The sequence below is a fragment of the Notolepis coatsorum genome, assembly GCF_963971535.1.
Source record: "Notolepis coatsorum genome assembly, chromosome: 5".
Lineage (NCBI taxonomy): Eukaryota > Metazoa > Chordata > Actinopteri > Aulopiformes > Paralepididae > Notolepis > Notolepis coatsorum.
In genome coordinates this window covers 173239381-173355946 of record NC_140169.1, presented here as the reverse complement: position 1 = coordinate 173355946, position 116566 = coordinate 173239381, and the positions used below count along the sequence as shown (strand labels likewise).

Sequence of the window (116566 nt, the reverse complement as noted above, 5' to 3'; positions counted from 1 at the left end):
GTATCACAAACAGTACTGTATTTGCAAATCTGGTATGTCATAAATGTATAGATGTAGCAGTACTGACTATCTGTATGTCATGTATGTCATATATGTCCTGATGAATTGAAAATGGGGGACCCTGATGTAAACAAGACGAAAGTCTTTCTCTGGTCTGCATCCCCTTAACAATTGTGTGTATTGAGCTGTACTGTATTGTACCCATTCTGCAATCTGTTAATAAAGTTTTCAATCAATCAATCAATCAGACCTGAGAAAGACGTTTGTCTTGTTTCCATCAGGGTCCCCCATTTTCATTTCATATAGACATTTATGACATACACAACATACATGCCATTTATGGCATAGGGACATATAGGTATTTAGTACTGATACATTTGTGACATAAGCGGTATTCAAATATACAGTACTGTTACCCCTAGATCCTGACAGAGTATATACATATGATGGGGAGGGGACTGTACATTAGGAGGGGGTGGGTGGGTGGGAGGGAAATATACATACGGCGGGGAGGGAATATATACATGCGGTGGGGAGGAGACTGTCTATTAGGAGGTGGTGGGGGTTTTGGGCATTTACGGTGGCCAGTTTTGAATTGCAGCCTCCCGTAGGTGCTCTTTAAGAGCGGTTTTGAATGTGGGCAGGGATTCACATTCCTTTACAGCTTTGGGTAGGGCGTTCCACATTGTTGTGGCATAATTGCGAAACGTGTTTAGTCCCTTGTTTGAGCCGGATCTGGGTTTAACATGATTTGTTGAGCTTCCTCTGGTGTAGTGGTTGTGGTATTCACTGACCTTTGGGAAGTATTTTGACATGTACATGGGCACCCCGGTCGTATAGTGTATCTTGAAGACCAGGCCCATTGCAAGTTGCTGTACTCTGTCGTCTACTCTAAGTCATCCTAGGTTGTCAAAGTGGGCAGGGGTGAGGTGGGTTCTGGGGTTCAGGTCAAGTAGTAGTCTGACCAGTTTGTTTTGTGATGTTTGTAATTTTGTTTTAAGCGCCTTTGAGGTGCTTTGGTACCATGAGGTGCACGCATAGTCATAGTACCCTTGAATGAGTGCTCCTGCCAGAGTCTTCAGGGTATTCTTGTTTACCAGAGAGGAGATCCGGTACAAGAATCTAGTTCGTTGGTTGACTCTTTTTTATTACATTGGATGCCATTTTGTCACAGGAAAGATTTGCCTCTAGGATGGAACCCAGGTAGGTAATTTCGTCTTTCCTTGTGACAATATTGTCACCCACTGTAACTGAGAAGCCGTCGGTCTTGCTGAGTTTGTTATTTGAACCGAAGAGAATGGACTCTGTTTTGCCCATGTGTAATGATAGTTTGTTATCAGCGAGCCATATGCAGATTTTGCCTAGTTCCGTGCTGAGGGTTTTTTCAACCTGCAATTTGTTCTTGTCAGAGACCAGCAGGGCTGAGTCGTCCACAAACAGGAACAAGTTGCAGTCACAGGCTGACGACATGTCATTTGCATAGATTCGAAGTTGGTTAAGGTTAGAGTTTGTCTTAGAGCAGGGCGATAGAACACCAGCCCTGATTCCAAACTCTTGTAGCGCTGAGAGAAAGGAGTCGGAGGCGGTGTCTCGAAGTTAAACCTAATTCCTTTATTAATCATCAGCGTAACAACAAGTCGACGTAGTCGTGTCGACAGTAAATAAGAATGCCGGTGGCAGGAAGTGCCACTCTATAAATCGTCCGGGGGGAACTACTATTCCCAACGAGTTCCTTGTGAATTATGTACAGTCACTACACAAGCCCCCCCAGAATTCACCCATAGTCAAAATCCCCCCGGCGTGGGGGAACAATTGCCCGGCCTCTGCGTGTGCGGAAAAGCGGGGGCGGGGAGGGCGGAGTGGCATAAGTGCCTGCACCGTCCACGACACCCGGGGGCACGAAACGGCCCCGGCGAGCGAGGAAAACCGGGGGCGGAGAGGGGAAAGCGTCGCAAGCGCCCGTACCCTCTCCGACACCCGGGGGCGCTGGCATCGGCGAAGCTGCCGGTGGCTCTGTGGGCGGTGGCACCCGGGGCAACGGCGGACGACCCCTGCGGGGGGGAAGGGCCAACTCCAAAGGTTGGGAAACGTCTACGTGAGCGGGCTTGATCCTGTCTATTGACACGGTCTCCGTCCTACCGCCCATGTCGACCATGAGGTCCTTATCACCGTGTCGCAGGACCCTAAACGGGCCATCGTAAGGGGGGCGTAGGGGCCCCCGGTGCGCGTCGTGGCGAACAAAAACGTACTCCGCCGTGTGCAGGCTGCGCGGCACCCGGGAAACGGGGGTACCATGCTGCGACGTGGGAATCGGGGCGAAGGTCTGAGCCGCTTCTCGCAGGGTGGAACGCTGGCTGGCCGCGGACCAAGGGGTTGTCGCGTCCGGAATGAAATCCCCCGGGACGCGCAATGTCTGGCCGTATAACAGTTCCGCGGACGAGGACTGCAGGTCTTCCTTGGGGGCGCTCCTAAGTCCGAGCATGACCCACGGCAGCTTATCCACCCAGTTGCCGTCCGTCAGGCCTGCGCGCAGCGCCGCCTTCATGGACCGGTGGAAACGTTCGCATAGCCCGTTAGCCTGCGGGTGGTACGCGGTTGTACGGTGCAGTTTAACCCCCAGGCCGCTGGCGACCGCGTTCCAGAGCTCTGAGGTGAACTGCGAGCCCCGGTCGGAGGAGAGGTCGGACGGGGTCCCGAAACGTGCGATCCACGTGCTGATAAAGGCGCGGGCCACGTCGGAAGAAGACGTCGAGGCGAGGGGAACGGCTTCCGGCCATCGGGTGGTCCTGTCCACCATAGTGAACAGGTAGGTAAACCCGTGAGAGGAAGGAAGCGGGCCCACGAGGTCAACATTGACGTGGTCGAATCTCCTCTCGGGAACTACGAATGTCACAAGTGGGGCCTTGGTATGTCGGTGCACTTTAGCCCGTTGGCAGGACACACACGCGTCGACCCAGGCCATCACGTCTTTCTTGAGCCCTCGCCACACAAATTTCTGTGACACCAACCTGCTCGAAGGCTTCCTACCGGGGTGAGACAGGTTGTGCACAGCCTCGAAAGCCCGCCTGCGCCAGCCTATAGGGACCAGCGGCCGGGGTTGCCCGGTGGAGAGGTCACAGAGCAGGGACGCGCCCGAGCCGCCAATCGCGACGTCTCTGAGGCGCAGACTGGTATCCGCTGTCCTGAGGGCCTGGATGTCGTGGTCGGAGGCCTGTTCCGAGCCCATGGCGACGTAGTCGAGGCCCAGTTGCACAGCTCCGATGACGACCCTGGATAGGCAGTCTGCGACCACGTTGGCTTTCCCGGCGATATGCCGTATGTCTGTCGTGTACTCAGAAATGTACGAGAGTTGGCGCTGTTGTCGCGCGGACCACGGTTCAGCCACCTTGGACATGGAGAGCGTGAGTGGTTTGTGGTCGACGAAGGCCGTAAACTCCCGGCCCTCCAGCATGAAACGAAAATGGCGCACCGCCAACCAGAGACCTAGGAGCTCTCTGTCAAATGCGCTGTACTTGCGCTCCCTGGGGGTCAGTTGATGGCTGAAAAACGCCAGCGGTTGCCAGGCGCCGTCCACGTATTGTTCATGCACTGCGCCCACCGCGTAGTCTGACGCGTCGGTGGTAATGGCGACCGGGGCCCCTGGTGACGGGTGAGCCAACATGGCTGCATCCGCCAGGGCCGCCTTGGTGGCCGCGAAGGCTGTCGTCCTCTCGGCCGTCCAGTCGACAGGCTGGTTGGGGGACTTGTCCTTCAGCGCCTCGTAAAGCGGCCGCATGGTGTGGGCCGCCCGGGGGATGAACCGGTGATAAAACGTCACCATCCCGAGAAATTCTCTGAGTGCTCGGGCCGTCGGGGGTCGTGGGAAAGCGGAAACGGCTTCCACTTTCGACGGGAGGGGGGCGGCCCCCCTCCTGTCGATGAGGTGTCCGAGGAACTGTATGGAGGTCAACCCGAACTGGCACTTAGCCGGGTTGATGATTAGGCCGTGTTGGCCCAGCCTCGTAAAGAGGCATCGGAGGTGCGCCAGGTGCTCTTCGGGCGAGGAGCTGGCGACGAGGATGTCGTCCAGGTAGACAAAAATAAACGGCATGTCTCTGAGCGTCGAGTCCATTAGCCTCTGGAAAGACTGTGCCGCGTTCTTAAGTCCGAACGGCATCCGTAGGAACTCAAATAGACCGAAGGGTGTTACCACCGCCGTCTTCGGGACGTCCAAGGGGTGTACCGGCACTTGGTGGTAACCGCGTACCAGGTCTACTTTCGAAAAGAACAGCTTACCCGCCAGGTGCCCTGAGAAGTCCTGGATGTGGGGGACCGGGTAGCGGTCTGGCGTGGTAGCATCGTTGAGGCGTCTGTAGTCACCGCACGGTCTCCATCCCCCGTCCGCTTTGGGCACGATGTGCAGCGGCGAGGCCCAGGGGCTGTCCGAGCGTCGGATAATCCCCAACTTCTCCATGTTGGCGAACTCTGACCTAGCGACTGCTAGTCTGTCAGGGTTGAGCCGGCGGGCCCTAGCGTACACGGGAGCTCCTTGAGTCTCTATGTGATGCTCGACCCCGTGTTTGGTGGTCGCGGCCGAGAACGTAGGCTGTGTCAAGCCGGGAAACTCCCGCAGTAGGCGTTGGTACACGTCACCTTCTGCGAGCGAGCTGGCCAGCCCGCTGTATACTGTACCACTTCATTGCGCACACATGTCAAGGAAGCGTATGTCTGGGCGTCTACCAGGCGGCCGTGCCTCACGTCCACGAGGAGCCCATGTGCGCAGAGGAAATCCGCCCCGAGTAGTGGGAACGAGATGTCGGCCGTGACAAACTCCCACGTGAACTGCTGTCCCCCGAAACACAACTCCACGGTCCTCGTGCCGTAGGTGCGGATCGGGTTACCGTTGGCGGTCATCAGTCGCGGACCCCCCTCCCCGCCGGCGGTGTCCTCCACCGTCGCCGGTAGGACGCTCCTCTGTGCTCCGGTGTCGCAGAGGAATTTCCGACCAGAGAGTGTGTCCTTAATGAAGAGTAGCCTGTTCGACGTACCTGCGCTCACGGCCGCTACTGGGCGCAGGTGTTGGCGTTTCCCGCCCTGACAAAAGTACAAGGTGGGCGGCACTTTGTTGCTTTCGCGCCGAAGCGTGCATGGAAATAACACAGGCCTGTGTCATTATTGCCGTCGGCCGCGGCGCCCCTCTCCATCTTCGCCCCTCCCCCTCTGGGCATGTGCGCCCGTGTCGGGGCTAGCACCTCTGGGGCTAAGTGCTGCGTGGCCAGGTAGAACCGGTCTGCCTCTTCTGCCAGAGCACGGGGATCCACAATGTTTGTATTGGCAAGTGCCGTCTGTACCCGTGGCGGCATGTGTCTGAGGAACAGCTCTTTAAATAAAAAGTTCGGCTGTTCGGCGCCCAGTAGGTTCAGCATCATCTCCATATGCTCCGACGGCTTGCTGTCTCCCAAGCCACGTATATCCAGCAAGCGTCGGGCACGCTCAGACTGCGACAACTCAAAAATCCTGAGTAGGTGCGTCTTAAACGCCTCATATTTATTCTGGGCCAGTGGAGCGGTAATGAAGCCTACCGTCCTCGCCGCCGTAGTGTTGTTCAGACTCGAGACGACGTGGAAGTATTTTGCGGCGTCATCCACGATTCCCCGTAGGGCGAATTGCGCCTCAGTTTGGGCGAACCAAGCAGCTGCCGACTGCTCCCAAAACTCCGGCAGTCTGAGAAAAACAGCGTTTGCCATGTTTGTCGTATTCTCCGTCTCGGAAACTTCTTCGAGACTAATGTCGGGGTCACCAGTGTAGCGCTGAGAGAAAGGAGTCGGAGGCGGTGTCTCAAAGTTAAACCTAATTCCTTTATTAATCATCAGCGTAACAACAAGTCGACGTAGTCGTGTCGACAGTAAATAAGAATGCCGGTGGCAGGAAGTGCCACTCTATAAATCGTCCGGGGGGAACTACTATTCCCAACGAGTTCCTTGTGAATTATGTACAGTCACTACACTCTAACCTTAACCAACTTCGAAAGAGTCGCCTAAGCTTAACCAGTGATAAACTAGGCGTTAGGTAGTTTGCATGCTGTTCGAGGCGGAAATGGGCAAAGACACAGCTCGTCACGCGATTGGGCGCACATGTCAGTGGCCAATCAGAGAGCGTCAGTCAGTGGCCAATCAGAGAGCGTCTCCGCAAAATGCGGCTACGAAAGAAAATAACGCCTGCTGAGGGGCTGAATGAATGAATGAATGAATGAGAACTTTATGTAACATATTGCAGAATGGGTACAATACAGTACGGCTCAATAGACACAATTGTTAAGGGGATGCAGACCAGAGAAAGACGTATGTCTTGTTTACATCAGGGTCCCCCATTTTCAATTCATAGTGACATTATGACATACACAATGTTAACAGAACACGCTTTGAAAGGGCAACAATAATGTGGTCAAGAGGTATGGATTCTCTATTGTGCCCGAACTGGCTTGACTTATTTATTCACATATAAGCAGTAGATGTACAGAGCTCTGCTCTCTTTGAGAGCCGTTGGAGTAGAGAAAGAAATTCTTCTTCTTCTGGTTGAGGTTTAACGGCGGCCGACTTGTTAGGGTATGTGCCGCCATCTACTGGTATCCTTTACCTCCTACAAAATCCAATTCCCCTCACCTTCATGGAGTGCAACTAATGCTGCTACTTCCTGATTGAGCCCCCCTCTGCGAGACACTCCTTGCCCCCTGCTGCCTGACTCTGTACTCCTTGGTCACCCGCTGCCCCCTTATTCAATTCCCTAACCACCTCCTCCAATGTCAAACCTTCCATACCCAAATGTTGAACCGCTATCCTAACAATCATTTTTGTTCTATCTGTTCTACCCTCAATCTTTGCCGCAGTATTAACTACCCCTGCCACGAAGCCCACAATACTCAATTTCTCCTCCCACACCCTCTCTCTATCCTCCTGCCATACCCTTTCTGCCAACTGCCCTTCTCCAAACCCCTGCACCCTAACTTGACTTCCTTGTCCTACCCTCCTAGCCGCCTCTGCATACGATAACTTACCCTCCCTTCTAACACTCTGAACCACTACCTCCCTCTTCATCACCTCACACCCCCTAAACGATACACTATGCTCCCCTCCACAACTACAACACCACAGCTTCACTCCCTCTCCACACTTCCCATAGTTAGAGAAAGAAATGAGAGGGGGCGACCTCTTATATAGTTCCCTCTACGGTAGAATACTCCGGTAGCTACGCCTAGAGCGCCCTCCGGTGGAGACAGATATATATGCATAGGTAACCTGTTACAGGTGCAAACAGTCATATACACAGTTAGACAGTCACTAACATCCCCACACAGAGTCCCTTAATTCAACACACAACATACATGACATCATGACATTTATGGCTTAGGGACATACATGACATACAGGTATATAGTACTGTTACATTTGTGACATATATATGATATGCAAATATACAGTACTACCCATAGATCCTGACAGAGAGTATATACATATGATGGGGGGGGGGGGGGGACTGTACATTAGGAGGGGGTGGGTGGGTGGGTGGGAGAGAAATATACATACGGTGGGGAGAGAATATATACATCGGTGGGGAGGAGACTGTACATTAGGAGGGGGTGGGTGGGTGGGAGAGAAATATACATACGGTTGGGCTGAGAATATACGGTGGGGAGGAGACTGTACATTAGGAGGGGGTGGGTGGGTGTGAGAGAAATATACATACGGTGGGGAGAGAATATATACATCGGTGGGGAGAAGACTGTACATTAGGAGGGGGTGGGTGGGTGGGAGAGAAATATACATACGGTGGGGAGAGAATATACGGTGGGGAGGAGACTGTACATTAGGAGGGGGTGGGTGGGTGGGAGAGAAATATACATACGGTGGGGAGAGAATATATACATACAGTGGGGAGGAGACTGTACATTAGGAGGGGGTGGGTGGGTGGGAGAAAGGCGTTTAGGTGTTGAGGCCGCGTTAAAATGTCGGGGGGGGGGGGGAACTGTACAAGCAAAACTGTACATTGGAATATCGACGAAACCTTACTTGGTAGAAGAGGGTCTCGTGTATAGGGGCTATGTTTATGTGTAAAATAAACGTTTTTCAAATGCAAAGTGACATTTACATTTACATTTACATTTAGTCATTTAGCTGATGCTTTTATCCAAAGCGACTTACAAGTTCTGTACAACAAGACAGCAAGAAGGGTACAACTCTATCAGCTGAGTAACAATGTTCATCAAAGTGTTGCGTGTTACAGTGTAGGTTAGTTTATTAGGACAAGTGCATGACAGTAAGGTTAGTCAGGGCTAGATTTTTTATTTTTTTTTAATCATTTCAGATAATGGTTGAAGAAGTGAGTCTTTAGTCGACGGCGAAAGATTGGACGGGATTCGGCTGTCCTAACTGGGATGGGTAGTTCATTCCACCATTGTGGGGCAAGGACTGAGAATAGGCGGCTTCTCTTTGATGACCCTCCGGGAGCTTGGATAGGAGTAGGTCTGAGGCGGCCAGAAGATGCAGAGCGTAGGGGTCTTGAGGGTGTGTAGTTAAGAGACCATTGACCGGAGGTAGGCGGGAGCGGTTCCCTTTGCCGCATGGTATGCTAGGTCGAGGGCCTTGAAGCGGATACGTGCAGCAATGGGGAGCCAGTGCAGGTCCCTAAGAAGCGGGGTGACATGGGCAGACTTCGGTAGGTTTTAGATCAGGCGGGCCGCTGCGTTTTGAATGAGTTGAAGAGGCTTGGTGGCAGTGGCCGGGAGACCAGCTAGCAGTGTGTTGCAGTAGTTGAGGCGGGAGATGACTGTTGATTGGACGAGGAGTTGGGTGACTTCTTTTGTCAGGAAGGGGCGTATCCTTCTGACGTTGCTCAGGAGGAATCTGCAGGTTCTGGTTGTCGCTGCGATGTGAGCAGAGAAGTTCAACTGGTCGTCGAGGACAACACCAAGGTTCTTGGCGGTCGGGGACGTGGTCACAGCTGCATTCTCGACTGTGATGGAGAGGTCGGTCAGGGGGGAGGATTTGGCCGGCAGGTGGAGCAATTCTGTTTTGCTTAGGTTCAGTTTGAGGTGGTTGGTCGTCATCCAGGCGGAGATGTCGGACAGCGAGATCCGCTCAGAGACGTGGATATCTGAGGGAGGGAAGGAGAGGAAGAGTTGAGTATCATCGGCATAACAATGATATGAGAAGCCATGAGATGTGATAATGTTACCCAGTGATTTAGTGTAGAGGGAGAAGAGAAGGGGTCCTAGGACCGAGCCCTGGGGGACACCCGTTCGGAGGGGGCGGGTGGCCGACAGAGTCCCTCTCCATGACACTTGGTACGAGCGGTCGTTGAGGTATGATGTCAGCCATGTCAGCGCAGATCCAGCCACTCCCATTCCTGCGAGGGCCGCGAGGAGGATCTGATGGTTGACTGTGTCGAAGGCTGCAGATAGATCTAGGAGAATCAGGACAGAGGAGAGGCCTTTCGCTTTTGCTAAGTGAAGTGCCTCTGTGACCGCAATGAGGGCCGTTTCTGTGGAGTGGCCAGTCCGGAAGCCAGACTGATTGGGGTCTAGGAGGTCATTGAATGAATGAATGAAAACTTTATTTAACAGATTGCAGAATGGGTACAATACAGTACGGCTCAATACATACAATTGTTAAGGGGATGCAGACCTGAGAAAGACGTTTGTCTTGTTTCCATCAGGGTCCCCCATTTTCAATTCATATAGACATTTATGACATACATAACATACATGACATTTATGGCATAGGGACATATAGGTATTTAGTACTGATACATTTGTGACATAGGCGGTATTCAAATATACAGTACTGTTACCCCTAGATCCTGACAGAGTATATACATATGATGGGGAGGGGACTGTACATTAGGAGGGGGTGGGTGGGTGGGAGGGGAATATACATACGGCGGGGAGGGAATATATACATGCGGTGGGGAGGAGACTGTCTATTAGGAGGTGGTGGGGGTTTTGGGCATTTACGGTGGCCAGTTTCGAATTGCAGCCTCCCGTAGGTGCTCTTTAAGGGCGGTTTTGAATGTGGGCAGGGATTCACATTCCTTTACAGCTTTGGGTAGGGCGTTCCACATTGTTGTGGCATAATTGCGAAACGTGTTTAGTCCCTTGTTTGAGCCGAATCTGGGTTTAACATGATTTGTTGAGCTTCCTCTGGTGTAGTGGTTGTGGTATTCACTGACCTTTGGGAAGTATTTTGACATTGCAATTCTGTAAGAGATAAGCAGTAAGTTGGTTGGATACAGCACGTTCAAGTGTTTTAGAAAGGAAGGAGAGAAGAGAGACAGGACGATAGTTGGCTATGACGGTGGGGTTCAGGTTTTTTTTTTTTTTATGACATAAGATAACATTCGAAAAGGACCCTAGTTTATTTCCTGAACATTGCAATGTTTGCTAATGCAACAAATTAAAGCCAGGTCTTGCTCGAAAAAGAGATCTTTGATACATGTGTTGTCGGGCCTTACAAATAAATTTGATTTTATTTGATCAAACTACCTGGTCAAATAAAGGTAAAAAAAAAAAAAAAAAAGCTGTTCCTCCTTAATCCTTAGCAACATAATTCCAGTGAAACGGAATCGACTTCCTGTCTTTTTAACTTTCTGTCTAAGTGCATGGCTTGGGGGGGGGGGGGGGGGGGGCATGCACTTAGAATTACCAGAAGGGCTTTCGAAATAAATAGTGAAATGCCATGTTTGCCTCAATATTTTCAAAACAAATTATATGAAAAGGTTATGAAATGAACAAGAATGTGATAAAATATGTAATAAAAACGGATCAGTAGAAATCCGTTTGTGTCCCCCAATACCAAGATGGCGGCGGTCTCGTGACGTCAGAGTGTCTTCGAGAATAGAATTAAATAAACATAGCCCCTTTTATTCTGAAAATATCTGACCGGAAGTATTCTTGTTCTTGCTAGCAGCGGCCACCGGTAACAATGGACGAGTATAATTCCGGAGACGAGGTAGAGCAATAATAACATTTCCACATAGGTTTTAACGTTTAACGTTGCTCTTTTCAGATTTGTTCTAAATAAGGGCTCGAGTGCGCGGCCTAGTTAGATAACATTTAACTTTTTTTTAACCGCGAGCTAGCTAAAGACGTTATCATCAGGGTGTGGTCAATATCAGCTGGTCTGTCTCTGTTGTGAATGAATGAAAACTTTATTTAACAGATTGCAGAATGGGTACTGTTCAAGTTATGACCGATATAATAAACACTCTTGACGACCTCCTTTAACTCCATAGGTTGTGGTGTTTATTATCCTTCTCGTAGACACCGCCACACAGCGTTGTTTCGGTAGCATACATGGAATTCACTACTTCCGGCGCATGAGCGCCTAATATGGTCTGGTCTTAGAGACACACACACAATTGTACTTCCAGTACATTCATTCACATGACATCTCCCCTTCTTTGAGTCAGAGACGGTGTATACTGTTGAATACAAAATTAGTGCAGTGTCCTCTCAAACGAGCAAATAATCTGAGCTCTTAGAAGTGCAAGGTAATACTGTAACCACAATATCAATCAGTTCATTCTTTTTAAATAGAAAAGTGCCATTAATCAAAGTGCTATAATAATAAATAGAAAAGTGCCATTAACCAAAGTGTCATAATAACAATACTTCCTTCCCCTTTTCCCCCTTTTCTTTTAACAGAGAAAGTCACAATAGAACATAAACCAACATTGTGTGTTACTTTTTTTTTTTTTTTTTTTTACTGAGGGTATGGGGTAGACAACCCAGTCACCTCTGTAGCTGCCGGAGGTTATTCTGCTCCATTGAGGCAAGCCACATGTCTAATAACACACAAAGTCTTTAAATCTCTCAGGTGGACGGATGACTGCCCCTGGAAGTCACCCGAGCTGGTTCTGGAAGACGATTCTCAGGCCCTGCCGGCGCCGGGACAGTCTCACGAACAGGGGAAACAGGCTCCCTAGCAGGTGACACAGCCCCTCCAAGAGCCGAAACCCCGATGATGATCTCGTCGTCGTCGTCGTCGATCACCATGGCTTTCCTCCGCTCCAGATAGGACGGGGTGCAGAGCGGCGTGACGTCACTCGGAGGTGTAAGCTGGGGTGGCGATGGTTGCTCGCTCGCCTGCATGTCCTCTGCCTCTCCAGGAAGGAATGTAGGTCGTAGGTGGCGCCTGTTCCTCCGCAAGGTCCCGTGGTCTGTCTGGATCAGATAGGACCTCGGAGCTGAGTGTGGCTGCTGAACTGTTGCTGCTGTCGTCCAGCCGGACTCACCATCGAGTTTCACTGCCACGCTCTGCCCTGGCCTGAGAGGTGGAAGTGCTCTGGCACCATAGCGTCGGTTGTAAGCATGCCTGTAGCTCCTTTTCGCCCTGGCGTCAGCTTCACGCACCTTAGCGAAGTCGGGCCACACAGGCAACAGCACTTTATCGACTGTAGGCACCGTCGTCTTGATCTGGCGGCCCATCATCAGCTGTGCAGGACTGGCACCCGTGGCTTGTATTGGTGTAGCTCTGTAACTCATGAGAGCCAGAAACGGGTCATCCTGCCGTAGGATCCTCTTCGCAGTCTGCACTGCTCTCTCAGCCCCACCGTTGGCCTGAGGATAGTGAGGACTAGAGGTGATGAGTTTAAAGTCATATGTCACAGTGAAACTCTCAAAACATCTTGCTCGTGAACTGTTTAGCATTATCAGTGTGAAGCTCATCTGGACAACCCCACCTGGCGAAGATATTTTTCAGACGAGCAATTGTGGTCTCACTCTTCATGTTTGGTAGATGAGCTATTTCTATGTAGCGAGAATAATAGTCAACAACTACCAAGTAGTTTTCTTTCTCGTACTCACAGATGTCCGCCCCGATCGCCTGCCAGGGCCTCTGTGGTAGTGGCGTTGTAATCAGAGGCTCCTTCCTCTGTGTAGGTCTGACCTGCATGCACTCGGGACATTTTGTCACCAGTTCCTGGACCTCTCTCTCCAGCCCGGGCCACCACACACTCATGCGTGCCCGTTCCCTGCACTTGGTGATGCCCTGGTGCCCGTCATGCAACCGGTTGAGTATCTCTTTCCTCATACTGTGAGGAATAACGATGCAGTCTCCGTACAGCACAAGACCCTTTGATAATGACAGGCTGTTACAGCAGTGGTGATATGCTTTGCCTTGTGCTGGTACACTGCTCACATGCTTCGGCCATCCATCTGTGATCAGTCTGCTCACCACCAGAAGGTCGTAGTCTACGCTCGTCTCCTGCTTGATCCGGTCCAGTTTGGATGGCGACACTGGCCACGCTGCATGAGCTGCGTCCTCGAACGCTGAAACATCAGAGGTTAGTTCTGACACTTCACTCAGAATTACAGACAATGGCTGCCTGGAAAGTGTGTCAGCTACTGTCAGTGTTTTCCCAGGCACGTACTCTGCAATGGGGTTGTACTTCATCAGACGCATCAGCAATCGTTGGCACCGCAGGGGAACTCTATCGAGGTCCTTGTTGTTGATCAAAGGGACCAGCGGTTTATGGTCTGTATGGACTATGAAGCTGTCTAGGCCATAGAGGTAAGTGGAAAATCGTTCACAGGCCCAAACAGCAGCTAGACACTCCTTCTCTATTTGCGCGTAGCGCTTCTCAGCATCAGTTAGTGTCCTTGAACAGAATGCAACGGGTTTCAGTCCATCTGAGTGTCTCTGTAGCAGTACACTGCCCAGCCCGTAGCTGCTTGCATCTGAACTCACTATGGTAGGTTTGTTTACATCATAGAATGCCAGTGTAGGTGCGGTGGAGAGGAGTTGCTTTACCTTGTGGAATGCGTTGTCTTGTGCTGCGTCCCACATCCACACAGCCTCGCACTTCAGCAGGTCGTTGAGTGGCTTTATCACTTCCGATAAGTTAGGCAAGAAGCGCCCGAGATAATGGACCATGCCTAGGAACCTTCTTAAGCCTGGCACGTCACTTGGTGGCTGTAGCTCTGTGATGGCGCTTACTTTTGAGGGGTCAGGCTGGATGCCCTCACTGTCAATTCGATGCCCCAAGTAGCTCAGCTGCCTTTGGCGCAGAACGCACTTCTTGTCGTTGAGCTTTAGACCTGCACTCTCCAGGATACGCAGAACATTCTGGAGTCTCCCCTCGTGCTCCTTATCATCTGTACCATGGACAAGGATGTCGTCCATGTACACCTCCACTCCCTCTTGGCCTCTGAACAGCCGAGACATTTCTCTCTGAAAGATCTCCGGTGCACTGGAGATCCCGAAAGGAAGCCGCTTAAAAAAATATCTACCCACTGGGGTGATTAATGTGGTCAGTTTAGCGGTTTCTCTCTCTAGTGGAATTTGCCAGAAACCACTTACCGCGTCGAGTAGGGAGAACACTCGAGACTCCGCCAGCTTTGGTAATATGTCATCTATGGTGGGCAGAACATATCTCTCCCTCTTCACAGCCATGTTCAGTCGTTTTAGATCAACACAGATCCTCACATCATCAGTTTTCTTGGGGACTGGAACCATGGGAGCACACCACTCTGTTGGCTCACTGATCTCCTCTATGACGCCGCACTTGAGCATCCTCTCCAGCTCCTTCTTGACTTTGGGAAGCAGAGGAGCAGACACTCTCCTCGCTGTGTTAATGCTGTATGGGACAGCATCGTCCCGCAGGCATATTCTCACAGGTTTTATTTTCAAGAGGCCCAGATCCGCCCCGAATGTGCCCTGTACCTCCTCCACTCTCTTCACCAGTCCCATTGCCACCGCAACATCAAGGCCTAACAGGTTGCTGCCATTTGCTGTCTTAATCACATGGATGTTGAACTTATATTGCCGGCCCTTGTACTTAGATGTGGTAGTGAACAGTCCTAGACATTCAAGTCTACTTCCGGGGCTGTCGAAAGCGGTGAAGTCACTGGATAACTGGGGCAGGTGTTTGAGCTGATGGTAGGTGTCATCTGAAATCACACTGGCGTCTGCACCAGTGTCAATTTTGAAAGTGAGAGGAGTGTCACAGACGTTCAGTTCAACAGTCCATGGCCTATTGGAATCTGTCACGTAGAGGTATTTTGTTTTTATCTCACCAAGGAAGTGTCCTTCACTGTAACTGTCATCCTGCTGCTCCATTGTCGTCAGCTCATTCACTCTTGCAGAGCGGCACACGGCGGCAAAATGTCCAATCTTCTGGCAGTGTCTGCATGTTGCCTGCCTGGCTGGACACTGCACGTTGTTCGGGTGGTCCCTTCCACACCTAAAACACTTCGTTCCTGTAGCACCACCATCGCGATGCCCTGCTGCTTGGAAGCCGCCACTGCCCCGCGCTCTTCCCCGCCCTCTGTTTTGTTGGAAAGGCGCAGCGTGCGCATTGTGTCTGACCTCACTCAGGAATGTAGCATCTCCGCAGTTACAACAGCTGTGTGTGACCTCACTGAGGAATGCTGCATCTCCCGAGCCCGCTCTAGACTGTTGGCTAATTTGCCCCTTTATCTGCTCAGACTGTCTCACCATCTCGATGGCTTTCTCCAGCGTCAGATCTGCCATTAATTGTAGCTTTTCTGACATCTCTTTATCCAGGATTCCTATCACCAGTTTATCCCGAATATTTTCTATCTTCACCGGACCAAACTGACAGGTCTCGGCCAGCTCGTAGAGCGTCCGGATGTATTCCTCCGCAGACTCGCCCCTCTTTTGCGAGCGGAGGTAAAAACGAGCACGTTCGTGGATAATGTTTACTTTCGGAGTGAAATAACGATTCAACTTGTCCAACACAATCACATAGTTGTCCTTGTCATCAACGTCCTCCCGCACCTCAAAATGCAACGTGTTAAAAACTTGCTCAGCCTCCTTGCCGAGCGCATATAGCAACGTGCTAACCTGCACAGGTCCATCCTCCCTGTCTAGTTTTGTGGCTAGCCGGTAGCGCTGGAACCGTTGCCTCCACTCCGGCCACAGTTCTGGGCGAGTGAAATCAAAGTTGTCGGGAGGGTTAAACTTGGCCATCTTCACTGGTTTACTTCTGACACCATGTTCAAGTTATGACCGATATAATAAACACTCTTGACGACCTCCTTTAACTCCATAGGTTGTGGTGTTTATTATCCTTCTCGTAGACACCTCCACACAGCGTTGTTTCGGTAGCATACATGGAATTCACTACTTCCGGCGCATGAGCGCCTAATATGGTCTGGTCTTAGAGACACACACACAATTGTACTTCCAGTACATTCATTCACATGACAGGTACAATACAGTACGGCTCAATACATACAATTGTTAAGGGGATGCAGACCTGAGAAAGACGTTTGTCTTGTTTCCATCAGGGTCCCCCATTTTCAATTCATATAGACATTTATGACATACACAACATACATGACATTTATGGCATAGGGACATATAGGTATTTAGTACTAATACATTTGTGACATAAACGGTATTCAAATATACAGTACTGTTACCCCTAGATCCTGACAGAGTATATACATATGATGGGGAGGGGACTGTACATTAGGAGGGGGTGGGTGGGTGGGAGAGAAATATACATACGGCGGGGAGGAGACTGTCTATTAGGAGGTGGTGGGGGTTTTGGGCATTTACGGTGGCCAGTTTCGAATTGCAGCCTCCCGTAGGTGCTCTTTAAGAGCGGTTTTGAATGTGGGCAGGGATTCACATTCCTTTACAGCTTTGGGTAGGGCATTCCACATTGTTGTGGCATAATTGCGAAACGTGTTTAGTCCCTTGTTTGAGCCAAATCTAGGTTTAACATGATTTGTTGAGCTTCCTCTGGTGTAGTGGTTGTGGTATTCACTGACCTTTGGGAAGTATTTTGACATGTACATGGGCACCCCGGTCGTATAGTGTATCTTGTAGACCAGGCCCATTGCATTGTGTTTTGACAATTCATGTTATCTTGGGATGTATATGATAATAACTCATGTCACTTTTGTTTGGTCTTCCATGTGCTACTACAGATAGCTACGCCAGTTGAGGCTGTATTATTAGAAGCAAGCGAGACTGATTATCTTTGCCTAATATTTCCAACCGCTTTGATAACACACAGCCGTAAAATAATGTGAATCACTACCCACCTTCAAAACCGCCCTCAAAGAGCACATACGGGAGGCTGCAATTCGAAACTGGCCCCCGGTAAATGTCCCAACCCTTCCTAATGTACAGTTTGCTCCCCCTCGGATGTATAGTTTCTGTTAGGATATTTGTGTATCTTGTTGTCATAAATGTAACAGTACTGTATATCTGTACTGTATGTCGTAAATGTCATGATATATATCTGTATGTTGTGTATGTCATAAATGTCATGATGAATTGAAAATGGGGGACCCTGATGTAAAAAACAAGACGAAAGTCTTTCACTGTTCTGCATCCCCTTAACAATTGTGTGTATTGAGCCGTACTGTATTGTACCCATTCTGCAATCTGTTAATAAAATGTCAAACCAATAAAATGTCACAATCAAACCATCAAAACAGACACACAAATAATGCGCTCAACTCAGTCATACTAAGCAACCAATAAAATAAAATAAATTTGAATCTGGTTTTGCTACAGTGGATGCAGTTGAATACGAGAAACCCCTGAGCCTGAGCAGTTGCTACTGCTACCAGTGGTGGTGAAGGAGGCAATTTCCACCCTACATTGTAAAGCGCGTTGAGTGTCTAGAAAAGCGCTATATAAATGCAATTAATTATTATTATTATTGAGGCTGATTTTTGGACTGTAATAACAACCTGAATAGACTTTCTTTTCACCACTTTTTTAGCTCTTTTTTTTTAGCCCTACTTTTATTTGTTATTTATTTTGTCCGTCTTTGTTTTTAACACGTATTAATTAATTGTATATATTCTATTGTATTAATTGTTTTAATGGCTGTTGATGCTGTGATGGACACCTGAATCTCCCCTCGGGGATAAATAAAGGTTTTTAATTAAATTCAATCATTAACCAAGAACAGACACGAACCATTGAGCTGTACTGTACTGTACCCATTCTGCAATCTGTTAATAAACTTTTCAATCAATCAATCAATCAAACCAGGTTGATAGGCAGGCTTTACACGCACAGGGAACGCACCACATTACAATCCGGGCCAACACAAAGTAACGCTATAACATTCTCGCGATACACACCCCAACACAACCACGTACAGTCAGTCTGCACTGGCGCTATATATTATTAGTAATGATTATAATGTTACTATTAGATTTGGGTACCGAACTCTGTACTTTTAAGGGTACAGACCAAATGACATCGATACTACAGAGTACCGATTCACGCTAGATCAATCGGTAGTACAGTGCTTCTCAAACTTTTTCTGTCAGGCCCCCCTTTGGCGGACCAAAATATTTTGGCCCCCCCCCCCCCCCTCGCCCCAACAAAATAGTCATGAAATGGGCCATGTTTAAATGTATTGAAATAACACCAATATCGTGACCTTTCAAATTGGCCCTATATTTTGTTTTCAGAGCTGTCATGGATGAAAAGCCAGCTTCACACAGATACTGTATGTGGTGCTGAATGGTATCAACACCTTAACTGCTGCATCATGAGATACTTGGTGGGCCATGAGATGAGATACTTGGTACTCAGCACCACACTCTGAAACTAGCTCTCCAGGTGGTATCAGATGAGATTTCAAAGAGTTTGGATGGAGATGTGTCAGGAAGCTTTGTCTCAATGTTGTCTGTAAAGGTTTTTTTTATCCAGAGTAACTTGGTGATCCTTTTCTGTGTTTTATTAAATAATGATTTTCAGATTTTGAGAAATGGTATTTTCATGGAGAACAGTGCAGCTGCAACAGATAGCACTTTAGTGATAATTTTCTGTAATCCAAAAAAAAAAAAAAACGTTTTTTTTTTTTTTTTTTTTTAATATAAATCTCAAGGCCCCCCCTGTCATGCCTCTGCGCCCCCCCTGGGGGGCGCGCCCCCCACTTTGAGAAACACTGCGGTAGTATAAGTATAAGAATTGTTCTTTGATAGGGAGGGGGGTTATAATCTGAGGGGAGAACACAATTTAAAGGTGCTAAACGTACGCACTACCATGAGAAAACACTGCATCTCGATATGTGGAGTGAAACTGTGGAACAGTCTAAATGTGGTGCTAAAGCAATGTCCAAACATGAGACAATTCAAACTGATGTATAAGGAAATTATGTTCACAAGGTACAGGGATGAGGAACGGACTTGATATTCACGGGTGTTAAATTTTTATTTTGTTTTCTATTTTATTTTATTTTATACATATATAGTTTTTGTTTTTTGTTTTGCATATATATATATATTTTTTTTTTCTTTTTTATGTTTAAAATAGTACACTCATTTGAGTAGTGGAAAAGGGGTAGGATTAAATAAGTGTATACTTCTTCCTACTCCTTTTCGAACATGCAGATTGAGTTGTTTTGCTTTTTTGTTATTGTTTGTTGTATTCATTGCATGTTCGAAATAAAGACTTCAAATCAAAATCAAAATCAAATAAGAGTGTAATATACTAGAGAGGGAGCCTTTTCCACAAATATATACTGTATTACTGTCCAGTCTCTTGGGTCTTTGGAAAGACCAGACGAGATCAGAGGAGTTTGATAATATTTACCGAGGAGGCCAGATAATGTTGATATTTAAACATTTACAAACATAATATGATAATTTATTTAGTGTGGTGTGTTACAACAGTAAATAACTAAATGTTCTAAATAAATAACAATGTTGAAGTTGCGAAGTTTGGACAGTTTATTATTATCTTTTAAATTTTTTAACGTTTGATATTACAGAGAGAGTTAAGTACAGAAGAAGAAAGGTACCCTTGGGTACCGATACTAATTCCAGGAACTGGTTCTGGTACTGGTATCAGTTCAAATGTGAACGGTACCCAACCCTAGTTGCTATACAAATGACCCATTGAAATCACAGACCTATTTTGAAATAGGTTGTACGTTGTAGTATGATTGGAAAAAACCCATCTCTGCAGCTCCAGTCTCATAGGCGTCTTTGTTTCTCCTGTCTCTTGGTGCAGGTGGTCTTCAATGCGGATGAGGCCAGCCTCGCGGTCAAAGAGGTAACTACGGCTGTTTTCTTTCTCCCCATTAAGTTTTTTTTGGAAACATCACACGTGCTGCTGAATCCCTCATACATGCCTTCATCTCCTCCCGCCTGGACTATGCTAGATCCTAATGTGAAACACTATGCTTATGGCAGATCAATCAGCATGGATTGTCTGTAAACTTTAATACATGGCAGTTTGGTTTGTTAGAACAGACTGTAATCTTATGCTTATGGCAGATCAATCAGCATGGATTGTCTGTAAACTTTAATACATGGCAGTTTGGTTTGTTAGAACAGACTGTAATCTTCACTTGCTTATGGCAGATCAATCAGCATGGATTGTCTGTAAACTTTCACTTGCTTATGGCAGATCAATCAGCATGGATTGTCTGTAAACTTTATGCATTGTTGTCACTTGCCATATCTTACTATGCTCGCTCATGCCTGTATTTTTTTATGTCCGTTCTATTTTATAATTTTTATTTTATTTTTATTTTACTATTTTTAAACTGAATCATTTTAAACTATTTTTACTATTTGTGTTACTGAAAACTGTAAGCGGAGAGCCTATTGGGATGCTAGATCCTAATGTGAAACACTGTGATTCTACCTGTCTATCTTTTTATGCTCGCTTATGCCTGTATTTTTTACTGTTGTGAAGCACTTTGAACTGCAACCTCTGTATGAAAAGTGCTATACAAATAAAGTTATTATTATTGCAACTCCCTCCTCACTGGCATCACCTCCCGCTCCCTCCATAAACTGCAAATGGTCCAAAACTCAGCCGCCCGCCTCCTCACTAACACCCGGTCCCGAGAACACATCACTCCTGTCCTCCACTCTCTCCACTGGCTCCCGATCAAACACTGCATAAACTTTAAAACACTACTCCTCACCTTCAAATCCCTCCACAGCCTGGCCCCCCCCTACCTGACTGATCTCCTTCTTCCCTACCGCCCCACCCGTTCCCTCCGGTCCTCCACTGCCTCCCTCACTGTCCCGACATCCAAACTCAAAAACATTGGTGATCGGGCCTTCTCTCGCACTGCACCCCGACTCTGGAACTCCCTCCCTCAGTCGTTCAGAGACTCCCCTACACTCTCCACCTTCAAAGCTCGCCTCAAAACCCACCTGTTCTCCCTTGCCTTCAACCCCCCCCACCCATAACCCCCCCCCTCCAACCCGATTGATGTCTGTCTCCTGTCGCTCCGTCTTTTTGTGCTATCCCATGCTGTCTTCCCCTGTTCCCCCCATGGTCTCATGTTCCTTTTTCTTTTTGTTTTTGTTTCTTTGTTTTTACTTTGTTCCCAACTACTGTCAGCGACTTCGGGTCATTGAGAAGCGCTATATAAATCAAATGAATTATTATTATTATTATTACGTGTGTTCGCATTCTTCTCACCCCCATGTTTCTGGTCTCTAGTGTATTGAAGGTGTTGTCGGAGGAACAGACTACAACCAGAATAAAGTGAATCAGTGGACCGCCAGCATAGTGGAGCACTGTCTCACTCAGCTGGTCAAGCAGGGGAGGCCATTCAAATACATAGGTAAGGTAGGCCTGTCCCATACTACGGAAAACTATTCTAGTGACTCGTTCAGCATGAGACTAAAACAAGTCTTGCCGACTGTGCAATACAACCATTTAGGGTCTCTGTATACGTGCTTTCAACATGCGTGCGAGTAGACAAGCGGCAGCGTTGTGAAGAGCGTTGTTCATATACTTGTATATACGTGTATTTTGCGTTGTACCTGGGGGTTTGAAAAGCCTATCCACTAAATCAGTGGTCACCAACCTTTTTAAGCCCAAGATCACTTTTTTTTTTTTTGGTGAAGGCAAGATCTACCTATTGAAGCGTTGAAAGAAAAAGACAGCCAAGATTGTACTTTAAACTAAATTACTTTTATTTGCCTGTATTCTAATTACATGCAATGCTTTGGTCCAACATTAAAACGTCAAAGTAGAACTATTATGTACTTTCTCAGTCAGTGCTAAGTGCAGTCATCTTATGCAGCATCACTTTTCACATCAAAACAAAAGTAGAACTGTAATGTGGACTTTCTCATATTATTAACATTGACAAACATATTTACAATTAGCATTTTATAAAGTAGAACTGTAATGTGTACTTTCTCAGTCAGTGCTAAGTGCAGTCAGTGCTAAGTGCAGCATCAGTTTTCACATCAGAACAAAAGTAGAACTGTAATGTGGACTTTCTCATATTATTAACATTGACAAACATATTTACAATTAGCATTTTATAAAGTAGAACTGTAATGTGTACTTTCTCAGTCAGTGCTAAGTGCAGCATCACTTTTCACATCAAAACAAAAGTAGAACTGTAATGTGTACTTTCTCAGTCAGTGCTAAGTGAAGCATCATTTTCACATCAAAACAAAAGTAGAACTGTAATGTGGACTCTCAGGGTAAGATACATTTTTTTTTTTTTTTTTTTAATTTTCATGGAAAGATCTACAGGGACAGTCTCAAAGATCGACGGGTTGGTGACCACTGCACTAAATGGTAAAGCGCTTTTATCCAAAGCGCTTTACAATATTGTTCCTCACATATTCACCCATTCACTCACACATTCACACACCGACGGCGGAGGCAACCATGCAAGGTGCCAACCTGCTCATCGGGAGCAATTAGTGTGTCTTGCTCAAGGACACTTCGACACGCTACCCCAGGAGGAGCGGGAATCGAACTGGGAACCTTCCAATTACCAGACGACTGCTCTACCTCCTGAGCCACTGTCGCCCGTAGGGGGCAGAATCAGGGCAGAATCCTCCCTAGAATTATAGAAGAAGAATATCTTCCTTGTGAACTATCCAAGTTCAAGTTCAAGTTCAAGTTCTTTAATAGTTGTCATACAGAAGTACAGAATACTTTCATACAAAATGCTTCTTACTGTTACGCTCCAGAGACTGTGCTAGACAAGATAGTATCAAATAACATAATAACATAATATAGCATGAATTTAGAAGAAGAAAATGAGGTCACAGTGTTCGGTATAGACATATGTACAATGTTCTGAGTTACCATATAATATACAATACACAATACTATGCAGTGTACTAATGTACAGTACTATCTAGTGCAAAGCAGAAATGGGATGAGGTACAATTTTAGGTACAATTTACAGTAAGGTGTACGAGTTGTAGTGCAATCCTTCATCCATAAATATAAAGTGTGGGGAGTGGGTGCTACAGTGTGTTTGTTTAAAGTGGGTGTGTGCTATAAAGTGTGTGGAGTGGGTGCTACAGTGTGTTTGTTTAAAGTGGGTGTGTGCGTGTGGATGTGTGTGCTATGTGCGTTTGGTGGTTGTTGTTGTGTAGTGTTCATTCATTGTTCGTTTAGCAGCCTGATGGCCTGGGGATAGAAGCTACTTCTGAGTCTTTCTGTGCTCGCCTTGAGACTCCTGTATCGCTTGCCTGACCGCAGCAGTTCGAAGAGGCAGTTGTTCGGGTGACTGGAGTCTTTAATGATTCTCTTAGCCTTGCCCTTGCAACGCTTGTAGTAAATGTTCTGGAGGGTGGGGAGCCCCCCTCCAATTGTGCGTTCGGCTGAACGTGTCACTCTTTGTAGTCTGCTTTGGTCTTTTGCAGTGCTATTCCCAAACCAGGAGGTGATGTTGCCGGTCAAGATGCTCTCTATTGTACATGAGTAGAAGTTCTTAAGGATCTTCTGGCTGACTTGGAACTTCCTTAGGCGCCTGAGGAAGTAGAGGCGTTGTCGTGCCTTCTTCACCACACTGTTAATGTGTGTGGTCCATGTCAAGTCCTCGGATATGTAGGCTCCAAGGTACTTGAAGCTGTTGACTCTCTCAACCGGTGCCCCGTCGATGCTGAGGGGGCTGTAGTCCTTGACCCCCGACCTCCTGAAGTCCACAATCATCTCCTTTGTTTTGCTGACGTTCAGGGAGAGGCTGTTTTCCTGGCACCATCCCGCCAGGACCATGACCTCTTCCAGGTAGGCCCTCTCGTCGTTGGCAGAGATCAGGCCCACCACCACTGTGTCGTCAGCAAATTTGACGATTGTATTGCTACTCCGCTGAGCCACACAGTCGTGTGTGTACAGGGAGTAGAGGAGGGGACTCAGAACACAGCCCTGGGGGGCCCCTATGTTGAGGGTGATGGATGAGGAGGTGCAGTTGCCTGCTCTCACCACCTGGGGTCTGCCAGTCAGGAAGTCCAAGACCCACTGGCAGAGGTCATAGCCCAAGCCCAGGTCCCTGAGCTTGGCTATGAGTATGGAGGGGACTATGGTATTGAATGCCGAGCTGTAGTCGATGAATAGCATTCTCACATAGTTCCCCTGCCTCTTGTCCAGGTGTGATGCTGCTGTGTGCAGCACATGGGATATGGCGTCCTCCGTGGACCTGTTGGGGCGGTATGCAAATTGCAGGGGGTCCATGTTGATGGGGAGGGAGGAGCAGATGTAGCCCTTTACTAGCTTCTCAAAGCACTTCATGGCTATGGAGGTGAGAGCTACAGGGCGGTAGTCGTTGTAAACATGGCGACATTCGAGGAGGTTATGTTGAGATCACTGCAGAAAAAGGCCTCGGACCTGTTTTTCTGTAGCTTTTCATGTTGAGTTTGAGTGTTTAGCCTGTCCCATCCGTGTGTAGCTTATTGCCAGCGGAAGAGTGCAAGAATGCTTCCGCATTCGTCACCGCACGCCAGTACAGTAATGCGCCTTTCCTTTCGCCCCGCTCAGACAAATGCATGTAGTACATTGCAACACAACGCAGCATTTCCGCGTACATTGCAACGAATCACTTGGAGTTTGAAAGTGATATCAGAAGAAACTACTCAACCTCGGCTGTCTTTAACTATGCGTGAACACAACACTCTAACTTACCATGTTTAGATGGGAGCATGTCTATGTTCCCCGGGTCCTATGTTCCCCGGGTTCTATGTTCCCCGCTTTGATTGATTGATAGATTGAAAACTTTAGACCACCAGCCCTGATTCCAAACTCTAACCTTAACCAGTTCGAACGAGGGCCTAAGCTTAACCGTTCGAAACAAGGCGGACATTAATAATTAATAAAATAATAAAAAATTATAAATTTTTCAATCTATTAATCAATTAAAGCGGGGAACATAGAACCCGGGGAACATAGGACCCGGGGAACATAGGGATGATCCCGTTTAGATAATGAAGTACTCAACCTCTACTGTATTTAACTATGAGTGAACACAGCACTCTAACTTATCATGTTTAGATAAGTACAGTTGACAGCTGCGTTAACGTTACAATGTGTTGTGTTCACTCATAGTTAAAGACAGCCGAGGTTGAGTAGTTTCTTCTGATATCACTTTCAAACTCCAAGTGATTTAGATCCAAAACATTTTCTAACACAGATTCATAATGGTTCTTCAGTGCAAGGGTTCAATTTACAATCAATAATCCATTGTAGGAAAATCCAGAACACTGTTTAGTCTGTGACGACGCGTCGCGATAATATACATGTATATTCCATAGTAAAGTACAGTTGACAGCTGCGTTAACGTTACAATGCGTTGTGTTCACTCATAGTTAAAGACAGCCGAGGTTGAGTAGTTTCTTCTGATATCACTTTCAAACTCCAAGTGATTCGTTGCAATGTACGCGGAAATGCTGCGTTGTGTTGCAATGTACTACCTGCATTTGTCTGAGCGGGTCGAAAGGAAAGGCGCATTACCGTACTGGCGTGCGGTGACGAATGCGGAAGCATTCTTGCACTCTTCCGCTGGCAATAAGCTACACGCATCCCATCCACACTGCCCCCTACTGTTGACACGCTTCATTGCATCTTTCGGTTGCGTAGTGTTAGCCTAATTTCTGAGGACATGCACAATAAGATAAGATATTCCTTTATTGATCCCCTTGGGGAAATTCAGGCATCATAGCAGCATGGGGGGGAGGGGGGGAGGGGTACAGGTAGTAAAACAACACAGTATACAGGTAGTAAAAGACAACACAGGCAGTGTAAACAATTTGATCAATATGGTCAATATAATTTACTAGCTGAGGAATATTCACATTATTCACAGTGTCACATAAGGTGCAGTATGCATGAGGTAGTGTTATAATTTACTATCTACTGAGTATACATTATTCACAGTATCACGGTATCCACTGAAATATACATTATTCACAGTATCACAGTATCCACATAGGGTGCAGTAAGCCTAAGGTAGGGTAGTGTAGGTTGTCCTCCTTGGGTTCCTATAAGTCCCAGGTCAATGTCTGGTAGCAGTCGCTGTCGCTGCCCCCTGTTGTGGAGCCTGGAGGCTGCTAGTCGCTGCCCACTGTTGTGGAGCCTGATGGCCGCTGGTATGAAGGACTGTCCGAGGCGGTTAGTTGAGTGTCGGGGGGGGAATGAGTCTGTGGCTGAACGAGCTTCTCATCTTGACTAGCTCGTCGTAGAGGGGGTGGTAGGGGTTCTCCATGATGGCATCCAGCTTCCTTATCATCCCCCTCTCTACCATCACCTCAAGTCTAGGTAGCTCGACTCCCACCACGGAGCTAGCCTTCCTCACCAGCTTGTTGAGCTTGTTGGTGTCCCTTGAGTTGATGTAGCCTCCCCAGCATGCCACAGCATAGAAGAGGATGCTGGCCACAACAGACTGGTAAAAAGACTGCAGCAGTTTGTTGCACACATTGAAGGACCTGAGTCTCCTCAGGAAGAACAGCCTGCTCTGTCCCTTCCTGTAGAGGGCCTCTGTGTTGTCCGACCAGTCCAGTTTATTGTTCAGGTGTACCCCAAGGAACTTGTATGAGTCCACCATCTCCACATCCACCCCTCGGATGGAGATGGGAATCGGGGGGGGCCTCTTCTTGCCCCTCCGGAAGTCCACCACCAGCTCCTTGGTCTTACTGGTGTTGAGTTGGAGGTGGTTGCTGTCGCTCCACCCCACGAAGCTCTCCACCAGGGCTCTGTACTCCTCCTCATCATCGTCGGTGATGTAGCTTACGATGGAGGAGTTGTCTGAGAACTTCTGCAGGTGGCACCCGCTGGAGTTGCGGCAGAAGTCTGAGGTGTAGAGGGTGAAGAGGAAGGGTGACAGCACAGTTCCCTGGGGGGCGCCGGTGTTGCTCACCAGTACGTCAGACTGACTGTCCTTTAGTCTGACGTACTGTGGCCTCTCAGTGAGATAGTCCTTGATCCAGGCCACCAAGCCGTGCTCCAGCTGCATCGCATGTACAGTACGCTCCATAGGAATGCAGAATATGTGGGCTCTGCCCTCTTGCAAATGCATATTTAAATACAGAGACGCATAGTCACCTCATGGACTAAGAGGGGTCAGCCCTGGTAACTAGCCTTTGGTGTGGATGGGAGATCACGTTGTAATCATAGACTTTGTATTGGAAGGTGAATGTGGGATGTGAATAACGGTATTCTCTCTTGTGTGTTGCAGTGAACTGTGCCGTCATGCAGAAGAGTGGTGCTGGTCTCCACACAGCCAACTCCTGCTACTGGGATACTGCTACCGATGGTGAGGCACATCATTCACTCCTCACTCCTGGTTCAATTCATATCCACGTTGAACACAATATAAATTAACTGTGATATAACATTTTCTAAATATTTCAAATGCACACAAGAACTTGAGAGAAAGTTAAACACTGATGCGCACAAGCTGAGCTGAGGTGCGGTTAGGTGGGCCAGGTCTATCAATCCACTTTCTCATCAAAGGCGTGAGGGGTGGCTATACTAATGCGCAAAAATATCCCATTCCAACATATATCTACTGTACCACAGCCGATCCCAATGGCCACTATTTGATTGTCACGGGCAATATGTTATCATTTCATGTTACCCTAAATTTATATGCCCCAAACTTTGAAGACCCTGGTTTTTTCCGAAGTGTTTTTAACCTATTACCTGACTTGTCAACTATACATCTAATAGTGGGTGGAGATTTTAATTGCATTCTGGACCCATTTATGGACAGGCACTCTTCTCGTCCAGCCACTCCTCTTAACTCCACTACAGTATTAAATAGGGGTGTAACGATGCATCGATTAATCGGAATGCATCGATTATAATGTGACGATTCAGCTGCATCGATTTGAAAGTGTTGGAATAGATTATAATCGAAATTAATAAAAAAAATGTGTTTAATGTTTTTTTTTATTATTATTGTTTTTATTGACCTATAGTCCATTCATGCTGATCAGTTCCCCCAGCCACATTTGTGTATTCAAAATCTTTTGGGGAATTAACTGATATAAAATTAATCGAATCGAATCAAATCGTGGTCAAATGAAGAGATTTTATGATGCATTGAATCGTTGCCTGAATAATCGTAATAGAAATTAATCGTTGTGAGGTCGCATCATTACACCCCTAGTAGGGGTGGAACGATACGCATTCGAACCGTACACCGTTCGGCACGACCTCCACGGTTCGGCGCGTCTGTATTGTACGGTTCAGGCCGGGGATGCGCAAAAAAAAATAACTTCATTTTGCACGGAGGCGAGAGAGGTGCCGCGCTGGCTGCAGCAGGTGCTAGTCAGTTTGTGGAAATGGCAAGCGAAATATAAATCAATCGTCATTACAACTTTAAAAACATAGCCATTAACATTACATAGGCCTACACACATCTTGCCATAACGTTAGCAGTTTGTACAACACAACGCACGTTTTAACTATGGTAGCCCGCCAGCTAATACAGCCAATGAAATGTTACTGTAGCTACTACTAGCTGAGGAGAAAATGGGAGTCTGAGAGGCGGGGTGTTGAAAGACGATGATAGGCGTTTATTCAACATCCAAGAAGGCTAACATACAACTGTGTTTACTAACTCCAACCGGGACTATTGTCGCTTTTCCACTGCATGTTATTAACTCTTAACGTTAGAGCCGAGAAGGTCTGTGACGCTAAATTGTCCGTGCGGTCCCCCAACCCATAGATAGTTCCAACTCACCGAATTACGTTAATCCACCACAGTTGCACTCTATTTAAATAATGTTAGTCTAAATAAATGTAGACAGATAATGTACGTATTTTAAAAATAGAATGAACAGAGCAGTGTTGTTTTGAAACAGTACAGTGTGTGTGTTAGTTTGATGTATGCTGCAATTTATATTGATGGCCTTCTAATTTGTTTATTTATTTATTTTAAATAACAGTGACACTTTTCCTTTTGATAAGAAATCCAGCCATATTCCTTTCATTGTATTTCAAATACTGCACTTTAATTTCAAGCGGAAAACTAATCTTTCCATTAAGAACTGACAATCAGGGAATTTAAACATTGTTGACATCTAGTGCTGGCTGAGCATATTGTTTGTTTGCACTAAGACAGTTAATACTTTGACAAATGTAGCCTATATTTTTCAGTCAGTTCGGTCTTTGTGTGCCAAACATTATTTAAGGCAAACCACTAGGGGTGTAACGGTACGCGTATTCGTCCCGCGAATTTATGGTACGGCTGTCACGGTGCGGTACATCCAGCCATACGGCGAATACGTCTCAGATGACAAGCGGACAGAATTAACAACAGCGCGCACTGACACTCGGCTCTCCCCTCCTCCTCTCCTGTTTACTACAGCCTATTTGTCCCTAAAACAAAACCATGATGAATTAATAAAATGTTTAACACAGCAGGGTCATTACAATTTTGCAGTTTTCTTTAGTTTTCTTGTTCGCCCAATAATGTTAACCAAAAGACACACACGCGCGCGAACACACACGTCAACCTTTTCCGGCGGATCGCGGAGTCTCACAGCTGATCGGAGAAAAAATAAAAGCACAACATACCACCAGATCATCTGAGCTCCTCTCCAGTTGCTGCTCCCTGCTACTGTGTTTAAATCCAAAATATTGATAATCCTCTGCCATTGTTGTGTAACATGTCGTCTGTTCTCTAGTATTCTTCAGTCTCGGCTTCACATGAAGTTAAATCCTCTCTATAAGTGAAACTGAAACTAAATTGTTGTTAAAGGTGCAGTAGGCAATTAATTTACTTGTGGATGCCTGAACACAGAATTACACCAGTATCACTGACTACTACGGCAAGCCTATAGAATATTATTATATTTAATTATAATAATTATTATAAATATATAATAATAATTATAAATATTTTTTTCCTGTTGTACCGAAATCGTACCGAACCGTGACCGCAATACCGAGGTACATACTGAACCGTGGCTTCTGTGTACCGTTACACCCCTACAAACCACTGTAAACCTTTATTTAATTTTTTTTAATAAATGAGAAGCATGTTTAGATTTTTGAGTGTTACATTTTTATTTTTTTTATAAAAAAAACAACGTATATCGAACCGAACCGAAAACCGTTAGCCCAAAACCGTGATACGAACCGAACCGTCGATTTTGTGAACCGTTCCACCCCTATATCTTTAATTTTGAAAAAAGGTAAAGAGGAAAGTGACCCCTCCTCGTACCGCCCTATTGCCCTCCTTGGAAACAACTTAAAGGTGTTCACCAAAATTCTAGCTAACAGGCTCAATAAATGTATAACGGCCATAATTCATCCTGATCAAACCGGCTTCATTCCCGGGTGGTTTTCTTTTTTCAATGTTCGGCGACTACTGAACATCACATATGGCAAATATAAAAAAGATATAAACACAGCTATTTTGGCCCTTGACGCACAAAAAGCTTTTGACCAAGTTGAGTGGAACTATATTCAGTCTGTGATAGAGAGTTTGGTTTGGGCAGGGACTTTGCTTCGTGGGTTGCAATGCTATACTCTCACCTCACTGCATCAGTCCTGACCAACTGCAATAAATGTGAGACTGTTGTTCATTGACTACAGCTCAGCGTTCAACACCATAGTCCCCACCAGACTGGTGGACAAGCTGATCGAGCTGGGTCTGAGCTCCGCCCCCTGAGCGCCTGGGTACTGGACTTTCTGAGTGAAAGACCCCAGGCGGTCAGGGTGGGGGGTCAGACCTCCAACACCATCACCCTGAGCATCGGGTCCCCCCAGGGCTGTGTTCTAAGCCCCCTGCTGTACTCACTCTACACACACGATTGTGTGGCCAAGTTCAGCTCCAACTCCATAGTGAAGTTCGCAGACGACACGGTGGTGGTGGGGCTGATCTCGGACAACGACGAGAAGGCCTACCGGGAGGAGGTTGAGGTACTGGAACGCTGGTGCCAGGACAACAGCCTGCTCCTGAACATTGGTAAAACCAAGGAGCTGATCGTGGATTATAGGAGAGGACAGCAGGAGACACACATACCACTGATGATTAACGGGGCTACCGTGGACAGGGTGAGCAGCTTTAAGTACCTGGGGGTCCACATCTCAGAGGATCTGACATGGTCAACACACATAGACACAGTAGTAAAGAAGGCGAAACAGCGCCTCTACATTTACATTTACATTTACATTTAGTCATTTAGCTGACGCTTTTATCCAAAGCGACTTACAAGTTCTGTACGACAAGCCATCAGGAAGAGCACAACTCTATCAGCTGAGTAACAATGTTCATCAAAGTGTTGAGTGCTACAGTGTAGGTTAGTTTATTAGGACAAGTGCATGACAGTATGGTTAGTTAGGGTTAGATTTTTTTTTTTATTTTTTTTTTAATTCAGATAATGGTTGAAGAAGTGAGTCTTTAGTCGACGGCGAAAGATTGGACCACCTGAGACAGTTAAGGAAGTTCAGAGTATCGGGGAAGATACTCCAGTCCTTCTACTCAGGAGCTGTAGAGAGCATCTTGACCGGAAACATCACTGCCTGGTATGGAAACAGCACGGCACAGGACAAGAAGGCCCTACAGAGAGTGGTGCGCTCAGCCGAGCGTACCACGGGTATTGCACTACCTCCCCTGCAGGTTCTATACAACAAGAGGTGCAAATCCAGAGCCTGCAGGATAATGAAAGACCCTCACCACCCCAATAACAGCCTGTTCCAGCTGCTGAGGTCAGGCAGACGCCTGCGAACCCCAGCTACTAGGACAGAGCGGCTTAGGCTCAGCTTCTTCCCCCAGGCCATCAGAGCCCTGAACAATGAACATTGAGTTTTGATTGATTGATTGAAAACTTTATTAACAGATTGCAGAATGGGTACAATACAGTACAGCTCAATACACACAATTGTTAAGAGGATGCAGACCAGAGAAAGACTTTCGTCTTGTTTACATCAGGGTCCCCCATTTTCAATTCATCAGGACATATATGACATACATGACATACAGATAGTCAGTACTGCTACATCTATACATTCATGACATACCAGATTTGCAAATACAGTACTGTTTGTGATACAGAAGGAGTCAAGAAAAGGGAGTATATACATTTGACGTAGAAACTGTACATTGGAGGAGGTTGGGTGGGGGGGGGTTGGGTGCATTGGGATATTGACAACCATACTGGGTAATTTACATTGGAGGTGGTTGGGGGGCGGGGGGGGGGGAGACACACTGTATAAACAAGCAAAACAAGCAAAACTGTACATTGAGGGGGGGGGGAGGAGACACTGTACAAACAAACAAAATTGTACATTGGACTATTGACAACCATACTAGGTAAATGACTGTACATTGGAGGGGGTTGGGTTAGGATATTTACAGGGGCCAGTTTTGAATTGCAGTCTCCCGTAGGTGTCCCTTGAGAGAGGTTTTGAAAGTGGGTAGTGATCCACATTCCTTTACAGCTTTGGGTAGGGCGTTCCACATTGATGTGGCATAATTGCGAAACGTGTTTAGTCCCTTATTTGAGCCGAATCTGGGTTTAACATGATTTGTGGAGCTCCCTCTGGTGTTGTGATCGTGGTATTCACTGACCTTTGGGAAGTATTTTGACATGTACATGGGTACCTTGGTCGTGTAGTGTATCTTGTAGACCAGGCCCATTGCAAGTTGCTGTACTCTGTCGTCTACTCTAAGCCATCCTAGGTTGTCAAAGTGGGCAGGGGTGAGGTGGGTTCTAGTGCCACAGAACACTGAACTATCCACACACAAGCACACATGAACACACGCACGCTGTGCACGCTCACACACTAGCAGCCACTTAACACTTTAACATGAGCGGGCACACACTCATGCCGCACACACGCACACTTATGGCCAAAAGGAAAGGCCACTTTAAATTAGAATAACAGGAACAGTGTATTGCACTACCAAAGCTACCTAGCATGTCCTATATGCTCTGTAAATAACTATGTACAGATACCGAGATGTCACACCATGTTACCTGTTACCTGTTTATTGCACAATGTTGTTTTTATTGGATTCTATTATATGTTGTACCACTGTATTGCACATCGTTGCGGGCAAGACCACCCGCATTTCATTGTATACTTGTATGCCGTGACAATTAAAACTCTTGACTTGACTTGACTTGATAAATCACCACCCTTTGCCCTTAACCGTAGTACACGCCAAGGCTGCCCATTATCTCCTTTACTCTTTACCATTGCAATCGAACCCCATCGCCATTAGCATTAGAAACCACCCCTCCATTACACCTGTGAAACTAGGTGGAATTGAGCACTACATTTCTTTATACGCAGACGATGTGATTGTTTACCTGTCACGCCCAGAAGAATCTCTACCGCCTTTATTAGACCTTGTTGAAAGATTTGGCAGACTCTCTGGATACACTATAAACTGGCAAAAGAGTGAATTTATGCCACTTACTGATGGCCTGAATTCAGGATTCCTCCAGAACCTGCCCTTTTAGAATTACAGATACAATTGACTATCTTGGAGTTGTTATTCCTAGGAATCACAAACTCCTGTATAAATGAAACTATGAACCAATGTTAGAGACATTTAAATGTAATGTAGAGAAATGGAGAATTCTCCCATTGTCTATGATAGGCCGTATTAATGCAATAAAAATTGTCACTTTACTCAGGTTTTTATATCTGTTCCAGAACCTGCCAATTATTTTAACAAAAGCATTTTTTAAGACCATTGACACTCTTATGATGCCTTTTATTTGGGGATACAAAACACACCGTATTTCCAAAAATCACCTGTGCAAGCCTACAAATATGGGAGGCCTTGCCTTACCCATGTTTCAACACTACTACTGGGCAGCCAATGCAAGAGCTCTGGTCTACTGGCAGGACTCATACCCTGGTGAGACCACCACTACCACCGCTGCATGGCTGGCCATAGAACAGAATGCTAGCAGTATCTCTCTCGCAGCACTTCTCTTTGCAACAAAAAGGTCCCTTGGGGCCGCTATAAGAGACAACTTTATGATAAAGAACTCATTGAAAATATGGTACCAGATCAGAAAAGTCTTTAAATTACCAGAGACGTCGGTCTGTACTCCCATCTGCCATAACCATGCTTTCCCCCCTTCACAATCAGACCACATTTATTTCAAATGGAAGGAAAAAGGAAGTCTCTATAGAAAGCCTTTACATAAGGGCGGCTACGTGGTGCAGTGGGCAAGGCGCTCACCACGAATACTGGAGACTGGGCTCGAACAGGTACGCCTCCCTGTTCGAGCCCAGCGCTCCACATTGCTTTCAGTTTAGCTGGTCGTCCGCACTAATACACATTGGCAGTATTAGGGGGAGGGAAACTGATGGGTGGGGATCGGGCGTTGTGGACAGCGACTCCTACAGGTCGGTTGGTGCGCCTGCGCAGTAGAATCAGGAAGCGACGGAGGCGGGGCCCCTCCAAAGCCCAGACCCCTGACGCTGAAAGATCGAGCCGCGCAGGTGGAAAGATGCGACTGCTGTTACCTCGAGTATCGGAGGGGACTCGTGCTATGTATGACTTAGTCCACATTGCAGCCGGCTTGTGGGAGGCATGAAACAACGTTCAAAGACGGGAGGGTTGAATTGGATGATACGAAAAATTGGGATGGGAGAAAAATAGAAAATGGGAGAAAGTGGATACAAAAAAAAGAAAGCCTTTACATAGATGGTCATTTTGCCAAATTTTCCCAACTCCAGCATAAATATTAGGGGTGGGAATCACCAGTTTCATCATGATACGATACGATATCGATTCTTTGGACAACGATACGATATTTGCCGATATCACAAAGTCTCTCACGATACAATACGATTAGATTAGATTCAGGTGCCTGCAATCGATATGAGATGATATCATATGCCCATTTAACACAATCAGTAACATTTAGATCAACTAAAAAAAGGTAACGAAAATATCATTTGACATTTGTATTTTTGAGCTCTTCCAGACATTTAAAGGAAAATCAATCTATTGTTTTGAATACAAATAGACCCCCTGTTCACTGTAAAGTGCCACGTTTTGATATATTGAGCTTTAAACTTTAAGCTCCATTTTTTGGAACTCAAAACTCACAACCTAAAACCCCTCCCTACCTCCCTCTCCCAAATGTTCCTACAACAATTTGTTGATGTTGCATGATCATGTATAGGCCTACATTTATTATGTATTATATTGTTTATGTTTAAATAACATTTAAACATCAAACTCCTCTGACCTCATCTGGTCTTTCCAAAGATGCGCGCACACACACACACACACACAGAAAGGGAGAATGCTATGCTGTAACGTCTACACACACAGAGCTACTGCTGTTGTTCTTAAGCGGATATGAGACTCGCCACAGGATTTTCAAAATAAGAGTATCGATATGAATCGATCTTATTACATTGCATCGATCCGATTCGATCGTTGATAATTACATCGATGTATCGATCTGGATCGATGTATCGTCCCACCCCTAATAAATATGAGCCCCCCCCCCCACTAATTTCTTTCGATATTTACAAATTAGGAACTATGTTCGTTTAAATATTCCAAATTTTGAAACGTTTGATTGATTGAATTGATTGAAAAGTTTATTAACAGATTGCAGAATGGGTACAGTACAACTCAATACATACAATTGTTAAGGGGATGCAGACCTGAGAAAGACTTTCGTCTTGTTTCCATCAGGGTCCCCCATTTTCAATTCATCATATGACACACGACATACAGATAGACAGTACTGCTACATCTATACATTTATGACATACCAGATTTGCAAATACAGTACTGTTTGTGATATTAAAAAATCCAGAAAAAGAGTGTATATACATTTGACATAGAAACTGTGCATTGGAGGAGGTTGGGTAGGTGGGGTGGGGCTGTACATTGGAGGTGGGGGGGGGGGGGGGGGGGGGGTTGGGTAGGGGGACACACACTGTACATTGGAATACTGACATACATTTGACATAGAAACTGTACATTGGAGGAGGTTGGGTAGGTGGGGTGGGGTTGGGTGGGGTTGTACATTGGAGGTGGGGGGGGGGGGGCAGTTGGGTAGGGGGGGGGCACTGTACATTGGAATACTGACAAAGCCATGCTTGGTCTTTATTGTACAACTGGGTTAGGACATTTGTAGGGGCCAGTTTCGAATTGCAGTCTCCCGTAGGTGTTCTTTGAGTGTTTTTGAAGGTGGGTAGTGATTCACATTCCTTTACAGCTTTGGGTAGGGCGTTCCACATTGATGTGGCATAATTGCGAAACGTGTTTAGTCCCTTGTTTGAGCCGAATCTGGGTTTTACATGATTTGTGGAGCTCCCTCTGGTGTTGTGATCGTGGTATTTACTGACCTTTGGGAAGTATTTTGACATGTACATGGGTACCTTGGTCGTGTAGTGTATCTTGTAGACCAGGCCCATTGCAAGTTGCTGTACTCTGTCGTCTTGCCGCAGTATTTGCCCGCGTCCACCTCTTGCTTGATGTGGTCGTTCAAATAGAGAAGACACGTGTCAGTGGAGTGGGATGTTCTGAAGCCAGATTGGAATTCGTAGATTAGATTTTTATCCATGAGGTACTTTTCGACCTGTTCGTATACAATTTTTTCCATGACTTTCGAGATGGATGTAAGGATAGAAACAGGGCGGTAGTTGCCTGGGTCTAATTTGCTGCCCTTTTTGTGCAGGGGTGTTACTCTCGCTATTTTGAAGTCCTTGGGGACGTGTCCCTGTTTTATGGAGAGGTTTATTATGTGTGTGATGACTGGGGTGATGAGTCTCTGAGGAATTTGGAGGGGATGTTGTCATGGCCAGTGGCCTTGTTCGATTGGAGGGCGCTCAGTTTATTGAGTACCTCATCTGTGGTTACCATTTTCAGTTTGAAATCGTCTTTGTGGACGCCTAGGTTCTTGTAGTATGCTACTATGTGTTCTACCCCATACTGCCCTGAGTGGGAGGGTAGTTTGTTTACCAGTGTTGTGGCTATGTTTGTGAAGAAAGTGTTTAAGTAATTGGCTACATCCAGTTTGTCTGTGATGAGCGTGTTGTCCGTCTTTATGTTTATGTTTGAGAATCTGGTTTTAAGTTTTTTACTGCAGCCTAGTTGATTATTGAGTAATTTCCAAAGTTCGCAGGGTTTGTTTTTGTTTTCCTCAGTTTTGTCATTGATGAATTTTTTTTGCAGTTTTTATCATGGAGTTTACGTAATTTCTTAGTCTGTTTCTTTCTAGTTTGAGTTCAGTCACGTGGGCTTGGAGTTCACTGCTCGTGCTTTTGGTAAGCTTTGACTGACTTTTACGAAACTCTGAGCATTTTTTGTCTCTGGCTTTCATAGCGGTCAGTATTTCAGTGTGCATCCACGGCTCAGTGCGATTTTTTACCCTGGTGGTTCTTAGGGGGGCCATGTTGTTTAGTATTGTTGAGAATTTGGTTTTGAAGCCAAGCCAGGTTTCTTCAACCAGTGTACCATTGAGTTCATCTGACCAGTCCAGGCTCTCCAGTTCAAGGTTAAAGGCCTCGCTAGAGTAGGTTTTGAGGTCTCTAGATGTGACTGTTTTGTGACAGCCAGCCTTTTGTTTTAGCTTTTTGCGGGTACAGAATATCATATAATGATCACTTAACCCGCATGCTATAACCCCTTTATTGGAGATCATGGACTTGTCAGAGGTCAGGATGTGGTCAATGGTAGTCGGAGTTGATGTTGAGTTGATGTTGATGTTGATGTCCGTGTTCCAGTCCCCAATAAGGATTTTCTCTACGCCCTCCACCCCAGCTAAACACCCATCAAGTGAGTCATAGAAGCCACTGTGTTCTGGTGGTCTATAGATTGTGCCTATTAGTACTGATTTTGCCCTTTCAAATAAGATTTCAATCCATACAGTTTCAATCTTGTCATGGTTAAGGTTAGTACGGTTGCTGCATTTGGTATCTTTGTGTATATACACACAGACGCCACCTCCATACTGGTTTCTATCCCTCCTGACGATTGAATAGTCCTCGATTTCTATCTCTGGATCCTGAACAGATGAGTCAAGTTTTGTTTCTGTGAAACATAATATATTAGCCTTACCGTTTAAAAACAAATGTCTGATTTCAGCCAGTTTGGGTCTCAAGCTGTTTATGTTTAAGTGAAATATGTGAAGTCCATTTGTGTTTGTTATTTTATTAATGTCGTCTAGCTCAAAGTGATTTTCCACTGTGGTGTGTGGTTGTTCTTGTGGCGGTAGGTGGGGAGGGGGGGATGGGGTCCTCAGGGGTGGACGGTATGGTCTAAAATTTATATCACGGTATAATTTGAAGCATAGACGGTAACGGTATATATCACGGTATCATCGTTTTTGATAAATTTTTTTTTAATTTTATATATATATATATTTTTTTATAAAATATATATATTATATAATTAGACTTGTACTGGTATTATCTGCGAGACATCGCCACCACGCAACAAGCTCCACTGTCTGTGTGTACTCTAGTAGCCTCCAGCTACGGCCAGAATTCTCCGGAGCTGCACCTGGACCTATACTCGAGTAGCCTCGAGCAGAGCTACGGCCAGGATTCTCCGGCGCTGCACCTGGACCCTATTGTATTGGTATTATAACGTTAGCAAGCCCTCAGCTCGAATACGCATCGAATCAGTGTTATAAGACATTGATATCATGAGCTATCTGTAGCTACTGCATATATAACGTTAATACAACGCCTCAGTGAATTATTTAGTTCAATGGGACATTTCGTTTTGAACGGTGAACTAACTTGTGTTAACGTGAGCTAACAGGTAGCATACACGTCTCTAGTACTAGACTTTGTGGAGCGTTTGTTGATGTCAGGAGCTATCGGTAGCTGGCCGACTAGATACCGTTCGGTTAGACAATGCCCCATCATGTATTAAACTAAAAGTGAATAGTTGACTGGGTCATTTTGTAACGGTAGCTAAGCTAACGTTAGCTCAGGGAGACGCCGACAGCTCCCGTGTCCCGTCCCACTAGACTACTAGACCCGTGTTTACATGCGTGCGGTAGGGGCTGGCACGCCCACTGCGCGAAGCCTCCTAAATAACTTTTTCCAGTTCGCACATATCTATTATCTATGACTAATTCTATCTATTTTTAGGGGCAAATGCCAGTGAAATAGTCGCGCTGTGGTTACATGACGTCATTGCTATTTTAGAGCTGCACTACCGGTTACACCGTCACGGTATACTCAAAATCCATACCGTAGAGCAAATTCATACCGTTTATACCGTATACCGTTTATACCGTCCACCCCTAGGGTCCTGTGTTCATTGTTGTTAGGAGGGGGGGTGGGGATGATCCTTTGTCCTCTGCTGGTGTCTTTGGTCAGTGTGAAAGCCCGCGACGTGGTGGGGGGGGGGGCTGTTCGCTGTCCACAGATGTGTCTGGAGGCCCTCCGTTGTGGGGGAGGGGGGTGGGTCAGCCCTGTGTCCTGGCCCGGTTAGCCTAGCTGTCCTGGCGGGGCTAGCCGAGTCAACTGGCGGGTCCCTGGTGATCTCGTCCCTTGCAAGCTCTCTCCCTCTCGGCTCCTCTGTATGGGCTTCGGTGAGGGGATGTCGCCGCCTGCTGGTCGGTTGGTGCATCCGCTGGCTGTTGAGGAAGCTGTGTTGACGCTGTCCTTGGCCGGCGACGGTGTGAGGATGAGCTGTTGATTCTTCGCCTGTCGGCGTGTGAAAAAAGGTCCTGGGTTTTGATGAATGTCTCCAAACAGGAGCAAATACAATAGAACCATCGATTTTCTATCAAACTTGCCTGTCGGGGGTAGTTTCTTGCGGTCCGGGTTCGATGTTAAAACTCTGTGAACTGCTGCTATTCCAATCGCTGGGTGTTTATGCTCCGAGCCTTTCAGCAGGTAAAAGTCACAATGGGACTGTTTATTTGCGCATTCTTTACTTTCCACTTCTGTCTGGAGTTGATTCAGTGGTGAGTTAATGTACAAGTCCATAATCCACAGGAGGGAAAGTAAAAGATTTGCAAAATACCTTGTCGATCTGTAGCGTTTGTTTTGCCGGGAGCTGTTTGAAATGCGACCGTCCATGTCGAAGCCGGATGACATGATGACATTTCATGTGCACGATTCTACACTCACTCACACCGGATCCATTAGATGACTCACACTGTACAGGAGAGTCAATACCGGATTGGAATATAACGACCTAGTTAGCTCAATGCAGCAATCCTACTGCTCCTACTGCTCCGTATACACCAATTGCTGTGATATATTCCCTCATGACTACAGAGCCAAATACCAAAGGCCTGATATCCAAATGTGTAGACTAATTTACAGACCACTATATTCCATCTACACAATGCTTGAGGGAGTCCTGGGAGAGAGATATTCAGGTGGACATTCCAATAGACACCTGGGATGAGGGCCTCCACAGCAGGCACGTGCACACGTATGCCTCTTTTCCATTGCATAGTACCTACTCGACTCTACTCTACTCTACTCACTTTTGGTACCTGGTACTTCGTTCGTTTTCCACTGCAGGTAGTACTCCGTAGTAGAGCCCAAGGGGTGCCCAAGGGTGCTTGAGCACCTGCCCTTTTGAGCCTCATAAAGTGCCCTTTTAAAAGAATTAAAGAAAAAAAAAAAAAATTTAAACCGTTGCGCATATAGACTGCCCTTCCAACTGAAAAGTGTCAGGATAGAATCAAAATATTAGGTAAAGAGAGAGAGATGCCCCGTATTCCATTGCAGTTTGCACGGCCTCCTCAGCGTGCCTCTCCTATATATTTTATGCATAGCGTGGGTGGTGATGATGATGATGATAGAAACCGCTGTGGCGCAATGCTGGTATTACACTCATTGAGGGACACGAAGAAGTCAAGTCCGATGGAATTTGGGAATCTCAAATACAAATCGGGATTGGAATAAAAAATGCATTTATATTAAACAATACAGAATATACAGCACTTCTTGGGGGTCTGTAGGGTAAGCACTTATTCCCTCCCCCCTGAACATTTATGGAGAACAAAATAAAAAAAAGTGAGCTCCTGCACTGATTTATTATAGTTCAATATTCAATATTTGATCACCAAAACTCTCAAAAAAGCATAAAAAGGGGGGCCCCTCGCCCAAAAAGGCCCCCCAAAAATCGGGCTTGTGCGCTTCGCACGCTCAGTTCAAACATACACAGGTATAGTGCCCTTTTCAGCCTTTGAGCACCTGCCCCTCTAAAGTCCTGTGCGCACGTCCCTGCTCCGCAGTATCCACTCTTGTTCTATTAATCCCAGACATCAGTTAATTCAATTTAAGGTGATGCATAGACTTCATTATTCTTGTACAAGATTGCACTCAATATACCCCTCAGTCTCACCACTCTGTACTAGGGATGCACGATATTGCTTTTTTGACACCGATACCGATAACTTTATGCTCCTCAAGCCGATAACCGATATCGATAACCGATATTTATTGTATTATAAAAAAAAATTTAATTATTTATTTTTTTATCATTTTTTTTTTTTCAACATGAAACAAAACATATCACAATACAATAATAATACATAAAAAGACTTCCCAGGACAATAACTTAACACCAACTTAAATGTGACCTAACCAGACAACAGTTTTGACTGATAAAGTGACCATATTTATTTTTCCAAATGAAAATTCACAATCCGTCAACAGCTTGTGGTGCATCCAACCTAAGACGCTCGAAGCTTTTTGTTCTTTTTTCAAAGCGGAGCCTTGAAAAAGAGGCTTTGAGTGGACACATCACCACCTCACATCACCACCACAACAACGGGTCACCTGCGGCATCACCACCGCCACGGTGTTGGGGGCCCGCGACGACGGCGCGAGCACGCTTGTACCTATTGACGAGTCGTTTGCTAAATTAAATAAGTTTGACAGAAATGACCCAAGGGCTCAAGCCGCTAGCTTTTAAGCAGTCCTTGGTGGTGCAAATTAACCTGGCTACTACGGAGCAATAAGTGACTGCGTATTCAACCAAGGGTTGCATCACAGCCACGAAAGGGGCTAGCTTTGCTTAGCTCCTCGCGTCGTTGTGGGCTTCTAAGTTAACATAATAACACACCGTCGTGGCGGTGGTGATGCCGCAGATGACCCGTCGGGCTGGATGTATTGCAAGTTGTTGCCCTTTTCCCTCCTTGTGGAACTTCTGCATTGCATTTATTACAAATAGCAAGCGATCTTTTTCCTCTGAAACTCAGAGTACCGACGCGGCCATCTTTGTTGTTAACGTTAACTTGCGTGGCTACGTCACAGCCAAGAAAGGGAGCGCTGGATTTGTGTAAAACGCCCTGTTCCTAAACCACACGCTGTCAGTCGTAGCACAGTACTGACAAAACGGGAGGAGCCTACAGTCAAAACAAACGCACTTCATTCCAATTCACCCACACCAAATTTTTTTTACCAAAAAATATATTATATTATCGGAGCTAGACAATAACGTTATCGGGTTTATCGGGATGACGTCATAATTGCTGATATCGGCCCGATAATTATCGTGCATCCCTACTCTGTACCAGATGTAAATCTGCTGATGGCTCACTGGGTCACCTCTTCTGGTTTTGCCCGAAGCTCCATAGGTTCCAATGCTACTCAAACATCTACACCCATGACTTTCCCCCAGACCCAATAGTGGCTATTTTTGGCTGGTCACATAATTTGACAACACTCAATTACTCTGAGATACAGACTATACCGTATGGCATGGTAATTGCAAAGAAATGCATTTTAATGCTGTGGAACAAAGAAATAGTACCACTTTTCCAAACCTGATTGACAGAACTCATTAATATGCTACACATGGAGAGAATACGCTATGAGAACGCAGGGCAACCCAGCAAATTTAAAGACATTTGGCTAGGGGTGGACGGTATAAACGGTATACGGTATAAACGGTATGAATTTGCACTACGGTATGGATTTTGACTACCTTCATACCTTGTGACCGGTAGACTAGAGCAGCTAGTCACAGCAGTAGCAATGACGTTAATAAATAAGAACGATATTCCATTTGTTCCATCCAGTTTAATAAAAGAAGAAAACAATATACAAACAAGTCTCGGACGACTGCAGGTGTATTTACAAGTAGCGTCTCAACTTCCTGTTCCGGTCGCTGCGCTACTGTGCAGGACCGTCTGTTATAGAGGCGCTGTCTAGATATTCTCTATCTCCCCCAGAGTCTTTAACATACTGTGTAAAGGCTGAGAAATAATAATAAACGAACACACAAAAATGTGGACAAATACCTGTATAACCCACACCCAGGTTATGTGACTATAAATCATGTGTCCATTATGTGACTAGCCCATGGAATAGTCCCTGTGCCAGGCAGGCACTCTGGTCGCCCTGGTGGATCGGCGTAAGTCCGCCCTAGGTGCAGGGGACGACACAGTGGGCCCCGGTGGGGGATCGGCTCCCGGGTCCAAAGGGGCCGGTGGTGACGCCTGAAGGATCGTGTGCGAAGCAGGCGGCGTCCCACGCCGGGGTTGGCTCGCCAACGTGAGTACCGGTGGCGATGTGGGGGACACAAGGTCGCAGTTGGGGTCAGGCAGACGTGGTGTGACAACGAGTGCTGTGGTACGGTGACACGGGTCGCCAGGTCGTCGTAAATTGATCGAGGAGGTGGAAGGTTGTTGCGAACAGGGCTGAACCTGCGCAGGAACCTCCTGTTCCGAAGTGTGATTCTGCCCGAGCATCGATCTTGACCACATATTGGTCATGCTGGCGTACCTCCACAACACTGCCTGTCCTGTCCCATTTGTTGGGGTAGGGCCCTGTCTGGTTCTGTACACGGACCATGTCCCCTACCATGAGTGGCGGGAGGCGTATTGTGTGCTCCGCCCAGGCATCCGCTGTGCGGATGTGGCGTTTGCGGAGAGCCTCCTCCCTTGCCGTCAGTGTCTCACGCCAGGTCTCGTGTGGTCTGTACTTCCCAGGTACAACCGGGATGAAGTCACGAATCGGGCGGCCGAAGACACACATTGCCGGAGATATTTTTGTGTCAGGGTCAGGTGTGTTACGATATTGCAGGATCGCTCTCTGCACAGCATCTGTGTCAAGCTCCCCCTTTGGGCCGGTGTTGTCAGTGATAAGGCGTTTCATTGTCTTTACCCCAATCTCAGCACGGCAGTTGCTGTGGGGGAAGGCCACAGATGAGAGGCGGTGGTGTACGCCCCATCTGTATAGAAATGACCTGGTCTCGGTGGAGGTGAACTCTGGGCCCCCGTCCGATGTGAGCTCTTCTGGCGTCCTGTACGTCACGAAGGCCCGACGTAGGTGATTTATGAGGCCGGCGGCGCCCCCCCGTCGCCTTCGAGATGATCGGCCAGTTTGAGTACCGGTCCACCGTCACGAGGTAGTGCACGCCCCTGTGCATGAAGAAGTCCAAACACACCGCCTGAAAGGGGTAAACAACTGGGATCGGCGGGGTTGGCGGCGCTCCAGGCTGTGAAGGTGCCATCCGGTGGCAGTGCTCGCAGTTCCTCCGAGTGGCGCTGATGTCAGCCGACATGCCTGGCCAGAACACAGAGGATTCTGCGTGGGCGGTCATCATCGATACGCCCTGGTGGGCAGCGTGTAGGGCGCTCAGCACTTCTCTGCAGAGTGAGAGTGGTATAATTACCCTGTCCTTGTACAGGACCACCCCATCAGTTGATGTGATGTTCTCACGGTACTGGTGGAAGTCACGGATCGTCGTCGGCATCTCGAATTTTGAGTCGGGATGCCGTCCGTCGCCATTTCCTCCAGGGTGCGCATCTCACCATCGCTGCTGGTGGCCTCCCTGACACGATCCCATGTCACTGACCGCAATGATTCAAGGCCCGCAGCACACCATGCCAGGTCATCCTCCTCAGTGTCGTCGTCATTCCCTGGCTCGGTCTGGCGTAGGAAGGACAGTACATCAGTGTGCGTACTGGGTGGGAGGTGGGCGTTGTCATCCGGAAGGTCCATAAGTGATGGCCGTCTGGTGCCAACCGGCCTACGTGACATGGCGTCCGCCGCCTTGTTCCTCATGCCCGGGACATGCACTATGCGGAAACGATAACGCAAGGTCTTCTCCTTGAGGTTCCGTAGGCGGGGGTTTGGTATATCATTGAGCGCCCTGTCTGCAAGGAGTCTCAGCAGCGGCTTATGGTCTACCGCTACAATCAAGTCCTTGCATCCCAACACAAAGTAGCGTGTCTTGTCCAATGTGTCCGCGACCGCAAGAGCCTCACCCTCTATGGGCGCGTATCTGGACTCCGCCGCATGCGTGAATCTGCTGCCAACCAGGGTTATCTTCCACCCATCAGTGCAGCAGAAGGGTCTGACTGGCATACATCGGCAATGTTTCTGGAATAACCAGAATCCAATGCCCTCCTTTGACCAGTCCGTGGCGATACATGTTGGCCTGGTATTGTCAAAAATGCGGACACCACGCTCAATTTCTTCAATGATCACATCCTTTGACTCACGGAATATGTCTTCCAACTCCGTGGACCACTCGAAGCGTTCTCCACTCTTCAGGAGCTTCCGGAATGGCTGCATACGCTTGGCCATACTGAAGGCGTAGGCCACCTGGTTGACCAGCCCGAACCACGACCTGATGTCCGTGACATTACGTGGTTGTGGAAAGTCGTGTATCGCCTCCAGGTAGCGACTGCACGGTCGCACGTCAGTCATGGTGATTGTAAAGCCAGCGAAGTCCACGTGGGTGCGCTAAAAATGAACTTCTCCGGGTTGAGAACTATTCCATTCCGGCCGCATATGTCCAGCCACTGGACCGCCTGGAAGTAGCTCTCCTCAATTGTATCTGACCATAGTAGCGTGTCGTCTATGCACTTAGGCAACAAAACTATGTCCGCGACAACCTCGTCGTACCGTCGCGAGTAACCGTCCCCCGATGCCATGTACCCCTGCGGGGCCGACAGGTACCGGTAGCGGCCCCATGGGGTTATGAACGTCGTCTTGTGGCGATCGTCCTTGTGTAATGGGACGCTGTGGTAACCGTTCCAGGCATCGAACACAGTCTTGAGTTTCCCGTTAGGCACACATCTCGCTTGGTGGAATGGAGATTGGGTGTGGTGGGTCTCGCGGAGTGCATACTTGTTCAGGGCCTGGAAGTCGACAGTGCGTCGCGGTTTGCCTGTCTTCTTCGCGCAGATCACCATGCGATGACACCACGTCACCGGTGTACCGATTGGTACTTCCTCCAACACACCGAGGCGGACGTCCTGGTCGAGGCCTGCCTTTACCTCCTCTTGCCAGTGTAGGGCCACGGGGATGGGGGTGTGACGGGCAACCGGTGTCGCATCCTCATTAAGCATGTGGCGGAGTGGTGGGCCGGTCATTTTCGGTAGTGTCTGGTGGGGGCATGTGTTAAATGTGCTCTGAGCGTACAGTTCTAACAAGTGTCTCCGTAACGCCTTCCTGTTAGCCTCGATCGCCAACATGGGGAGTGTGGTCGGCCTGGTCGGCGGTAGCGGTCATATATATTTATATGTATATAAATAAGAACGATATTCCATTTGTTCCATCCAGTTTAATAAAAGAAGAAAACAATATACAAACAAGTCTCGGACGACTGCAGGTGTATTTACAAGTAGCGTCTCAACTTCCGGTCGCTGTGCAGGACCGTCTGTTATAGAGGCGCTGTCTAGATATTCTCTAGTTAACGTTACTTGACGATTCACTCGACGTTTGCAGTGGTTGTTGCATAGTGTTTAATTGTACTGAGTTTTTCTCCACTTGCTCACAGACTTTGCCATATAGTTTGGGCATTTCAATTTGGCTAAGGAGGCTGAGAGGAGACTTGCTTTAGCGCAGCAACGTGCTAACGTTAGCCGCTAAGCTAACGTTCTAACGTGACTCCGCGGCACCAGTTTCATTAGTGAGGAAAGGGGGGCGGGGGGTATATTGACGAGGCTTGACAACAGAGGTTCAAAGATAACTTCACATTTATTGGCTAGTCGTTTCTTTATATCGCTCGCTTTATCCATCGGTCTGTTGACAATGACATGGTCTGACATCATCAACTACGGCAACTTAAGACGCTCAAACCTATTACATCACGCTCTCTCTCTACGTTGTCAAACATGTACACTTAAGTTATGTTGGTGTTTCATTGTGTTTTTTGTATCCACGTTTTCTCCTATTTTTTCTGTATTTTTCCTCCCATCCCAATTTGTAGTTGTTATGCCAATTCCCCCCTCCCCTTCCTGGTCATTGCGCGCATTTGCCCCCCACTTGCCCGTCTAGGGAGCCCTGAAGTCTATCAGATGCTTCCTCCGATACATAGGAGACAGCCAGCAGCCTCTTTTCACCTGGCAGTGAGGACTGTCATTGGTGAAGTGTAACGCGTGGAAGGGTCACACTACCTTCACCAACTCCCTCCCTCGCTGTGCAGGCGCCCCGACCGGCCTGTAGGAGTCGCTGCCCACAACTACCAGAACACCACCCACCGGCTTCCCTCCCGCTGACACTGCCAATGGACCTGTCTCAAAACCCTGCCCTCTTTTCTTGATCCTCCAATCACAGCTGTCGCTTACCTCTGACTTCCTCGTACAAACAAGTCAGAGGTAAGCGACAGCTGTGATTGGAGGATCAAGAAAAGGGGCAGGGTTTGAGACAGGGACAGCCGGATTCAATACCAGTGTCTCTGCGGTGGTAGACAGACGCTTAGTCCGCTGCGCTACCCGGCCGCCCTGAGTTTTATTGTGTTTGAGTTGTTTGAGGGAAAGAAACCTCCTGTCCTGCAGTAGTTTTTATTTTCACTTTGTGCCGCTTGATTTTATTGTATTTCATAATACAAGAGTACAGTAATAGCTGCCAGTGTTTTACCCCTTCAGAAGCATTTATATAGACATTTTAAGATAAATGAATATACCGTGATATATACCGTTACCGTCTATGCTTCAAATTATACCGTGATATAAATTTTAGACCATACCGTCCAGCCCATGATTTGGCAACCTTTTCTTGACTATCTATCTTAAAACTAACAAACGACTAGATACAATACATACTGTAGATACTAGATAGATATCTAAAACAATGTGAACTTATAGAGCACTGTTTTCTGTTTGTTTTTGCTATGCGTTTGTTGTGTGGTGTTTCTTCCCTCTGCTCCTTGCTCTAAAGGCATCAACTGAAGGGTCTCTTGATGGCCTGATGGTATTTTGTACAAAGACTATAACTGGACTATGTGGACTGAATGGCAACTGTGAAGCTGTCCTTTACACAAAGCCATGTAAAAAGACTGTCTATTATAGATATATATTCTCAATCTCTGATTTTATATTTCTATGTCTAACACTGGTAAGAGACACGAAGGAGTGACTGGTTGTCTTGTTTTTTTATTTAAATTTTTTATAAAAGAATTTGGGAGGGTATATATATTTTGTCTGTCCTGTCTTTGTTTGTATCTGTTAAAACATTGAATAAAAATAATATCAAGAACTTGAGAAAAAGTGAGATTGAGGACAGTCATCGCTGGAAAATCGCGCCGCCAAATGGCACAACATTTTACACCAGCAACACATCCGCTGAGCGTGAAGTCGGTCGGATGAGCGGTTCTCGAGATATGCAAAGAATATTATAGAATTAATATAATAATATATAATAGTAGTCCTTTATAGTTAGACTACTTCCCTCCACGTCACTGTACTGTAGGATTGAATGTATTTTCACATGCATCAATCTAAAAAAAAATCCCCAGAGATATCTTCTAAAGGTTCACAAATACCCAATGTTTTTTCCATAAATAATTAAGTAGCATACTGTTGGCTGTATTAATACATTGGGATCTGCAGTAGCACTCAGTGTTAGACATATGGTACACATGGATCATTAACAAATGCATATCCCCACTGGCATGCATCGGTTTCAGCTTAACTATGCTTGCTAGTCTTACATTGCACGGAATCAATTGATGCTAAACATCGCTCCGAAGTTTAACTTTCTTTGGCGCGACACATTCAATCTCTAGACCACAAATGTAAACTGAGCTCACTTTTTCAGGTGTAATTTGCTGCAGAAAACACTGTCATATTCAGGCTTATACAGTCATTGGATGTCCATCTAACTAAAGTGTTTTGAGAATTTCTTCGCTTCAGCAACACTGTCGCCATAAATGTGACCATTTACGGATAACTGTAGATGAGAAGTGTCCACATAAAACAGTATGCACACACACATAACCTACTTACTAGGTACTGTATGAGGCGACAGTAGCTCGGGAGGTAGAGCAGTCGTCAGGTAATCAATTTCAAGTTTGTTTATTATTTGTCAGAACAAAATACAGAATAATTTATAATGAAATGTTTGTTTCTGTATGAGCCCCTGAGAATGTGCTACATACAGTAAAAATAAAGTAAGTACAAAAAAATTAAGAAGTAAAAGTAGGTAAAGTCAATATACAATACAGAGTAAAATGTGTAACAGTGAGGTAGAATGCAGAGGTACAACACTTGGGTAAGGGTGCAAATGAGGTATGAATGTTGTGCAAATCTCTTTAATAATAGATACATTTAAAGTGAGTGGAGTGTTTGTTTAAAGTGAGTGTGTACATGTCGATCAGGATGTGTGTCCAGTCAGTGTGTGTAGATGATGGGTTGTTACTTGTTACATACTGTAGTGTCATTGTCATTGAGCATCCTGATGGCCTGGGGATAGAAGCTCCTTCTGAGTCTCTCTGTACTGGCTATGAGGCTCCGGTAGCGCTTGCCTGACCGCAGCAGTTCAAAGAGGCAGTTGGTTGGGTGACTAGAGTCTTTGATTATTCTCTCAGACTTGGCCCTGCAACGCTTGTTATAAACGTCCTGGAGAGTGGGAAGCCCACCTCAAATTGTGAGTGGGAAGCCGCTCCTCCTGGGGCAGCGTGTCGAAGTGTCCTTGAGGTTTCCGGTTCGATTCCCGCTCTTCCCGGACAGCATGTCGAAGTGTCCTTGAGCAAGACACTTGGCCTAGGCTAGGGGCTGCATGATTCTTGCTAAAATGTGAATCACGATTTTTCTCTTAAGAATTGAGATCACGATTCTCTCACATGATTCTTATTTTTCGTCATTTAAAAATAAAGTAAAAAATCAAGAAAAAATAATTTCAAAAATCGTCATTTAGAAATGAGATTGCGCTATCTTTTTCGCTTAATCGTGCATCCCTACCCCTAACTGCTTCCGATGAGCAGGTCGGCACCTTGCATGGTTGCCTCTGCCGTCGGTGTGTGAATGTGAGTGAATGGGTAAAATGTGAGAAATTGTAAAGCGATTTGAATAAACGCGCTATATAAATGCACCATTTTTACCAGTTTTGCTGTGGATGACAGGGTATTTTGTGTGTGATATGTGTGTTTTGTGATTATCTCCTAGGAAGCGCTACAGTCCGGTGGGAGAACCGCACCATGTACTGTGTGGTCAGCGTCTTCGCTGTGGCCGTGTTGCTGTGACGATACAGAACCGCGTTGTGCTCTCAGTCAAAACCTCTACTATACAGCACAGAGCCGCATTCAGACAGGCACGTACCTGATACCACCAAGCCTGGGAAGGTCCTGTGCTGAATATACTCATAGCAAAAAGAATAGTTGTGCAGAAATAGCTTCCATCACTCCACAGTCATGAACAGGATATTCCTGTGGCGAGAGCCATGTGCTTTGTGCGAGTCAATAACCTCCGCATTCTCTGGCAATGTGAGGAAATATACAGAATAGCTGTTGCTCTGTAGGGACCAAGGGAATGACAAACACCTGAACCTCCAATTGTTATTGTTGTAATTTTGTACATTATATGTTGATGTGTAAAGAAATGGGGTTACTACGGTAAATCCTGAAAAATATTCTTGACCTGGAAATGTTTTAGCAAATTATCAAATGCCCATAAACCTTTGAAAAGGTAATGGAAATCTAAAATCATGGTCATATTTGAATCATTTAGGCCTATGTAAATTAGAAAATATAAATTACAGGAGTTGTAAGGTCAAACTAGGTCAGAGAAACTGGTCGTTGCGATATTTATATATATTCTTTGCACAATTCCAACCCTTAGCCACAGTAAAGCTTTCATAACACGTTTACAATGTAATAGTCAAATTAATAGGCTGAGCATTCATTACTCAATTCTTGTTATGGACATTTTGTATGAAATTATGGAAAAACCCTGTAGAAAGGTTATATTATCAGTTGATCAACAAATGTAAATGTCCAGTGTGTAGAGATCAGTCGTCCTAGTTATCTGGTTAAGAACATTCCTAAGTAAAACTTGCTAGAATGCTAGGTAGGTCATTCACAACTGATGTGTTATTTAAGAATACTGTATGAAAAGATGACTATTTATTTTAAGAAAACCCTTTTTAATTGTTGGCCCTGGTTGTATTTTAGTACCAATACCTAACTCGCTTCTTGTATCAAGTGCTCCTACTGGACCCCACTGACAAATTCATGCTTTGTAATGATGTGTGAACACCTGGGACTCTGTTGGAAACTAAGTGTCAGTTGAATTAATTCATTGTTGGGTCACTTATCTTGCAGTTATTAAAAGGTATTATTTAACAAACTACAATTTCATTGCATCTGAGTGAATGTGGATTATTTTTTAAACCAGCAAAAAAGTACAGGTGCTATTTCCCTTATTCTTGCCATACAAAAGACACAGACGCATCACATGAAACAAGTGTTTGTTTGCTGTGAATAGTTTATTCAACTTACATATTAAGGCAAATGTTGAAATGGATGTTCGATTATGAAATAAATTAGTTTAATTGTAAATTCTTCCAGATAGGGCCCAAAGCTCAATCACATGAGGTCTGGCTATTTCCAGTCGAGCTATGTCAGTCAGACATCATTTTAAAGGTCCAGTCTGTGATTGCAGTTATGGCCCCACTGGCTTTGTTTACAATTTGTGATTTATTGGAATGAAATCTTTACACATATATAAAAAAAGAAAAAAAATTGCCTGCTCCTTTGATACATGCATGTAACAGCAGGGGAGGGGGTGTAAAACGGTTTTATTAGACACTGGAATAAAACAAGACCTGTATTTTGAGTTGAGATAGGCTATTTCTAGAAACCAAATTTTCTATCTACAAGTCAAACTCTTCCAAGAATACCCCAAATTAAGATGGTAAATAAAAATTCAGATTGTAGCTTTAAATCACCGTTCCGATTTAAACATCTATTTCTGAATAGCCCACTAGAGGTCAGCGCAACATAAGTATGGAATGTCAAATGATGTGCTCAAAAACGGGACAATATCACATAGAAATATACATTTACTTTTAAGTTTTCAATAGAATAAAAAAAAATTTAAATACCTCTTTCTACATGATTGTGTTAACACATCGATCTATATTGTTTTTACTTTTAAATGTTAGTTTGGCTTCAAAGTTTGTCTGTGTGATACCCACGTTTTTTTCACCCATGTGCAATTACACAATAAATGAGCAAGTGTAAAGAAAAAAAATATCCACACACAGCAACACATTACAGGTGGAAACTTGACAGACATGTCACCCTTCCAAATATATTGAAACAGTTTCAAACGGATACATCTGTGGACAGACTTACTGCTGATGAAGACATTATAGCACAACATGATTTAGCGAAACCTAAATAGGCCTACATCCAGTCAAAGCATCTCTCGCGACAGCTGGCGCAGTGGCGCTGCTCAAGAGTTGAACCGAAGCCACTAAAAGTCCTTTTGTAAACGTGCAAGAACATGATGCGCAGAGAGAGAGTCCATGCTTCCCAGTATATTTGATGTTTGATATTTGAAAAATTGGTCTCTCCCTACGTACAAATAGTGCTTGGAGATCCTGTCTCCCTCTGGTATCTTGAGCACATCACAGAAGCAGCGCATATCATGATAAAGCTCTTTTCAACAAGTAAAAAGAAAACATAACTAGAGGGTTTGGAAAAACTGTACAAAACGGTATTGCCCACAACTAAGTAGTAGCACACTACTACACGTACAGGAATACAGTGCCCTCAAATTAAGTTATACACATGCATACAGTCATGCCACCGTGGGAAAAGAAACCTCCTAAATACAATCAGTCCAAATACATGTCTTCTTGTGATCAGTAATGCAGCATATAATGTACATTTAAGTGGATTTTGTGAATGGAACATTTTCTAATGCGAGGGAAAGTTATATTATTAAAAAAAAAAGCATAATGCAACATTTGGGTCCCATGTGTCGTTCTTGCCTTGATAATAGTTCATACATTCGGCTTATTTTTGGAGCTTTTTCTATACCCATTTTGTGCCAATTCATTGAAAATAAAGCGTTGGTTTTTGTTTAACCTGATGTTTGAAAGGATTATGTAAGAAATGCTGTATAAAAGCAATAGCATAGTCAAGATAATGTGATATAGCAGTTAATTGACACTGGTGTGCTGATCTATGGAACTTCCCTACAACCAATAACAACAATAAAGTATGGTATCGTACTGCTTATATCACATACACGCTCAAAGGGTGGAGGGTTTTGAGATTGTACCACGATACAGGAAGAATTCAATGCTTCTTATTCTTTAGAACACTGGATTAAGGCACAATAGAGCAATTTTTTTCTTTTCTCCGAAAAAGTTACGCCTCAGATATTAAGACCAATTGTGGTGATTTACATGGGTTTGAGTTGATGTGTATCATCTTACTGTACATGTGAGATTAGAATTTTGAAAACTGAACATTCTAATGATGGTGTCATTAATGGAAAGCTATAGAGGGATATAATTAGTAGAAAACGTTCTAAAATAAACACACCTGAAAGGGTTAATGGTAAATCTGGAACAAAATGGCTACTAAATATTTTCGTAATGATCAAAGATGATGAAGAATAATCTGAAGCATTGCATCAAGGCAAGAATAACATACTGTAGGACTCGCATGTCAAAAACACTGGTATTGTGCCAAGGAAAGATTCAGGATTTTAAGTAGCCTATCCAGCCAATCACAAACCAAGGACACAATCCAAAAGTCTCAATACAGTCTACGTCAGTTCAAATGCCTAGTGCTTGGTTGTCTTAGGACATTCTAAATGTTTTCACACTGGTGCCCCCCTCACTGAAGAATTGGCAGCAGCTTACCATTAGCATTGTTTGCAACCCAATGGGGAATGAAACCGTTGCTCTCAACATCACATTCTGCTTACTTCCATAGGCTGTAGTTACACAAGGAATAAATCATAGAAAAAAGGATGAAAGTACTTTAATCCAATTTTGACAGATGGTTTCCTTTACGGTCAGCATTTCCGACCGTTCTGAAGTTCGTGACACTTTCTCAGAAAATTATTATTATAGATTATTTTTTAATAACTGACGAAGAAAACAGAAAAAAAACTAAAAAGCATCTTCCTAAGAGGAAAACAGATTTTTGACTAAATAAAAAAAATACACTCACTGTTATCTTTGTTTTTGTGGCAAAATCGATGGCTATTGTTTTATTGGGCAGTCCTAGGATAGGTTTCCAAAAACCTTGAGTCGTCCCTTTAATTAAAAGGCTTCAGTAACACTCTAGTAGTCTACTGAACACCACCTCTCCTCGATCTCTGATTGTACATTGCCTGCCCTTAAAAAGGACATGTGGGCTCCAAGTCATTCTTGCCTGGATACAAAAATCATAATCTTTTACCGTTACTGAAAAAATTGGTAGTTATTTTCTGCCGATGCATTGGAAGCCAAATGGCAGTGGTGAAAAGTTGCCATTGTGATGAAATACTGTTATCTGAGGAAGAATTCCTCTTTCCTTTCTAGACACCATATTAAAGGCACAATAAAGCAACTTTTCCGGGGGAAAAAGGATAATATCAGATATTAGCATGGGCATTTTAGTCAGATGTGGTGACTTTCATGGATTTATGTGGTGTTTAGCACACATCCTCAGATACTATGGAAGCCCAAGGTGATTACCACACCTTGACTTTTGTACAAAGCAAGAATGACTTGGAACACACATGTCAAAAAAGACTGGTTATTCAAAGGGCTAGGTGCACTATTGTTCAACCCAGACCTTATTAATATGTTGTTTCCAATCGTGTATTATTGTGCATAGCTTAACCCTGCACTGCAGCTAAACAGTGAGATTAAACACAGTCCAATAGGGCAATCATTTAAGGCCTTCAAAAACCACGTTAAGTCTACTATTTGAAAACTGGAAACTCACAGTACTGACAGTCTTTATATGTTGCAAATATCTTTGCAATCTTTTGATCAGGTTTTATTGACTTAATTTTGCAAATTGGAAACATTTTAATGGTCTGGGGTTAAAAAACAGTGAACCCATTTGATTAATTTGCTTTGAGGGTAGAAGTTACAATTATGGACTAAGAACATAAGTCATGGTGGCTGTGCATGAGATTAAGGTCTCATAGGTCTCAAACGTGTAAACTTAACTGACAGTACAGTAGGGTCCGTGTCGCACTTCAAGTGTTACAGGGAGAGGCCTGTCCCGTGCAATCAGGCTCCTCTGAATGGCACATCGAAATGATTTTGCGACGCTTTTACGCATAGCCGGACACACCGTGGCCGACGTCACCGTTCATCTCCCCGTCTACACTCTGGCCCGTGTCCGTCGGCATGTCATAGGCGGTGTCATTGAGCATGTCATAAGTCGTGTCGTTGGGCACGTCGTAACTGGTGTCATTGGGCGTGTCATACGCCGTGTCACTGGCCGGCTCTCGGTGCGTCGCGGCCGCGGGGCTCGGCGGCTCCAGGATGGTCTTCTTCGAGGGCCCGTTCCCCTGCTGCGAGGGAGTGCTGCAGATCAGACACAGCAGGGCGGAGCAGTTCCAAAACCCCTGGGTCATGCTGGAGGAGAACAGCTTCCGGCAGGGATGGCAGAACTGATAGAACACCAGCATGAAGAAGATGCCGATGGTGTAGGCCACGAGCAGCTGCAGCATGAGCAGCGGGGCGCATGTCAAACTGTAGAAGTCCGTCTTGTAGACGTACCACAGTAGCAGGAGCGTGGCGTTCTCCAGGAAGCGCAGCATGTAATACACGGCCATCCGGTACCAGTTCTGGGACTTGTCGATGAGGTCCGGGTCGTTGAGTTTGAGCTGCACGGCCGACCAGCAGAACATGTTGATGCCGGCGTAGAGGAAGGTCAGCAGGCAGAGCACCATGGTGGTCCCGACCCGGGTCAGCGTCTTCTCGATGTTCTCCGGGAACGGGGAGTGGCTCTGCCAGAACAGAACCCAGGGGTAGAGGAAGAACACCAGGAAGTTGAGCAGAACCACGGGCAGGACCCAGAGCTGCAGCACAGAGCTGAAGAGCACCAGCACCACCACGCGGGTGGCGATCTCAAAGCTCCGCCACAGGAAGATACAGAGATAGGCCGTGGGCCGGACGTCCACCTCATAGTCTTCGTACTTGATCTTGATGGCCAGGATGTTGCAGCGCAGAGCACCGTACACGATGGACAGCATGGAGATGACCATTAAGGTGCCTGAGAAGGAGAGGGAGAAAGAAAAATATGAGGACAATATCACATAAGGCTCCGAGGCTCTGCTTATCATGTGTCCCCACAAGTTACAGGTTGGCACTCATCCACACACACACACACAACACACACATGCACACACACGCACACACACACATGGACAACCCAGCCCCTGATCTGATTTGCATCGATTGTCGGAATAGAGTCACTGTTTTTCATGATCAATAGCAGAGTGTTACATAACATCACTTTGACTCCTCATGAAAACGGCATCTGCTTATTTCCAATATGGCACACAGTGCAGCCATGCTGTGGACTGGTGTGTGTGTGTGGGGGGGGGGGCTGAGAGGGATGATGGGAGCTGTGATGGCCATGTCCCTGTGTGAAGGGGCTGGGGGGGGGGGGGGGGGGGGGACCAGTCGATACTGTACTGCCTGCGGTCTGAGACAGGGCTCTCAACAAGCTAGCAGTGGCTTTATCTCTGAAGTGCTCCAAGGATGAATAATACACTGATAGTAAGACAAGAGATCAGATGCAGACAGCAGACCGACAAGCACACCATACACACACACACACACATGCAAAATGATAAAATACTACATAAGATTGACTGGGAGACACATTCATTCATAACCATGGTATTTGGGTTCCTGTTATGGTCAGCAGTGCACCCTATACGGTTTGATGCACCAGTCACTGGAACTTGGGAGTCTTAGTGGACGGTTTGAGGACTTGCGCCTCGCGTTAATGTCCCTCCATAGTCACCGCCTGATTAATATTTTATAACCCAGTTAGGGAAACGAACTTAAGGATGGTTCTTTGGGGGCTCTGTGTCACAGCCTACGGTAAAAAGAAAAAAGAAATGCCTCTCCTCTCCACACTCCTCTAATAAGGTTGTGTCTATCATGGCATCATTGATAAGATGAGTTAGCAATATGAGACTGTGCTTATTGATAACCATACAACACTTGGATGGTTAGAATAAGAGCGTAGCCCAGGTGTGGAAAGAGTTGTTTCAATTTTCCTTCTCTAATTTCTTTCTTTTGATTCACATTTTGTATACCGATGTAAGCAGATCGGTCTTTCATTTGCCAAAAATCTCCAAACTTCCCAGTTTGCTGGCTGGCTACTCCCAACAAGACTAGAAATCTCTGGTCGTATAACCTGCGACTATCAAAAACGGAACAACCTGCTCACAAAAAGAATGTTGCTATCAAAACTCTCCCATACCACACCTAACTAGACTAACTAGACCCCATAGCTCCCATGGTCAGTTATGCCTTATGTCTCTTGTACTAGTTTTATTCCATGTTTATAGTTGTATTCAATTTAGCTAAGAGTTGTGTGTTGATGTTTGGGTGAATTATTCATCTGTAAATTGGTAACTAATTCAGTCTTGTGACTCCTACATGCCAGTACTACTACTACTACTATTACTACATGCTGGTTTTTCCATCGAGTTCATTGAGAAATAACTGCATCTTAAGTTGATTGATAATGTGTGGGAATGAGTGTGCATGACAGTGTACACTGGGAGCCAGAACTAATCACCAAAAGGTCAGCTGGTGTTTCAGACAAATGTTTCCTGGCACGTGGAGGACAGCATTTTACCCCGAGACAGAAATCTACTCATGAACTTTGCTCGTCTAGAAAACTAGTATTTATTTTGCCACCGGACCAACCAACTATATAAAAAGAAAACTTGAACTATTATCAGACAGCCACCTGTTCACACTGCCCGGGAGGGCCCAGACAGAGCTGGCGAGACCTGTGATCTTGTGTACTGTTACGACCCTGGCTCAAAGGCACGCAACCTATGTGCAAACCAACACCAAAACCTGTGTTTAACCCAAAAGACTACTTTAACAATGAATTACTGGTACAAACTAAAGAACAAAGAAGGGGAGAACGTGACAAGTCTCGGTTAGAACACACTCCTCTAGCCACAGTCAGAGTGCATGTGTGTCTCAGAGACTGGTTTTAACCTGCCAGCAGGTATCCAATCAGCAGTAATTAGCTAATTAGCAGCCCTCACCTGCATGCCCAGTGACACAGGAGTGATCAAGCTCATGGTACATAACACCTCCCCCACCTAAATGGTTGCCCATGAGGCAACCATCACACATCAAACCCATAAACAAAAAATATTGTGACCCATTAGTTGTCAGGGCCACTACCACAACAGCGATAACGGGCCGGCCCCTGTCGAACACGACCACCAACGTGTCGCATGCTCCCCACTGTGGAACATTTGCGAATGCTGTGTAAAACAAAAAACAACCCTGTCCCGACTCTCGGGCAAGCTAGACCTCACAAAAGGTTCCGCCACTGCGGTATATGGCTGGAGTGGGGCAGGCGCCTCCTCCCCTGAGGCGTAAGACTTAGGACCCCATCGACAAACCAAGACCTTATCATATATGAGCTCCATTTCAACAGGCCCCTCCACCGATACCGACCTGTCAAAAATAGACTGCAAACCAAAATCAATTTGAGAGCTAAGCTCACTGCGCTCAACAGGACAGAACACAGAAAAACAAAAACATGGATCTCTGATACCACCACAGCGCCCATATCCATCCCACCTGGCACTGGCAGTTCAGGATACTGCAAACCGTGAACATCCAGAGTAGGATGTACCGCCTCAGGTACAGCCCCACCGTCCCTGGAACATGGCAATACATCAGTCACAAAAGCGTCTGGAACACCATCTAAAATGGCGTCACACAAAATAACATTGTCCTGATCAACTCATCAGACCAGGTCGCGAAGGCGGCTCCTGCTCCATAGGACACAGGTAACTAGGTTGACTATCACACCTAGTGCATGGCAGAGAGTCAGTGTGGACACGTGAATCAATGTCAGAATCATCAACTGACATACTGGGACCATCCCTGCCCACAAGTGAAACATCAGGGACAATAGAGCTACTGTGGGAAGGCTGGCAGCCTAAGTCAGGCCTTGTAGCCTCTTCAACTAGAACGGTGTCACATGAATCAACAGCATCTCTCATAGCATCCTTCCCACACTCATCCTCCAATTCGTTCGTGGCCTCAGCCACCGTACAGGCTGGGAAGACCTTGAGACACTGCGCTGCCAGATCATCTCCTGCCACATGCCTATCCGGCACGCATGTCAACTCTGGTTTCACCACCGGGCCTGACACAAAGGCACAATCAAGAGAATCATTATGCAGAGGTACATCCACAGTGTGCTTTCCAAAATTCTCAACAGGTACACTTTTCAATTCAACAAAGAATGTGTCACTAAGTGTAATGTCACAAGTCGAAGTATCAACAACATCACTTTTGTCCTTTGACATTGCCCGTGTCACAGCACACACAGGGAACACTCCTGGATGTTTCTGTGCCAGCTCATTAGGGACCTCAGAAACCACAGGAATGGGAGTTACAACTGGAGTAGCCAACACTTTGTCACCAGCCAAATCATTCCCTAGAATGAAGGACACCCCTCTTATGGGAATGTGAGAACATACCCCCACAACAACATTGCTAAGGGAGAATTGAGTGTGACCTCATGCAAAGGTGTATCCACAAATCCACCTCCAAAGCCACGAACAACGACACCGGAATGCAAAGAACACTTTTCTGAAAACGGCAAAATCCCCTCCAGAATGAGGGACTGAAAAGCACCGGTATCTCTCCAAATTGTTATAGCCTGTTTGGACTCTAGTGCATTAGTCAGAGAAACAAATCCATCCATCATAAATCTTGAGGAACCCTCGAGCTCTTTGTCCACACGTTTGATACTTTCCCCATCACCCTCTAATGTTGGCATAGGTTTTCTGCATATGGTTTCTACCAGAGCCACAGTTTTTTTCCTTTTCAAGCACCGGGCACCCAGCAACGATATGACCAGGCTCTTTACAGTAGAAACATATAATCCCTTCTGGGAATGCACTAGCAGAACCACCCCGCCTAGGAGGTGAAGTTAACTGACCAGCAGACGCAGGTTTTGGGAAACGGCCCCCCTGAACAGGACGCCTATCCCTGGACTCAACACGGTAGTCCTCCACAAAAACGGACTTGTGTGTCAACACAAACTCATCAGCGAAGACAGCAGCGTCGCCTATCTTCGATACCCTACGTTCGTTTAGATGAGTGGAAACGGTATCAGGAACACATATTTTAAATTCCTCTAGGAGAATCAACTGTCTAAGCTGCTCTCTTGACTCTGCTTTCTGAGAGGTGCACCACCTGTCAAACAGGTTCTCCTTCTCTCTTCCAAATTCAACATACGACTGTCCCTCCGACCTGCGATAACCTCTAAAACGCTGACGATAGGCCTCGGGGACCAACTCATAAGCCCTCAATATGGAAGCTTTAACAAGCTCATAGTCAGCACTTTGTTCAAGGGACAGAGCAATATAGGCTTCTTGCGCCCTACCAACAAGAACACACTGCAGCAGCAGTGTCCAGGCTGTATCAGGCCACTTCAATGTGGTTGCCACCCGTTCAAAAAGGGGAAAATACCTTTCCACATCCTTCTCAACAAAAGGAGGCACCATAGGGCTGGGCGATAAAACGATAACGATAACTATCGCGATAAATTATTTCCTCGAAATAAACATGAAACGTGGTCGCAAAGTTTCGATATATCGATTTTCCAAGCTTGGATATGAGCACACGCACTAACAACCAATCAGTGAAGGAGATGGCCGACAGTGAAGGAGACCCGCGGTGCACCTCTGGGTAGAGAGGTAGGACTCTAGTAGTAAACAAGGCTGGCTAGGATAACTAGCTTGTACGGCGCTATTTTATATATTTACGTGCCGAGTATGTGTGTGGCGTGAATTCTGAGGCCACGTTTATAGTAGTGTGGGGTATACAGTGGACGTCGTTTCAATATATTGGGGCGGAAGAGAGTATTTTAGGGTAATATTTAGTACATCGTCATGGAATACACCGCTTAGAAACAACAGGCTGGCTAGGATAACTAGCTTGCACGGCGCTATTTTATATATTTACGTGCCGAGTATGTGTGTGGCGTGAATTCTGAGGCCACGTTTATAGTAGTGTGGGGTATACAGTGGACGTCGTTTCAATATATTGGGGCGGAAGAGAGTATTTTAGGGTAATATTTAGTACATTGTCATGAGATACTCCGCTTGTCGGCTAACTGCTAACGTGCGCGGACTGATGACGACATCAACATTCGCAGCAGCAAAACAAGTCTATTATATATATCTATGCTATTAATAGCCCGTCCATCGCCGCCGGGCATAAGAAGTTAATTAAACTTGACAGACATTATATCGACGATAATTATCGATATCGAGTTATATGAAAATAATTTTATCGCGATAACGTTTTTGGCCATATCGCCCAGCCCTAAGGCACCATCCTAATATTCCTGCCTACATCAAAACCGGATCTGAATGCAGAGCCCCCGCCTGCAAGGCAGCATGCTTAAATTCAAGCTCCTTCTGCGCACGCTCGTGTTCCAGCAACATGTGTTTCTCCTTAAGCTCACGCTCCTCTTTCCTCTCTCTCTCCTTAAGCTCACGCTCATGCTTGATTGATTGATTGATTGATTGAAAACTTTATTAACAGATTGCAGAATGGGTACAATACAGTACAGCTCAATACACACAATTGTTAAGGGGATGCAGACCAGAGAAAGACTTTCGTCTTGTTTACATCAGGGTCCCTCACGCTCACGCTCCTCTCTCCTCTCCTCACGCTCTTGTAGCAGCTGCCTCTCCTTAAGCTCATGCTCATGCTCACGCTCCTCTCTCCTCTCCTTAAAGGGGAACTATCTTATAAATGGCCTTTTTGAGTGTTTAGCATTGTTTCCTAGCTATGTGAACTTATATTAATATGATCTATGTCTCAAAATTCTCATATTGGCGCATTCTTACAATTCTCTTCTCACAATATTCACCCTCACTGAACTGAGTCATTTGAAAATGTGCGCGATATGTGATGTCAGAAAGACACCGCTGCATGTTAATGTTCAGGCGACGACGCCGCTGCGCAGTGGTTTAGGAGCCCAGGCTCAAAACGGCTCGAGATCTTGAGGTAGAAAAATGCTGTTTTTGAGGACTTGATTAGAAATACAAAACAATGAATTAAAAAAAAATATATATTACAGAGGTGTTCCATAGACTCACAGGAATTGTGTAAAAGTGCCCAAATAGTGAAAGAAATAGTAAAATAGTTCCCCTTTAAGCTCACGCTCCTCTCTCCTCTCCTTAAACTCCAACTCTCTAATCCTCCACTCACCCTCGGCACCAGATAGTAGCGGAGACGCGTCTGACAAAGTAGGCTCCTCCACCCTCGCTGCAAGCACCTGCTCCCTAACGAGCAAAACCCTCAAAGCACTCAAGGCAGTTGGTTTCAAACGTTTCTCACTGGCAGTAAGCTCTACCTTGTAGTGCACAGCAAGCTCCAGAAGCTGTTCTTTGGAAAACCTCTCCAACATGTCATGCGAAGGGCGATCAACAAAATCCTTAATGGAAGCCATCTTTACTGCACCAGCGCCACAACCTGCTCACTTTAGAGTCACCAAAAGCACCCCAGCATACACACAATTCACCTGAGAACCACCGAAGAACCACCAAAGAACCACTGAAGAACCACCAAAGAACCACCAAAGAACCACTGAAGAATCACCAAAGAACCACTGAAGAACCACGAAGAACCACTGAAGAACCACTAAAGAGCCACTGAAGAAACACTACAGAACCACTGAAGAACCACTGAAGAACCATAAAGAATGCTAATGCCAATACCAATAACCATAAGGAGACGCAGTGGAAATGTGTGCTCTACTGAGCGCACCCTTCTAGTTTGCAAAAAAAAAATTAAAAACAACCACCCTGAAATAAATAGATGTGTCATACGCGCAGGAGGTCAGGTGCTAACAGGTAGGCTAACCAAACACTCAATACAAACAAACAAAATAAATACAACAAACAAATTCAAACAGGTGCCCCTTATAACCTGATACGACTACTTACGCTTCTACATCTAAACTGCAGTCAAAACGGCCCACCACATGTCTACCCTAAGAAACACTAAATCAGGCCCTACCACACTACCTGTGTTTTCTGGCCCCCTATCTTACCTACCCTTAAGCTAATGCCCTGTAGACCTAACCTTTTCAACCACACCTGCTACCAGCCAAAGATCATATTGACCATCCACCCGTCAAGTATATGGTATGGTACAAGACAAGTAGATGGTGCTAATCACTTCTGACTACCCCAGGAGTATGTGGTGCACAGGAAGCTAACAAACAACCAGAAAATAATGTCCCTACCTACATGTGGTGTGCACTAAACTATATATTTTAACAGCATTAAGTAGTCACATCAAATTACAAACAAATAAGGGCATACTCACCTGTTTGATGATCGGCTCAAGCCCCCACGTTACACAACATGTAACGAACACCACCCACACTATAGCACCACGACACACCATGAAAAAAAAAAGAAAAAACACCAAACAATTTCTAGGGGTATTTGTTTTCCAAATTCACTCCCGGACGAGCGCCCAACTGTTACGACCCTGGCTCAAAGGCACGCAACCTATGTGCAAACCGACACCAAACCCTGTGTTTAACCCAAAAGACTACTTTAACAATGAATTACTGGTACAAACTAAAGAACAAAGAAGGGGAGAACGTGACAAGTCTCGGTTAGAACACACTCCTCTAGCCACAGTCAGAGTGCATGTGTCTCAGAGACTGGTAATTAGCAGCCCTCACCTGCATGCCCAGTGACACAGGAGTGATCAAGCTCATGGTACATAACAGTAAGCTAACCATACTGTTGTTGCTATGTCTTCTTTGAAAACCAGACCATTTATTCCTCGTCTTTTCCTCAATACTACATTAAATGTTACAGACTAGAGCTTAGGGCTGGGCGATTAATCAAGTTTCAATTTAAATTACGATTTTGGCTTTCCACGATCATGAAAACAAGATAATCGGGATAAAAAGATTATTGTGATGCATGCCGTGTTGCTCTCATTTTGTCTTGTGTCGTAAATGCAGCGCACCATTCCTTCACAGCGGTGCGCTACTCTATAGTTTATAGAGTAGAGAGAGCATACAGTATCTACATGATGGAATCAATAGACTGATGCAGTTGGAGGCTGGGATGGTGGAGTCCCCCCCCCCCCCCCCAAAGCGCCATGCTGCAGCAAAAACACAGCAGAGTGCCACATGCCTGACACATGGACCGACCGGCTTGTTGTCAGAGTTGTAGCAATGTTTGATAATGATTGGTGCATCTCTGGTTAGCTGATCTCTGATTATCTGATCTCTGATTAGAGGGCTACTGTGATCTAGGGCTGAACAATTCATTTAAATCTGATCTAAATCACAAATGGTCTACTGCAATATATATATATATATATATATATATATATATATATATATATATATATATATGTATGTATATTCTTTATTTCTTTTGGTACTGCAGAGATGTCCCAGCCTACAAATCGTATTCTACAGACGTAAGAAAACATCTTTGTTTGGTAAAGATCCCTGCAAAATGTGCGCCATAATCATTTATGTTTTTCAATGAAAATGGGAATAATGACACAAAAGCGCATTCCTTACCAAGCAGAGCATTGAACGCTGGTATTCTGACGTAATGACCCTTCCTTCTTTTATAGTTTCCTTGTCATAGTGTTTGCTAATACAATAGCCAGTGGAAATACACTGAGGCCCAAGCTGTTTCCTTAACAACAGAATTATTCTCAAATGTCGGCATCTGAGCACGAGTGAAGCACTGGTCTTCTCAATCTCACTTTCTCTCAGTTAGGATCAGTTTGAAAAGATCTGAAAATATAAAGATTGAATTCCACAGCATTGTTCAACCTAGTCTCAAGGAAGGAGATACAAGCAGAGAAAGACAAACAGACAGACAGACATTGGGGGGGGAGACAGTGGCTCAGGAGGTAGAGTGGTCGTCTGGTAATCGTAAGGTTCCCGGCTCGATTCCCAATCTTCCCAGGGCTCGATTCCCAATCTTCCCAGGCAGCATGTCGAAGTATCCTTGAGCAAGACGCTTAACCCCTAATTAGCTTAACCCCTAATTGCTCCCGATGATGCATTCAAGTCTAGGTCCTGTCCGCTTCACTATTTATATTAATGATATTGTGTCTTCGGCGCTGAATAGTTGTCAAGCCCATCTGTATGCAGATGGTTCTTAACACATTCCCCGCCATAGGTTATATCCATCAATATAGCCAGTCTGCCAGCACTATAACCCTATGGAGATGTTTACCTTCTTTGCAGGGCTATAACTTTTTAAATTTTATTGCTATATTGACATTACTATGGCCCATTCAACATCGATTATCTATCGTTCAGGATCGGGGAACGTTATATTTTTTCATTCATACAAAAATACCTTCTAGAATATAAGTGTTTTTAACGTTTTCTGCAGTAATTCCTAGAACGTGAGTTATAGGCCCCTGACGCATAATAGATTATCGATTGGCGTTTCTTTCTTGTACACGCCATATTAAAAAATTCGAATGTATATGATCGGTATACATTATGCTTCATCATGCGTGGGGGGGGGGGTCGTTTATAATTCCTTTATCGTCAGTAATGGCTTTATGTAGTATGGGTTGATTTATTGACCAGATGGATTGCAAATAAAGAAATGCACAATCGGGTTGAAAATAACATTAGTATCCTCTTACCGTTCGCCGATGATACTGGAGGTAAAAGATCCCACTTATTTGACGCCGATCTCATATCCATTTCCGGTTTGTATGGCGCAATAAATGCAGAAATCATATTGATTATTGCGTTATGGACGCGATCCAGATGCACGCCAGTGTTTGTCTGTAGTGCCGTAGCAAAATATTACTAGGTATTTCCTAGATGCACAATCAGCACTTCCGGTTTCAAGGAGAGTGTAACTCGCCCGACCATCCACCAGGCTGCGGTATTGAGGCGTTGCAATATCAGACAGGGGTCTAGCTGTGATCCAGAGGGAGGCTGAATGAATTATGAATGCCATGGCGAAAAAATGAAATATTGATCCAAAAAACGTCGTACAGCGTTGTTGGCGTTCAACGCATGGCAGGCAATAACGCTGTACAGCGTTTTTGGCGCAAAATGTGTTAATGCTAGTAAAACTAAATGTATGTTGTTTTCTAGAGCCAGAAACATTGAATATGATGGTTTACACATATCTACTGTAAGTGGTTCTAGCATTGAGAGTCACTGAATATAAATATCTTGGTGTGAGGCTCGATGAGATTTTCATTTAAATTCCATGTTGAACACCTTGCCTCCAAGTTGCTAGAGAAAATTGGCTTCCTATACAGAAACAGAACCAGCTTTCCTTTGATTAGTAGGAAGAGAGTTGTCGAAGCGGTTTTCTTATCAGTCCTGGACTATGGTGGACTATGGTCCTTGGTCCTCTTGATGGAGAAGCACAACAAACACTGGTATTTGTTCATTTAATTGGTAAGCTACCTCCTTATACTACATCATTATTGGAATGGAACTTTGGTACCTATGGAACCCGTTCTAGTGACTGGCTGGTCCTTAAGGTCCCTCGAGTTTGCTCGGAGCAGGGTAAATCTGCATTTTGCTATGATGCCCCTAGCTCATGGAATGAACTCCAACAGTCCTTGAGGCTTGAGATTCTCCCCTCTGTTGCAGAGTTTAAAACCTTGGTCAATCAAGTTGTATATGTTTTAATTGATTGTTATCCTTACTTGTCTAATTGTAATGATTGTATGCCGTGTGATTTTATATGCCTTTTTTAACTTAACGCTGTGTGTTTGCTTAATTCTGTTTGTACACTCAACGTGACTGAATGAGGGAAACCTCAGTTGACTTTCGAGTATAAATAAAGGTTTGAAATGTAATTAAATCCTTGTACTCTGTATATCACTCTGCCCTCAGATTAATCACTAATGATAGATACGACACTCATCACTGTGTCCTTTATGAGAAGGTTGGTTGGTCCTCGCTGATGGAGAGACGCAACAAATCAAATCAAATGTATTTGTAAAGCAATCACAATCGCAATCACAAGTTAATGTCCCCATGGGCTGGACAAGTCTTCTTTAAACAAGTCAAGAAGAAACATCACAATAAATCAAGAACAAAAAACCCATCATGAAATCCAAAACAACACTCCCAGACATACCCCAGCGAAGGTAAGCAAAAACCTTAGAAGGGCCGTTCAAGGGGGGATCCCCCTTCTTGGATGTCGGTGATAGTAGTGTTGCTATGGATGATCGATGGGTGGAGAACACTGGTATTTGTACATTTTTAAGGCCTTTATTGGTAAGCTACCTCCTTATACTACATCATTATTGGAATGAAGTTTTGGTACCTATAGAACCTGTTCTAGTGACTGGCTGGTCCTTTAATTGATTGTTATCCTTACTTGTCTTATTGTTATGATGTTATATTCTGTGTGATTTTATATGCCTTTTTTTTTTGTTGCTTAACTCTGTATGTACACTCGCCGTGACTGTACATGAGGGAAACCTCAGTTGCCTTTCGAGTTTAAATAAAGGTTTGAAATGGTCGCCTCCGCTGTCGGTGTGTGAATGTGTGAGTGATTGGGTGAATGTGAGGAACAAAAATTGTAAAGCGCTTTGGATAAAAGCGCTACATAAATGCACCATTTACACCCTCACCTCTCCCGATGGACATCCCCTGCTGCACGACACAGATGTAGAGCTGCAGGGTGAGCTGTGGGGCGGAGCCCAGGAAGGCCTGGATGACGGAGGTACGGGCAAAGGCTGCGCGGTGTGTAACCAGCTTCCCCTCCGCCTGCCCCACCTGGCGCTCCACCTCCTCAGACTGCCCCCCGTGGGGCATCCGTTTCTTCCGCGTGATGCTGACATAGGGCTCCTCCACCCGACCCACGCTGCCATAGATGCAGAACGCCTCCAGGCACCTACAGGGAGAGGAGGGTCGGTGAGCAGCATTAGTACTGTGCTGGATGTGAGAAGCACTGAACACAACACACACACACGTGCATGGATTCACAACAACCCAACGGTACCTTTTTTCAGTACTTTACTCTCTCTGTAATAACAGAAATCTTATTTCAGTTTGTAAAAGTTGAAACTTCTCAATGTCAACATTGTTATCAGACCACACAAACTAAAAACCCCTCCCTACCTCCCTCTCCCAAACTGTTCCTACAACTTTTATTTTTTTTAGTTGGTTGCATGATCATGTATACATTTATTATGTATTACATATATTATTTTCTTGTGTTATTTTTTTATATCAACATTATCTGGTCATCCTCGGTAAATACTATCAAACATTCCTCTGACCACATCTGGTCTTTCCAAATACCCAAGAGATTGGACGCACATACAAACACACACACACACAGATAAAGGGAGAATGACTTATAGCAGACTTAATGATATTAGATTATTTCAGCTAATGAAGTTAAGTGTTTATTATCATCAACTATCTATTTAGTTTTTATAGTGTAACGTTTGGCTACTTAATATCATTGAACGTAGAGAGAGAGAAAAAGGGAGGGAGATGGGCTCAGCAGGTGCCCCTAAATTTATGGGCACAGACTATTTTTTAGGGGCACTTTTTTAAAATAACAATTTTACCATTATAGTGCAAATAAATATGTTCCTCCTGCCTCATTACGGTGGTCCTTTTATTTAACATTTAAGTGCTTTTGTTTTCAGGTTTGTATCTTTTATAATGAACCAACCAATTCGAAGCTTCGGGGCCGAGATTCGATTTTAATTCGAATAGAATAGAATATAGAATAGAAATACTTTTATTATCCTGTGGGAAATTTGACACTGCAAATCGCTCAACATTTAAACATTTAGACAGGACGGTCATGAATTAAATAATAACACAAATCAAATCAAGTTGCCTAGGATAAGAGTAGAGTAAAATAGAATAAAAATGAAATAAAATATACAGTAAATAAATACAGTAAAAATATACTGAGCATGGGGGAAGGGGGGGGGGGTACAGGTAGTAAAAAACAGCAGTGTAAACAAATGTCAATATAATTAACACTTTGATCGCCGGGGTTAAATTCATAATTTACCATCCCTCGCCAGCCCTATTTAACATGGAGAAGTTCCCCTTCTTTGCAGGGCTATAACTTTTTAAATTGTATTGCTAAATTGACATTACCATGGCCCATTCAAAGTCCTATATAGTTCAGGGTGTAGCAACGTTATACTTTTTCATTCACATATTCATACTAAAATACGGTCTAAAGTATAAGTATGTTTTTATCGTTTTCTGCAGCTTTCTCCAGAACGTGATTTATAGCCCTAAATGCATTATATTGATGATTGTATACAGTTTGATAGCAATCGGCGCGAGATAACAAATTTCAACTGCACGTACTTCTAGAAGTTACTACGTATGATCTGATGTTGACCGGATGGGCGGGGGGTCGTTAATAATTCCGTGGGCAACGTTATATCATTCATCTAGTGTGGGTGATATGATCATTAGAGCAGTTAGTATAGAAGACATTAAAAAATAATGCTGAAACTCACCGTAGCTTCCTCTCGCCGTTGGGAGATGAGCGTGGAACAGAATTTTTTCTATTATGGGATGTAGAAATACCGATCCATTTCCAGGTTGTATAATAGTATATACGTCCAAATCATGTTGTTTATCGAGTTATTGGCAACGGATCGCTATCCATTGTGTTGAGATCGAGTCCCGGGACCTATAGCGAGTGATCGGACCAAATTGAAATGAGCACCAGCTTCCACTTCCTGTTTCTTCCCTGGGCGATCAGGCCGATCGGCCACCAGATGGCGCTCTTGAACCGTTAGAGTTGATAGGGGCTCACCAGTACATCTCATGTCTCCGGGGGAGAAATATGATTTCGATCACAGATTTTTGAAATATTGATATCAAAGACGCTGTCCAGCGTCAACGGCAGAATGAGCATGGCGGGGAATGACGTGTTTCAGCGTCAACGGCGATTAAAGGGTTAACTATCTAACTAACTGAAATATATATTCACAGTATTCACAGTGTCACATAAAGTGCAGTATGCATCAGGTAGTGTTATTGTCCTCCTTGGGTTCCAACTTCCTATTAGTCCTACAGTAGGTCAATGTCTGGCAGCCGTCGCTGCCCCCTGTTGTGGAGCCTGGAGGCCACTAGTCGCGGCCTCCTGCCACTATTGAGCTGCCGCTCTGTGCTCAGTGATGCATTGTATAGTCTGATGGCTGTTGGAATGAAGGACTGAACATGCTCCTCCTGTCAGCCAAGTCTGTGTATAGTGGGTGGGTGGGGTTTTCCCTGATGGCCTGGAGCTTAGCAAGGCTTCTCCTCTCCGCCACCCTCGCTAGAGAGTCCAGCTCCATCCCCTGCTCTCAGTCCGCTGCCCCAGCAGGTCACAGCGTACAAGAAGGCGCCCGCCACCACCGACTCATAGAACATCCTCAACATCCTTGTACAGACATTGAAGGATCTAAGCCTTCTGAGGAAGTAGAGTCGGCTCTGGCCCTTCTTGTACAGTGCCTCTGCGTGTTTTGACCCGTTCAGTTTGTTGTCGATGTGCACACCGAGATATTTGTACACCTCAACCATGTCCACATCAACTCCCCTGATGGAAACGGGGGTCACAGGTGTACTCCTCCTCCTCCCCAGCTCCACCACCAGTTCCCTGGTCTTCGTCACATTTAGCTGCAGGTGGTTTTTATCGCACCATGTGACGAAGTCCACTACCAGTTCCCGGTATTCCCTCTCGTCACCGTCCTTTATACATCCCACTATCGCAGAGTCATCAGAAAACTTCTGAAGGTGGCAGGACTCTGACCGATAGTGGAAGTCATTGGTGTAGAGTAGACAGTGAAGAGGAAGGGAGAGAGGACTGTCCCCTGCGGGGCCCCGGTGTTGCTGACCAGTCTGTCTGACACACAGCTCCGTAGGCGCACGTACTGTGGTCTGCCCGTCAGATAGTCCACAACCCAGGACACCAGGGGGGCCTCTACCTGCCTCTACCAGCTTCGAGATAAAAGAAATTATACATTTATTTTTATTTTATTAAAAAAAAAAGGGTATTATGTTGTGGGACTTGTACAGCACTTTGTTCAGCTTTGTCAGTGCTGTAAAGTTTAAACCTTTTTAAATCTTAGACAAACAAAACACTTTGCTTTCATGAAATATTGTAAGCCGTCATTTGAGGCTTTATAAAAGCAGCACAATGAACACAAATCTGTCAGTGCCGAGTCCGACCTCATCTTAAATAAACAGCATTGCTTGTTGTAATTAACAAAGAGAGGCAGAGTTGATTTTGCAAAAGAATAATCTTTTTTTTTAAGAAATTCATATTACAATTCCATGCCCATCGAACGAAGCTTCGAAGTATTTAAGACAGCCCTAGTCTGTTAGTCTGCATCCTGGACATATTATACCTTCTGTTGGTCTGTTAGTCTGCATCCTGGGCATATTGTACCTTCTGTTAGTCTGCATCCTGGACATGCCATTAGTGGTCGACCGATATGGGTTTTTCAATGGTCAATGCCGATATTTAGAGAGCAGGGAGGCTGATATATATAAATATATAATGCTGTTGTTTTTTTTGCATCTAATAAAATGCAGCAATTTAATAATAACAACAAATGAGACACAAATGTATTACATTTATTTAACACTAATGTTAAGTCTTTCTGCATTGTCTCCGTTTGCTTCAGTAGATCTGCACTCTTGTCTCTGCAGGGCACTTATTTTAAATGGTTCAATTGCATTGCACAGCCTGCTCATATCATATATCAAGTGACTAACATTAGAGGTGACAACAAGGTGACAGAGCCAATCCACTACTATCTCACTGTGCCAAGTTAGCTTGGTGTACTGACGCACGCACGCACGCACACACACACACACACACACACACACACACACACACACACACACACACACACACACACACACACACACACACACACACACACACACACACACACACACACACACACACACACACACACACACACACACACACACACACACACACACACACACACACACACACACACACACACACACACACACACACACACACACACACACACACACACACACACACAGAGAGAGAGAGCGAAAAGCAAGCACACGTGCACGATGTCTCTACAGACATTTTTAGTTTACCTTCTGTTAGTCTGTACCCTCATGTAAAGGTACCGAAATTTGGTACCGATTGATCTAGCATGAATCGGTAGTACCGATGTAATTCGGTCGATACCCAACCCTACCGATAATTAGGGCTGTCTTAAATACTTAGAAGCTTCGTTCGATGGGCATGGGATTCGAATATGAAAATAAAATTTGATTATTAAAATAAAATAAAAGATGATTTAAATTTTCTTGTTGCAAAATCAACTCTGTCTCTCTTTGTTAATTACAATTTTTTTTTTATCTCGAAGCTTCGAATTAAAATCTAATCTCGACCCCGAAGCTTCGAATTCCAAAAATACATTCGAAGGTCAGCCCAGTGATAATAGATCAAAACTTTGAAAAAAAAACAATAAGCCTATATAAAATGCATATTAATATGGCATTATGATTACAATTACAACAAGCGTTGCAGGGCCAAGGCTAAGAGAATAATCAAAGACTCTAGTCACCCAAACAACTGCCTCTTTGAACTGCTGCGGTCAGGCAAGCGCTACCCGAGCCTCATGGCCAGTACAGAGAGACTCAGAAGGAGCTTCTATCCCCAGGCCATCAGGATGCTCAATGACAATGACACTATGCAACAACCCATCATCCACACTCACTGCACACACATCCACATGTCGACACTCACTTTAAACAAACACCTTACCACTCACTTTTAGGTACTTTAACACACTTTATATTGATCTATTATTAAAGAGATTTGCACTACATTCATACCTCATTTGCACGCTACCCTAAGTTTTGTACCTCACCTCATTTCTGCATTGTACCTCACTGTTACTCATTTTACTCTGTATTGTATATATTGTATGTATATTGACTTTACTTACTTTTTACTTACTTCTTTTCTTTTTACTTACTTTCTGTTACTGTATGTAGCACACTCACACTCATACAGAAACAAGAATTTCATCATAAAGTATTCTGTATTTTGTTGTGACTAATAATAAACAAACTTGAAACGTTTATTTAAGTTTACGTTTTTTTTTATTCGTTTTTTTTACCCATGGACAGTAACATCTTCAGTTTCCACATCAATGTAAATTGAAAACCCTGGCGAATGTTCGAATCCCAAAAACAGGCTTCGGGGACAGCTCTATGGGACAGTAATATATATATTTATGGAAAAGGCTCCAATCTTGTCTAGCATATTCTCTTATACTAAAGGTAAAGGTACCGAAATTTGGTACCAATTGATCTAGCATGAATCGGTAGTACCGATGTAATTCGGTCGATACCCAACCCTACTGATAATTTGTATGGTGTGTGGGGGGAAACCCACGCGACGCCGGGGAGAACATGCAAACTCCACACAGAAAGGTCCCCTGCTGGGGTTCGAACCCAGGACCTTCTTGCTGTGAGGCAGCAGTGCTAACCACTGATTAGAGTTTAGATTCTAAACTCTAGACTAGACTATAATATAAAAATCAGATTGCAAGTAGGGATGTATGATATATTGGCAACCATATCTGTATTTTTATTTATCAACATAGGTCCGATGAGCAAAACTGTGCGTATTTATATATCGGCTTATGATAGTGATTTTTTTTTATCGTATTTATCAGCATCAGTCTGATGAGCAGAACAGATGTGAACAACCGATAATTATTTATTTGAATTTATTTTATACTTGCACAACAGTATTGAAATAGACTGCAGAAACAGATATAAAGACAGATTATTTTCCATTTTACAGTGTTTTCATATCTTTCAGTATGCACAAATTTGGATTACCATTAGATATTGTTACACAGACCACTTCATATTGATATCCGTAAATATAAATTATCGGCCATAACAGGAAATCCATCATCTACTCTAAATGGTTTAATATATCGTTGCATTCTTATTTGCAAAATTGCATTATCTGCTAAGATAATTGCAATATGCAATCATATTATGTCCATATGTTCAGCCCTACATTATATAACAGTGACGCAACTAACAATAACACTCTGGCAGACTGGCACGCACACCAGACATGTCTCTGGACTAAAGACCTATAGGCATCATTAGCAGTCCTGTCATCTGCCAATGCAGGACTAGGCTTTAGCCCTGGGCAGGACTCCAGCACTCCAATGCCATACCCACCCAGTACTGTTAGGGTGCCAATGAAAAAGCAAAGCAGGGGGATTAATCCCACAAGGGTGGTAATTAATGCGGAAATGACACGACAATGTATGTCTCTGCAGAGAAAAATAACTTGGTTAATACGTTGCTCCAAGAAGAGTTAATGCTGGTTTCTAATTGGGTTACTGAAAACAAGTTAAAGTTAAATGTTTCAAAAACAAAGACTATCATGCTGGCCTCTAGAAATAAATTAAGAACGGATCCGGAACTAAATATTGTGTTGAATGGAGGTTAGAGAGGCCAAGTTGTTGGGTGTGTGATTATTGATGAAAAGCTTGCTTGGTCAAGGCACATTAATAACATAGTGGCTAAAATGAGTAGGAGTATTTCAATGATCAGAAGGTGTGCTCATCTATTGAGTGAGAACACTGTAACTGCAGCTATGGTTAACAGTTGGTTAATATAGGTATATTCGTTTATCTTTTGTATGCATTTGTATGTTATACAGATGTTACGGTTTGGATGAAGGTTTGGATGGAGATTGGACAAAGCTTCATTAAAATCAGTTCAAGAAATCTACTTGTGTTAATTGCGTCGTGCCCGGAGGATGTCACAAACACAGTTAAACTAATGTTACTAGCTTTAGTACTATCCTACTTGGACTACTGCCCAACAATTTGGTTGATCGCTTCAAAGCGGGATCTGGAAAAACTTCAGCTCGCTCAGAACAGAACGGCACACATCGCCCTCCGCTGCTCTGTGAGGATGTCACTCTGTCTTGGCTTAGAGTGGATCAGAGGCTGGCATGCAGCCTTGTAACATTTTTGTTTAATATTTATAAAATTGGTAAACCTAAGACTTTGTGGTCAGAACTACAACCCACCAATACTAGACATGGCTATGTCACCAGACACGCCATGGGTCTTCACTTTACTCTACCTCTACCAAGAACAAATGCACTTAAGAGAACCGTAATGTATAGAGCCGCTGCATACTGGAATTGTATACCTGTGAAGATAATGATGAACAGCAACAACTATACTTTTATGAAAATGTTGAAGGATGCTGTTATGAATGGTGAAATACAGTTGAGTTACTGATTTATTTAGTTAGTATTGTTCGTTTAGTTAGTATTGTATTTGTGGCTGGAGCCTTTGTGTGTTTTTTTCTGTGAGATTTTGAAGATGTTGAGAATGTGCTTAGGCTAAGGCAGTGGTTCTCAAACTGTGGTACGCGTACCACTAGTGGTACTTTGGTGGTACTGCTGGTGGTACTTGAAAACATTTCCAAAAAAGCTAAAAAAAAAAAAGCTAATTTTTTTTTTTTTTTGCAGTCAGGCCACTGAACTTAGAAGCAGGCCAGGCCAGTGTTTCTGGTTGCGGCAGCGCGATAGTTAGATAATCTAAGTGGGGAAGAACCAGGAGATCACTGTGACAGAGAGTAATGCAGTCTAAACAGTCATAAATCTTTAATTCAACTTCAGCCCTGATCATAACCATTTATTTTTAGATTTCTTGTAATGTCAGATAAAAAATGAAATACTCCCACTTTTCTGAAAAGAGTTGGTGTTAAATCTGACATTACAAAAAATCCATCAAAATCTGTGTTGCTGCTAATCATTGACACATGCCTAGACTGTAATAATCCCCCCCAGAAAAATGTACTTTGCATTTGATATAGGCCTATTGTAAATATTTAACTTTTTATGTTTTTTTTAACAATAATTTGTGATGCCATCACACAAACTGGCATTTAAAGGGTAAACATTCAAAAATGTATTGAATATGTGTTTTATTTTCTTTTTTACAATAATTTGTGATGCCCATCACAAACACTGGCATTTAAAGGGTAAAAATTCAAAAGTTCCTGCACCAGAATGCAGGAAATTAAGTTTTTGTAACAAAATAATTGTGTGTGTGCGTGTGTGTGTGTGTGTGTGTGTGTGTGTGTGTGTGTGTGTGTGTGTGTGTGTGTGTGTGTGTGTGTGTGTGTGTGTGTGTGTGTGTGTGTGTGTGTGTGTGAGTGAGAGAATGACGGACAATTGCTTGCTGTGAGAGAGAGAGAGAGAGAGATAGATAGATTAGAGAATTAAGTACATTTGCTGAAATACAGTTGTTCTTAATTTTCTCACTTGCTATGTGAGAATGTTAGTTATTATGTTCTCAATGCCCCTTGCATTGTATGAGTTGTGTGGAAGCGTTTGCTAGTTCTAGTGCTATCCCTTTGTACATTGTGGCTGTGTCTGACAAAATTAATGGTATTAGGAATACATTTGCCTCCTGCGTGAACTGTGCATAGCTGAATAGACTGTATTTTAACGCCGGTCATATGGTGGTACTTGGAGAGCCAGCTACGTTCTCAGGTGGTACTTGGTATAAAAAGTTTGAGAACCACTGGGCTAAGGTGTTTATGTTTTTATTGTTTTTGTACTGTAATGTTGTAGGTTGTGTGTTAGGACCCCAGGAAGAATAGTCTTTCACCCATGGGTGTAGACTAATGGGGATCCATAAATAAACAAATAGATAAGACTGTTTAATCAACCTAAACAACACCACAGTAACATGCACAGTGGCAGCAGCACTGCATTGGTTTCAACAACACCACAGTAACACGCACAGTGGCAGCAGCACTGCATTGGTTTCAACAACACCACAGTAACATAACACCACAGTGGCAGCAGCACTGCATTGGTTTAACAACACCACAGTAACATAACACCACAGTGGCATCAGCACTGTATTGGTTTCAACAACACCACAGTAACATAACACCACAGTGGCAGCAGCACTGCATTGGTTTAACAACACCACAGTAACATGCACAGTGGCATCAGCACTGCATTGGTTTCAACAACACCACAGTAACATAACACCACAGTGGCAGCAGCACTGCATTGGTTTAACAACACCACAGTAACATGCACAGTGGCATCAGCACTGCATTGGTTTCAACAACACCACAGTGGCAGCAGCACTGCATTGGTTTAACAACACCACAGTAACATGCACAGTGGCAGCAGCACTGCATTGGTTTCAACAACACCACAGTAACATGCACAGTGGCAGCAGCACTGCATTGGTTTAACAACACCACAGTAACATGCACAGTGGCAGCAGCACTGCATTGGTTTCAACAACACCACAGTAACATGCACAGTGGCAGCAGCACTGCATTGGTTTAAACAACACCACAGTAACATGCACAGTGGCAGCAGCACTGCATTGGTTTCAACAACACCACAGTAACATGCACAGTGGCAGCAGCACTGCATTGGTTTCAACAACACCACAGTAACATGCACAGTGGCAGCAGCACTGCATTGGTTTAACAACACCACAGTAACATGCAGAGTCAAGTCAAGAGTCAAGAGTTTTAATTGTCACGGCATACAGGTATACAATGAAATGCGGGTGGTCTTGCCCGCAACGATGTGCAATACAGTGGTACATAGGGCTGGGCGATAAAACGATAACGATAACTATCGCGATAAATTATTTCCTCGAAATAAACATGAAACGTGGTCGCAAAGTTTCGATATATCGATTTTCCAAGCTTGGCTCCGTTCAGCCTCGGCTCAACACACTCACTAACAACAACCAGCGTTACGTGATGACGTGCTTACGCACAACAGCTAACAACCAATCAGTGAAGGAGATGACCGAGACCCGGAAGGAGGTAGGACTCACTCAACAACAAGGCTTGCTAGGCTAATTAGCTTGCACGGCATTGTTTTATATATTTACGTGCCGAGTATGTGTGTGTTTTGAATTCTGAGGCCACGTGTATGGTAGTGTGGGATATACAGTGGACGCCGTTTCAATATATTGTGGCGGAAGAGAGTATTTTAGTGTCATATTTAGCACATTGTCATGGAATACATCGCTTAGAACCAACAGGCTGGCTAGGATAACTAGCTTGCACGGCACTGTTTTATATATTTACGTGCCGAGTATGTGTGTGTTTTGAATTCTGATGCCACGTTTATGGTAGTGTGGGATATACAGTGGACGTCGTTTCAATATATTGTGGCGGAAGAGAGTATTTTAGTGTCATATTTATTGTCATGAGATACTCCGCTTCTCGGCTAACGTGCGCAGACTGATGACGACATCAACTCGACTTGAGACATTCGCAGCAGCATAAGAAGTTAATTAAACTTGACGGACATTATATCGACGATAATTATCGATATCGAATTATATGAAAATAATTTTATAATTTTATCGCGATAACGTTTTTGGTCATATCGCCCAGCCCTAGTGGTACATATAATAGAATCAAAAGAAGAAAACAACATTGTGCAGTAACAGGTAGCAGGTAACATGGAGTGACATCTCGGTATCTGTACATAGTTATTTACAGAGCATATGGGACATGCTAGTTAGCTTTGGTAGTGCAATACACTGTTCCTGTTATTCTAATTTAAAGTGTCCTTTCCTTTGGCCATAAGTGTGCGTGTGTGCGACATGAGTGTGTGCCCGCTCATGTTAAAGTGTTAAGTGGCTGCTCGTGTGTGAGCGTGCACAGTGTGCGTGTCGTGTGTGTGTTCATGTGTGCTTGTGTGTGGACAGTTCAATGTTCTGAGCACTCAATGTTCATTGTTCATGGCTCTGATGGCCTGGGGGAAGAAGCTGAGCCTAAGCCGCTCTGTCCTAGAAGCTGGGGTTCGCAGGCGTCTGCCTGACCTCAGCAGCTGAAACAGGCTGTTATTGGGGTGGTGAGGGTCTTTCATTATCCTGCAGGCTCTGGATTTGCACCTCTTGTTGTATAGAACCTGCAGGGGGGGTAGTGCAATACCCGTGGTACGCTCGGCTGAGCGCACCACTCTCTGTAGGGCCTTCTTGTCCTGTGCCGTGCTGTTTCCATACCAGGCAGTGATGTTTCCGGTCAGGATGCTCTCTACAGCTCCTGAGTAGAAGGACTGGAGTATCTTTCCCGATACTCTGAACTTCCTTAACTGTCTCAGGTGGTAGAGACGCTGTTTCGCCTTCTTTACTACTGTGTCTATGTGTGTTGACCATGTCAGGTCCTCTGAGATGTGGACCCCCAGGTACTTGAAGCTGCTCACCCTGTCCACGGTAGCCCCGTTAATCATCAGTGGTGTGTGCGTCTCCTGCTGTCCTCTCCTATAATCCACAATCAGCTCCTTGGTTTTACCAATGTAGAGTGGCAGCAGCACTGCATTGGTTAGCTAAGCAGCTGGGCACAGAGCTTGAGTGGATAGAGAAGGTGTTTCCCAATGTATCACAGCAGGTTTCTTTGGTATGGTACACATAAGATATTTGTGGACAGTGCATGAGACTCGGAAGGGTCTCAGTCCTGCCCCAAAATCAGAGCCTTTCATTACTAAGGCTCTACCCAAACCAACACGGATTTCCATACTGTATCAACATTCCTCCTTCGGACATGCACTGGACTCTTGGTCTTAACCCACATTAATTATAGGCTTTTCTAACGTAATCTCGAACCGGCCGGCACGTTCACACACTGGGAATAATTGGTTCAGAACATGACGGAGGCTTTAGTTCGGCCCTCTAAGAAAACACTGAGCACCGATTTTTCATGTTCGGAACCAATTATTCCCGTGTACTGTGAACAAGCCGGCCGGTTAGAGATTACGTTCGGGAACCGGCTCTGGCACGGAGCCCGGCCGGTGTGAAAGGCCCATTAGAGGGGCTGTATGTCCGAACACAAACATTCTAATTATTCCACGGGGGTTTACCCTCCCAGCTCCCTAGTCCTAAATCTGCATAATTACAAACACAAGCAGATGATTGTTTGCAGTATTCACTCAGTGAGTGAGTGGGCGTATTGATTAATATAGACGAACCATGTTCCTTACACACAACAATGTTGCGTACAGATGGCCTTTTCCCGCTGATAGTTAAATTACAACATAATGGATTGTGGATATAATCTATATGTGTTATCTTCATTCTCTTGAATTTCATCCCTGATACACAAGGCCCTTTGTCTCATCAAGATTTTAGTGGGTTTGTGAGGTATAGAGTTTCATTGTGTAAAGTCCTGTTTTTCGCACAGTTGGTCGCTTATTATTTTAACTCGAAAAAGGTTGAGGTTGCCCATTTGCAAGATGTCGAGTTACATGTCAGTTAAATAAATATTTTAAATTATGATCTTCCGTACACAGGCGGAGGAGGTAGGCTTTCTGCGCCATGCCCCCACTCTACCTAGCCCCGCCTAAATCAACTTTTTTTTTTTATATATATATATATATATTATTTAATTAAATCATATACACAACAGGTAACAACTAGGGTTATCAATCGATTAAACTTGACAGCCCTAGGAAACAACACATAACACACAGGACATATCAAGCAACAAACAAGACCCCCCCCCCCCCTCCCCTCCTACAGGGCTTCCCTGAATTGGCACCCCGGGCCCTGCATTGTGGGCATGCCCACCACAAGCGGCCGCGAGCACAAGCCACGGGTCTCCCAGAACAGAACACCGTTCACCGGCCTACAAATAACTAGGGGTGTAACGGTACACAAAAACCACGGTACGGTACGTACCTCGGTTTTGAAGTCAAGGTTCGGTATGGGTTTTCGGTACAGTGGCAGAAAGTTTGGCTTTCCAACATTGAACACTGGGAGAAAGTTTGGCTTTCCATGTTCCACTCAGGGGTGATGTAGTGTGCAGTAACTAATTGTACTTGTAGGGCTGTCAACGAATATTCTATATTGAAATTAATAATCGACTTGTAAAAAAGAAAATAATAATAATAATGTGGAAAAAACAGCCCCCGGTGGGCGGTCGTTAGTGGTTAACATACCGTTGTATTTGTTCGGTACACTACACAGCAGTTCAGTACGGTAAGGTACACACTGAAACGGTTCGGTACGGATACGTGTACCTTTATACCCCTACAAATAACACACCCTAATGTCTCCAAGGGCTGTAGGCCATGCAGCGTGAGGGTTTGAGGACCTCCCTGCGCACCAAAATTACTGCCAGCCCTAGCTACAACAGGCCAACAGTGGCTAAAGTAGCGACTTTATAGTTTCAGCAGCATTAGCTAAAACAGTTACAGTAATGTTCTTGTTTTGCCCCATGTATCCGTGCAACGGACTGTTCCATATAAATTATATCCATAGGCTACAGTAGTAACAAGTGTAATTTAAACTTGGAGTCATCATTCAACAATAGAAGTAATGGAGAGAGCAGAGTACATAGCAATTCAATATGTCGGACAGACATGAAGATACACAATTCCAAAAATGAAATACTTCCGGACACAAAAAAAGTACCAGGAGCCCCCTCGTATTTCCATACGTCCAAATACGTCTGACACGGAGAATTGCATGCTGTGTTCTACATGTCCGAAAAGGTGACTCCAGGCAGTGCATGCACCCGATGATTCTCAGCGCACCAAAAAGGGCTTTATTGTGGGTGACGAATTGCCAAGGAGGTGTCAGTGAAGTATCAAGAAGAAGTGTGTGTGTGTATATCCTTTCTTTCCCAAATTGGAAGGAAAACAAGAATGTGTGTGTGTGTGTGTGTGTGTGTGTGGAGGAGTAATTTGAGACACAGCAGTAGGAGACTAGCTGCAGAAGATACTCTAGTGTAGAGTAGGAGATAACTATCTCACCGACCCACTTGTGGCCTGATCAGGATGAACTTGTGGCAATAATGCTGGTATTAACAACTTGCGGTATTCCTTTACGAAAAATAATTACAGTACTTCCATTTCTTTTGGTCACTGCTATGATGGTAGTGACCAGAGGTTGATGGAAATACTATGACATTACCATCTGTATCATGGCTTCAATTGGATTATACCATTGAATTGAATTTAATTGAATTAAATTGAATATAACTTTATTGTCCACCAAGGTGGAAAATTGTCTTCGGCTCACCAAACAGGAAAATCAACACAAGAAGCCAGTCAACTCGCACAACATAAAACACAAACAGACATAGACAGGGTTACACATTAGAGACACATAAAACACAAACAGGCATAGACAGGGTTACACATTAGAAACAAATAAACACATAAAAAAAAACAGTTCATGTCTGTGGCTTCTGTCTTGTTGGTCACTTTGCAGAATTAAGCATGCTGATGGCACTTGGTATTGTAAAAACAATTGGTACCACGGCGGCACATGACTTTAACATGGTAAATTATTTATACAATGGCCGGTACCATGGTACAACTGAAATTACCATCAAAATACCATGCTATTTTATTTATTTATTTTTGAAGGGATATCACCATGATAAAGGAAATGTACTCTGGTCAGACACTGGAAGTGGGTTTATTTTTTTGTGTGTAAGACGTGTGGAGTTAGTACAACCAAGGGAAGTGCCCATGTGCTGGCGGGCAAAGAAGCCGACATCCCCTCTCAGGTTGTGTGTGCGTCGGAGATAAGAAGAAGCCAACAGCAACACATGCTATTCTTAGATCTGCTCTTTGCTCGAGTGAAGGAGGAGAACCAAGACGGAGAAGCTCTTCGTTAGTTTTGACACTATCGGGTCACTGGCCGCGCCAGGCAGGGTCATGCCCACTGAGCAACAACTCTGCTGAGCAATCAACAGTGTACAAGCTGCATGAGTGATATGATGACATCACGTCCCATCTGCTCAGCTAGTTTAGGAAACACATGGGCCCCCGCAAGTCTTTTAAATGTCACTCAAATCAACTTGCAGAATCACAGAGGAAATGATTGGCATTCACTCCAAAAAAATCAACTCAGAGGGTCACTCATAGTGACGTCTGCCTCATTTCACATTATCTGTATCTAACAGAAAGTTGAATGTCGTAGGCAATAGGCATAAGTAATATTCAGGAGCTGAATGTTGTGGGCATGAGTAATATTCAGGAGCTGAATGTTGTGGGCATTTAAGTAATATTCAGGAGCTGAATGTTGTGGGCATTTAAGTAATATTCAGGAGCTGAATGTTGGAGGCATTAAGGAATACTCATGAGCTTACAACATAATTATTATTATATAACATTGCTATTCGATAGTCACTAGGAACTATTCAAATACTAATCGAAATATTTTCTGTTCTCCCAGCTGTTATTAACAGACTGTTATGTTATGCTACATGGCTAGCTAGTGAGCTGTACCCAGCATGCAGTGGTGTAACAGTTAATAGGGTCCCCTTTGAATACGCTACACATTGTAGGTGCCGGTAATAACAAGGGAAAATATGTTTTTTGAGACTAAAATTATATTTGCCTTAAACTAAACAGATTTTTTTTTTTATAATTTCACAACTATTCGAATATTCAAAAATCAATGCCCATCCCTATTTATACATAAGGAATAATAATTATGTTGTAGTATAGGCATAAGGAATATTCAGGAGCTGGATGTAAGGAATAAGGAATCTACAGTAAATGTCCATATTTCCAGAGTTTTGAGCTTTCCAAGGCTATGGTGGGTTGGCTACAGATTCAGATACAAAGAGTGATACATTTGTATGTTTTGTTTCTTCGACCTTACACAGCAGCAATAGCACTCATTAGTACTATATAAACTATAGTCCGGCCATAGGCGGCACGTATATAAGGCCAGGGGAGGCAATGCCGACCCAGTCTGTGCATTATTATAGGAAGCCTAGGCTACGATATTGTGTGTGTGTATAGGGCTGCTGCAGCCCGGTGGTGACAATACGCAAGGGTCGGCCAACCAAGGTGTCAATGGCAGTAGGTGTGTGGTGGCCGTTAACATTCCAGACTGCAGGCAGTAACCAATCACGCCGCATCATCAAACTATTACCGATGCCAGTCTGGTCTTCAAAATCCTTCATGGTCTAGCCCCACCCCCCTTTCCGATTTTCCACCTCCAGGTTCGCGCACGTAGTCTTTTACCAACAAACTTGCAGTTCCGCGTTCGGGTTCAGAACTGTTGTACCGGGTGGCGTCTATTCGAATCCTAACGCTAATTTCCATTAAGGACAAGTACATTTAGCAAATCAGCCTTCTCCGTGAGAGCTGCCAAGACCTGGAACTCCATTCCAAATTACATGCTGCCTGGGCATAACACTGGATCACCTGAGGCCAAGGGCTTGCTCTACGAGGGCATGATGAGACTGAGTCAGAGTTAATCAAACCGTGGAAACTTTTTAGAGCTACTATGTACATTGTTTTCAAAGCATGATGAGATCCAAATTACGGAAAACGTTTCCTTCATTGCCGTCGGCACCGCAACTTGTGAACGGCCTTTCCCAATGTTGCATTAAGGTAAGACAATGGTTAATCATATTGGATGCCTTCATTTGAACAATTAATTTGCACTATATGAAACGAGTGGGGCTCGCTGTAGTAGCCTAGTAGACGTGGGTGTGTGTGTATTGTATGACATCAGAACCTGGACAGCACCGTTTGCGTGCAAGCAAAAAATAAAAAGGGAACATTTTGCGCGCTCAGCGTGAGGTCCATCCCATCTATAGCCTACCCTATTGTCCTGCTCACCCGCCTGCCGCCTATGAGTCCGGCTAATACCCTCCAGCCTGTACATTCTGTATAGATCTGTGAGCTCCATATTGAACACTATGTGTGGGTCTCACGACATGGGATTAGGCTCAGATTCCTATAGAGTGCAGGGGCAGATGGCAGAGCCAGACCAGTCTGGGCTTATTCAGGACAGGCCCAGGCCCACTATATAGATAGATAGGTACTTTATTGATCCCCTTGGGGAAATTCCAGTACTACTGGGAGGACGCTCAATGCTGTCAACCTGTCAATACTTCACCGGCTTCCTCCAACAAACCCCATTACGGCTTTATAATGATGAATGTTTCTATGTCCTGTCACAGAGTGATAAAGAATGTAATCATGTCGACAGAGAAAGCTCATGATGATGATCATCACAGAGTGAAAGGCCAGAAAGCGCACAACAAGCGTATGGCATGCGGGTGCATTTCATGTGGGGCCACACAGCTCATCTAGAAATATACACTATACTCAATATGATTGATTGATTGATTGAAAACTTTATTAACAGATTGCAGAATGGGTACAGTACAGTACAGCTCAATACACACAATTGTTAAGGGGGATGCAGACCAGAGAAAGACTTTCGTCTTCTTGTTTACATCAGGGTCCCCCATTTTCAATTAATCATAACATACACACGACATACAGATAGACAGTACTGCTACATCTATACATTTATGACATACCAGATTTACAAATACCGTACTGTTTGTGATACAAAAACAATATGATGCGACTGCGAGTTATGGGGAGGAGGGTGATGATGAGTCTATAGTCAAGTCAAGTGACAGATTGATGGAGATGACCCCCTGCGATGCGGCAGCAGCAGCACGGTGGGCGACGTAAATCGACGTTACATCGAATGCTATAGATATCAGTAGCAGTAGGGGCCTATTGATTATAATGCTGCTGCCTTTATCGCCACCACACTAAATGGAGCAGACAACATTGCACCACACAGCAGAGGCCACATGCACGGAACGTCGGAGACACAAAGGGCCAGTGCGCGTAAAAAGCAAGCATCTGCGCGATTCTGTCAATGGCTTGACTGCAAGATGGACACCAGATTAGAAAAACGTCAGCAGCACCTGTGGGCATAGCAGGACAGAAGCTTTGACACCTTGGGTCCACACGATAATCCAGTGTCGGGGGCCAAACAAACAAAGTGTCCGGTTAGCGTGTTAGTAAACAAGAGATATATAAACACTAGCACCTTTCGTGACTGTGTTGCACCGAGTGAATCCACAGTCACTTGCTCCTCAATAGGAAACCAACCTAGATCTACCATGAAGGACTGGTTCTAACCGAACCGTTCGTTACACAAGTATCACAGAGAAATGTCAACGGTACTCACAGTTGCACGAGGGTTTCGAACAGAGATACGGGATGGTTTGAAAGCTCGGCGTTGCTAATAAACATTTTAAATATTCTTTATAAACTGGTCAACACAGCTTTATCTCCGGCGTTGGGTGCTAGATGCGCATGCGCTGTGATCACACCAGGCAGCCAACGCCGGAAATAATGCAGTGTTGACCAGTTTATAAAAAATATTTAAAATGTTTAATAGCAACACCGAGCTTTCAAACCATCCCGTATCTCTGTCCGAAACCATCGTGCTACCGTGAGTATCTTTGAAACGTCTCTGTGATACTTGTATAACCGAACGGTTCGGACCAGAACCAGTCCCTCAGGGTAAATCTAGGTTGGTTTCCTATTGAGGAGCAAGTGACTGTGGATTCACTCGGTGCATCACAGTCACGAAAGGGGTTACTTAGCTACACACACACTGACCCACCTGACCACGGGTCCGAGCTGCAGGAGGTGCAGCAGCAGGACGAGCGGCCGGTCTCTGCTGAGGTCCCGGTGGATGAACGTGAGGGTCAGCTGGACAAGCACCGACGGGACGAGGGTGAAGAGCAGCGTGAGTCCCTGCCAGATCTGGTCGCCCGCTGAGCGGTACGTGGTGCAGCTGAGGTACAGCGCCGCCGTGGTCTCGGCCGTGAAGAGAGACACCGACACAAAGATGGAACTGGGCAGTCGCATCCTCCTCCTCACTCACTCACTCACTCCGCCATCATCGGGGAAAGCGGTCTAGTGTTGCTTTCCCTCATCAAGATCCAAAGATGCATGCCGCCATCTGGACGCTCGCTGCGATGCATCTATTTTGACAGGTTGTTTTCCTGACAGTACTACTATAGTGCTGCTGCTGTCCCAGGGAGAGGCTGTGGGTGGCGCAGTGCTGCTGCTGTCCCAGGGAGAGGCTGTGGGTGGCGCAGTGCTGCTGCTGTTCCAGGGAGAGGCTGTGGGTGGCGCAGTGCTGCTGCTGTCCCAGGGAGAGGCTGTGGGTGGCGCAGGAGCAGAGCTCTGAATGTTCCCAGCTTGCACGGAGTGCTCTCGACTCGTCTCGAGATAAAGCTGGGAACGAGGTTAACGGAGTGTGAGATGCATTTCCTACGCCCCCCGTGACCGGACAGTCATTTCACTCGGGTCGAGTCCACACACGCACACACACACACACACACACACCACCACACACTACACCACTACCCATGTAGCTACATGTCGAAATACCTCCCAAAGGTCAGTGAATTCCACGACCACAACACCAGAGGGAGTTCCATAAATCATGTTCAACCCAGATTCGGCTCAAACAAGGGACTAAACACGTTTCGCAATTATGCCACAACAATGTGGAATGCCCTACCCACAGCCGGAAAATAATGTGAATCCCTACCCACCTTCAAAACCGCTCTCAAAGAGCACCTACGGGAGGCTGCCATTCGAAACTGGCCCCCGGTAAATGTCTAGCAAAGCACAAGAAACAGGACATTTCAAACATCTCTAGCTAACACAGTTAAGTAACAAAGTTAGAATCTGTAATGCCGTCACGCAGTGATCTCTGTGTAAAAGAGCCCTGCTTGGTATTGCACTTTGTTTACAGTTTTGTTCTGATGTGTGGGTTGGAACTTAGTAACTCAATATACTGTGAATTTCTCCAGACCCCTATTGGCAGAGTGTGAGATGTGGCCAGCAACAACAAGCCCTCCCCTATCCCCACTCAACTCCAACCCAACCCACACATCAGACTAAAACAAAACAAAGACAATTTAAACATAGCAAACACTGCTCTTTTGCCTAGAGATCGCTGTTTGAAGGCATTAAAGATTCTACCTTTAAAACATTGAGACAAAGTAACAAGTACACACACAGTGAAAACCTCAAAACGCCTAATTTTGTTGGTACTATTGATGTGTGAGTTTCAAAACGGGACGTGAACTACATTTGACTCCACAATCCGAAAATGTATTTTGCCATGCCCTATGTGTCCTATGAAATGACCTATAAGTGGTACCATGTCTCCCCAGTTGTCTCAGTGAATGCTTCTGTAAACGCTGGTGACTGATTGGCCAGGATTCCACCTTGAACTCCTCCATAAACAGGAACTCTGCAAACCTCGACGGAGGAAGGGAAGAGAGCAAAACACATGAATACTCACTAGAAATATATGTGGCTTAAGTAGAGATGTAGGGGGGGGGGGGCATGTACTTGACGATATTCACACTCTGTCATTCTGCTCTTATGTCATGCTCAGGTTGGGATTCCTTTCCACCCTGTTCTCAACCTGAACATGACATAAGAGCAAAATGGCCACCGTGTGAATATGGTCAATCACAGCACAAACTCACGCACGGTGGTACAGTGGTTATAGCACTGCTGCCTCACAGCAAGAAGGTCCTGGGTTCGAACCCCAGCAGGGGGCCTTTCTGTGTGGAGTTTGCATGTTCTCCCTGTGTTCGTGTGGGTTTCCTCCGGGTACTCCAGTTTCCTCCCACACCATAAAGACATGCATGGTAGGCAGGGACTACAGACGGAAACTAGCTAATTAGCTCAAATCTGGCACATTTACATTGATGTGGAAACTGAAGATGTTCATTAATGTGCACTGTCCCTGGGTAAAACAATTAAAAACAATAAACAAACAAACAAAATTGATTAATTTGGACAGTTACCAATAGGGTGTGTGTAAAGTGCTCCATTTTCATACCAAAGTCCTTTGATTTAGGGTTAGGGGTTGGATTTCCACTGGGGCCACCCTTGCTAGAACTGTATGTACTCATGCTACTGTAAGCCTCTATGGATGACGGCGCTCGCCAAATGGCATTACAAAATGAACATGATATTTACATAAAGAAGCACCACCAGAAACATGGAATACAGAGTATCCTGAATAATGTGATATGTAAGGGATAATCAACAAGTAGGTGTGCGTTTGATGGTTTTAAGGCACGGTGTGGAGGCGAAGAACCACCAGACACGCACCAGCCTCCGCAAGAGGTAAGGTGCAACCCCCAGGAGTAGGCCTCAAACTGGGCATGCCCTCTCTCACACACACACACACACACACACAGACACAGACAGACAGACAGACAGACAGACAGACAGACAGACAGACAGACAGACAGACAGACAGACAGACAGACAGACAGACAGACAGACAGACAGACAGACAGACAGACAGACAGACAGACAGACAGACACACAATAAGAACCACCCAACACGCACCAGCCTCCGCAAGGTGCCTTGAAACCGTTTAACGCACACCTCCACATTATTATATATTCCACTTACACCATGGCAACAATATAAAATAAAAGCATTAGCAAATATTGGGTGAAAGTTTGTTGATAAGCAGTTGATAACGAGTACGCTTTGACAGCTGTGCTCTTTAATGTTGCTATGGTTACAGGTTGGGTAGCGGATCTTTTAGATTAGTTTCTGTATTTTTCACCCATCCCAATTTAGTCGTTATGCCAATTCCCTTCCTGGTCGTTGCGCGCATTGCCCCACTGTCGGCCTGGGGAGGGTGTATAACTACCACATGCCTCCTCCGATACATGTGGAGTCAGCCAACCGCTTCTTTTCACCTGACAGCAAGGAGTTTCACTGGGGGAACGTAACGCGTGCAGAGGTTCACGCTATTTCCCCCAGATCCCCTCCCTGCTGAACAGGCGCCCCGGACCGACCAGTAGGAGTCGCAGTTTACAACGACCAGTCCAGGACACATACATACCCCACCGGCTTCCCACCCGCTAACACTGCCAATTGTGTTAGTAGGGATGACTGACCAAGCCGGAGGTACCGCTGACAGCTGGATTCTATCCCAGGGTCTCTGCGGTGGTAGGCGACTGCTTAGTCCACTGCGCTACCCAGCCGTGCCCTGCATTAAATGGTTTTAACGCACACCTGCCGGACAATCAGAAAAGAGTATTCACCCAGAGAGGTTTCAGAGAGGTTGGGCATAAACGTTCCCATGTAGTTTATCATTCCATTAAATCTCTGTATGTCCTTTTTGCATCGTGGCCTTGGCATATTTATGATTGCTGACACTTTTCTGGTATCTGGTCTGATGCCCTCACCTTTCTTGTTGCTTCCAAAAAGGTTGAAAAAACCCTCAGCTCAGAACTAGGCAAAATCTGCATATGGCTCGCTGATAACAAACTATCATTACACATGGGCAAAACAGAGTCCATTCTCTTCGGTTCAAATAACAAACTCAGCAAGACCGACGGCTTCTCAGTTACAGTGGGTGACAATATTGTCACAAGGAAAGAAGATATTACCTACCTGGGTTCCATCCTAGAGGCAAATATTTCCTGTGACAAAATGGCATCCAATGTAATAAAAAAAGTCAACCAACGAACTCGATTCTTGTACCGGATCTCCTCACTGGTAAACAAGAATACCCTGAAGACTCTAGCAGGAGCACTCATTCAAGGGTACTACGACTATGCTTGCACCTCATGGTACCAAAGCACCTCAAAGGCGCTAAAAACAAAATTACAAACATCTCAAAACAAACTGGTCAGACTACTGCTTGACCTTACTCCTAGAACCCACCTCACCCCTGCCCACTTTGACAACCTAGGATGGCTTAGAGTAGACGACAGAGTACAGCGACTTGCAATGGGCCTGGTCTACAAGATACACTACACGACCAAGGTACCCATGTACATGTCAAAATACTTCCCAAAGGTCAGTGAATACCACGATCACAACACCAGAGGGAGCTCCACAAATCATGTTAAACCCAGATTCGGCTCAAACAAGGGACTAAACACGTTTCGCAATTATGCCACATCAATGTGGAACACCCTACCCAAAGCTGTAAAGGAATGTGAATCACTACCCACTTTCAAAAACACTCTCAAAAAACACCTAAGGGAGACTGCAACTCGAAACTGGCCCCTGTAAATGTCCGAACACAACCCCCTCCAATGTACAGTAAATTACCAAGTATGGTCTTGTCAATAATCCAATGTACAGTTTTGTTTGTACAGTTATACAGTGTCCCCCACCCACCCCTCCTACCCAACCTCCCCCCCACTCCTACCCAACCCCCCCCCCCCCCCCCACCCACACAACCACCTCCAATGTACAGTCCCCCCCCACCCCCACCTACCCAATCCAATGTACAGTTTCTACGTCAAATGTCTTTTTTCTGGACTCTTTTGTATCACAAACAGTACTGTAATTGCAAATCTGGTATGTCATAAATGTATAGATGTAGCAGTACTGTCTATCTGTATGTCATGTATGTCATATATGTTACGATGAATTGAAAATGGGGGACCCTGATGTAAACAAGACGAAAGTCTTTCTCTGGTCTGCATCCCCTTAACAATTGTATGTATTGAGCTGTACTGTACTGTACCCATTCTGCAATCTGTTAATAAAGTTTTCAATCAATCAATCCAGGAAATGTTTCAGTTTCTCATCGTGTTCAGCCTTCGTGCTTGCCCAGATTATGATTAGATTACATTACATTAGATTCAAATGTATTGTCATTATACAGCACAAGTACAGTACAGTACAACGGAAATAAGTTTGGCATCCAACCAGAGTGCAAATGTAGTAGTAAAGTAATATACAATGGGTACTGGGTACAAAATATACAAATATATGATATGATATATACAGCATTTGTACATGCTATCATACAGAGCTATGGGTTATATATGTTATGGGTTATGGATGTGATCCATTGATGTGTCCAGGTGCTCATAGATCATATGGATTGTCTTATGATACACTTCAGGCGCTGAAGCGATGCCGAATGGCAATCAAATTAACCTGTATCTGCCATCTGGACTATTAAATGTGCAGTTTTGAACATGTGTTGTCTAGCTTGAGTTGCCAAAATTCTGACAAGGCATCTAGCTTGCTAAAGTATACTTTGCATTTGCGAATTGTGACATTATTTCTTCTCTTGAACAAAGTTTGTAGTGTTCTCTCCTTATTGTCCTGTTCAGATTTATAGGATACATACAGATGAATGAATGAATGAATGAATGAATGAATGAATGAATGAATGAATGAATGAATGAATGAATGAATGAATGAATGAATGAAAACTTTATTTAACAGATTGCAGAATGGGTACAATACAGTACGGCTCAATACACACAATTGTTAAGGGGATGCAGACCTGAGAAAGACGTTAGTCTTGTTTCCATCAGGGTCCCCCATTTTCAATTCATATAGACATTTATGACATACACAACATACATGACATTTATGGCATAGGGACATTATAGGTATTTAGTACTGATACATTTGTGACATAAACGGTATTCAAATATACAGTACTGTTACCCCTAGATCCTGACAGTATATATACATATGATGGGGAGGGGACTGTACATTAGGAGGGGGTGGGTGGGTGGGAGAGAGATATACATACGGCGGGGAGGGAATATATACATGCGGTGGGGAGGAGACTGTCTATTAGGAGGTGGTGGGGGTTTTGGGCATTTACGGTGGCCAGTTTCGAATTGCAGCCTCCCGTAGGTGCTCTTTAAGAGCGGTTTTGAATGTGGGTAGGGATTCACATTCCTTTACAGCTTTAGGTAGGGCGTTCCACATTGATGTGGCATAATTGCGAAACGTATTTAGTCCCTTGTTTGAGCCGAATCTGGGTTTAACATGATTTGTTGAGCTTCCTCTGGTGTAGTGGTTGTGGTATTCACTGACCTTTGGGAAGTATTTTGACATGTACATGGGTACCTTAGTCGTATAGTGTATCTTGTAGACCAGGCCCATTGCAAGTTGCTGTACTCTGTCGTCTACTCTAAGCCATCCTAGGTTGTCAAAGTGAGGTGGGTTCTGGGGGTAAGGTCAAGTAGTAGTCTGACCAGTTTGTTTTGTGATGTTTGTAATTTTGTTTTAAGCGCCTTTGAGGTGCTTTGGTACCATGAGGTGCACGCATAGTCGTAGTACCCTTGAATGAGTGCTCCTGCCAGAGTCTTCAGGGTATTCTTGTTTACCAGAGAGGAGATCCGGTACAAGAATCTAGTTCGTTGGTTGACTTTTTTTATTACATTGGATGCCATTTTGTCACAGGAAAGATTTGCCTCTAGGATGGAACCCAGGTAGGTAATTTCGTCTTTCCTTGTGACAATATTGTCACCCACTGCAACTGAGAAGCCGTCGGTCTTGCTGAGTTTGTTATTTGAACCGAAGAGAATGGACTCTGTTTTGCCCATGTGTAATGATAGTTTGTTATCAGCGAGCCATATGCAGATTTTGCCTAGTTCCGAGCTGAGGGTTTTTTCAACCTGCAACTTGTTCTTGTCAGAGACCAGCAGGGCTGAGTCGTCCGCAAACAGGAACAAGTTGCAGTCACAGGCTGACGACATGTTATTTGCATAAATTAGGAAGAGTAGCGGTCCTAGTATGCTTCCTTGTGGAACACCACAGCTCACTGTGAGGGGGGGGATAGAGTACCGTTTACCTCTACCATCTGTTCTCTCCCCTCCAGGTAGGATTGCATCCAGCTCACTGATAAGCTATCAAAACCAATTGCTTTTAGCTTGTCAATCAGAATGGAGTGATTGACAGTGTCGAAGGCCTTTTGTAGGTCCAGCATGACCATGCCGCAGTATTTGCCCGCGTCCACCTCTTGTTTGATGTGGTCGTTCAAATAGAGGAGGCATGTGTCAGTGGAGTGGGACGTTCTGAAGCCAGATTGGAATTCGTAGATTAGATTTTTTTCCGCCAGGTACTTTTCTACCTGTTCGAAGACTATTTTCTCCATGACTTTCGAGATGGAGGTAAGAATAGAAACAGGGCGGTAGTTGCCTGGGTCTAATTTGCTGCCCTTTTTGTGCAGAGGGGTCACTCTCGCAATTTTGAAGTCCTTGGGGACGTGTCCCTGTTTCAGAGGTTTATTATGTGAGTGATGACTGGGGTGATGGCGGCTGCTGCGTCTCTGAGGAATTTGGAGGGGATGTTGTCATGGCCAGTGGCCTTGTTAGGTTGGAGGGCGCTCAATTTTTTGAGTACCTCATCGGTTGTTACCATTTCAAGTTTGAAGTCGTCTTTGTGGACCCCTAGGTTTTTGTAGTATGCTACTATGTGTTCTACCCCATAATGCCCTGAGTGGGAGGGTAGTTTGTTTACCAGTGTTGTGGCTATGTTTGTGAAAAAGATGTTTAAGTAATTGGCTACATCCAGCTTGTCTGTGATGAGCGTGTTGTCCGTCTTTATGTTTATGTTTGAGAATCTGGTTTTAAGTTTTTTACTGCAGCCTAGTTGATTATTGAGTAATTTCCAAAGTTCGCAGGGTTTGTTTTTGTTTTCCTCAGTTTTGTCGTTGATGAAATTTCTTTTTGCGGTTCTGATCATGGTGTTTACGTCATTTCTTAGTCTGTTTCTTTGAATTTTTTGTTCAACCACGTGGGCTTGGAGTTCACTGTTTGAGCTTTTGGAAAGCTTTGTCTGACTTTTATGAAGTTCAGAGCATTTTTTGTCTCTGGTTTTCATAGCGGCCAGTATTTCAGTGTGCATCCATGCCTCAGCGCGATTTTTAACCCTGGTGGTTCTTATGGGTGCCATGTTGTTGAGTATTTCTGTGAATTTGGTTTTGAATCCAAGCCATGTTTCTTCAACCTGTGTACCACTGAGTTCATCTGACCAGTCCAAGCTCCCCAGTTCTAGGTTAAAGGCCTCTCTAGAGTAAGTTTTGAGGTCTCTAGATGTGACAGCCGGCCTTCTGTTTTAGCTTTTTGCGGGTACAGAAAATCATATAATGATCACTTAACCCGCATGCTATCACCCCTTTATTGGAGATCATGGACTTGTCAGAGGTCAAAATGAGGTCAATGGTGGTTTGTGTCGAGTCACATACCCTTGTGGGTTGGGTGATTAGGCCTTGAAGACGGGTGCTGCTTTACGCAGCATATCCGTGTTCCAGTCCCCAATAAGAATTTTTTCTACCCCCTCCACCCCAGCTAAACACCCATCAAGTGTGTCATAAAAGCCACTCTGTTCTGGCGGTCTGGGGAGGCTTTCCATTCCTTTTTTCAACAAAGACAAGGGAACTCATAAATGTTTTCGATCACTTTCAGGCTGTCCATCCTGTCTAACTCTGTTTTCAGCGGCTTTTGAATTGAGCAGATACCACTCTTCGACATGGATGACCGGTGGCATACTTTCATCCACTCTGATTGTGTGTTGTCCAGGAAGGCAGCCAAGACTCTAGAATAGGTCATTGTATTTGTTCATGAGTTCATCATAATCGGTGTCTCTTCCTCTTTCTACGACGAGCTCTTCACTAAGCTCAGTCTCGCACAGGCAGATAGACCTACAGTATGGCCTTTGGCACCACTAGCATGTGCTCTCTGTCCTTATGTGTCCCTTTCACCAGGGATCTTCCTTTCACGGGTATTTCTGCCCCTGAATATCCACTCACTTTCACTTTTTCTGCATGCAGTTTAGGTGTCTAATTTTCTTGAACTTAGTCTCTGATATCACATCACAAGCTCCTTTATCCAGGTTCATTGCCATATGATACATGGTAAAATGGCTGCATTTATATAGCGCTTTTATCCAAAGCGATTTACAATTTGTTCCTCACATTTTACCCATTCACTCACACATTCACTCGCACATTCACACACCAACGGCGGACGTGATCATGCAAGGTGCCAACCTGCTCATCGGGAGCAATTAGGGGTGTCTTGCTCAAGGACAATTCGACACGCTGCCTGGGAGGAGCGGGAATCGAACCTGGGAACCTCCGGATTACCAGACGACTGCTCCCTTTTTTTTTTTTTTTACTTTTTATTATCAAAAATAGTCATATTTTACATGTTATACATTTCAATTATATACATACAATATTATTTCAGAACCAGATATATAACACTGACGAAGGAATATGTAATTCCGAAACATGTTTCAGGCTGCCATTAAATTTTGAACCTGAGAGTGCTGGTCTGGCTTCACTGCTTCTTTTATATAATACTTAATGGGACTTCAGCACCCAGTGTCGTATCTTGAGAGCGCGGTCTAACTTGACATTAGAACCAGATCCTTCCCTTCCCCATACAAAACAAGAAAACCACTATCCAAAACAAAACTCTACTTGACCTCTCTCCATCCTTATACATTTCCCGCTGTCAATAAACCATTTCTCAAACATTTCTTTACTCATATTTTCCAGACAGTTTTAGATCTTTTTTCATCATGCTTTTAAACAAAGGCCACACCTCCACCTTCTTTTGATCAAAAAAAGCTATCCTTCTTCTGTACACAATAGCATATATAGCATGGCTCAATACATAATTCATCAAGTTTTTCTCCTCCTTTTTCCCATAAAAAAAACCAAACAAAAACCTCTTTTTCCAATCCAGCCCATTCTCCCTCCCCTCTCCCCAGTTCACCCCCAGGCCCTCTTTCAGCCTTGTATGAAACACCTGCAGACCATCGCATTCCATAAACATATGCATAAAAGATTCATCTTTGTCGTTGCACACATCACATACCCTACTTATACTATTATCAATATGACTTAACACCGTTTTTGTGTACATCCTATTGTGTTTCAACATAAAATCATTATGTTCACACTCTATACTATTAAACTTTATATCTACATTGCCCCAAATAGTCCCTCCCACCAGCCCCGGAAAGACCCTCTCCCAAACCTGCTCTGACGCTGGTATCTTCTTTTCCTTCAAGACAAAAAATCTATATATTTCTTTACTTTTTACACTACCTATATCTTTCTGCTTCTCTCCCCTCCCTACCTTCAACTCTGGCAGTCCACGTCTTTTATTTGTCCCACACTCATTATCTATTCTCTCTCTCCACTCTCTTGGCAACGCACTTTTAATTTTTTCAAAACCAGAAGAAACTGATGCATAGCTGTATTCCTCCTCCAATTCTATCACTGTGTCATATAAAGCCCGTACCGGGAGGAAGCCCGGTACAAACTCATACACACAATCCTTCACTTGTCTTATTCCTGCTTTCCAAAAAACTTTATTATACAAAACACTCTCATTAATACTTACTTTAGGGTTTAGAAATACAGGTTGGTTAAAAACCATTTCTAACTCTGTACATAAGTATTCTACATTGGGCAAGAACTCGGCCCACGCCTGCAGTACCTCCCTATACAAACCAGGTATCCCCTCTGTCATGGGCAGTTTAAACCCCATGAACAGACCATTGTCCCCACACTTGCCTATCTTCTCTACACAATCTCTGAAAAAAAACTTCCAGCCATACTCTGTGCTATCACACAAGTACTTCTGTACACACTTTATCCTTACAGTTTTTTTTCTTACCTTAAAATCAAACAAATTTAAACCACCTTCACTGCACTTACCTATCAGAGTCTTGTGCGCTATTTTAGCCATCTTCCCTTCCCACAGGAAATCTTTTACTACTCCATTCACAGCATTTTCTACTGTCTCTGGCATGTCCAACACAGTTAAAGCATACATTAATTTTGACATTAATAAGCTATTTACTATAATTACCTTGCCTTTTAACTTCAAACACCTCTGTTTCCAATACTGAAGCATCTGTCTTATTTTATTTACTATACCTGTCCATGTTAAACCCCTCTCTCTACTATCATTCACCCCTATCCATATCCCCAAAATGTTGATGTGCTCCTCCGCCATTTTAAAAGGGAAAACACATTTATCTATATTCAAATTACCTATACATAATAATTCCGACTTATCCACATTTATCTTAGCCCCTGATGCTCTACCATACACCCTCAGACACTCCATTATTCTATTTACACTGTCAATATTCCTTACTGTGAAGGTAGTATCATCCGCATACTGGTGCACCAGACTCACCCCCCCATTTGGTATTTTAATTCCTACAATTTCCTTTATACTTTTAACATATGTTGCAAGTGGCTCTGCAGAAATTGTGTACAGCAAGGCTGAAAGTGGACACCCCTGCCTCACAGACCGTTCTAAAGTAAAGACATCTGTGATACACCCATTGCACTTTACACAACTCTTTGCATCCGTATACAAAAGTTTTACCCATTTTATAATTCTTTCACCAAAACCAAAAGTATTCATTGTTTTCAATAAGAACTCATGTTCCACACGATCAAAAGCTTTGTTTAGGTCTACACTTAACAAAGCACATTCTTCATCCCTACCTGTTACATATTTTATCACATCTTTTATCGTTCTGATAGTTTCAGATATGTCTCTTCCAGGTAAACTGTAGGCTTGCGTCGGTGCTATTATGCTCCCAATCACCCTTTTTATTCTATTAGCCAAGATCTTTGTCAACACCTTATAATCTCCGTTCAACAAACTTATTGGCCTGAAATTCTCTAACCTAGTTTTGCTGCCTTTGTTTTTAAATAACAAAGTCAAAACTCCAATAGTAATTCCTTCCGCACACACACTGTTTCTTTCCATTTCTTTATATACATTCAATAATATTGGTGCCAGCAGATCAACAAAAGTTTTATAAAACTCTCCAGACAATCCATCTAGCCCCGGACTTTTTTTGATCTGCAGGCCATGAATTGCCTCTCTCACCTCCTTCTCAGTTATTTCTCCATCACACATATTCTTATCACTTTCCTCCAGCCTCATTTTCATGGTATTTAACACAATATTTACACACTCATTATCAACCCCTTCACTCTTGTATAGTTTCCTATAAAAAGACTCTACAGTATCCAAAACACCAACAAGATCATTCATTTTTTCACCTTCTTCATTTTCAATTTCTCTTATATATGTTTTCCTTTGCTTATTTTTTTCCAACCTTAAAAAGAAAGAGGTACACCTCTCTCCCTCAAAAGCATATTTAGCTTTGCTCCTTATAATTGCTCCCATACATTTTTTCCTCTCACTTGATTCCCACCTAGCCTCAAGCTCAAGGTACTTCTCTATATTGTGATCTGGATTAATTTTTATCTTCTCCTCCTCTCTTGTCAACATTTCTCTTAATTTCCATTCCTCTTTTTTCTTTTTATAATTCCGCGCTTTAGTATATCTTATACTTATTTTCTTTATATTAGCTTTCACATTACCCCACCACACACCCACATTATCTTTATATATTTGGTTTTCCTTCTCTGCACATATATATTTCTTTATCTTTCTCTGATACTCTTCCTCTTTTAGCACCCCTATATTCAAGCACCACACCCCCCCTCCTCTCATCTGCACTTCATACCCCAACTCCAAACATATAGCTGCATGGTCACTTAAATAATTAAATTTGTGCTCTATATTTAAAATGTACTTCTGTACACTTCTTTTTGCAAGGCATAAGTCTATTCTACTCTGCCTCAGTACACCCATCACCAATTGCTTTCTAGTGTATCCAATTTTACCTGCATTCTCTTCTCTCCAAACATCCACCATATCAGTTTCTGCCATTATTTTAAATAGTGCATTCCTAGATGTGTCAAATTTAAACACCCTACTTGTTGTATCCAATCTTGTGCACATAGTATTATAATCACCAATCATTATACAATTATCACTCATGTGCACCCTCAAACCCTCAAAAAACACTTTCCTCTCCTTTTCCGTATTTGGAGCATAAATACTACATCATTTATACGTAATATCATTAAACACAAAATCAATTATCAACACTCTCCCCTCAGTATCTTCATGTATTTTCCTTACATTATTAACAACACCTTTTTTCAATAATATAGCTACCCCACACGATCTCTCTGCTCCATTACTCACATCAGTGGAGGCTGCTGACCAAATTTTTAGGTGAAGCACAAATTATTATATTATATTATATATTAAATAATATTTTTAAAACATCCCCCACTGTGTGTCAGTGGTCAGTGGACACAGATCAAAACATATTAACATTAGGTGACAGCGGACCTGACCAGATGAAAACATATTAGGTGACAGCGCACCTGACCAGATGAAATCATATTAGGTGACAGCGCACCTGACCAGATGAAATCATATTAGGTGACAGCCAGTGATGCCACAGATTACTTGTAAAAGTAATCTGATTACTGATTACTGATTACTCCTTTAAAAAGTAATCTAAGTTACTTTACTGATTACTTGATTATCAGAGTAACTTAGTTACTTTGAAAGTAACTAGGTTACGAAGTCGTCGTCGTTCCCCCAACAGTTTTTTTTAAACGCTTTATTGAAAGTGCATAAATTGTTTTTAACTTGTTTCTCTGCACATAACGTAAATTGTTAAACTAGTGCTTCAGCTTCTGTACCATCAAGTATGGTAAAGCAACAGTCTATGATGCTCACAGCATTAGAGCAGCCAGCCAGTGGTTTTACAAAACCAGTGTATCACATCTAACAAATGCAGGCTGAACTATTCAATTATATCAACTGTAACTATTCAATTGTTTTTATAAATGTCTCTCTATAAACATACAATCAGTCTCTCTTTAACATGTAAATTAACTGTAAATCTGGCAAATAAGAGCTTTTGCTCTGCCACCATCAACCCTCCTGTACCTAGTCGAAGCGTCGGCTAGTGTTGTGATTCCAGATGCTTTCAATGCAATTGGATGTGCTGTTTTTAGCGGTAGACAGTATTTTGTTTCCTCCGCCGTGAAGTAGTGACTGAGGCTACGTTTAGACGAGCGTTTTGGGGTGGAATTCTGAACAGAAACCGCAAAAGTCATCTTGCGGTTTTCACTTTTAATTTTGCCAAGCGTTTTGGGGTGGAATTCTCCGACGACGGAGCCCTGCTGTCACACGATTGGCGCATATGTCACATGACGTGCTGTGAAGACCCGCCCTACTCTGCCTCTGATTCGCAGACTGTGGATGGGGAATGTGATTGGACCAAAGCAGAGTCACTCACAGACAGAGGGACCAGTCACGCCGCGGGACACATTCTTGTATTTAACCCTTTCACTGCCACACCGAAAAACGAAATAAAATACTGCATTCCGCCTGCATTATGAATTTATGATGAGATAGTAACGAAATAGTAATGCACAGCCACTTGGACAAGTAACTGCAATCAGATTACTGGCTTTTAAAGATTAACGCGTTAGATTACTATTTTCGGGGAAAAGTAATCAGATTACAATAACGCGTTACTTAGTAACGCGTTACTGGCATCACTGGTGACAGCGCACCTGACCAGATCAAAACATATTAGTTGACAGCGCACCTGATCAGATCAAAACATTTTAGGTGACAGCGCACCTGACCAGATCAAAACATATTAGGTGAAGGTGACAAGGAAGCCACAGACTCATACCCCCCCGACACTCAACTAACCGCCTCGGACAGTCCTTCATACCAGTGGCCATCAGGCTCCACAACAGTGGGCAGCGACTGCTGCCAGACATCGACCTAGAACTAATAGGAACCCAAGTAGGACAATAACACTACCTTATGCATACTGCACCTTATGTGGATACTGTGATACTGTGAATAATGAATAATGTATATTTCAGTTAGTTAGATAGTAAATTATATTGACCTATTTGTTTACACTGCTTGTGTTGTTTTCACTACCTGTACCCCCCCCCCTTCCCCCATGCTGCTATGATGCCTGAATTTCCCCAAGGGGATCAATAAAGGAATATCTTATCTTATCTTAAAAGGAAAGATGAAATTACCTACCTGGGTTCCATCCTATAGAGGCAAATCTTTCCTGTGACAAAATGGGATCCAATGTAATAAAACTAAGTCAACCAACGAACTAGATTCCTGTACCGGATCTCCTCTCTGGTAAACAAGAATACCTTGAAGACTCTAACAGGAGCACTCATTCAAGGGTACTACGACTATGCTTGCACCTCATGGTACCAAAGCACCTCAAAGGCACTAAAAACAAGATTACAAACATCACAAAACAAACTGGTCAGACTACTGCTTGACCTTACTCCTAAAACCCACCTCACCCCTGTCCAATTTGACAACCTAGGATGGCTTAGAGTAGACGACAGAGTACAGCAACTTGCAATGGGCCTGGTCTACAAGATACACTACACCACTAAGATACCCATGTGCATGTCGAAATACTTCCCAAAGGTCAGTGAATACCACGACCACAACACCAGAGGGAGTTCCACAAATCATGTTCAACCCAGATAAAATAATTTAAAAAGTAAAAAAAAAAAGAAAAAAAAAAAAAAAAGATTTAATAAAAGAAAATAGTCATAACTTAGAAATGAGATTGCATAGGTCTATGAATCGATATCGCGATTCTGTTTTGATTAATTGCCCAGCCCTACAGAGTGTACAGTAAGTTAGCTTGGTGATTATCATTGTGATGTAGGCTAAGCTGGCTAGCTACTGTTAGCATACAAGCACTGTAGCCTACTTACTTTTTCATCCACAACGTTTTTTCTGATCCAGATGCATAAGTCCACTTCTTCATACTTCGGTCCTAATGTTGGCGCAAAATTTAATTTAGCCTGACTTGACTTGTTATAGCTGTACATCTTACTAACTACTAAACAACAACTTTCTCATAGTCTCAACTTTCACATAGTCAAAATGGGCCCAGCTGCATGTCCGGAGGATAGGTTTAGCTCAGGCCAATCTCAAGTTTCTCAAGTTTCTTTATTAGTTGTCATACAGAAGTACAGAATACTTTTATACAAAATGCTTCTTTATGTTACATTTTGTATAAAAGTATTCTGTACTTCTGTATGACAACTAATAAAGAAACTTGAGAAACTTGAGATTGGCCCGAGCTAAACCTATCCTCCGGACATGCAGCTGGACCCGTTTTGACTTTGCAATGCAGCAATCTCTGATTGGATTTGCAAGGCTGCCAATCATATTCAACCTCCGTGTATTGGATGTCAAGGGCTGTCAATCAATCAACCCTCCATTCAATGGCAAGAGTTTAACTGCACAGACCGTGCTTAGATGAAGTTAATAGCCTATTTTGATTCGCTGTTATTTATTATTTATTTAACAATGGGTCACACCTGTGAAGTTTTCTTCACGAATAATTACTGCAGGCAATACTGCAGTGCAGGCCTGCTCAGAGCTGTCAATTTTGGCAATTTTTATATATATATATATATATATATATATATATTAGAGCTGGGCCGTTAACGGCGTTAACGTGCTGCGTTAACGCTATACTAGTATCGCGCGATAATATAATTAACGCATTAATAAAAAAAAAATCAAAATAAAAAAAATGTTTTTTTTATTTTTTTTACATTTTTTTTTCTACCTTTATTTACCCAGGGTAGGTTCGCTGAGCACAGATGTTCTTTTCCATTCACACCTGGGAGCTGCCCAGTACAACCACAGTTGACACCATTGGCCACTGAGCAACTCCACTGGAGCAGTTGATTCAAGCCATGTCACATAGTTCAAGTTTGAAATGATTCTTTCTGTTTTGCTCCTGAGAGTGTGCTAGATACTGTACTGTACTGGTAATATTATGTATTTGTGTTAACTTCTGAATAAAACAACTTATTAAACACAAGTACATCTTATTGAACATTATTTTGATATTTCATTACCAATTATCATAGCAAAACAGCTTTTTCAAACAGTCTGTAATGCATTTTGGAAACGGGAGATGGGCTCATGGTGTAATGGGCCACCTGGCCTGAGAAACATAAGGAGGAAAGAAAAAGTAAGGACTTACTTCTGGTCATTATTTGGGTAGAACACACATATTTTGAATGCCTTCGGCAGGTTTTTTTTTTTTTTTTTGAGCCATTTTAATCTAGATTAATCTAGATTAAATCCAGGATTGCAGATAGATTAATCTAGATTAAAAAAATTAATCTATGCCCACCTCTAATATATATATATAAATATATATATATATATATATATATATATATATAGGTATATGTAAATTAATAATAATTATGAATTATGAGTGAATTTGTGTTTCACGTGTTGTCATAGAGAAACCTCCACTGACTCACATATATTTCATCATTCCATTTCTTTTTTACCTCATTCATTACATTTTCTGTCCACCATGTTTCTTGTAAAACTATTATTTCTGCTTTATAGGTCATAAAAAGTTCCTCCATTTTCCCTACTCTTCTCAAACCATTTGCATTTAGTGAAACAATATTTAGTGTAGCACACATGACAGAAAATGTAATAAGAATGATCACATTCATTTATTTCGTCCTTTTCTCGTCTTTTCTTGCCCGCGCCCACCCCATGTCCTCGGATGAGCTCTCTTTAGCCTGTTTATATTTGACACACTCAAATCCAATATCTGTATTGTATTAAACTCTATTTTCTTTGCATTTCTTAACCCATTTATATTAATAGAAGTAACTGTAATTGTAGAACACATGACAGCAAATGTGATGAGGTTTATTATATACACCATTATCATCTTTTTCTCCCTTTCCTCCCTTTTTTCCCCCCTTTAAGGTGCTTCTTTTGTTTTTCTTTTCAAAAGGTTTATTGCCTCCCTACTTATATCCATTTCACAGCTTGACTCACCCGACAGTGAACCATCTGTTTCTGGGATTTCAGATGATGCTGCCAGCTCCATCACCTGTTTCTCTCCTTCAATCTCCAACTCTGTAGGTCTCTTCTCTTCACTGCCCCCAGGTGCATCAGAGGTATTCCCCTGGTTCGCCCGTGGCTCAGCCCTTTTTTTTCTTTTTTCTTTTCCCTCGAGTCCCTGAGCCACTCCCGAACCAGGTTTCCCCTCCGTGCCCTTCTGCCCCCCCGATACATAGCCATCAAGGCTGTCATTGATCTCGCAGCCGACGCTCCTTCCGCGCATCTCCGCCGCCCGTCCGCCTCTCCCACTTCTCTTCTGCCCCGCCGGTAAAACAGTCTGCCATTCCTCCACTCCCGTCTGAATTCCCCTCGTCACTCCGCCATTCTGCCCGCTGCTCGCCGTCACCCCTCTGCTGTCTCTCCTCCAGCCCTGCCAGCTCTGCGTCGATGCCTCTCCACGCCGCCTCCGCCGCACCGCTCTCCTTCTGCTCCGCCGCACCCGCACCGTCTGCCACCACCACGCCGCTTCCTCTCGGCTCTGCTGCCCCGTCAGCTGCTGCCGCGTCTCTCGCTCCGTCTGCCACCACCACGCCGCTTCCTCTCCTCTCCACACCTCCCGGCACCTCCTCATCGCTCTCACCCTGCCCAGTTGTTGTCGGGGTGGAGATCTCAGCGATCGCTCTCTCCAGGATATCGAAGACGTCGAATGCGGTCTCCTCTCCACTCTCCCTCTCCCTCTGCTTCGCCGTCAGCTCCCGACTGTCCCCCGTCCCGTCCAACGACTCCGTCTCACCCTCCTCCTCTCGAACTCCCTCAGTGGTCTGCATTGGCTCCTCCGCATCGCTGTCCTCCTTTTCTCCGTTCTCCTTCTCCTTCTCTCCGTTCTCCTTCTCTCCGTTCTCCTTCTCTCCATTCTCGTCCTCCGCCCCTCCTCTCTCCGTCTCCGTGGCTCCATCTGTCCCACCAGTCTCAGTGTCCTCTCCACGTCTCGCCCAGCCACCTTTCGCGAAGCCGCACCTGCATTCTCCATCCTCGGGACACATGCGACATTTCTCCCTTTCCTTACATTCGCGTGCATAATGACCCTGCTTTTTGCACTTATAGCATCTAAAGTCCGGACAGTCCCGTAGCACATGACCTGGCCGAACACACAACCGACACACGCGCAGCTGCTTATCGTGTATTACTCGGAGGTGATCCGTGCCCTGCAGCGTCTCGAACTTCACTGAGTACGGCAATGATTTCACAGTGTCTGTAAACTTCACCTTCATGTATCTCGTTCCATCCACCACAGAGAGAGAAGTAGGATACGGCATGTGTCAGTTTATGCAAAACACGCCCCTTTTAGTTTGCTTGATTGTAGCCACGCCCCTTTTTGGAGCCTTCTGATTGGTCGAGGTGTTTAAGGGGGCGGGACTTATGGGTATGTCATACCTTATAAGGGCATATAGCAAAGTTTGATGGATTGTAGCCACGCCCCCTTTTTGAGATGATTTATGACCCCCTAGGGCTTCTCTGATTGGTCGAGGATGTAAGGAGGCGGGACATCCGGTTTTGAGGGAGGGACATCCGGTTTCGGAAGGGGAGGGCCATCTGGTTACGGAAGGGGAGGAGTTTTCAGATTTTTTTTCAAAATAAAAGTTTTATTAAAAAAAAAAAAAAATCCTTCAAAATAAAAGATTCACATTTTTTTTTTAGATTCAAACGTTTTTTTTATTTTCAGATTGTATGTATTACAAGGTTTTCAGAATATGTATTTCTGTATTCCAAAAGTCTTAAGAATATATCTTCACAATATGTTTTATGTGTATCTTCACAATATGTATTTCCAAGGTTTTTCAGAAAAATACAATATCTTCACAATATGTTTTATGTGTATCTTCAGAATATAGTTTCACAACAATCTTAAGAATAAATGTGTGTGGTTTAAGTTACACAATATAGTTTTACAAGGTTGAATACATTTTGTGTATTCCAAAGTCTTAAGAATTTGTGTATTCCAAATGCTAAATGTAAAATACAATGTGTGTTTTCTTCAGAAAGTGCATTTATTTCAAATGTGTGTGTGTTTTCTTAATGCCAAAAGCCAAATGTAAAATACATTTTGTGTATGAATCTATTATTCTACAGAAAGTGCATTTATTTCAAATGGTGAGTGTGTATTTCTTAAGAAAGTGCATTTTCTTCCAAGTGATGTTTGTATCTTAAGAAATACCCTCTCTCTGTCTGTTTGCTGTTGGTGTGTAGAAAGAATTCTCCCCTGCTCTGTGTGTCTCCACACTGTAGGCTGTCTCCTCTCTCAAATGTCTCTCAGTAGACTGAATATTTCACCCTCTGTCTAAATGCAGCTTCTCTGAAAATTCTGATAGTGACAACCCCCGTAGCAGTCATAGGAGGCGGGAGAATGACTAGGGCCAATGAGATGACTCAAAACCATCTGCCAAAAGCAGATTTATGACTCTGCGACTTCCCGTTTCTGTAGAAAAACGGCCCCCAAGGTGTGTGTGTGTGTCTGTGTGTGTTTTCTTAAAGCCAAAAGCCAAATGTAAAATACAATTTATGTATTCCAAATTACAAATGTAATGTGTAATGTGTCTAATGTGTTTAAGCAAAAGTCTAAATAAAAGAAAATACTTTTGAATCTAAAAAAAAATTGTGATAACTTGTAACCACAATAAGTATGTATGTATGTATGTATGTATGTATGTATGTATGTATGTATGTATGTATGTATGTATGTATGTATGTCTATATTTTAGTTTCTTGGATAAAGACATAATCTTTATACACTTGTGTTTAAGCAAAAGAAAATTACAAATGTTTCCCTTAATGCTCTTTGGGTGCCAAAGTGCACCATTACATTAGCATGCAAGGGTCTAGGGTTTTGAATATTATCCTTAATACGATCCTGTGAAGTGTTTTTATTTAAAATAGATTCTTTAAAAAGGTTGCATTACAGTGTTTTGTATTATTCACATTAATTATTACACATATATTACACTATATATGATAGCTTAAAGAGTAGGGCTGAAAATATAAAGTACAGAAAAGATCTGGGTCTGTGAGGTGTGTGTCTCTGTTCGGGGGTGCGAACAGGGCCCTCTCTTAGGTGCTAAAACACAGCATGGGGGGCGTGAAGATTAGGGGACATGCAAACTCAACACACATTTACAGTCATCATTCAAATGGTTTATATCTTTGTAACATGTACAAGTAATGTATTGTACAACATTATACTCATAGCATATTTTTAGTTCACACAATGTTCACCTGTTTTCACACATATTTTAAAAGATTTCCCCATAAACATGCATATGTCCTAATAAACTAACCTACACTTTGATGAATATTGTTACACCGCTGACAGAGATGTATTATAATTATAATTTGGATAAAAACATCAACTAATTGACTAAATGTAAATGGTGTAATACCAACTATTTGACAGTTTGGGACACGGTGGTGATTCTTATTTTCTTATTTCGTAAGAAATAAAAAACTAAAATTAAGAGGTTACATGCCATAGAAAGACTCTAGTCTTGTTTACATCAGAGTCCCCCATTCTCTAATTCTTAATGTTACATCCAGACATTTAGGACATAGCAGATTACAAATACAGCACTGTTTGTGAAAACAGTCCAGAAAATATATGTCTGTCCAATAGGGATGTGCATCTCCTCACTGAGGCCGATGCGATGTGCATCTCGATACGGTGCCAACGATACGATACATTAACGATACATTTGAAGCACCGGGCGATGCGATGCGATATGATTCACCCCCTGTTGAGATACGATACGATTCGATACGATTTGATTCAACATAATGCGATTCGGGGCGATACGATGCGATTCAACACGATGCAAAATAATAATAATAATAAATAATAAAATGTTATGGTATGACAGAGGATTTGGTTGTATTCCTTATGCAGCTTATATTATTATTAAAAATAAAATAATCTACTGTAAGACAATTTATATAATTAAAAACTCTTGGGTGCCTAAGAAGACTTTTGCATAAACTGTCTTTTGACAGTTTGAGAGAGAGAGAGAGAGAGAGAGAGAGAGCCCCTCCCCGTCTGAGCGGCCGTCGACAGTTGATGATGTCACACACTAGACTAGGTCACTAGGATGCGACCGTAGCATTATGTCAACAACACGGAGGCAGCCGGCTAGCCTGGATGGATTGCATGAAGCGATATAATTAAGAAATGAATAACCAATAAATGTGAAGTTATCTTTGAACCCCTGTTGTCAAGCGTCTTCAATATACCCCCCCCCTTCCTCACTAATGTTACTGTGTTGCAGAGTCACTTTAGTTAGACACTAGTTTAGCGTTAGCTGAACGGCTAACTGGCGTTAGCCAGAGGCTACTAGCGTTAGCATGTTGAGCAATTCTATTCATGTCTCCTCGACTTCCACTGTTTGTTGATAACTGTGACGCGGCTCTCGCCTTATGTAGTAGCAAAGCAATAGTATCTGCTGTGTGTGTGTGTGTGAAGTCACAGTGCACTGCTGATAAGTGGATGAGAGGAAATTATATCAATGCATCGGTTTTTGACCGATGCAAAGACGCTACAACAAGATGCATCGCGAGTTCAGCCTGACATTTTGCCGACGCGGACTTATTCCACCGGTGCACTTGCATCGTGAAAGTGTATGTCGGCGCACCGATGCAAATCGATGAATCGTCACATCACTACTGTCCAAGCTGTTTTAACTGTTTCAATAGGGTATTTCAACCATCTTTAATTAAGACTTATTTCTGGATATAGATCACCTCAAGGCCTGAATGTCCATACACTGTAGCAATGCTATAGGCCTACATCTTTAGGTCAACTTCCCCTTTTTAGCACGGTTCAGATATCACCACCCCCATTTAATGTCACAGTACCCTGAAATAGCACAGAGTGTGGGGAAAAGGCCTTTTTCAAAATAAAAAACTTTGAAACTGTACACCATTCACCACCCTAGCTGATTTTAAAGTTCCAAATTAAGGACATTTAAAGAATAAGAGGGGCTAATGTCCCTGCATCATTGCATAACGTGGTGTTATATTTTATATTTATGGCCTGACCATATCCCCCATACCAACATCCTGCAGTTCATTAACTTCCTTCCTCTTTTTTACCCCCAATGTTTTTTGTATTATTCACATTAATTATTACACATATATTACACTATATATGATAGCTTAGAGTTGGGGCGAAAATATAAAGTGCTGTAAATGTAACTGAGGGGTACAATTCCCTGACTGTATTGATAAGTATGGTATCATTAAACCACTACCGTCTTTATGTACATTCCTACTGGCCATACAGTACACAGGTATCTAATGATGAACACTTCCCCACAATGAATCGGTTCCACACAAAGCTGTATTTAAGTATTTATTGCAGCAAAAGGTACATAATATACTTTACTTTACTTCACTTTGAATGCGCTTATAAGGCAAAGGAATGTGCGTAGGCAAATCAATAACGAATGTCCATTCTCATATTACGCAGGAGGTAATCATACAACCTGAATCTTAGGGAATTATATCTATGGTACACTAGTAATATAGCGGGAGATACTGGAAGGGTCCCCCCGGTTGTAAGCCAGCAAGGGTAGAGGATCTGTCGGTAGTAGAGTCTGGGTCAACGATGATAAGGAGACTCCGAGTACAGGAGACGGTGCAATAAGATCTTGATCCACAGACGAATACAGCTGTTCTCCGTAGCATGTAGCTCCACATGGAAGAAAGCTAGCCTGCCTCAGGCTTCTGAGGGGCAGACTCGACGTGGCTCCTCACAGGGTAAATCCCACACACTTGTGGGTGTCGGCGATTCTCCGCTCCATTAATTACAGGACCAAAAGCAAATATAATCCAGCCGAAAAGGGCTATGCAGTCGTCGGGTAGATAATCCAGTGTACATGTCCACACGGTCTTCGTCTAGGGCTCCTCGGGTGAAAGCGCCATGATAAGCAGCCCAGCCTGGATAAGCACTCTAGCTGATACGAGGAAAACGTTGGTGATGCTGGTCACTGTAGAACTTTAGCCGCACGATACACTATACACAAATAGACTATTACTGACTTAATAGAATAGGTCGCACTCGACGGTACAGCGTTAAACTGTGACAATTCAGTTATTAATTCGCACGCGGTCTCAATGCTCTATTTGGGGCCAAACAGGCCATACTTCACTGCACGTCGTATCGTGGGTGAGGCTTCAACTTTAGTTACTAAGACTTCTGACTAAGACTAAGTGCTTCTGTATTCACCTGCGCCGTATTTATACGCTTAGATGAATAAACTAGTACCAGCTTTATTCCTGTCTCATATCCTTGCGCAATACCGTTCTTGTCCAGGCATGTCCTCGGGCGGTGACTTTGAACCTGACTTTGGAGGCATGGCCTTGGCGCCTGTGGACCGCTGTCCAATAGGAGAATGAAATATTATGGTCTGTACTAGGCTAAAGGGATATTCCGTGTATATGTACAAGGAATATACAAGGGATATCAAACGATATACAAATATTATGCAATATATATCAATCAATAAATATATATATTCGGTTTAATCTGATCCTTTGTAACAGCCGCCTCCTAATTAGTCCCACCTAATTAGCTAAGCAGAGACAGATTAACCGCACTGTCCCTACTCAATGTCTGTTGTGAGGGGTAGGGCAGTTCACAAAGTCATGGGGTCATGGTTGTCATCAATAGTATCGGGAAGCCTTGGCAACTCTATTAGCCTCGCCACGGGTCGGGTGTAGATCCGCCCTTGGACGAGCACTTCGGCTGCTCGGACCTTTCCGTCGGCACCGGTGATCACTTTGCTTACGCGGCCAGGCGGCCACATAGCTCGGGGTAGTGACTGGTCGATAATCATGACGACTGTTCCTTCTGTCAAATTGTCTCTCTCTTTCACCCATTTCTGGCGGGTCTGTAGAGACGGTAGATAGTGGAGTAGGAAGCTGTTCCAAAACTTGTCAGCCAATACTTGACTGTACCTCCACATTCTTCGGCCGTTCGCTTCTTCAGGCCTGTACACTGTCTGTGGTAGCGCGGGGTCCAGCCGCCCCATCAAGAGGGTGTTGGGGGTGACTGGGTCGACATCTGCTACATCACTTGAGACGTAACCGAGGGGCTTTGAGTTCAATACTCCCTCGATCTCCGTGAGGACTGTCATTAGGACTTCTTCCGCCACGGTCTGGGCCCCAAGCACGGCGTACAGGGCTGTCTTTATTGAACGTACTTCTCGTTCCCAAGTTCCACCGAAGTGAGGTGCATTCGGGGGATTAAACTGGAAATCAATCTGGGATGGAGCGAGGTGGGTCTTAAGTTCTGGGCCCATAGCTTGGAAGCTCTCTCTCAGCTCTCTTTCTCCGCCTTTGAAGTTTGTCCCGTGATCAGACAATAGTATAGACGGTTTGCCTTTCCGCGCTGTGAATCTTCGGAAGGCCATAAGGAATGAGTCTGTGCTCATGGTTGGAAGGAGTTCTATATGCATCGCTCGGGTGGTCATGCATTTGAATACAATACCCCACCGCTTCTCGGTCCCTCTTCCTTTCTTTACATACAGCGGGCCGAAACAGTCCATACCGGTGGAGTGAAAAGGCTTGTCGCCGAGTCGGAGGCGACAGGGAGGTAGGTCAGCCATCCGGGGTATACTGGGCTGCGCTCGCCATTTACGACAGTCTAGACAAGTCCGCTGGAAACGCCGCACTGCTTCTCTCCCTTGCAGTATCCAATAACGACGTCTGATCTCCGCGAAGACTCTCTCTGCCCCGGCGTGATGCACATCCTCGTCGTATTTCTTTATGATCAGCTCTGTGACCTTGTGTCGGCTGTTTAAGACTATCGGGTACTTGACGTCATCCGGTAAGTCTGGAGCTCTCCGCAGACGACCACCCACTCTGATGAGACCATGGGCGTCGCTCTCTGGGGCTAGGTGGAGCAATCTGCTGTCTGACGGGACGGGCTTTGCTCCCTGTAGACAGTCTAGCTCATCGGGAAACGAGTCTCTCTGGGCTCGTTGCAGGAGAAGAAGTTCTGCTTCTTCGTAGTTAGCTGCGGTAATGTCAGTAGTGAGCTGAATCTCTGGGTGGTGCCACAGGAATGTCTTTAGCTGCGCACTCTCAAGGGTGAGGCAATCGTCTATGTCGGGGTCTGTGGAGACGAGTGTGGTCAATCCACAGAACATAGATTTCTTGTTCTCGGCCTCTTTACTCGCTTCCCGTGGGGTGGGTGTAGGCCACTCTTCTTCCGGGAGCTTGAGGAACTCTGGCCCGTCACTGTATAGATTGTGACGGGTGAGGTCATCCAGGGACATTCCCCGGGTGATGACGTCAGCTGGGTTGTGTTTTGTGTCCACATACCTCCAGCTTTCTGCTTCTGTTAAATCTTGAATCTCTGTGACTCTGACTCCCACGAAGACCTTGTATCTACACGAATCAGACCGGATCCATGTGAGTACTGTCATGGAGTCTGACCACAAGATTGTTCTTTGCACCGGGATGGTGAGTTCACGTTGGATGAACGTGGCAAGTTGCGCTCCTGCTAGGGCTGCGCAGAGCTCTAAACGCGGGATAGATTGTTGCTTGCGTGGGGCTATTCTTGAGCGAGCCAGGATGAAAGCAGTATGTATTTCTCCTCCCTCCTCTCGGGCACGCAAGTAGGCCACCGAACCGTAGGCTACTTCGGAGGCGTCGCTGAAGACGTGCAGGTCCATCTGGCACGTCTCCGGCCTCACTGTGGGTGGGAAGTAGCTGCGGCGTATGTTGACACCTGGGAGTGAGCTGAGTTCCGTCTCCCACTCTCTCCATGTGGAGGCAAGGTGTTCGGGTATGGGGTCGTCCCAGCCCTGGTCCTTGTCCCATAACGCTCTTACAATCATCTTTGCCCTGGTGGTGTAAGGTAGAATACATCCCAACGGGTCATATTGTCTGGCGAGTGTTCTGTATACACTCCGTCTTGTGGTCGGTAGTGCAGTCGACCTTCCCTGCTCCTTGGTCAGGGGTGTGTGTTTATAATGGAGCGAGTCTGTTTTGAAGCGCCAGACTAGTCCTAATGTCATTTCTTGGGCTTCTCCTGGGATGGTCGCCATCCAGGTCTCGCTGCTTGCTGCCTTGTCCTCGGGGGAGAGGCTGCGCAATACTTGCGGGTCGCTGCTGGCCCACTGCCTGAGATCAAAGCCGCCTTTGATCAGGGAGGCGCGGAGCTTGAGTAGAAGGGCCTCGGCTTCTTCTGGCGTCGAGACGCTTTGCAGACAGTTGTCCACGTAGAAACTATTTCCTACACTTTGTCGGACCTCTTCATCGGCTGCTGGGTCCTCTGCGACGTGTTTTTGCAGTGCAAACGTAGCACAGCATGGGCTGCATGTGATTCCGAAAGGGAGGACTTCCCATTGATAGATGGCTGGTTGCTCGTCCCCGATCCTCTCTCTCCATAGGAACCGCAGCAGGGGCTTGTCCTCCTCCACTAGTCTCACCTGCAGGAACATCCCTTTGATGTCGCCGCTGATGGCCACCTTGTCTTGGCGGAAACGTAGTAACACGCCTAGTAGAGAGGGGCCGAGTGTTGGGCCGGGCAAGAGCTCTTTATTCAGATTTTGTGATCCGATCTGGTAGCTGCAGTTGAACACAATACGATCCTTGCCGTTGTGGTGGACTTTGTGGTGCGGCACGTACCATGATTCGGTCGTCTGATCGGCCTCTTTAATGTCAATTTTCTTTATGTGTCCCGCTGTGATTAGCTTGTCAATCTCAGCGCGGTACACAGTCTCTTGAGCGGGGTCTCTGGCTAGGCGCCGCTCTGTGTTCAATAGATACCGCTCCGTCGCTTCTTTTGGGGCGTGGAAGGTAGGCATACCCTCTCGCCTCAGGAGTGGAGTTGCGTAGCTCATCACTCCGTTGACTTTGACTCTCTTTGTCCCCTGCTCGAGGAGGGCTATAGCGTAAATGTCTTCCTTGGAACGAATGTCTTTCTTTTCGTTCTTAAAGGGCATTGTCTCTATTGTCCATAGCCTCTCGACATGCTGTAGGAGGGTGGTGTCTTCTTCTGTCACTCTGGAGTGGAGGCAGCTAGTGGCTGCTGTTCGGTTAAGAGACCTAGCGAGGGGGCCTTGTAGTGTCCATCCTAGGCGGGTCTCGACTGCTGCAGGACAGCCTCTGGGCCCTGTGTGGACCCGGTCCATCGGGACGATGAGGTCTGCATGGTCGGAGCCTATCAGCAGGGTCGGGGTGGCACCGTCTATGAGCGGTATAGGTAGTTGACGCAGGTGCACATATTTATCCATCAGCTTGGCGATGGGGTAGGTGTACTGCGACAGGCCTATGTCTTGGCTGGTGAAAGCGTTAGTGATCCTATACCGTCTCTCTGGCTGCCCGCTTGCTGCGATAGTGAAGGAGACATTCTCGCCCTTTATCGTCTTTAGATCTCTTCTTATTGTTCGAATCGTCATCTGGTCTTCGCTCCCCCGCAGCCCCAGCTGGGCCGCAGCGGACGCGAGGAGAAGGGTCTTCTCTGACCCGTCGTTAAGGACGGCGTAAGTGTCCATGACCTTGTCTTGGTAACTCAATGTTACGCGGACCACCTTTAAGAGCACCCGGGCGCCCCCGCTGCTGGCGGGGTCAATGTACATAACACTTGCCTTTGTGCTGCTTGAGGGTGCCGGCTTTCTTCTGTTACTGTCGTGTAGGACGTCTAAGTGGGCTCCGTCACACCGACTACACCTCTTCTTTAAGCGGCAATCGGCTGCCATGTGACTGCGCGCACATCGGTAACAGCGTCGGTTGGACTTTATCCATTGACTCACCTCGTCGGCGGTCATCTTCTTGAACCTGTCACATTGTGACAGCCAGTGTTCCTTTTCGCAGTACGGGCACACCATCTTCCACTTCTTTCATCGAGGGGGTACTGTGGTTCTTGCTGCTCGATACTGATTCTGATTGGTGCATGACGGTCACCAATCTGCGGCCATCGTTTGCTCTCCTAGGTCCCTCTCTGGAGCTTGGTGTGCTCCGCATGAACGTATCCAACCGTAGGCTGTTGACTTCTCTCGCCAGGAAGTCGGCTAGGTCTAGGAGGGATGGCTCGGGACCGTTAGGATCACGGTGGTCTCTTTGCCGCCTGAAGCGCTCTTGTCGGGCGGGCGGAAGCTTCTCTAAAATCCTCTCGACATTAGAGTTCGCGTACAGTTCGTGCATACCCTTTTCCTTTTGCGCCCCCAGCATCCCTACCAGGGATTGTACCTTGATAGACAGGTCATCTAGTGAGCGATTGTCTGTGGCTGGGGGTAGGCGGTCAATATGCCTTATCTCTTGTATTACGTAGTCCCATATGCGTCCATATCTTTGGTCGAGTGCTGCTAGAGCCGCGGTGTATGGGGTAGTAGAGGTGGCATATGCCAGCGCTATATTGTGCGCTCGGGGCACCTTGAGGTGCTTTAGTAGGATAGCATATTTGTACGGTTCATCAGCTACATCGGACATCATTGTCTCTAAGCACATTCGTAGCTCTGTGTACTGTGC

The 116566-nt window shown here is 44.6% G+C and overlaps 2 protein-coding genes across 2 annotated transcripts; one reads left to right on the top strand and one right to left on the bottom strand.

Annotated features, from left to right (window-relative positions):
- The first annotated feature begins 10939 nt into the window (after window positions 1-10939).
- On the top strand, window positions 10940-51697 carry LOC311229045 (dynein light chain Tctex-type 3-like). The gene is made up of 5 exons (XM_084315049.1): window positions 10940-10982; window positions 19989-20030; window positions 21441-21564; window positions 27424-27501; window positions 50519-51697. The coding sequence occupies exons 1-5, from the start codon at window positions 10956-10958 to the stop codon at window positions 50593-50595; spliced, it is 348 nt and encodes a 115-aa protein (XP_084171175.1). The 5' UTR covers window positions 10940-10955; the 3' UTR covers window positions 50596-51697.
- Window positions 51698-55450: 3753 nt separating this feature from the next.
- Window positions 55451-87420, bottom strand: xk (X-linked Kx blood group (McLeod syndrome)). Its single transcript, XM_084314808.1, has 3 exons — window positions 87087-87420; window positions 68235-68497; window positions 55451-56589 (listed from the first exon to the last, which is right to left on the bottom strand). Exons 1-3 carry the CDS (start codon window positions 87332-87334, stop codon window positions 55643-55645), a joined length of 1458 nt encoding a protein of 485 aa, XP_084170934.1. The 5' UTR covers window positions 87335-87420; the 3' UTR covers window positions 55451-55642.
- Window positions 87421-116566: the final 29146 nt, after the last annotated feature.

Excerpts from the sequence above, each read along its gene's own strand:
- LOC311229045 (XM_084315049.1), top strand. The coding sequence starts at position 10,956 with ATGGACGAGTATAATTCCGGAGACGAG. Across the intron at positions 10,983-19,988 it reads AGTATAATTCCGGAGACGAG|GTGGTCTTCAATGCGGATGA; the intron begins GTAGAGCAATAA and ends CTCTTGGTGCAG. Across the intron at positions 21,565-27,423 it reads GAGGCCATTCAAATACATAG|TGAACTGTGCCGTCATGCAG; the intron begins GTAAGGTAGGCC and ends TGTGTGTTGCAG.
- xk (XM_084314808.1), bottom strand. The coding sequence starts at position 87,334 with ATGCGACTGCCCAGTTCCATCTTTGTGTCGGTGTCTCTCTTCACGGCC. Across the intron at positions 68,498-87,086 it reads CAGCTCGGACCCGTGGTCAG|GTGCCTGGAGGCGTTCTGCA; the intron begins GTGGGTCAGTGT and ends CTCTCCCTGTAG. Across the intron at positions 56,590-68,234 it reads GGGGATGTCCATCGGGAGAG|GCACCTTAATGGTCATCTCC; the intron begins GTGAGGGTGTAA and ends TCTCCTTCTCAG.